Below are 114,458 nucleotides of genomic sequence, written 5' to 3'. Positions count from 1 at the left end.
ATCATCTCCCATTTCATCCTTCGTTTTTGCTTGGTGATAAACCTTTAGTTCCTTTTAGCCGTGTCTTAGACTATTTAAAACAAACAGGATATTTATACCATTTGTAAATATGTAGCCTCAAAGTAAACTTTTGTTATATTATGTTCTAAATACGTTAAGTTTGGCGCATTATGGCCCTCGTTGCTGCTGCGCCAATAAACTTGTAATCATCATCATAAATATGATTCCCCGCAGGGGGCACCTGTGAAAGCAGGTGTTTGGAGAGTGGCGTCTCCACGGACCCCGAGCCATGCGGGTTCCCCCACCCACGTCTGGCTGTGCGTGGCTTTCCCGTGTCCGGGGAAAAGGGCATCCTGGTGGTTGAGCCGAGCAAGGGGTAGGTTTGGACCCTACGGAACCCCCCGGGTGGGGCAATACACCACTTCGGCCCCCGCTTCCCGTAGACGGGTGTCCTGGCTTGGCCCGACCAGGATGATTCAGTCAGTCGCCACTTCTACTGTCCCCTCCCTTCTCTCACCCTTGTCTTCTTCTTTTCACTCTTCTCATTTCTCTTTCCTTTTTCAATTCCTTTGACGGCAAGGGCTAACCTTGGGTGGCGACAGAACTCTCTCTTTACCCAAACTTGGTTATAGCATCCTAGTAGCACTGGTAGAGTAACATACTCAGACAAGCCAGACCTGTTATGATATGTTACCTATCCCCTCGTTGGACTCCGTGGTGGGTGGTGCGCTACAGATGCCAAAGTTTTTTGCCCTTCATATGGCGCCTCTCCTCTCTAAACCCGGTTCAAGGCAGGCTTCCAGGATGCCTCGCCCTGAGCCTCAAATCATTGGAAAAGCCCCTGAAATGGGAATGGGAACATTTACAAAGTTTTTTGTGATTCACTCGAACCTTGAAGAGAAACCAGTGTCCAAATTGTCCCCCCTTATGGTAGCCAAGGTGCTAGAAAACCTTATCGGGTTCTCATACAAAGCAAAAAAACTCCACTCCGGCGACCTTCTCGTTGAAGTAAACACGAAAGCCCAAAGTGAGGCACTCTCCAAGATGACCAGCATAGTCGACGTTCAAGTGTCCGCGAGTCCTCACCAGAGGCTCAACACAATCCGTGGAGTCCTTTCTGAAGACGACTTCCTCGATGCTAGCGAGGAAGAAATCCTGGAAGGACTGAAAGATGCCGGTGTTGTCGCCGTTTAACGTATTATGTTCCGGAAGGATGGCAAGGAAACCCCGTCAAAGCACGTGATCCTGACCTTTGAGAGGCGCACCCTCCCTGAAACTGTGAAGGCAGGCTATCTCCAGTGTCGCATCCGTCCCTATGTCCCCAACCCGCAATGGTGCTTCCGCTGGCAACGCTTTGGGCATGGGTCACGCAGTTGCCGAGGGAAACTTGCGCGAAATGTGGAAGCCATGAACATGTTGCTGACATATGCGAGGCAGCGGCCCGCTGTAGTAACTGCAGTGGGCCCCACCCAGCTTACTCCCGCACCTGTCCCCTTTGGCATCAAGAAAAAGAAATTCTTTCCCTAAAGGCAAAGGAGAACATCACGTACTGGGAGGCTAAGAAGAAGCTGTCCTTCCTCTCAAAGGGAGGTTGCGCCGAGGTGGTGCGAAAGGGCCCTGCACCACACTTGGAGACTAGGGCCACCCAGGTCTCTCCTGAGATCTTGGCGGCTGACCTGAGGGCCCCATCCCTTCGACAGGAGCAGCATGCTGCTCCCCTGGGCAAGGGTGGGCCGGCAATAGCCGTGCCCGCCCTACCCTTCAAGATTGTGGCGCAGGGTCAGCGGGCTTCCAGTTCTCGCTGAGGGGGCGCTTTGGCTGCTTCCTTTGCTCAGGACTGGCCAGCACCGTCTGCACCTGTCAACACTAGCCGCTCTCCTAAGGAGGAGAAGAAGCGAGGCCCTCGGCCTCAGTCCCTGGAGAGGCAGCCAGCAACCAAGGAGCTGCGTGGCTCGCACGCAGGCTCCTCGTCGGGAAAAGAGGTGGAAGAGATGGATGGGGTAGAGCCCCTCCCCAGTAGAGCACTGCACGGGCCCGGGCTCCCACGAGTTAATTTATTCCTTAGCGTGAAAAAACAATAAATACATTATTTTGTATTCTGCAAATGGCAATGATATGTACTGTCTGTTGTGTTAATTTAAATGCGGTACCTCAAACAACTTAGACGAAAATAAATATCAAGTTTGGGGCATAATTGCATGTAGATACATGTTTGGACATTTCTTCGGAACTCACGTTGAATAACAATAATCACATCTTAGGACGGCACTTACCTAGGCTATACATAGATCATTCTTAAAAAAGTATAACATCTTTACCACAAATAGCTTCGGCTACAGCTCGCTTCCAATTTGGCACAAACGATAATCGTCAAAAACCCGTCGTCCTTCCTCGCCCCTTTGGGAATTTATTTCTTTAAAACTAAGCATGCCAGAACATTGAAACGAACGGCATTGTCTTTCGTAAGGAACGCAGCACCGCGTGTAAAAGTTCGAGAAAAAAATTACGAGTGTACCTCACTACTTGAATTCAAATGAAACCGTCCGCTGGTCTTTTGAAGTTCGACGAACGTCGAACTTTTACCCTAAAAGTTCGAAGTTCGTCGACCTTCTGACTTTTCAAGATTCGAAAGTTCGAAACTTTTCGAATTCTCTTGATAAATAACTTCGAAAGTTCGAAATTCATCGATTTTTTGGTCAGTCAGGTTCGGAAGTTCGACAAGCATCGAACTTTGCAGCGCTATAAGTTCGAAAGTTCGAAGAAGATCGAATTTCCTAGCGTAATAAATTCGAAGGTTCGAAAACCGTCGAACTTCTTAGCTTAGCAAGTTCGAAAATTCGACTTCCGTCGAATTTTACGATGTAGACAATTCGAAAAATCGAAATCTTTCGAACCGCTTGATTCGATCATCGAAACTTCGATTCGAAAAAAGTTCGCGGCATCCATATTTAGGATACAGTATCTTGAGTAGGTAGAGTATTTGAGATAGGCAAAAGTCTGGACTCGAGCGACCCTTAAAAGCAAATGGAGGCGCAGCATTGAAATGAGCGGCCCTTCCTTGGAAGTGAATGGTGGGGGAGCACCCTCCCGTGGCACGTGTCTTGCGCGGCGGTTAGAGACATGAAGCCCCTCATTGCGTTTGTGTTGCAAGTAGCGTCAAATGCGCCAGTGCGCGAGACCTGTGTCTCGAGCGGCCCTTGGAAACAAATGGCACAAACACAGCAATGAACCCGCCCTCGTACGCTTTTATGGAAAGATAAATACTCCGTTACTGGCGCGGGCGCGTGGCTTCTTTTATGGTTTCGTTTCCGCGAGAGCACGTGCAAAGTTCAAAGTCTACGGGACATTCGTGGTTCGAATGAGGCATGGGATCCAATTCAAGATGCGTGCGACATATAAAGCACAGATGCCCCGCAGACTAAGTGATAACTAGGACTGGGCGTCAATTTTAATCAAATAATTAATCAATGGACCTATAGTTATATTACCCAAGCATCAAGGAGAATGCAGGGATTGAATCCCAGAGAAAAGCTCACCGGAGAAAAGCTCACCGGAGATAAGCTTACCGGAGAATAGCTCACCGGAGAAAAGCTCACCGCAAAACCGGCGGATGCGGAGACAAGCTCACTGGCCCTTGAGCGTATGCGGAGAAAAGCTCACCGATTTTTTTTCTTCTTTGTATATGAAGGTTGCTAAATCGTGCGTAAAATATTTCAATTTATTATTATTAAAATTCCTCAGCTTTGTAAAAAAGAAAATGCCCTTTTTGCACTATTTGTAAAGCTTATTGGGTATATTTCTCCCAAATTAATAATTGCGGGCGAGTGTTTTCTGTGGCCGACGCTCTAGGCAACAAAAGCTTAACTGAAAACTTCATGAACTAGAAGAGCAGGAAAAAGTTCGAGAACTTAATATTGTGTGCCTAAAACCTAAAAATCAAAACTAAATGCCGAAAATCCGAAAGTGCTGGCGCAACAACGCGGTGCCTGAAATTCGCTTTGAAGCTTTTGTTAACCTTTGAAAAGAGGATAAAACAGTCAGTAGGATATCGAGGCTTTTTTCTTCCACGAACATGCACGTTTTCGAGCCGTTCGTGCTGGTGTTTCGACACCTTGCCTTTGTGTGATAATGCCCTTCTACGGTGAGCCACCCATGACCTTTAGGCTGCACACTGTCACCGTTCCACGAACATCCATAGTGTCACAGTTGTCAATACATTGTCTTTTTCACTGGTGAGCGATGTTTTGATTTTATACCTTGCGGCTTCATTAATATACAAAATGGGTGATTACTAATTTTTGAGAATCTAGTAAATATGCCCATGAACTTCAAGGATATCACAAAAACGAGGACATACTTTTAATGAAGTGACGAATGTGAATTGTGTTAAATTACCACGCTTCACGAAGAATCCGCTAAGTTAAAAAAAATCGGTGAGCTTTTCTCTGCATTCACTCAAAGGCCGGTGAGCTTTTCTCTGCATTTGCCGGTTTTCCGGTGAGCTTTTCTCCGGTGAGCTTATCTCCGGTGAGCTTTTCTCCGGTGACCTTTTCTCCGGTGAGCTTTTCTCCGCCGCCCGCAGGGATTAGTGTTCCACGCTCCACACGTGCCCGCCTTCCCCGTATAAAAGATTCGAAGTAAATAACCGAAATAAAGCGTTGACGAACGCGCGTTCAAGATACAATTTGTTTTAGGTATTTGCGTTAGAAACGTCACTACGGCTGACGTTAGCACGTGCGGCGCGTGGAGCACCAATCCATGCATTTTGCTTGATGCTTGGGTAATATAGCAGGTTTCGTACATTCCCAAGCATCATAGTTTTAAAGAAAGTTCAAATGAATTTTTTTGTGTCCTTGCTAAAATTGTGATAAACGGCAAAATGTACAATTTTGGACATTTTGGACCTGGGTTAAGATCGATGTCTCCGCACAACACTAGCCAACGTTTTAATATCAGTGAGATATTGCAAAAATATATTTTTGAATTTACCAATCCAAGAAGAAAAACATTTTCACATAACTCTCTAATAATGATTTCTAAATATAGCGCATCGCTCTATAACTCTATGTGGAACGCAGCCGTCTCCGCAGTCTCCGGTTCGGCTGCCGTTGCGAGCATGGAGGAGGAAGTTGTCGTACCCCTTTTAGAGCGCAGCTCTTAGGGGCCCGTTCCCGGCTTGAGCGGCGTCGCCGTCGGCGTCGCCGTCGCCGTCGGCGTCGGCGTCGGCGTCGGCGTAACCGCAACCCTCGTAACCCTCGTGAGGGTTACGAGGGTTAATCTCATGAGGGTTACCCTCACGAGGATCACGAGGGCCACGAGGGTTACCTACCCTCGTAACCCTCACGAGGGTACGAGGGTTAGTTACCCTCAAAAGGGTTACCTTCACGAGGGTTACCCTCACGAGGGTTACTTACCCTTGTAACCCTCACGAGGGTTACGATAGTTACTAACCCTCGTGAGGGTAACCCTCGTGAAGGTAACCCTTTTGAGGGTTACGAGGGTTAGTAACCCTCGTGAGGGTAACCTTCACGAGGGCTACCCTCACGAGGGTCACGAGGGTTATGAGAGTTACCCTCACGAGGGTTACTTACCCTCGTAACCCTCACGAGGGTTACGAGGGTTAGTAACCCTCGTGAGGGTAACCTTCACGAGGGTTACCCTCACGAGGGTTATGAGAGTTACCCTTACGAGGGTCACGAGAGTTACCCTCACGAGGGTCACGAGAGTTACCCTCACGAGGGTCACGAGAGTTGCCCTCACAAGGGGGGTCTAGGGTTACCCTCACGAGGGTCACGATGGTTACCCAGGTCACGTGACCCCCCTGGGGTCACGTGACCTGGGGATACCCCCGAGGTCACGTGACCCCCCGTTGACGTCATAGCCGCTGATGACGTCATCAGTGACGTCACTGATGATGTCACCGGCATCCGCATCGTCCCTCAATATGTTTGCGTTTGTCTTCCAAGAAGCGCCAAATGGGCCATGTCTGGAGTAAGGGGCGGAACAAAATTCACCGGAGAAAAGCTCACCGGAAAACTGGCAAAGGCGGAGAAAAGCTCATCGGCCTTTGAGGGAATGCGGAGAAAAGCTCACTGATTTATTAACTTAGCGGATTCTGCGTCAAACGTGGCAATTTAACACAATTCGCATTCGTCACTTCATTTAAAATATGTCATCTTTTTTGTAATGTTCTTGAAGTTCATTGGGCATATTTACTAATTCCTCAGAAATTAGTAATCACCCATTTTGTATATTAATGAAGCCGCAAGAGGGGTATAAAATCGGAATATCGTACACCGTTAAAAATGACGACAATTAATTGGAAATGACAGTGCGCCGTCGGTAGCTCTGTCAAATAAAGAGGCTTGTTCTTTGTGAGATAATATGAATAGCGGTGTTGTGAACCGTGTCAGCTCCAAATATTGTGTAGTGCCTAATAGATAAGTAGGTGTTAGTTGATTACGCTGTTTTCTTTCTGTTAATTTAACTAACAAAACTTTAGTTGCGAGAACAGCTTCGTCCTGTCGTGTTTGTTGTCTTCACTTCGTCGTCGTCTTTTGAGCGGTTTTCATCATGTATAACGTTTACCAACTCGCCCTATTCGCTACTTTACAGAAGAATACTTTTTACATAGGTCACGAGTAACAACGGTGCCAGTGTGCTGCTCGGAAGGTCATGAATGGCTCACCGTAGAAGGTCACTATCACACAAAAGGCAACGTGTCGAAACACCAGCACGAATGGCTAGAAAACGTGCATGTCCGTAGAAGTAAGAAGCCCAGATATCATGCTGACTGTTTTATCTTATTTTCAAATGTTAACAAAAGCTTCAAAGAGAATCTCAGGCACCGCGTTCTTGGGCATGCGCTTTCGAATTTTCGGCATTTACAGTTTTGAAGTTTTCGAACTTTTTCCTCTCCTTCAATTTCATAAAGTTTTCAGTTAGGCTTTCGTTGCCTAGAGATTAAGCCACAGAAAACACTCGCCCGCAAGTATTTATTTGGGAGCAATATACCCAATAAGCTTACAAATAACTCGAAAAATGACATTTTCTTTTTTACAAAGCTGACGAATTTTAATGAAAATAAATTTATATATGTTACGCATGATCCAACAGCCTCCATATAAAAAGAAGAAAAAAAATCGGTGAGCTTTTCTCCGCATACGCTCAATGGCTGTTGAGCTTTTCTCCGCATCCGCCGGTTTTGCGGTGAGTTTTTCTTTGGTGAGCTTTCCCCCGGCGAGCTTTTCTCCGGGATTCGTCTGGAGTGGCTCTTGGAAGCAGATGGCGGCGCAGCATTAAAATGAGCGGCCTGTGGAAGCGACTGGTTCTATTCCGACCCCTGCCCGTTTCGTTCTGGATGAGCATCGTACCGGCGTGCGGTCATGAATCACTACTGCGTGATGCACGTCAAAGACCCCAGGCTAGCGGTGGTACCGGACTGGCTAAATTTCTCATCTACAGCTGGGAGTCTCGTCGCCCGTTGAGGCGGACTAAAGTCTAGGGTGTATAAATATACACACAACCCTGTTTCTTTTGAAGCGACTGGCGGCGGTGCATTCACTCGCGGCAGATGTCTTACGAGTTTGTACAACATGGTGAGCGGTAACTGAAAGCGTGAATTTTATCAAAGGGCTCTGCTTCCGCCCGTTTCAACCTGGGTAGCACTCCAGCCAATTGCGATCGGGTATAACCACTAGGTAACGATGTTAGGAACCATAGGCTAGGAATAACACTGCTTTGGACAAATTACGGATCTACTGCAGAGAAAGGGACACGTTCATTGGGGGTGACTGATCTGTACACACAATACAAGTACTGACTATACTTCGTTTTATACTTAGCATACACCGTTGGCAACACTACTTGATCAAGCGCGTGGCTCCATCAGGCCTGTTTTCGAGCTAGAGGACGGCCAAAATAACTTCAAATCCAAGCCTCACGCCGTTCTCAGCAGCTCTGATAGTTTTGTACCCTAAGTATGAAACTGAGTTAATCCTTACCGTGGGGACGGAAATAAATGTAGCGCTGCAGCCTCAGAGGGTGTTGGCTGGATCATATCAGTCGGTGGCTTTGTCTTTTTTTCAAAACGAATGGCATTTTAGCCGAGTGGTCGTGTATTCGAAGAATACCGCATTGTGCTTCTTAAAGTTCCTAAGCTATTATTCGTAGCGACTTGTACAGTACCGAAAGCTTCGTTCACCCCTGCCTTAACCACCGCTCAAGTGTCTTAGAATATTGTTAAACAAAGAAAACATTCCAAGGACATCTAAGCACTTATTGTGACTTGTGAATGTGAAAGCAGGAATGTCGCTCTTCCCTTCCCTTCCCTTAGTTCGTCTGCGGTTTATTGGCGTGGACGGTCACGTTTCGCTACAGCTGAGGGTTGCGGCCTCCGACGATACTGCAGATGCCTCCGGCGCTGTCATGTTCCTCGGTGCCGAGAGGAGAAGTAGCGGCCGCAGCCCCCTCCCCCCTCCGGCAACGCCTGACACGAGTGCGGCGGCCGAGCGCGCACTCTCGTGAAGCGGCCGCCAATGGCTATTGAGGAGCCGTTTTGCTCTGCCAATGGGAAAATGGGCATTTCTTTCGCGTTCTTTCGCGGTTACAGACAGCGTCGGATCCGCTCTATGGGATAGTTAATGCCTTTGAATAAATAAATAAAAAAAATAAATGCGTGTAATTTGTTTGATCAAAATGTACAGCGCTTCGGCTGTCGTCTCAGTTAACCTACAGAACACAAGAAAAAAAAGTAGTAGTTTCTGATCTTCGCATTGTAGTTTTTTTTTAAGTGGGAATCTTTTTATAACTTATCCCAGAAACTTCAGGAAATTTTAGTTCCTAATTTATGATTGACAGTGACGTATACTATAAATGCAGCAGCACCGTTTTTTTTTTGTTGTTTGGTTTGGAGTGTGGCGTGTTCTAGATGCATTGTAAGTATTTCCGTTAAGTACTGGTCATTTGAACAGAAAACCTCAGAAACGTTGGCAAGATACCTTATTAAATCGGGACCTATTTAAGCCACACGAGAGCGTAAAATATTTATTTAAATTTTAGCCCGAACACTATTGTTGTGTGGTGCTGTAATTCCAGAAGCCGAGATTTGTGACAAGGCCCCTCTTGCGTTTTGTAATGTGGAGAAATCTAGCTATATACCAGTCTTGTGCAAAGTCTGATATTGCTTTATTTCGGTAATTCACGTGGATATGGCGAAGGCATCGCAATTTATTTATATTTGTGTCTTGTAGGATGGGACCTCTGTCTGATCTTCAGATGAGGCCAATCAATCCTGGGCGCCACCTAATGTCTTCCTCTCTTATATGTCTTATCCCCAAGGCTGACAATACCATCGCTGTATTGCATTGCATGCACACTCTTCGTGTTATGTTTGTTGCATGTGGCCCTTTTGGAAGACGTGGAGGTAGCGCTGGCCTCGATGCTTGGCCCATCTACTTCTTGACGCATTTGTGCTTTACGCAATGCTGCAACATCAAAGAAATTAGCTTTTTAATCCTAACTGGAAGGAATTGATTTGAACTTGCTTAGCGGTCACCGGGTTGCTCGCCGCTGCAAGGTCAACACATGGTTACGTAACTATACAAGCTTAAGTTTGATGTTACTAAGGTGGTAACGAAGCGTGAAAAAGGAGTAATTTTTTGTTTCCGACTTTAATCGGGTTACCTAAGTTAAAGCACAGATGACTCTCCCTTATCTTTTGGAAAAATATGTTGACAAAGCGATTCTGTAGGATATGGTAAAATTTATACCAAAGCGAATGATGGCAATATATCAAACAAAACTTGAAAGTATAAAACAGAGAGGACGAGGACGAGAACAGGACAAATGAAAGATGTCCTGTTCTCGTCCTCGTCCTCTCTGTTTTATACTTTCAAGTTTTGTATCTATTAACCAACACGCTCGTTTTCAATTGCAATATATCATCACGGATTTTTGAATGCAGGGCTCTACGTGAAACGATGCGGGCCTCACGTGCCGTGGGTAAGTTTATATGCGCCATACGACGGGATACTGAAAGTAGAGGAAATATTTAATGTTCTTTATGGAATGATGTCATTTTGCCGAATTCGGAAGCAAGATACATTTCTGGGGGAGTGGTTATCATTCGTAAACACTAGCCCTTCACATATATAATCAGTTTCTGGTATGGATGAGGATGGGCTTGCACGCTGATCATCAGGCCGTTCTGGTAACAACAAAAGATTTGTGTGAAGATATCCAAATTGACTGTTTTAAATGAGCTGGTTTCTGATACGTTTGTTACCAAATAATCAGGGATACATTTTTGTAAATATTTTTGTCATGTTTATTTCTCGCGTATTCAAATTTTGTGGTGTTTATTATTATATAAATGTACTCCTGTCGGAGGTTCTTGCTACGCATTTAGTAGGAGAACATATGTTGTTAGCCGGCGTAATTTTGTATCTCATGGAATAAGAAAAACTGCACACCATTGGGCTGTATCGGCGCCCTTCATTACCTTTTGTTTAGTTGCGTTCTGATGGCCGAAACGCGTCTCCGACTTGTGTGTTTACCACTTCTACGTGTTTACCGCGTCTAAGAAAGTGGTCCCTCAATTTTCTCGTGATGACGTCATTGGCGTGCCATGCTGTTGCCGTTCGCGACCCTGGCAGTGTCTCAGCAGTGGTGGTGTATGCGGCGGACGCCTGTTCAGCCGCAGCGTGACAGTCCACGGAAGATTCGGCAGCCATAAGTTGGGACGCCGCGACGACAGCGACACTGACGTTCGGTCGTGCCTTTCACCAGCATTTCTACGATTAACAACCAGGATCTCGACATCCAACACTACGAGACGCCGGCTTCTGTGACGTCATTTGTTGCCTTTTCGGAATCACTTTTTATGTAGGTGCAGCTTGGACGCCAGATACACCATTCTGAGGCGCGCTGTAGGCACCATAGTTGCCTCATCGCTGAACCATGAACTGCTATTTTTGCAGGGTTTATGGTGACGTCAGAACGCCGAGCTCTGACTGGCTATGTTTGAAGGATACAAGGTGTAGACCTCAAATCATGCTGCCTTGAGGTCTTCCCACTATCCTTCAAGCAGAGCCAATCGGAGCTCAGCGGTCTGATCTCATCGCAACACCTGCAAAAAGAAGCAGACGAACTTACGCTCCACCTAGGCTGCGAAGTCCAAGTCACGACGCAGACAGCTGTGGCGGAAGAAACTCCTTTCGGAGCTTCGGGGGGGGGGGGGGGGGGGGGGGGGGGGTTCGCGTCGCGGCGTCGATTTCGTTGTTGTCGCCAGTAGTTCGCAATACAAAATGGAAAAAGTAAAACTTACATGTCCGTCTTTACATTTCATTCCGTCCACAAGTGCTACGTCCATGCACGTGTCGAAACGTTTAGAACAGCACCTTGTGGAGCACTCAGAGAGTTTCGCGGTTTCCTGTAAACAAAATAGGTGGACGTCTACTTTTGTGACCGCGTTACAAATGGGTATACTGATGTTCTGATCTGGCACCTCTTGCAACATAAAAGAAATGTAGTCTCACAATACGTATATGTTAACATTTTCTTTGCTGCAAAAGCACAAATAAATTTCCGCACTTTTGAATTGAGGAAAAATGTGCGCGCGGCTACTGGTCAAAGAAAAGTGCGACAACCCGGCTACATAGGCTAGATGATGACAGCAACAACGCAGTTGATAATACAAAATACCAAGCGGAAACGCTGTCTACACCGTTTTGCTTTGCGTTGTATCGCAGCCGACGCTACGAACCATCTTGGCCAGTCCGTCACTAAAAGTGTGTCACGTGACCTTCCCGTTGGGTACAACTGCATGTGAAAGCATGATGTCCCGCGGCAGGGTGAAAGCACTGAATTGGTTTGATGGCTCGTAGCATTGTTTGCGGTATAACATTTAATACATCGTTGCATACAGTTTGTCACGTCACCGTATTTTTAATTTTTTTTGTGTGTTCACAAAAGTAAACGCCAACATGAAATAAAAAAGGTAAGAGTCAATTAAACTCGAGATGACGCGCGGTTTATGCCACTCCTGAGCAGCATCGAAAAAAGAGGAAATAAAAGCAGGCGCTGTTCAGATCTTTGCTTAAAGGCGGTAGCCGTGCCAGCAGATAATGCACAGGGGCTGTGTGCGGTCAACGGAATAGCCTAGCAGACGACGCTCGTCACGGAAAGAGCTTTGTGCGCAAGCGCCTAATCTCTCCCGCAACGCCGCATTTCTGCGCGGCTCAGCGCTTGCCGTCTCAGCGGTCGGCGCTCGCTTGATATTATTAAAAAAGTGGGCCACTGTACATATACCTTAAAGTCTGCATTTAAGTACTTGCTTTTGTGTTGGTTGCGGCGCGCTTGTTAGTAGATACACAACGCCTTGCAGGTCTTGCTTGGCTATCTGGACCAGATTGTACTACACTAAATGGTGATATATGTTTGTTCAATGTGACGCGTTAGCGGAACACAAGGTCTCGCCTATTCTTTGATAACTTCAAGATCCTTTATTAAAATTGAATTCACATTCGAATATATATTGTGATGGCGCCATTTTTATGCCGCGGTTATTTTACACAATTTTGTTTATTGTGTCAAGTAAAGACCATTTACGCCATAACCATAGCAAAACAGCGCAACTACTGTCACAAACGAAACAGTAAGAAAAAATATCCGCTTCAATCATGTCAAGTCGCTCTTTTAATAGAAATACGCACCATCTCTCCAAGTTAGCCATACTGGTTCCGCAATAAAACAAGAAGTAGAATTATTCGAATAGAACTGAGGGAGCGAAGGAGACTAGGGCGCTAGGGGATGTCAGAGCACCAAGGTCAACTTAAAATTATCAGTCGGTGAACGCAAAACAAGTCACCTTATACCCGATTCACACGGCCATAAAGGTACCTTTAGCTAAGGGACCTTATACTCTCGGGCCAATCAATTAAAGCGACCATGAAATGAATTTTGGGTTGGGATGAATGATTTTAAAGGGGCGATGCAACGATTTTTTGTATTGCACAAATACCGCTTAGAACGGATCCCTGAAGTTAATAGGGAGTTTTAGCAGGTCGTTTCCACACGAACGGTTCGCCCTCGAACGCATCCGCGACGCCACTGCGCATGCGCGCGCGAGTCGTTCGGGGAGTTGGGAGGCTCCTCTCGTTCGTTTCTCCCATTCCGGCCGCTGGAGTCGTCACCGCAACGCAGCCAGCACCGTTCACGACTCGGGTAAAAAAAAAGATGGCGGTCGGTTCGGCGACCGCCTTCGCCGACCCAGGCGAGCGTTAGGCTTAGGACAGCGGGATGCAATTTGCCGTCCTGTTAGTCTGCTTCATCTGAGAGGTTGAACCAAATCATTTCGAGGACTGCTCACAATGGTAAGCGATCGTGAATGCTGTAAACGGCGCATGCTAGTAAATTTTTGCGATCAGCGGGCTGACGAGTTGCCGTGGCGACCGCGAGCAGACGAAATGATTTGGTTCGACGGCACACAACGTGAACGATCGTTCAAGTTCAAGATGACGGAGACACACCACATACCTTTACAGTCGTTCAGACACTTTTTACTCGATCTAGCTTCGCAGTTCTTGAAATTCCGACCGGCAAATGTTACGCCGGCCGTCTTGTTTACATCAGTCGTACGCCGGAAACACGAGCCGCCACGGATTTACACATTGCAGAATGTTTCACACGTTTGCTAGAAGATGGCGCCACCGTTAAGCATGATCATCATCATCGTTTACACGGTCGCGCCACTTTCACGATTCGCTAAAGTATGTCAAATTTGACGTACGGTGCCACGGAACGGACCAGCTGTACCGTTCGTGATTTCGGAACCGTGTGCTTGAAAAACGACTCGCTAAAACTCCCTAGTGACCTGTGAAATAATAAAAACAGAAAGAATAAACATAGGGACGGACAGAACATAGGGACGGACAGAAGTGTTGTTCTGTCCGTCCCTATGTTTATTCTTTCTGTTTTTATTTAACTTCACCAACGCGCTCACGTCGAACTAAGCGAAAGAAGTGTTGTTCTGTCCGTCCCTATGTTTATTCTTTCTGTTTTTATTTAACTTCACCAACGCGCTCACGTCGAACTAAGTCTTAATTTTGAGAGCTATGTGTTTGTTACGTCCACAAGTGCCAGGCATCGGGTCCCAGGAATTTGACTCTGTTGCCTTTCTCCGGGCCTCCATATTCACTTCCAAGCTGTTCCAGCTACGCCTTCGCATGAGGACCCTCGGATTCTACCTCCGCAAGAACATTACCCACCCGGCAGTGCATCAGGTATTTGGATTCCCCTCCACCCGCTGGTCAGCAAACTACAGAATAATGCAGATTGCCCGTCAAGAGGTTTCGAGAGAAATTTTGATGCCGCAGATGTCCTTCCCCGCGATCATGACCGCCACTTTTGGGGCTAGCTTCTCCACCCACCCTTCGTATGTGTTTCTCAGCAAGTCAGCTCATCTCCTTCTGGAGTCGTCATGGAGACTTATTCTCTCAACTGCCACCGCGGTAAGGACAGACAACCAGAGTGCGAAGTTTGAGCCACCAATTAATATATCTGACGCACCCCTCTCTTCGCACGCTGAAGCGGTTCTTTCAAAGGGTCCCAAGTTTGCCCCTCCCCTAGCACCTTCAAGAGTCGACCAGCTGGCAGCAGTTCACCAGGTGGCCTCTAAGATCCCAGAGCCGCTCCGACAAGAGTTTCTCGCGACGGGCTCTAGTGTGATTTGCAAACATGGACTGACTCCCCCGTCGAAACCGGATTTCCCGGGAGTGGTGGAGGAGCTGAGGCAATCAGAGTTAAAGCTCGTGGAGGCCGACAAGACTGGAGTATTCGTTGTGATGAACAATGGGAGCTACAACGAAAAAATTGAAGCAGTTCTCAACAGGAACTTCAAAACACTGAAGAACAGACCGTCAGGGTCCATCCGCACAGAGGTAAAAACGCTCTGCAAGGCCAATGAACTCTCTTCCCTGCTGACTAAGATTTCAAAGCCGTCAAGCCAGTACCTGCGTGTGTTCTTCACTGCAAAAACCCACAAGCCGGACATACCATTCAGGAGCATTGTTTCAGAGAACGGCTGCTGGCAGAAACATCTGGCCCTCTTCCTCCAAAAACACCTGACAGCAGTCCCACTTGAGCAGCCTTTCCGAGTGAATAGTTCCCTTGAGGTTTTACCTACCCTTCGAGAGCTACACTCATCAAGTCCCCACATCACATTGTTCTCCCTTGACGTGACAGACATGTACTACAGCCTCGACGTGGAGGTTCTCATGGACTGCGTTGAACAGGCTGTCACACAATTCGGACTCGTAAAATTTCAGAACTCTACCGGCATCTCCTTCGACGCGTTCTTACAGCTCATCAGACTATACCTGAGGTCGACCCTGGTTGAACACAAAGGGAAGATCTTCACCCAAAAATCAGGCGTCTGCATAGGATCCTGCCTGGCTCCTGTTCTCAGTGAGATATACTTGTCAGCTGTGGACGTGGCGGTGAAGAGGGAGCTCAGTGTTGCGACTCCGGGAACCAAGATCTTCCGATACGTCGACGATTACCTCCTGCTTCACGACCGGAACGTCTCTCCTGCTTCCATCGAGCAAGTGTTCTCGCTCCACTCCCGGGGCCTTATCTTCACGAAGGAGGAGCCTGCCGCAGATGGCCTGCAGTTTCTTGATTTGCGCCTACAACCAACACCAGGCGGCCTCTGCTGGAGTTTCCAGCAGCGATCCCAGAAGCCGGTACTCCCCTTCGCGAGCCACCACTCAAAAAATGTAAAGTCGGGCATTGTAAATAGCCTTCTCTCCTCTTCCTGCACAAAATCTTGCCCCCACCTTTCCAATGCAAGCCTAACTAACCAAATCAATCGCATCAAAAAAGCCGGTTACCCGCGTGACCTCATTGCAACCACCTTAAAGGCCTTAATCTCCAACTCTTCCCTCGACCGCAAAAAGCCACCCCGCCCAAAAAAGTTTTCGGTCACGCCGTATTACCACAACACTTCACATCGCCTCAGGGCAGTCGCCAGAAGGTACGACGTCGATGTCGTATTTTCGTGCCAGTTTAAGCTGGGTTCTATGTGTCGTCTCGTAAATGAACCCCCGCCCATCCAGTCCGGATGCTCCAAGAAGCACGGGACTAGCTTTGTTCCCTGTGCGACGGGGCGCGTTTACACCATACCCTTGTCTTGCGGCGCACAGTATATCGGTCAGACAGGGCGCTGCGTTAACGACAGGTTACGCGAACATGAGAGAGAGGTCGATGGGAGGGATTCACTACACCCGATTGCCGTCCACAATAGGGCTTGCTCCTCATGTCGCCCTGGATTCTCTTCGGCAAGAATCCTAGGTTCTAACCGAGGTCGCTACGGCCGAGAGATAATCGAGTCTTTCGCGATAATGCACGCATCCCGAAATATTTCGGCGCCGTCTCTTTCTCTTTCCACGAAGGACGCGGCCTACCTTCGCCCGCAGTTGATGGCCTTGACGGGGACCCCGCGGGCCTAGGTCGCCCGTCCGCGGTGATTTCGTTTCAAGCGGCCTCGCCTCTTTGCGGCTTCTCTCCTGGCCTTTCTTCTTCCCCGCGAGTAATTTTCCTGTCTGTGTCGCCTTTATGCCTTTATGCTCTCCCTACCAACCCTCACCTTTCCATGTTCCCGTCTTTCGCCCTTCCCCTTTCCGTCTCTGGTTTCTTGGGCCGGGTGCCGGTGCCTAATAAAGCTATTTGTGTTGAAAACGAAAGAAGTGTTGTTCTGTCCGTCCCTATGTTTATTCTTTCTGTTTTTATTTAACTTCACCAACGCGCTCACGTCGAACTAAGTCTGTGAAATACCCGTTCGTTTTTTCACCACACGCAATTGAAGTCGCAGAAAAAACAATAAAGAAAAATGAGCAGAGTTCACCCCCTCAACTCGCAGCCAGAACAAGCGGCCCCGTGATCTGGAGCCGATTATATGCCGCCAATGTTGATCATAGCCACGCGCTGGGGTTGGCAAGGCACAGGACTCGCGCTGCGTTCCAGACATTGTTTTGGTTCGGCTGTTGTCGTCATTGCAGCTATTGGACACAGGACACTACCCGAATGCTTCTCGAGCTATAGATTATCACGAGCCCAAATCGAGTGCCCACGCGATGCTCGGGTCCAATTTGATTTGATTTGATTTATTTTGCACAGATCAGGCACGTACACGGCAGCGTGCAAGGCGAAGCAGAGAGGTTAAAACCCTTACGCCTGTGCGCCTGCTTGCCTGCCGCCGTGTACATAAGAGTCACAAAATGACGTCCACAAAACTAAGATAAGATGCGACAAGGAAATAAAATAATGACAATGAAGCTAAATACAGGGTGAGAAAGCTGAAAGTTTGCGCCAGTTTAGATTAGAGCACAGTTCACACCCGCAACCGAGTAGGACGGAGAGAGGCAAGACCGGCCCCCAAGCCCCCCGCGACGCCCTAAGACCAGCTCCGCAGCAGTGCGTCCGGTCCCAAGACGTCGCAAGAGGCCCAAAAGGCCCAGCCCCACCCCTCCTCCGTCCCACTCCACCGCAAGTGCGCGAGCGGCGCCTAACCCTGACTCGAAGACATTTGTCCTGCGAAGACTCTACAGAGAGCCTGGGACTCCTCAGGCTCCCTGGGCAAAGGACTACGGGCAGCCAATGGCATGGACAAAAAGTTTCTGATAGCCGCAGGCAACAATGATTCACTGTGTCGCAGAGTCCTGCCACGGAGTGGTTGAGGCTGCCCGGTCCTTTTGCTGACACGTACGAGGGCGGACAGTCTGTTGCCAGGAAGTGACCCGTCGAGCAGATGGCACAGCACTCGGACCCGCGAAATTCTTCGCCTCTGGTCGAGAGGACGCCAGCCAAGGACCTTCAACCTCGCGGGGTACGATATATCAGCATGGCCTGAGATCCGAGCACAGATGATGCGTGATGCACGACGCTGTACACTTTCTAGGCGGTCGAGGAGGTGTTGTTGAGGAGGCGACCACACTGCGCAGCAGTATTCTAACGAGGGTAGGACCAGGGCAGTATAAAGTGTGCGCAGTGCCGCCGGTCCACTCGGCCTTGTCACTCGAGAAACAAAACCCAAAGTCCTCCGGGCAGTTGCAACAACAGTTGCAATGTGTGCGGAAAAGTCCAAGTTCCGCGAGAAGGTGAGCCGCAATCAGAAAACGTCACTGGGCGGTACTGCTACCGCCCAGCTACGTCATTAGGTTTTGCGAAGGAGAGATTGAATGAAAACGCTCTGTTTTGTCCTCGAAATTAAAGCACAACAAAGGAGTTTCTTGGTCAGTGGCGGTGCGTGCGAGTATCCTTGAGTCCCACTAGCGCCACTAAGCTAGTGTAAAGTGAAAAACATTCCAACTGAATATTGTTGCACCGCCCCTTTAAATTGGTTCTTTACTAATCGCATATCGTTTAGTTGGCCAAAAGAAAGAGGCTAGAAAGTCAAAAGCCAGCTTTTCGGTACGAACATTTGAAAATATAGCGGACTATTTTGTACCTCCTTGCCTTCGAAAGCTCTCCGCCTTTTCACTATGATACATCCGCGGTTCCAAAAGCGCGTCACCGGCGCCAAACTGACGTCAGCAGAGCCCAGCTCACGCATTGATTGGACACGAGAACTGCGTCACTCCGACGTATGCGCTCGTCCACAATCAATCCGACGACGAATATTTGGATTCGCGTTCGTGGCCAATGAGTGCCCTGGCGGAACTTATTGTCACTGGAGAATGGCACGTTCTATGGTGTGCATAGAAAGCACGGTGGAAGCTAGGAGTCATCGCACCGGTGCCCGAGGAATGTCATGACCATGTGATTTCACAATTCGCATTTGAGTTGAGGATTAAAGCTCAGGAGGAAGAAGTAGGAAAATCGTTTCATGACCCCTTTAACGATCTTCCGCGCGTGGCGTGTGCTCGCGACCCAAGAGCACGGGCTGATTCGCCGAGCAAAGGGACCTATGTTTAAGGTACCTTAATGCTGACCGTGTGAATGCGGTATAAGTCTCTGCTACTGACCGAAGGCAAACGCCGAACGGCCGCGTGCGGCATTCGAAAGCGTTTCAACAATGAGCAAAAAACAAGGCTGAGAGTTTTGGGGCCTTCCACTGATGTTTCAAATCAGAGCTTGGTGCTTCGACGTCCCCACGCTTTACAGTTCCTCCTCTCTTTCAGTTTTTATGCCGCATAGATGAGATTTCTTTTGGCCTCGCAAGCAGAGGCGAGCGGTGTTCTACTTTCGACAGCGGGCGGTACTTGCGGCGTAGGGGACTGCGGAAATCGCAGCGGTACGCCGCAATTCGCACAACCTCCACGATTTCTTTGGGCGTGCCGTCTTGTTCTTTCGTCGTGTGTGGGTTTTAACATTGGATGTACAATAACTATTCATCTGGACGGCATTTCAGTGCCCCTGCAAAAGAGCAGTTTCCACGAAGTGCCCGCAAGGCGCCGTCCCAGTCGGCACAATACGACCGGACTCTAAAATGTCGAAAATCCTTGTCTATACCCTACCCATGCGTTTTCTACGGTCCTGGCGAAACCCAACACCACCCAAAGGACAGCGCCCCCCCCCCCCCCTCCCCTTAAAAAAAGAAAAAAAAAAGTCAGCACTATTGTAGTCACACAGTGGCGCGTCAACTACATTTCGTCAGTATCACCACCCGCGCTCGTCGGATTCGCAGTTTCTCACATTGAGTGCGGCACTTGCACGCGGCGTCGCCAAGACGACCGCGTTCCTCGCTTTGCGTCTAGTTGTGTGGAGATTCAGCGCAGGCATTGTCTTAAAGGTGACATCACCAAAACATGAGCACGCGGCTTTCAAGTATGCCATCTTCATGGGTGAGCTCGGGAGCACGAAGCTTCCCACAGGGCCCCCTAAGTTGGACACTCAGCGAGCGCACACCAGCTCGGAGCACGTGGAGCGAAAGCTCGCGCTGCAGAACCCAGCGATCCTGGGTTCAAGCCCCACCCCTGCCCGTTTCGATCTGGATGAGCATCGTACCGACGTGCGGTCGTGTATCACTATACTGCGTGATGCGCGTTAAAGACCCCAGGCTAGTGGTTGTACCGCACTGGCTAAATTCCTCATCTACAGCTGGGAGACTCGTCGCCCCTGTGAGGCAGACCAAGTTCTAGGCTGTATAAACACACACACAACCCAATTTGTTTTTGGACACTCAACGAGAAAGTCGGGTATCCGATCGCCGGGATTGGCCAGTTCTAAGGTCGAGCGTGGCACTGGCCAATCGCGGCGGTCAGCGATCTCGCTGACTTTCTCGCCGAGCGTCCAACATTAGGCCCAAAAGCTTCCGTATAGGCGTTCATGACGAGACCAATCTCACGGGCCAGTTTTTCTACGCTGCCTCGGCGGCGGTACATCAGAACAACTTTTTTTATTTTCATTCACCACGTGTGAGAACACCGCGGGAGCCCTACGCGTGCAGAGGACAAGAAGGCACGAGCCATCTCCTGCACTTTCGCTTGCCCTCTGTCAACTAAAGCTATGGCGGCGTTGCGCATGCATTGAAAGCATAGAGAGATGGGTATATTGATCATTACAGGCGCCAACTTGTGACATGAATTGTACGATTAATTCTGATTTTGTAGACGTAGCTGAGCTTCTTTGTATAGTTTTCCAGAGGATATGAAGTTATTTTTTGTAAGACATAGTTTAACAAGATTACTCGTTCCGTTCGTTTACGTCATCACCTGTCTTCCGGCACTGAAGTACACTTTCGGTTGGGCCTTTGCTGCCGAACCATAGCAGACGATTTGTGCGTGGTTTAGTTCTTTGATTCTGTGTATAAATATGAAAAACTTACGTAAGTCATAGGACCGAAGTCCGGAAAGGAGTCATGACACAGTTGTTTCTTCGTGATGTTCGCTCCCGGGAGTTCCGTCATATTTATTTGGTAGCGTGTCTGTGACGTCACATCAAGACAGTCTTGATCCAGAGTCCTGAAAAAAGCAAAAGTAAAGAACGCCTAATCTTCCTCAAAGATCCATTATTGATTATACCATGATCCACTGGCGTGTCGCCCTACTTAAATGAATATGCAAATTGCACGAGCAAGCTATTCAGGAATATGCCGGCCTCACCAACCGTCAGGCGCATGCGTGACGCCGCCATAACTGTAGTTTGCTGAAGGCAAGCTGCAGTGCACGAAACGGCCCTCCACGCGCAGAGATCCAGCGAGGTTGTCGCGCGTCCAGAAATACTAAAGTTCCCTCGATGCACTGCGGCAGCGGTGGCGTTGCGAAATTGACTAAAGGGTCTATTGTCAACAGCTCACTAAGAAACATCGTCTTTGAGACCGCTCAATATTCATCGCAAGGTTGCCCTATCAGATGAAAGGGAATGCAAATGTGAGGAGTGTCTTTAGAATGCAATTGAGATGTCCCTGCCCTCTGTCGGATACTTGACCCAAAATCATCTGCAGCGCTCGCTGTCGTTAGCTTGCGCAGAACAAAAATTGTTTGTTCCGCCTGTAAAAACGAAGTCTACCTTCTTAACTGAAGAAAAGACTGCCTGACCCGAAACATTGCCTCGGGTTCTGTTCTGTAAAGAGGCCCTTTAAGGGTTAATAACCTTAACATTTTGAATGGCTGGTTGTGTGGATGAATAAAGCTGAATTATTTGATTCCTGCCGCAGCTTGAGCCAAGTTGCCAACGTTTAAACAGTGTTTCATAGAGTTGACCAAGGTCCGGGACATTTGCATCTGGCGCCCTCTCATGGAAGTTGTAAAAAAGAACTCTCTAAGCGAATTATTTTTTAACAGTTTGGTTAGAACTGCACATAGTTTAATATTCCGCGAAATGAAAAAAAAGGCGCCAATAATAAATACAATTATAAATCACCACGATCTGGAGAACGCATACTTTTTTTCTAGGGTCGACATAGATCTGTGCATTGGATTCTAGTAACGCGTCTGAAAAATTCTTTTATTTTTGCCTATTACAATGAAGAACTGCAATATTGACGTTTTTTCTAGTAGCTTGATACTCAGAGGAAATTACAATATGAATACCTCATTATTTTCTAAATAAATGTTTGATTTCTCGGTAATTTTATTTTGAATTTACCACAGTATCAGCATCTACAAAGTTACCATTCCAGTGTAAGATCTAGTATCCTAGTATAAAATCAACGGAATGAAGCGTTTGTAAAACCGGAAAATTTAGACACAACGTATGGCCACTCAGTGAGGCTTAAACAAAGCTTCTGACAATGTTGTCCTAAGATCATCATTGTTTGAATTCATATATACTGCTTGATTTTAAATCAAACAAAGCTCTTTCTTAGTAGGAGTTGAACGGCTTCCTTCTTCATCATGTATTTATCAGATTCACGGGTATTGAATTAGGGTGACTGTCTAGTGAACAATTAGCATAAATATTTTAACATTTAAAAAGTGTTATAATGCGTCACATACGAGTATAGACTTATCGGCTATTACAATTAGAAGCTTAACCATTTTAAACAGTTTTCAAAGTTCCATTGAGCATAGAGGTATTGATCGATCAGTTTTGATAGTTTTTGTAAACTTATTACAAAATGAACTTAAAATAAGCGCCAGGACGTATTGTAGCCTCAATGCTGGGAAACAATAGAGCATCACAGGTACCACTCGGGAAAGTATTAAAGGGGGAACAGAATATAACCTTAAAGGTAAGTCCCAATTGGATATTACAGTTAGGACGTAAAGACCGGCAAATGTAGGTAGGACATGAGGGACCATCCAAAATAAGACACAACGAAGCAGCAAAGGTGAACACAATAGAGCCTCAAGGTAGCATCAAAAATAAGGCACGATGAATCATCAGAGGTGGGGCGCAAAACAGCATTAATGGTAGGACATAATGAGTCACAAAAATATGTCGCTATAAGACATCAGAATTAGGACACAACGGAGAATTATAGGTGGGACGCAAAGATGCCTCAAAGGTAGAACAAAATGGAGCATCAAAGGGAGTTTACAATGGGTCCCCAAATCTAGGATAGATTAGACCATCCAAACAGAACACTATGATGCATCAAAGAGAGGGCACAATGAATGATCAAAGGTGGGACGCAATAAAGCATCAATTATAGGATAATGAGGCATGCCAAAAATGACACAAGAAACCATCAAGAGAATAAGACAATAAAAAGTCACAGTGGAGAGACAATAAAGCACCAAACGTAGGTGACAATGAATCCCCAAAGGTAGTACAAAACGGAACATTACAGGTGGGACAAAATGAAACCTTACAGACATGACAAAATAGAGCATCAAAGGTTAGACACAATAGAAAATTAAAGGTAGAGCACAATATAGCCTAAAATCTCGGACACAATGGAACATTGAAAATGGGGCACAAAGAGGCATAAAGGATAGGAAATAATAAATCATCAAAGGTGGAACTCAATAAAGGATCAGTGATAAGACGCGATGAGGCATAAATATAGGACGGCATAAAGCACCGAATGGAGAAGACAAGCACCATAGGGGGCACAATGAAGCACCAACTATGGGAGACACTGAGGAATAAAAAGTAGGACTCAACGGAATATTACAGATAGGACACAATAGAGCCACAAAGTTACGACAAAATAAAACATCAAAGGTAGCTAGGACACAATGGGGCATCAATGATATGACGAAATAGAACATCAAAGGTTGGACACAATAGATCGTCAAAGGGAGGACAGAATAAAGCCTCAAATCTAGGACATAATGGAGCATCAAAGTTTATCTAGAATGGTCCATTGCTATACAATAATATGAAATCGTACCTGACAAAACCTTTCAAATGAGCCAAGGAACACGCAGACCACTGTCCATTTCGAGCGCCGTATAGATGAGGCGCCATTATGTAGCCATCTTTTGGGTCGCACACAACATGTTGGTAAGCAGGAGTGTAATAGCTCGCTTTGTCACCGTCGTGCACCATTCCAAGCCTGTTGAGAAAGTTATAATTACAAGGGTTGTTAGTGGTGTTCTCCCGAATTTATTGAATGCAGTAATACCTGCACGTACATACACAATAAATATGTAAATCCCATGTGAATATATCGCGATAAATAAAAAAACCACATTTCAGAAAAAAAAAAGAAACAGCGTCTAAGGACAAGAATTGTCCCAAGTAGAGATCTTGTAAATATACCTCATTGGGATCTGTTAAAACATTTAAAATTACGAGATTAGTTTGTGCCTTTCTTTTGAAATCGTAGTTCAAAGCAGACACAGCAATCATCCACGTGTGACATAGTATGCATCAGAAGCACCTGTGAATATCTTCCCATATATGAGGGAAGTCATTTAAACTAATAATATCAGTATCTGGTTGTGGCTTCGCGCCACTGTACAGTTTGTAAGGCAGGTGGCTGTTCACATCATTATGAATGCTTGACAACTTAACTCAGTCCAACCGATTGCTCTTCAATGGTCAGTTTCTCGCAAGACCTAACAGCGTCCCAAAGACGCTGTTAGGTCTTGCGAGAAACTGACCATTTTTTAGGACAAAGTTGTCCCAAAAACAAAAATTGTACGAAGTGTCTCCCCCCAAAAAAGATTGTACTTGTTTTGTCGAAAAAAAAAAAAAAAAAACTGCGTGTTTTCAAAGGCTTTCTTTTCCCAAATGTAGCGATAGGGGTGCTGACTTGATACCAAACATTATATTTGACCGTTGTCTGGTTAAAAATACTACGCAACTGTTGGCAGTTTTCACTTGGAAAATGGTGGCAGACGAAGTCCACAAATCCGTAGAGAGTAATGGCGGCAGCCACCAGGAACCGGCTCCATTTTGTCAAAGGAGGTACTAAAAATGTATAAATGTCGAACAGCATAACACCTATTCCTGAAAGAATTCCACCTGTTCATTAACGCTAGTGCTACACTTTGACAGTGACTGAGCATTTGGCAATGTGTAGCAAAATTGTTTCGTAAAAAAAAAAAAAAAAAAAAAAAATATATATATATATATATATATATATATATATATATATACACAGGGTGTCACAAAAGAAAATTTACACGCTAAAATGGCTCGCAAAAATAAAAAAAAACTGGACGGATCTTGTTGCAACTTTCCTCAAAAATGTCTTTAACTGGTCACATTGTTGTGCTAAAATTTCAAGTCGGAACCCCGAGTACGAAGAAAATTAAAAAAAAATGATAACTGATTTTTTCAACGGCGGAGCGGCAGCTGTCGGGGAGACACCGAACGACGGCCATGTTTCTTTGCCTTATCCAGAGATGGCGCTACGGATTCACTGGACGCTGAATGAACGGAAAAGCGCGCTTTTATCCGAGTTTTTGGTTGCGTGGAATATTTGCCAAAATAAAGTTGTTTGGGTTTTCAGTTAAGTTTCACTGTGCAGAAAGTGTCATGCCATAAATACGAATAAATAAAACCTCCAATGTCTGCTGCAGAAATGACGTACCTTCGTCTCCGACGGTTCTTGTTTCGTGCATCGTCTGCTTTCGCAGTTTGACGTTCGTGCTCCTGCCTCAGTGCGTTAACTTCATTTGTTATTGCTGTTTTTTCTTTTCTTTTGTTGTTCAACGCCTCACCATGCGACAACTGAGCTCCAAGGAGAGGTTCCAGGTGATTCTCTGGTATACAACAACTGGAAGCTTCAAGCAAGTCCGAACCAAGTGCCGGGCCGCCTTCAACAGAAGACCACCCTCTCGGCCAACCATCATCAAGTGGGTGACAAGGTTTGCCCAAGACGTGAACATGGCAAACAAGACTCCGAGCCTTGTTGAAGCGTCGCCGAAACGAAGAGAGCAGCAAGCCGTTCTCGACGCTTTCGACGCGTAGCCCCACCTCTCGATCAGGCGTGCTGCTCGCCAGCTCAACCTTAGCCGGGGCTTCGTGTGGCGGGTGCTCCGCCGGCGAATGTACCCGTTCAGAGCGCAGCTCCTGCACGAACTGAAGCCGGAGGACTACGCACGGCGAGTGCAGTTTTGTAAGGACGAGCTGGCGCGGATTCGGGCCAACCCCAGCCATCTGCAATTCCTCTTGTTTACAGACGAGTCCGTTTTTCCTCTCGACGGCCGCGTCAACAAGCAGAACTGCAGGTTGTGGTCTGCCAGGAACCCGCACTGGTCGACCGAACATGCAGTTCAGTCGCCAAAAGTCGTCGTGTGGTGCGGCATTTGGCGAGAGGGTGTCGTCGGCCCGTTTTTTTTTCGATTCGACGGTGACCGGTGACACGTACCTCAAGATGCTGGAGGAGAAGATTTTGCCGGAGCTCGAAACAGCACATATGCAACGCGAAGTTTGCATCTTCCAGCAGGATGGGGCCCCTCCCCACTATGCGAGCAACGTACGAGCCTGGCTCAACAACACGTTTCCCGGGAGATGGATGGGCCGCGGCTCTCCGACCATGGCTTGGCCCCCTCGGTCTCCAGACCTCACCCCTTGCGAATTTTTTGTCTGGGGGTACGTAAAGGCCCAAGTGTACGCCCGGCGATCGAGGACCATCCCTGAGCTGAGAGAACAGATCATCGACGCATTCGAGACGATCAGTGACGACATGCGGGAGGCCGTCTTCCAGGACTACGAGAGGAGGCTTGAAAAGTGCATTGAAGTTCGCGGCGGGCACGTCGAGCTGCGAGTGTAACCGTTTTTGTTTTGTTTTTCTTCCGAGTGTATGTGCGCGTGAGTGAGGTTTTTGACCAGAACTACGAAGACCGCGGTTCAGATTTCAACGGCTCTTTTCAGAGCCACCAAATCGCTGCCTTATCGGGCGCAATCCTGGCGGCCTCTCGTGTCTCATTCAAACGTCAAACTGCGAAAGCAGACGATGCACGAAACAAGAACCGTCGGAGACGAAGGTACGTCATTTCTGCAGCAGACATTGGAGGTTTTATTTATTCGTATTTATGGCATGACACTTTCTGCACAGTGAAACTTAACTGAAAACCCAAACAACTCTATTTTGGCAAATATTCCACGCAACCAAAAACTCGGATAAAAGCGCGCTTTTCCGTTCATTCAGCGTCCAGTGAATCGGTAGCGCCATCTGTAAATAAGGCAAAGAAACATGGCCGTCGTTCGGTGACTCCCCGACAGCTGCCGCTCCGCCGTTGAAAAAATCAGTTATCATTTTTTTATTTTCTTTGTAGTCGGAGTTCCGACTTGAATTTTTAGCACAACAATGTGACCAGTTAAAGACATGTTTGAGGAAAGTTGCAACAAGATCCGTCCAGTTCTTGATTTTTGCGAGCCATTTTAGCGTGTAAATTTTCTTTTGTGACACCCTGTATATATTTTTAGGCACAATGCAATATGTTTTAAACGGCTTGAATTGCTAAGGTGTAGACACCAATATAATTTACAATTACAATGGTTATCGGAGTTTTCCTGCGCTTTTTAATCTACAAAGGAAAGGAACAACCTGGCAACCATGAAATTATGCCAGTGTTTTAATGCATTTTCCGTGTACGTACAAGCAACGCTGCCATTGTTTTGATAGCTCTTCGTTTTTGCGCACGAAAATCTGGTTTGCGTAGCTGCAGTCGGAAGAAAGTGAGCTCGCGGTGCATTTGTTATCGGCTGTCGTCCTTCGCCAAGTTGTTGACACCATTCGTAGACTCTTGAAAACGATAGCCTCAGTTCCCGATAGTAGGCGATTAATATTCCCAAATTGAAGGTTGTAATTCTTAAACATTCCGGACGCCGAATGTTTAAGAATTACATTAAGACCCTCTGCAACTAAGTTTAATCGTGCTACATTTGTTCAGTGATATTGTTACGGCAAAAGGCCAGGGTCGGTTTTGAAATTCCTGTTGTTTGTAATTAATTTTTAATATCTTAGATTTATTGAGGTCGCATCGGCTGCCCACTGATCCACCTATACTAATATAGTAGAGACTGCACTTAGACTATGAGCCACTGCATAACCTTAATGAAAAAAAAAAAGAATATTTGTATCTTCATTTTTTTATTTTATTTATATTGTATTACTGTTAGCCCGAGGGACGATACAGCGTGGAGTTAAAAGAATCACTTGTGGCCGATGTGTTGGCCGGTACACACACACGCACACGGACACACTAAATTCACGTGTTCAGAGCTGTTAAAGCATCTTGAAACTGGAGTTGCACCCCTTTAGTGTACGCAGTACTGTCACATGTTATACATATACAAATTGAGAACAATTTAGTACACGTGAAAGCAACCGGTTAAAAAAATCACATAAAACAACAAAAATCACTATTAATATAAAAGTGAGGACTCACATTTAAAACCACTCAATAAGTCTGTAGTTACTATATCATTGTAGAGGCAGTTTTATTCCTTTATGGTTTTGAGAAAAATGAATATTTCAAAGTATTTACAGACCGACACGCGGTGCGGCTCTCTCTACCAACACGGCCGGAGGGCTGCGCATGCGCAGAAGCTATGTGGGCAGAAGCGGCCAGGCTCTTCGTGTTTTAGCCATTGCGTTGTGTGGGGTGCGCACGTAGTGGACATTGTAGAGACGATTCTAGCTTTATTTGCGCGTTGTATTTCCTGGCAACGTATGTCGTGTGTTATGCCCGACTACTTGAGCTCGCTACCCAAGCCTCCTCGCAGGTGGTATCGGGACAAACTGTGCGGGGACGGCGTTGCCTTCGACGATTCGTACGCCGTAAACAGGGCATGCTGGAGTTACGATCTGAAGATGTTGCCAACGACGTCGGTGGCTCACATTGTTATTTATTAAGTTTTCTTGCCAAGCCAGTTCACGGCTGACACGGCGCAGGAGTACATGTCTTTCGAGTCCTACGATTACTTTGAGTCGGTTTCTGCGCTGCCGGCGAGATCAGCAGGCTGTGGGTCTGCGGAAGTGTATTTACTAATTAATTAAATACAGACAGCGTCCTTGCAGTCAATGTATGATAATTTTCTTGCCCCCTGGACCGCAAGCCACGACAAACGGTAACACTGTGTCCGCACTGGGCGCTCGGGGAAGCACACACTGCTTCCCATATTCGCTAAAGAAACACACCAAAAAAACAACAAAAAAAAAAACAACAACACGCCATGAAGTTACAGCAGAACCTATTTCGGGGGTCCCTATGTATGTGGCCAGAGACAAAGAAGCACATTTCCACTAGAATGTGACGAGGCGTTCGGACGGTAGATGCCATAGCATGCGTGACCGCGCCCGAACGTGGCTGCTGCGAAAACGGGAACGCGTAAGCCTCGAAGGGCTCCTGGCAATGACAATGGATCAGGACAAACAGTCACAGCTGAAGACCGAATGTTACTGCCCTCGCGGGGAGCGCAGTATGCGCCTAAGATGACCGAGGCCCCTCATGGGGAAAGCGACTTTATTGTCGACAGCCAGTGGCCACATACTCAAGAATATGGGTTGTAGTAGTAGTTACACACTTTGTCTCATATGTAACACCGCGAAAGCAACAATTCGACATCCAGTAATTTACGTCTTAATAGTCGGTAAACTGGAGGTTTACCGACTATTAAAACTAGTGGTTCATTAGTCGAGTTGCACTACTTATTACAATAGGTAGTGTAAGCATTAAATACTACAGGAAAGGATTTAAGTTTCTGCTGGCTTTGCTGCGAAACATCAGTGTTTTTTTTCAGTAGTCTTTGATGCTCACATTATCTATTTAGTAAGTGATGTCACAGAGCTATCAAGCCATTCGTAAAAGTTGATGTCGCATGTTCGACGTGGGTTGCCCGTATATTGAAATGCAGTTTCGGGGTTTCTACGTATTGGACAAGGCGTGTAAGCATGACACCCCTTATTTCTGAGAGTGCAAGACAGAGCTCGGACGAATCAGTTGACGGAAGAACGGTTATATGTTTGCTCTAGCATATGACAAATTTTAAATATCATCTCGTAGTTTTCTCACTTTGTGAGGGCAGGGGTGGACGCTAAATATTTAAAGTGTAAGCGTGGAATTTCAGCTCGGAGGTGAAAGAAGAGGAAAAGCAGCGCCAGAAAAAGAAAATGGGTAAGCGTGCTAAAAGGTTTTTTCTGATGCATAATGCACGCTCATTTCAGTGATCTCACCGTCACCCACAATGAAAATAATGAAATGAAATTTTTATCCCCAGAAATTTACTCTGGCGGGCCTCCAGACAAAAAGGTATACCTTACGGTAACTTAATTGGGACTTGAAGCTAAACAAGCATAGCGATCTGGGAGAAAATTGTGATGCGTTGAACAGCCTCGTTATACAGCATTTAGAGTTTCTCTTACCAACATGTACTTCAGTAACAATAAACAGAGGAAACATATGAGAGCGCTGGAACGTTCGGCAGCTAGCATATGTCATACAGAGACATCCGCCTTAGATAAAACATATACAATTCAGTTTTAGTGAAAGAATATATATCTATGTTTTCTATCTAGATAGTACCTGTTGATTAGAGAAGGCAACATATGGCGAAGGAATTATAAAGCATGATTTGCGCGGAAATGAGGAACCTACCATATTTCAAAGTGGCGCATACTGAACGAGATTTCCTTCTTATTTAAGTCCGATGTGTGCCAAAGTCAACAAGCTAGAGAAAAAGCGCCTTTGAAGTAGCAACAGGGTTGACGTGCCTTGCCTTTTTAATGCTTCTGAAATTCGTTCTCGCTTTATCCTGAAGGTAAAACAGGTGAATTCTGTTTTCGATGCACGTACTTACAAGTGCCCCCATTCGTGAGCAAGAACGGTGACCATGCTATATGTATGAGGCATGTCTTCTGTTTCGGCAACACGGCTATTTTCGCACAGTTTTCCGAGGTTAGAAGCACCTGCGGGGAATATATATATAAAAGATTGAGTACAAAGCACAAACGTTTCTATACCTTATTTATTTATTATCACATACACCTATTGCGCCGTTCGTAATTCTGAAGGGGGTATATGAGTGCCAAGATAAAAATGCACACACAAAACCACCAAAATCTATTTTAGTTGTACAATGTAGCTCCGTGATAATTTATCGGGAAAAAAAAAATCACAATCGGCAAAACCTATCATTTTTGTAGTATAGAGTGGTTCAAGTCACAAGGCACAATCTAAATGGAACCGCAAAAATTGACACCTGCACGTAGCCATCTAAACTTTTCGTCAAAGGTGTATTTCAAAGGTCGGCTTTTTCTTGTAAAATTACAAAGCGTAGCTCCCTTTTAGTAAAAAAATAGGGCCAAGAAACTTGCCAGGGTCTACGGCGGGCGGCGACCCAGACGACCAAGTCCATTACCGGGGTGTATTTGGCGTTCGTATTGATAGATGGCGTCAGGAGCAGCGTCTGAAAGTGCAGCTGACCAGCGAAAGATGGCAGACGACACGCAGACGAAATTCGTTGGCAGCAAAAGCACGGCGTTATGCAGACGCGTTTTTTTACTTTTAGTTTTGGTTTTATTGTTCGCATTTATTTTTTAACCGAAGGTACATTTCAAGAAGATTATATTCATTTTAATAAACCACGGTGCTCGTGAGCGGTCGCGGTAAGGAGGTAGTGCCATCTATCAATACGAACGCCAAACACACCCCTCTACTGGGCCCCTGTCGTCTGCGTTGCTGCCCGCCGTAGACCCTGGTAAGTTTCTTGGCCTTATTTTTTACAGAAAGAGAGCAACATTTTGTAATTTTACGAGAAAAAACAAATTTGTGAATTACACCTTTGACGAAAAGTGTAAATTGCTACGTGATTTTTACGGTCCATTTTAGATCGAGCCTGGTGACTTAATTGGACCACCTTATCTGTGAGCATGTTGGTGGCTTTTCGAACAGTTAGAAAGGGGAGACACTTAGGTGACGAAACAGAGAGGAAAATCTTACACCTTAATCTATATTTAATTTGGCTTCAAGCATTGTGCCCTATCGCTGCGTGGGAAGACTTAAAATGAAAGGCGCTTCTGGAAAGGGGGGGGGGGGGGCGAGAGAATTGCGAGGAAACCTCAAAGAGGAGGGGAGACGGGAGCAGACGGGAATTAAGGGATTACGTGAAGAAGAAGGGTATCGTTGACTCGTCCTGTTCTTCAACGCTCAACCCCCATCGTTGGCCTAAAGAAGGCCAACTTCTTTTGTAGCAACAAGATGTATAGAGTACTTGTGTTCCGCGGGCTCGTCGCGATCCGAAATATCTTTGAAAACATTTTAGAAATGCGTCGACGTCTACTTCTCATTACATGTCATGTTTTCATCACTTTCGTTAAACGCGTGACGTCACATTTCACGTTAGCGTTGTGTGTGGTTTAAAATTACCGTGCGAGGCCATGCGGCTGTGACGTCACGGCCCCATCGGCCAATCAGGAGGTTCTCGTCGCGCCACCGACGGCGGGTTTTCTGCAACACGAGCTCCTGAATGCTATCGAGTTAAAATAATATTTCCTTATATCACAGGGCCACAGACGGCTCACCGATACCCACATTAGCGCACCCTGTTTTGATGACAAATGATTTTGTGAATTTCCTTAGTGGTTCTTGCGCTATGCCGTCTCAGGATGGTTGTGTTCGACAACAAGGGCGTGCACGAACATTGATCGCAATGCACTGCCAAATGCCCAGACGGCGTCTGTCTGATATCTGCTGTGTGTTCTATAGCACGGTAGCTTTTTTGTTCGTGTTCATTAGCTCACCGCCTCGGTCAAAGGGCATATATTTATAATTCTTTATATTTAAGTTTTGTTTTCAACTATGACACCAGCTCTTTAGCACTTATATGACGAACGAGAATCTTAAAAACCTAAAAAAAAAAACATGAGTTTTTTTTTTTTTTTTTTTAAAAAAAAGAGACTGTTGAAAGAAATGCAGAACTATCTGTATAAGTCTCTACGCACCCAAGACTCTGTTATCAAGTGTGCCGTCCTCAAGACTTGCGAGGTCATGCCTGAAACAAAGGTAAGACGGCAATAGAAATGCAGTTTAGCATTATAAATTAACATTTAAATCACCCGCTCAGCTTCACCAGGTTTTCTGCATAAGCGGAGGAATAGTTAATCCCTGTTTCTACACTCACTGACTGTCTAAAAAACACAGTGCTTCGCGAGTTCTTTGAATATAACTGTCACTTCGTGGCCAGTAGGTTTGTTGAATAAACCAATAACAAACCCGAAGAACGAAACTCGAAGCATCAGGCGTCAACATTACGAGCATTATCCTGCCTTCTGCTGTCAGGGAAAACAAAAACAGAGATAAGCAGCAAGCACTTTTCTGTTTCCAAAGCAAACGAAAGCTAAAAAAAAAAAGAATATTCACAGTTCATTATATAGTTAACACAAAACGTCCCTGCGGGTGGAAGTAGAGGGAACCTTTTTAATATGTTTTATATTCCTTTATTTATTTATTTTTTGTTGAATCCCCCAACAAAATGGCAACAACACTGATTCAAACAAGCCTCTTCAAACTGGTTACTTCACTAGTTTGGTGTTTTAAAACGCATCAATATACCTCAATAGATAGCTTAAGAATAAAGGGCCTCAAAAACAGGGGACCCCAAAGAAATAGGAGCTCACCACTGCGCGTGCGCCGAACACAATCTCTGTTTCAGGTTGGGGCTGGCGCTTGTTCCTAACGCAAAATTTGCGAAATAGCGTGGGGCCCCTATTCGCTTGGGGCCAAGTTGCATCAGCAAACATGGCGGCGCCTTTCCGCTTGCTTCGGACAAAATTCCTCATTGTCGCTGCAGTAATAGCCACTTTCATTGCCAGTTTATCGTGCAGCCGGCTTTCACTTCGCTTTTTTTCGCTCAAGTCACAAAGACTGAGCGGTGGGCTCACCCCATTTTAAAAATTGCCGTTGCTTATGGCCGTTCCTAAGCCTGAAGAGACGCGGTAACCGTTGACCTTTGTAGCGTATCGCTACTCCATGGCTCTGAGTAGATTTCGTTTGTGACACCTTACCTATAGCTTAAAAACAAGGCATCAAAATCGCTGCAGCTCAGATTTAAAGAAAGCAGCTGCCCGCACAGTATATGCTCGCTCGCGTTCATCTCAGTTTCGGTACAGTTGAAGGTCCGAATCTTCGGCGACAGACGGTCAATGCGTACACAAATGGCCAAAAAATCCGAGTACGAGCGCCAAATTAGAGCGCTACGGATTGGATCATTTTGGCTGAATACATAAAATAACATTTATGCTGCTTTTAGATTGTATTTTGTTTTATCCGGCTTGATTGGGATTTACCTTAATTAGTACTTATAAAAAAAAATAATTGTAAGCGCATACGTTTTACGTTTCTTTTATATTTTACTTTTTTGATTATTACGCTTGTTAGCCGCAATGGCGCTGCAAGCGGGAAGCGTAAGCGGGCCGTGCTGCGTTGCGAAACATTTAGTATATATACATATAAGCAGTCCACTCCATATCTTCTTAAGTTCGTGTCCCCCAATTTTAAACTCTCAATTAACAGCACAGCCAGTGTAACAGGTTTTCCGGGCCAATCAAGGAGTGATAAAACAGCAAGCTCTCGGCGTTCGCCTGTTTTATATCTATAGCATTACGGAGCCCGTGTCACAGAAAAGCCAGCGTCCGTGGCGTGGCTGGAAAATACTGATTGGTCGATGGGGTCATCACGCCAAAGCCACATGATTTTGCGTGATACTTTCAAACAACCCACAAAGCTCACGTGAAACATGACGTCCCGCTTCGAATGAAAGCGATTAAAACGTGACATATAAGGCGAATGAAATTTCGCAGCTTGCCTCAAACGATTTCACTTTATGAAGTAATTCATTAGTTTTAAAGAAAATATTTGTGCACCTTTAGGTCGGTTTCGAACCCGTGACCTTTCGTTTCCGAACCAGAGACGTTATACTGGCGAGGCCACGCAGGATACACTTGCCCGGCTTGGAAACGAGTGGCAGCTTATATGTTTATAGGCGCGCCTGTTTAGCCGACGTGAGGCGAAAGCAGCAACGGGACAATCCCGAGATGCGAGAGCGTCTCCAGATCTCGGAGCACACTCGCCTTTCCGAGCATGGCATGCGAATGAGAAGGCAATACGAACGGTGCCCAATGACGATATCACGTGCCACTCTTAAACGTGCAACTTAAGAGTCCTCCAAGTGTTATGTTCGAGCTGTCATCGTGTAAACTAATAATTTGCGGTTAACGCAGCAAGATCTCGAGGTTTCAGTATATTTGTTCGCCTTTGCGTGTATTGACCGCGCACTGACGTGTGATGAAAAGTCTAGGGTAATACAGGCTGGCCTGAGACAACGAACAATCTTATTAATATATGAAATTTACTTTTACGTCTGATTAGAAATAAGAGCGATCATAAATTCTTAACTGAACATTGTATTTGGAATGCCATTTACTATTTACCGGGTGACTGAGGCAGTAGACTAGATCGCAAGCATTCTAAACTGCTGTCTACATCCATGTCTGAACGACATGGAAAGACGTATATAATACATGCATAATGAGTGTCTAGAAATTACGGCGTAAAATATGGGGCGAAAACATTATCTGGATTATTTGGTCACAGGAAACAAAAAGGCGTTCTTGGGAAGGCTGGCGTATTTCGTAATTGAAAATTAGAGTTCTTAATATAACTTACGAACCTAAGGCACATATTGTTTTCTAACAATATATATCTTCTCTTATGATTTATGTTGTGGCTAATCAGTTTATATTACACTTTTCTTTTTAAAAAGTAAATGAAATAGTGCAAAGAGCTTGATTGTTCTTACGATGTAACCAAAGTGACAAGGTCTGCGATAACCTTGATACTTCCCCGGTTGACTGCGTCCGCCAAATTAACCAACGTTTCTCCAGCCAGCATGTATCTTTTTATATAGCCGGGCGGCTTCAAGTCATGTTGAGCCGCTACTGATCTCGTAATGTTGTCGTTCTTGAAAAAAAAAATAGAAAGTTAAATCACACGCGGTTCACTACCGCACATCAAACAATGTTTACTTCATAGAAACTCATAAAAACTACATACCCCTGTTATCTCAAGAACAGCAACCAGAACAAATTGAACTTTCGGATCCGAAGTGACGTCATATCGCATGTTGACCTTGACAGAGTGCGTGGTAAAAATCAGAACGTGTTTTCTATCAGCGTATTCACAACTCGCAAATAGGCGACCCTACCCAGCGGAAGAGACGCGAACGAGAGAAGCGAAAAGCAACTACCTATGAATGTGTGCAGCAAAAGCTGCGGGGGCCTAGCGGCCGCGACACGACAAACGAATGGGGGGATTACGCGCACGTCATTTGAGTTGCGAATAACACTGCCCATCTCAAATTTATTTGAGCACTACGAAAAAATGATATATAAAGTTTGTTGTATAAATATAGTTATTTACTACAATAATATGAAACAAACCGCTAAAATAAAAATAAACCACAACTTTATAGAATACCAAGTAAACAGACAAGAAACCAGGTTTTAGTCAAACACGTATAAACCAGTAATTATACAAAAAAATATATTGTATGACTCTCAACACGGTTTTGTATATTTGTTTTTTTATTTGTTTTGTCCAGTTAGAAATGTGTGTTCCCACATTATTACTATGTATTGCTATACGTTGCCCAACGAAGCGAGAGCGCTGAAAATGTTATATGTATAACAATATCCATCCACGCTTTTTCTCTACAGTGACAAGATGAGGACTGTAGGAAGCCTCTTTCCAGTGTCCGGACTCCACCATTTCATCGCTGCCCCCTGCCGAGTGTTTGAATGGGCCCGCGCGCAGGAAGCTCACAAGATATAGAAGCCTTAAGCTAAAAGCTTGCGCTGGAAGTGGGACAACTGAAGAACCCGCTATGGTTCTCATATGTTATTGAATGTCAAATTAACTGTCGTTTCTGGTTATTTAAAGTGACTTCAATATTTCACGGAACTTGTTAATGCAAGTGTTTTTTTTTAAACATGTTCTAAACAATAGTCACTGCCGGCTTATCAGACGCAGGTTCCCATCTATAATAATCATGTATCTTGATAGATGATTCCCTTTTCGCTGTTCTTTTTGTCTGATGCCTCCATTTTATTGACTGAAGAGCGTTTAATATATGTTTCGGATTCAGCATGCCTAGCACTTCTCAAGGTACTAGTAACCAGAGGTCGGCATTTTAGGTCGCACTCTCTCACGCTCATCCTCACAGCCACACTCTCGTAAGCCGCTCACTCACCCTCACCCTCACAACCACTCTTACCTTTTGCCCCTCACTAATCCTCGCCCTTATTCTCACAGTCACACTCACCTTCAGCGCTTCATTCACCCTCACTGAACCTCTCAGCCCTCACGCACTCATCGCCGTTACGCACCTCACGCACTCACCGCCCTCACGCGCTCATGGCCCTCACGCCCCTCACCGCCCTCACGGCCTTCACGCACTCACGGTCCTCACGCCACTCACCGCCCTCACGCTCCTCGCTCACTCATGGCCCTCACGCACTCATGGCCCTCGTGCCACTCACCGCCCTCACGCCACTCACGCACTCACTGCCCTCACGGCCCTCACGCACTCATAGCCCTCAATCCCCTCAGGCACTCACCGCCCTCACGGCCCTCACGCACTCAGAGCCCTCAATCACCCCAGGCACTCACCGCCCTCACGGCTCTCACGCACGCAATTTCGCCCAGAAACTTGACATCGCAACACCAGCAAAACGGGCCACCTGGGTGCACGCGCAGAAATCAATTGCTGCAGTTTGCCATCATCAGCATGAAATTTTATTTTCCTTGCACTATTTAGACACACAATTGCGCGATATAAACGTAATTTTATGCATTTAAATCTTGTTGAGAATACTAATGCATCTTTCTGAAAAAGTTTATTTCCAAAAACGATCAATTTCAAACCAGAATCAAGTCTTCTGTTGTCGTTATCACCGGCACGATGTATCACATGAAGGGAGAGAGAGACAGAGTTGACGTGCCAGAAGTAGGGGACGTTGTTCTAATGGGGATGCTGAACTGCTTTCGACGAAAGAAAGTAGAGAAAAGAAAAAGGGGAACAAAGGAAGGGGGGAAGAAAAATAGAGAAAAATAAAATAAAGATGTTAACGCGCTAAGAGTTAATGCCGAGTTATTTCACAGGTGGTTTAAGACACCGGATTCGTCGAGGAAGTTGAGTAGGAGGTGTTGTAATATTTGGCGGCGACGGGCTGCTGAACCACTTGGATAGATGATGGCCTGCTCGTCTGGATCAAGGAGTCCAATTCTGGCGAGCTCAGTGACAAACCGGTGACATGGATCACTATATTCTTCGCGTCATTGATTGGATGCAGCCGCTTCAAACGTCTTCGAATTGCTCCGAGTTGCTCGCTTGTTTCGAGCCGGGCCCGATCTCAGCAATTCGTGTCGATCTAGGGAAAGCCAGGGAACAACCCGCCAGCAACACCAAATTGCTGAGAAAGTTGCTCCGTCTGAAGGGGGCCTCACGCACTCACGGCCCTCACGCCCCTTACGCACTCATGGCCCTCACACCCCTCACGCACTCACTACCCTAAAGGCCCTCACGCACTTATGGCTCTCACGCCACTCAGCGCCCTCACGCCCCTCGCGCACTCATGACCCTCACGCACTCACCACCATCACGGCCCTCACGCACTCACAGCCCTCACGCCACTCACCGCCCTCACGCCCCTCGCGCACTCATGGCCCTCACACCCATCACGCACTCACCACCCTCACGGCCCTCACGCGCTCACAGTCCTCCCAGCCCTCACGCCCCTCGCGCACTCATGGCCCTCACTCCCCTCACGCAATCACCCCCCTCACGGCCCTCACGTACTCACAGCCCTCACGCCACTCACCGCCCTCACGCCCCTCGCGCACTCATGGCCCTCACACCCACCACGCACTCACCACCCTCACGGCCCTCACGCACTCACAGTCCTCACAGCCCTCACGCCACTCACCGTTCTCGCGCCCCTTGCGCACTATTGGCCCTCACACCCCTCACGCACTCACCACCCTCACGGCCCTCACGCACTCACAGTCCTCACAGCCCTCACGCCACTCACCGCCCTCACGCCCCTCGCGCACTCATGGCCATCACATGCCTCACGCTCTCACCATCCTCACGGCCCTCACGCACTCACAGTCCTCACGTCACTCACCGCCCTCACGCCCCTCGCGCACTCATGGCCCTCACACCCCTCACGCAATCACCCCCTCACGGCCCTCACGTACTCACAGCCCACACGCCACTCACCGCCCTCACGCCCCTCGCGCACTCATGGCCCTCACACCCACCACGCACTCACCACCCTCACGGCCCTCACGCACTCACAGTCCTCACAGCCCTCACGCCACTCACCGCTCTCGCGCCCCTTGCGCACTCATGGCCCTCACACCCCTCACGCACTCACCACCCTCACGGCCCTCACGCAATCACAGTCCTCACAGCCCTCACGCCACTCACCGCCCTCACGCCCCTCGCGCACTCATGGCCATCACATGCCTCACGCTCTCACCACCCTCACGGCCCTCACGCACTCACAGTCCTCACAGCCCTCACGTCACTCACCGCCCTCACGCCCCTCGCGCACTCATGGCCCTCACACCCATCACGCACTCACCACCCTCACGGCCCTCACGCACTCACAGTCCTCACAACCCTCACGTCACTCACCGCCCTCACGCCCCTCGCGCACTCATGGCCCTCACACCCCTCACGCACTCACCACCCTCATGGCCATCACGCACTCACAGTCCTCACAGCCCTCACGCCACTCACCGCCCTCACGCCCCTCGCGCACGCATGGCCATCACACCTATCACGCACTCACCACCCTCACGGCCCTCACGCACTCACTGTCCTGAGAGCCCTCACGCCACTCATCGCCCTCACGCCCCTCGCGCACTCATAGCCCTCACCCATCACGCACTCACCACCCTCACGGTCCTCACGCACTCACAGTCATCACAGCCCTCACGCCACTCACCGCCCTCACGCCCCTCGCGCACTCATGGCCATCACACCCAACGCGCACTCACCACTCTCACGGCCGTCATAAACTCACAGTACTCACAGCCCTCACGCCACTCACCGCCCTCACGCCCCTCGCGCACTCATGGCCATCACGCACTCACGGCCCTCACGGCCCTCACGCACTCACAGTCCTCGCAGCCTTCACGCCACTCACCGCCCTCACACCCCTCGCGCACTCATGGCCATCACACCCATCACGCACTCACAACCCTCACGGCCCTCACGCACTTTGTCCTCACAGCCCTCACGCCCTTGCGCACTCATGTCCCTCACACCCTTCACGAACTTACCACCCTCACGGCCCTCACAGTCCTCACAGCCCTCACGCCACTCACCGCCCTCACGCCCTTCGCGCACTCATGGCCATCACACCTATCACGCACTCACCACCCTCACGGCCCTCACGCACTCACAGTCCTCAGAATCCTCACGCCACTCACCGCCCTCACGCCCCTCGCGCACTCATGGCCCTCACACCCATCACGCACTCACCACCCTTACGGCCCTCACGCACTCACAGTCCTCACAGCCGTCACGCCACTCACCGCCCTCACGCCCCTCGCGCACTCATTGCCATCACACCCATCACGCACTCACCACCGTCACGGCCCTCATACACTCACAGTCCTCACAGCCCTCATGCCACTCACCGCCCTCACGCCCCTCGCGCACTCATGGCCATCACGCACTCACCACCCTCACGGCCCTCACGCACTCACAGTCCCCCCGCAGGGGGCACGTGTGAAAGCAGGTGTTTGGAGAGTGGCGTCTCCACGGACCCCGAGCCCCGCAGGGGCGCCTGCACCTTAGGTGCTAGGTGCTTGGTGAGTAGCGTCACCACGGACCCCAGCCACGTGGGCCACCATACCCGCACGCAGGGGGCACCTACTTTAGTAGGTGCTTGGTGAGTGGCGTCACTACGAACCCCGAGCCATGTGGGTTCGCCCACCCACGTCTGGCTGTGCGTGGCATACCCGTGTCCGGGGAAAAGGGGACCCTGGTGGTTGAGCTGAGCCCGGGGTATGTTTGGACCCTTCGGGGCCCCCCGGGCGAGGCGATACACCGCTTCGGCCCCTGCTTCTCGTAGACGGGTGTCCTGGCTTGGCCCGACCAGGATGATTCAGTCAGTCGCCTCTTCTACCCTCTTCTTCCTTCTTTCACTTTTCCTCCTACCTCTTTCTCTTTTCTTCTACACTCTCTTCCTTCCCTTTTCACCTTCTTAGGCGGCAAGGGCCAACCTTGAGTGGAAACAGGACCTATCCCTGCAACCACACTAGGGTATAGTGCCCGGGCAGCACTGGTAGCGTAATTGTGTCAGCCAAGCCCTCTTGCTATGGCACATTACCTACCCCCTTGTTGGGCTCCGTGGTGGGCGGTGCACCCGGGCACTGAACTTTCCTCCCATCTTTATGGGTTCCAGGCAAAAACCTACTGACGGGGCCCTGAAAAGGGTCCGCACCGAAGCAAAAGACATTCCCGCAAAACGTGTTGAATTTCTAAAATTCCCGAAGTTTCTTGTACTACACTCAGAAGACGAAAAGCCACTTGCAAAGTTATCCCCTTTTCTGGTATCAAAAGTTTTTGAAGGTATTATTGGAATTAATTTTAATGCAAAAAAGATGGCATCGGGTGACCTTCTTGTGGAAATTAATACAAAACAACAAAGTAAAACTCTCCTAGCTTTGAATGCCGTCGCAGACTACAAAGTTAGCGTAACACCTCATCGCAAGCTAAACACCGTACAGGGAGTCATCTCTGAGGATGACCTGCTTGAAACATCCGAGGCAGAAATTGTTGAGGGCCTTTCTGGTCAAGGGGTTGTAGCTGCGCGTCGCATCACCATCCGCCGAGATGGTGTTGAAAGAAAAACCAAACACGTCATCCTGACCTTTGACTCTACCACACTACCTGAAACTCTGAAGGCAGGATATCTACAGTGCCGTGTATGGCCCTATGTGCCGAACCCTCAGAGATGCTTCAAATGCCAACGGTTTGGCCATTGGTCGCGGAGCTGTCGGGAGCCGACACTTGCGCCAAGTGCTCCAGCAGAGAGCATGCCGCTGACACCTGCAATAACAATCCGAAATGTGCCAACTGTGACGGTCCTCACCCGGCATACTCTCGCTCCTGTCCATTGTTGAAGCAAGAGAAAGAAATTCTCACTTTAAAGGCAAAGGAAAATATTGCCTACCATGAGGCCAAAAAGCGTTTTTCTTTCTTGGCAAAAGGCGGATATGCCGAGGTCGTGCGTAGGGGACCTGCACGGCCAGTAATGGCATCGGCGGGAACACAGACGTCTCCGGACGATCTGCGGGTCTCGTCGGAGTCCCCACCGAAACCCACAGGGACGGTGCCAGCGGCACAATGTCCCAAGCCCAGGGAGGGTGCTGGCTCGCCAGCATCCACCCCCGAGCAGGGGATGGCCCCCCCTGCCTCTGTGTTCCCCCGGGGTCGGGGCCAGCCGCCCCGAACCACTGCCCCGAGGAAGCCCGGTGAGACGTCGAAGCATTTGGCCCCTAAGGGTCAGCTGACGAAACCACCGGAAGAGCCCATGGAAGAGTGTGGGCTCAGATCCGACGACGAGGCTATCCTCTCGGGATCGGAGTCCTCCCTCGCTGCTCCCACTACCTCTAGTGGGAAACAGAATGACTGCGCGAAAAAGAAAAACGCTCCGCGCATAAAAATTGACTTTAAACCCTAGTAACCTGTTTTTACCCATTTTTGCAGCTTATAAGTTAAAGTTTATTTTAATTTTAGCACTGCTATGACTAAACAATTAGGTATCATGCAGTGGAACTGTCGCGGCCTTCTTCGTAATATTGAAGACGTTAATTTTTTTCTCGATGAGCTTCGTCCTGTGGCACTCTGTTTGCAGGAAACCCGTCTTAGCGACAAACACACACAGGTCTAACGCCGACACCAGGTTTTTAGGAAGGACCGCCTTTCTCCTAACCCTTCTGTTGTGTCGCAGTTGTAGTGCAGAGCGGGGTTGTGTGTGCTCAGGTTCCTCTACAAATACCACTCGAGGCAGTAGCAGTTCGCGTTCTCCTTGACCGACTCATCACCCTCGTCTCTCTCTACCTGCCACCCAACGTTCCACTGCGGCTCCACGAGCTACGAGGACTTATAGATCAGCTGCCTAAGCGTTTTTTAATTCTAGGTGATTTTAACGCCCACCACCCTTTGTGGGGTAGTGTTCGTCAGGATTCCCGTGGTGGAGTTATAGAACGACTTTTATTATCTTCCGGGCTCTGTCTTCTGAATAAAAAGGAGCCAACGTTTTTTAGTGCTGCTCATAACACCTTTACATCAATAGACCTTTCCATATCATCATCAGCTTTACTTCCATGCTTTTCATGGAAGGTTTTAGATAATCCATTTGGCAGCGATCATTTCCCCATAATTTTAGAAAGTTCAATATCCCTTCCTTCGCTTTCGACCCGCCTTCCAAAGTGGAAATTAGAGAAGGCTGACTGGGCTCTTTTTGGTTTAAATGCCGTACTGGATCCATCGCTTTTTCGCAGTATGTCCCCCGAGGAGGCGACGGTGTTTGTCACTGAATGTCTAATTAATGCTGCTGCATCTTCTATTCCGCAAACATCCGGCGTCCTACCCCGGAGATGCAAACCCTGGTGGAATGAGGACTGCACAGTCACTCGCAGGAAACAGAACCAGGCGTGGGGTATATTTCGCCGTTATCCCACTGCTTTTAACCTGACTGAATTTAAAAAAAATGTAGGGCCAAGGCACGTTGGACACGGAAACAGGCGAAGAGGACAACATGGGAAAATATATAACTTCTCTAAATAGCTTTGTCCCAGCTAACGAAGTTTGGGATCACCTGCGGAAAGTTCGAGGAGATTACCAATCTTTCCGAACTCCTCTGTTTTCTTCCCCCTCTGTATCGCTGAAAGATGAAGCAAATATTCTTGGAGAGCATTTCCATCTTATTAGTAGCTCCTCTAATTTTAGCGAAAAATTCAAGAAGTTCCAGTCGACTGTTGAAAAGCAGCCCATCTCGGTGCCGGAGGGTGGTTCATTTTTTTACAATAGACCATTCACATTGTGTGAGCTCAAGGTCGCTCTTGGTGCAAAGAAGCAGTCTGCACCAGGGCCAGACAGACTCCACTATGAAATGCTGAGGAAACTGTCCCCTGAATCTATGAACGGTCTGTTGTTAACTTTCTCTAATCATCTATGGCAAGCTGCTGCCTTTCCTCGTTGCTGGAAACATGCCCACATAATCCCTTTTTTGAAACCTGGGAAAGACTCTTCCATTCCTAAGAGCTATCGTCCCATCGCACTTACAAGTTGTTTAGGGAAGACTTATGAGCGGCTTGTGAATCGTCGTCTTGTCCATTTCTTAGAGACTGAGAATTTTTTTTGACGTAAACCAGTGCGGCTTTCGGGAGGGACGAGCGACCACCGATCATTTGGTTCGCCTAGAGACCGCTATACGTGAGGCATTTGTACACCGGCAGCATTGTGTCTCGGTGTTTTTTGATTTACACAAAGCATATGATACCACATGGAGGTATGGAATACTTCGTGACTTGTACACCTGTGGTGTGGGAGGCCGCATGCTTCAGTGCATACAGAGCTTTCTCAGCGAAAGAACCTTTCAAGTCCGATTGGGCTCCACACTGTCAGATGTTTTCTCTCAAGAAAATGGTGTTCCTTAAGGAGGAGTGTTGAGCGTTACCCTCTTTGCTGTAAAGATTAACAGTCTAGCTAAGGTTATGCCATCATCAGTAGCTTACTCTCTATATGTGGATGATGTGCAAATCTCTGTGTCTTCCTGTAACCTCCCCAGTTGTGAACGACAGTTGCAACTTACAATCAATAGAATGTGTAAGTGGGCAGTCGAAAATGGCTTCAAATTTTCTCCTGAAAAAACAGTCTGCATTCCTTTTTCATTACGCCGGGGAGTGTCTCTTGATCCTTCCTTGCATCTTAATAGCATTGAGATATCAGTCCAACAAGAACACAAATTTTTGGGTGTTATTTTTGACAAGAAACTTACCTTTGTGCCCCATCTGAAGAATTTGAAACGGAAATGCCTGATGTCATCAAGCATCCTAAAAGTGCTATCGGATATGTCGTGGGGTGCTGATAGGCGCTGTCTCCTACGACTGTATAACTCCTTAATTCGATCCCGCCTCGACTATGGTGCAGTAGTATATGGGTCAGCGCGGCCATCCGTTCTTAAGATGCTTGACCCAGTACACCACCTTGGACTACGACTTTCTACAGGTGCATTTCGCACATCTCCTGTGAAAAGTTTGTATGCTGATACGCATCAAATGTCCCTTGAGAAACGGAGGCAGTACCTCAGCGTCTCTTATGCTTACAAGGTATTTTCAAATCCAAAACATCCCTCCTACAGTGCCCTTCATGCTTGCAGAAGTTCACAGCTTTTCGAAAACAAGCCGAGCATTATTAGACCATTAAGCCTCCGTTTGCAAAGTACCTGTCAATCCCTTAATATCCCCCTCCATGAGATTCCCTTGCTTAAAAACACTCATAGGGTTGCTCCGTGGGATGTTCTACCGATTTTCTGTGACTGGTCACTTGCAAAATACAGTAAGAGGGTCATTTCACCGCAAATCCTCCGGCAGGAGTTCCTTTCCTGGCAACAAAAATATGCAGACTACCTGGAGTTTTATACAGATGGGTCCAAATCGTCGTCTTTTGTGGGGTGTGCTTTCTATTCCGCTCCTACAGCAAAGCCACACAAGTTGACTGTAGGGCAAGCATTTTCACCGCAGAGCTTTATGCTATTTTACTAGCGGTCGAACATATACTTGACAATAGTATAATGAAAGCTGTAATTTTTGTCGACTAACAAAGTGCCTTATTGGCTGTGTCCTCCCTGATGCGCACAAAGAACCGCCTTGCACAACATCTACATGGTAAGATCAATAGCGCCCTGCGACGCGGTCGGGACATTAAGTTCTGCTGGGTGCCAAGCCACGTTGGGAGTTTGGGCAATGAAGAGGCAGATAAATTGGCCGTGTCTGCCCGAGGCTCGTCTATAACATTCAATTGCTTACCTTACCAAGATCTGAAACCACTTCGGAGGAAATCTATTTTTCTCAAATGGCAGCTGGAATGGGATACAGAGAGCAACAATAAACTTCACATTATCAAGCCCCTTCTGGATGTTTGGGAGAGCACTTATAACAGGGAACCTTTGAACTTTGAACTTTGAACTTTATTTCAGCAACATTATGCCGAGGACACCGGACAAAAAGCTAACAGAAGCTAGCTTGACTGGGTCCGGTGCCCTTGCATGTACAGGGAACACAATCATATTTAAACAATCCTAAATATTTCTTACAATATTCAAATCAAACAGTTTAAAATGTTCCAATAAAAATTTTAAAATCACTGACATTAGAGAACATTTTTTTTTCTTAATTTAACAACACAAAAAAGTACGCAATGTTTTCTTAGTTATACAATGAATATCGATGCGGTTCATTACAATGTTGTTAAGCAATGTAGGTAGATTATGAGCAAGCGACTGCAGTGCATAATTTGTACGGAAATGGGGAACCTTCCAGAATTCTCTACGACGAACATCGAAGACTGATTCACGCTGTGGAGGTTCTTCTGTGCCGTCTAAGAATAGGTCACACCCGCGTGACACATCAGTATCTGCTTCGTGGTGAGGATGTTGCACTATGTGAACATTGTGGAGAGCTTCTGACTGTGTTGCACATTTTGTGGCATTGTTCGTCCCATCAACCACTCCGTCAATCATGTTTTCTCGAACTTTTTAGGGATAATCTCCCATTTCATCCCTGTTTTTTGCTTGGTGATAAACCTTTAGTTCCATTCAGCCGTGTCTTAGACTTTTGAAAACAAACTGGATATTTATACCATTTCTAAATATGTAGCCTCAAAGTAAACTTTTGTTATAATATGCTCTAAATATGTTAAGTTTGGCGCATTATTGCCCGTGTTGCTGCTGCGCCAATAAACTCCTAATCATCATCATCATCACTCACAGTCCTCACAGCCTTCACGCCACTCACCGCCCTCACGCCCCTCGCGCTCTCATGGCCCTCAGCCCTCACGCACTCACCACACTCACGGCCCTCACGCACTCACAGTCCTCACAGCCCTCACGCCACTCACCGCCCTCACGCCCCTGCGCATTCATGTCCCTCACACCCCTCACGAACTCATCACCCTCACGGCCCTCACGCATTCACAGTCCTTACAGCCCTCACGCCACTCACCGCCCTCACGCCCTTCGCGCACTCATGGCCATCACACCCATCACGCACTCACTGCCCTCACGGCCCTCACGCACTCATGGTCCTCACAGCCCTGAAGGCCCTCACTCACCCTCACACTAATGAATTTTCTTGGTTCAGGAACTCACTCATCCTCACCTCACCTGTGAAGATGAGGGCGAGTGAGGGTGAGTGTGGGTGAGTAAGTGTAAGTGAGTGAGGTTTGTCGAGTGAGTGAGGTTTGTCGAGGTATGCTAGTAACTATAGCCGAGTTTTCTTTTTTGTTTTTTAAATATTTTCGTTGAGTTAAAATAAGCAAAGCACTGCTTGTCATGCTAAATTTATAAAAACCCGACTAGTCATTTTTGATATACCTCTAATTAATAATCTATTCTCATGGTTTTCGGATCATTTTTTCAACGGAAGGCGAGTGAACTCAGATTTTGGATAAAAAAAAAGAGCAACCTCCTGAGAGTTGTTGAATTTTTCCGGAAAAAAAACACGGAGGTCGACAACAAGGAAAATACTCCCATGGGAAAAAAAAAGCTTAGTTTAAATCAGGTTTTTTTTCAATGACCTATATGCTGTAATACTTTATGGAGGAATGGAGGAACCACATGTATCACGCGTAAGATGCATTTCTCTCAATGATAGGACAGCAGGTCAATCAGATATATAGTAGGGGAAAGGTTGTTGTCAACCATGCTTTTACAAACTTGCTTACAATTTCGGATTGCACAAAAATGACATTTTTTTACCTGTCGTGAGTAATGTGTCAATAACCTATATTGTAATAAAGTTCATGTCGCGGGCAGCACCGGCAACATTATTCTTGATTTATGTTCATAAACGCGTATTATGTTCATAATACGCGTTCGAGATAGGCAGATTATTTTATATAAACAAAAAAAATTCTTTATAAAAATACATAATTTTTAGGTGTTTATATGTAGGGTATCTTGTATTTTATCACGACAGTTGAGTCGCATGAATGCATATCATTTTTTTCAGCAGGGTTTGGTTTTGCCTTCTTCCTGGTAATAAGGAGCTCACAAAACAATAATATTTTGTGTTGTCCCTTGTTTTCTGTTCTTTCCGGTTTTTGTGATTTTATAATGAATTTAATTAGGTTCAATAGTGTTTTTTTATTCTTTCGTACTCTCATATGTAAATGTAGACCGATGCATTTTCATGGTCATTTTACGCACATGCAACATAGCAGAAAACTCGAAATAAATCCACGACATCCTCGTTTACAAATGCTGTCCCAGTGACCACGTTCCGATGTTTTCTAGGAAGACATGAATTTCTTATAGGATGTGCTGTAGGACAAATATTTGCTTTTGTTTCTATTTTTGTTAAATAAAATTCCCCTTCGCAAAATAATGATTTTATCTTGTACCTCTACTTGAATTCAATGATTTGCAAAGTGAAAATTCAAGTTCGCTGCTGGCTAAAACAAGTTTGCACATACCAAAAAAGTAGTTTTGGACTATTGTAAAAAAAAAAACATTGTTGGTGCAGTTAACTACATCAAGCATTATTGGTCCATGCACAAATGAAAAAAAAAGTAATAAACAAAACCTAACAAATTTGTTCCATGTAACAGATAAGACGCTTCCTTCGACACTAAGATAGACACTCGATCGCATACCCCAATTTCAGACTTTTTATTGGTTAGATTTCCTGAAATTTGTATCCATGTTAGTTCGTTTTCTAAAATGAATTAAAAAAGCAATTCTAAGTTCGCTTAATTGCGCCTCTACCTTCCTTAGTAAACGTTTTGTAACATTTCATTACCACAGATCTCTCGTGCCTAAATTTTAAGAAAAATAATAAAAAAAGAATGGAATACACATAAATGTAAACATTTATCTTGCCCCGAATTAAGCGAGCTCTCTTATATTTGTTGCTTGCGAATTCCTCATGATATTTTCTAAGGTTCAGCAGGCTGTAGTTTTTTTTATCACCACTAAACAATATTTTGACCACATTTAATAGTGCTTATCATCTTTTTAATGCGCTTAACGAATGAGAATATTACAAATGTTGCACAGAGCTAAACTTGAACATTCTGCGAAGCTTTCTCTGTGATTGCTCTGAAGTCAAGCCACATTTAAATAATATATTTCTACGTCATGACCACCACACAGCAAGTGAGCGTGAATATGGCAGCTCTACAGTTGCTAATTACTCTACGATGATATTTCTGAATTATAGAAAATATAGCATTCAGAAACCACTTAAGCTGTTCCTTTTTCGCACGTCATAAGTCGAAAGAATATGACACACAGAAAACTAAATCAAACTTGCACGATACATTTAAGCAAGTAAGACGTCATACCAGTTGAACAGTGACGCCAGCATATTGAAAGAGGCTTTGTTTAGTCTTAAATTGCTTTCTGTGGTCCTGGTCGAACACCATTGCCACTTCGACAAGAAAAACACTCGGAATTCGTGCGGCTGGTCTTTTGCCTGAAACGGATATCATTAAAACTGCATACGAATGTTGAAATTGAAGTACGTAAAATGTTTTGTACCTTGCATTAATTTGCAAGTCATAGTTTTATTGACAAGTCATATTTTTTTCACAAATGAGTGGCCCTACACATCGTTCGAAGCGAGCCCTAACTTGCTCGTCGATGAACACGTGTCTTTAAGAATATCTCTAGCAATTAGAGAAAGTTTTGCTACTCTATCATGCAGACTACCTGGCATCTTCTTTGAAATCTTTAAAGCCGTTTCTAAAGTGCGCTACTCAAAAAAATAAAATAATTGCATGACAGCAACCTCTCAGGTTGTAAAGGACACTTTCTCGATATATTAAAAAAGAAAACAAGTCTTCCCACCAACACAAATGCATCGTTGTCTTGTTCGTGTCGGAAGTAATTATTGTTGGTAACTCGCGTCGCAGATATTGCCTAGTACTACCTCTCTTTTTTATGCCTTCCATTTTAATTATATAGTCTAATGAGCTTCATTTTACACATGCAGACAGTCATGTCATAACAACTGTTTTCGCTCTAATAGGACTTCCTTTTGCGAATGATAGAGTGTGCAAAACAAGTGGAACAAAGGCGAGAGCGAAAAGTGTTTATTTTTTTTTTCTGACGCAATGGAAAGTAATTTTGAGCGCTGTCCAGTAAAATGAACTGATATATGGCATTCATTTACACGACGACGTTCGCTACTCGAAAATAAACTGTAGGAATACAACAAGAATCACTGATGCCGTGCTGGAGATGATAGAGTCATACCATTTAATATTTGTTTTGTTTATCAGATAGGATATTACAAAATGGTCCCGCATTATGGATACATCTGATCTGATTATCGTCACAGTTGCTGCATTAAACCATTGGATGTATAAGACTATCAAACTTTTTGTCTCTAAAAGGCGACTTTACTTACATCGTCTTCCGGAGACGTTCCGCTCTGCGGAAACTGTAAATCAGAAGAATTAAATATGTACTAATTCTTTAATAACGGCAGAAACGTGGGTAGTAAATAAACAAAAAGTTGCCCGGTTTTTTGGGCTTTTTTGTTCACTCAAAGAATTATGGTTTTGTTTATAGCACGTGTCAAGATTTGAATTATTCCTGGGCAACTGTAGGTAGTTTAAGGTTGATCGAGACGTTTCTATAAAACGAGCCCTAAGACTGCTGATGAGAGTCAGTCGTATCATCATCGCCTGCTTAATTTACAGTAGCTGGCGCAGGTGCAACTTCACCAACAAAACATTCATATTAAGACAACCACTCAATTCGGGGTAGTAGCATTGTCAAATATCGTTGTGCTGGTGTAAATGCGAAAAAAAGTTGGTGAACCTATTTTGTTCACAACTGTCGCATTCATGCTTCCCATGGCCGTGCATAAAGATGAATTGGTTAACGTGCTCGGTCATATAGGTATTGTAATAATTATGATATACGGTTATAACAAAGTATTGCCGGCATATTTGTGCTTAATTAAAAAAAGAGCGCTATAGACCACTCTCATCACGCGTTAAAACCATGTAGAAATCAATGGGTAAGCATATTAAAAACACAGGTACTTTAACTAACGAGATAAAACCGGAGCGGGTTTTCACTGAAACATTCTGCATTATTTCAACTCGTGTCGTAGTTTTCTACGTTAGGCCGGTGATGAGAAGTAAAGGAAGCAAGTCATTTAGTACGAAAAGTGTTACGCTGTTCCTCACCTATGTAATCGATTGTGTGCCCCTCCGGCTCCTCAATTTCAAAGACTCTGTGCGCTCTGTATCAACCTTCATGGCGTTCCATCAGTGGCAGAGGAGCAATCCTCAATGTGCTGCTCAAGGCCCCAGTCTGTGCGTAAAATGAAAGTGGGTTACGAAAATTGCTTCTTGGAATAATAGTTTATAATATTTTCTTGATTGGATAATCTTGTATGCCGAAAAACCTGTGTTCAGAATAACATGTTTCAAGACGCAATGAGAAGTGACATTATTCAGGATCTGTTCTACACAACATATAGTAGAAGCCTGAAAAGAACAAAGCTTCAAAATAAAACACCAGCAATTACAAAAAATAAGAGAATAAACCCAAACCGCCAAGTGTACAGAAACATTCAGCTAAAAAACAAAAACAAAAACAAAAAAAGAAACAGGAAAACACCTGGCCATGGGGCGCAATTAGTGTCTCTTGGAAATGTTTTTGTGCGGTTTTCGTTCTTTGAAAATGCGATATCTTCACAATATATTTGTAACTCCGGTCTTGTTTTCGCAATCTGCCGAGATTGAATCTCGTAAATTGGCGCTAAATAAGTCTTAACTAGGTTAAAGTGTTAATTTTTAAATGGCAACGATGACTTAATTGATGGATCAGCCATTAAAAACATATGAAACAATACAATTTTTTTTGATGGAAGTCAATGTAAATTAACTTTCCTTCGCGTTAAAAAAAAAGCCTAATACAAATCTAAAAACTTTTTTTTTGCTCGAGCTGCGAAAATATTTTATTATAAACAAGGACATACTGCGTTCTGACGCCGTTTTGCAAGTTTCTTTGTTTTATTTGTTTCTGTTATTTTGCCTGCATATGGAGTAGGCCGACAAGGTCGCCTCCATGTGCGGACAAGCTAAAAAAAAACTTGCGGCACGGTTTACAGAACGCAGTATGTACGTCCCATGCACAACAGGCGTGGTGTATCACTTTCCCCTTTCATGTGGGGAATGCTACATCGGCCAAACGGGCCGATGTATCATTGACCTAGCCAGCGAGCATGCAGCGTCTCTTAAGGGAACCGCGGCAGGACATCTGGCAGCTCATTGCAGGACATGCCAGTGCAGTGCAACATTTAACACCACAATCATCCCTGCCAGTCCAGTAACAATCCTTATGCACGCGTAATTCTCGAGGCACTCGCGATCGAGGAACAAGCGGAATATTGCGTCAGCACCTCTTTTATTACCGGTCACAAAAAAGAAAGAAAATACTCACGAAATGTGACGCCCCAAACAACAGCACGAGCTTGTGCCGGGTTAGCTCGAACACAACAATGTTTAGGTATTTCTCTGTACATTTTTTGTATATTTTGTATAAGTGTAATTATCACTAGTAACCTTTACTAGTACAATAAGTTAAGTTATGTAAGAAGTTTATCGTGCCCTACTATGGCCTCTGAATGAAGAAGCAAACGCGAAAGGAAGAAGGTTATACTAAAAAGCGCTGGTTAGCTGTTTGCCATCTCTAGTCCTTTCTTTCTTCGTGTTCAAGCATTACTCAAAAGTTGAAGCTGATATATTTACATGTATGTACCAACATGCGCAACTTTTAACCGTTAGTTTGCCTATAATTTTATTGTGCAACTTTACATCATTTATTTATGAAATGTAACTTTTGTAAGATTGCAAACATCTAGTGTGAGTTGCAATGAATGTTCGGTAAAGGTAGCCCCCACATTAGTCCTAACTTTAAAGCCTTGGTCGGTAAAAACTACGGTTGAATTGCTTTACGAGCGATGCGCGCTCAAAATATATATACTAATTAAGTTTACGAGCGATGCGCGCTCAAAATATATATACTAATTAAGTGTTTTCCTTCTGTCAATCAAATATAAAATAAAAAAATTTAAGACTGGCCATTAGCGGTACGCACTGATGATAAAACCTAGCCTTTTCGTTCAATAACATTGATGGGGGGTTGAATTGTCGGAATAAATTATAGCAGCTCCAAGGAATAGTTTTATTATGTTTGGAAGTAATTCCTTGTAAGGACATTAACTTCAAAATTGTCCTTCTCATGTCACATGCTTTAAAACAAGGGGGATGAACTCGTTTCTAGAGCAGGGGCCGGTGTATGAAAAGTTTGAAACCCTTTCGCCCTTTCTTTTTTCTAAAATTGTTCACACGTGTAATTGAAGGGAGTGGCGGAGGGAGGGCGGTCAGGCCATCCGGACTTCCCCTCTGAATTTGCCAGAGTGGGTCTGCTAAGAGTTCTAAACGTTGTGTTCTTACCACTTCCACAGTTCCGTTTTGCTCTGACACAGACACAGCTGCCATCTTATTTTTATCGTGATATATATTCTTTCCCACGTCATTTCCATCCACCTGAATAAAAAAACAGAAGAAGATACCATAACTTGAATTTTTCGAAAATAGCCTCCATAAACCATTTGGGCTTTTGTTTGAATACGGAAATTTCCAAATACTTTAGGTGTGTGCGTACATACATATACACACATACATATATTGCCGTTTTTTTTCACTAATCGCCCGTTCGTCCCTTAGTTGCGAGAACCAAAAATCTCGGGAAATTACTTCAAATGTATGGAGCGGCGCTCTTTGCATCTTAACTTCCCTTTTTAGTTTAAGCTGCACCCAAGCCTCCTTCTTTACCCTCCCCTAGACACATACACACGTTTAGCTAGTGCTGCTGGTTTACGCTTGTAGAGTTTCTCTCTATTCTTTCTTGGCGTTGTTTGGTTAGAATAATTAAAGGTAGATACTTCGCACAGGCAGTGCATGAATTAAGTGTTTTTTTTTAAATTTTGCCTCGTGCAAGAAGGTCGCAGAATGATGCGAATTTTCTCGCCAGGCGTGTGCCAATTCGGTATGCGTTAAGCTCAAGAACCTTCATGTGAGTACCACTTGGCTATGAAGGCTCGAATGTTTTTGATAGTAATTCTGAAGCACTAATTCAGTCGAGACCTGCGGGCACCCCGGTGGCTCCCCAGCCCAGCTCCCGAATACGGGTCACAGGTGGCGGACATTCCCGCGTGCGGAGGAGTCAAGCCGGCCACTCGCACATCGCGCGCGGTGCCTTAATAAGGCGGTTTAGGGGCGGTGCACAGGCAGTCACTGCCTGGACTCATGCGACACTGGTAATGATGTTAGTGTATTGATCGTCTTGTCCTTGTCCAAATAAATAGTTTCTTGTTGTTGAAACCGCTGGCTCCGTATTATTTACCCGGGTCGGGTATCCAGCAAGGTAAACGGACCAGAAATATTACTAGAAAAGTATAAAGCACCAGTACTTTAATGCACCTTCGAATCCTGCTGTTTCATAAATTGACGTGTTTGTTCCTAGATTAAATCGAGCAAAAAAGAATCGTTTGAGAAACGATAGCTTTGACCGAGACGCCCCAGAAAAACCCAAAGGCCTGTGAAACCTTTTTTGTCTTTAACTCACGCAAAATATTTGCTTTAATATATTAGTCATTGTTCGTGGCAGAAATGCCCATTGGCCAAATTAGTAGAAGTCGATATATAATAATAATAATAATAATAATAATACATTTATGTGTAAAGAGCATAATCAAGGCACAGTGCAGATTCGCCGAAGCCTGCACTGTGCCTGCACTGCACACAAAAAATATAATGATCTTTGTTTTGGGTGCCCCAAAACATGCACATCAGTCTTGCCCCTGGTGCACCAAAACAAACAATAAATCCTCAACCAAAAAATCTAAACACATATAGTTAAGAGACAAATGTAAGGGTATCCAAATGACGGTGGTGCATTGTAACCGATGCAGATATATCAAGGCGCGGTGGATTGATGGCGTTATATCATGGCTCAATTCTAGTGGCAGTATAGGTATTGCGCAGTGAGCGAACATGGAAGCAAACAAAATGTCTGGTTAGACGTCAAGGTACATGAAATTTCAGCCTTTCAAGGAGTTACGGGGAATCAAATGCACCATTAGCAACCCTGGGCAGGAAAGAAAATCTCGAACAGATCTCCTGGTAGACAGAAGTAAAAGTGAAAATATTTGGAGTACACGTTAATTATTATCATAAAAGCGCCTTTCAAAGTGTTTATCATAAAAAAATCGGATTTTTTCTTTCCATTTTCCGTTGTGATAGCCTGTGTCTTAGATATCGAGTTCCATATGGCAGAATAAAACTCGAGTCTTGACCTCACTATAGATAGCATTTTCTAACTCTCAACATTTATTTAACTGGACAAAGAAAGCAAATGTGAAGTTGAGTTTTGATAAAAAGGCGAGTAGTCCGAGATTGCCTAAGTTAAACAGATATTTTGTAAATGCATTCTAGAAGATCATCGGCGCTACTCAGAGTACTGATCAGGTCACACTCTCAATTGTATTTTTCATGATTGGAGGGTTATTACCATTTATTTTGATCCTTTATTTTATTTCTCCGCGTCTCAGGGTTTAGATTGTGATGTTTCCTAGCAAGCTTGCTTGCGTGTTTTGCTTTTTGCAATACAAACCTCAAGATAATTATTGTTAAAGGTGGAAAAAAATCTTTGAGATGGCACTTTTGATGAGCGGCATTTACGCGGAATGACCAAATTTACTGTTAGCTTCAAGCGTCCTTGAGTTTACTGAAAACTTGTAAGCCAGAAGAAAATGAAAAGCCTTCAAAGGTGGATGAAATGACCAATTTTAAATTTTTAGTCAAGCTGACTCTAAGCTTTTTATTTCATTTTTTTATTAAAACTTATGTCGTGTTGATTAAAGACAAGATTGTTGCGAAATGTTTAAACAAAATATTCATGTCATGAAGATTTTAGTGGCAAGGTCATTGGATTGCTGGAAGCACACAAGCGTATATAAAACGCTTTTTTGTATTTGGATGCCTTTTATATTTAATTTTATGAGCCTTTTGTGTATGTGAAAGAGCACCGTAGGACCGGCTAATTTATGGTTGCTGCACTGAGCTCAGTTTGTGAAATTGTTGAACATTTTTGTAAGATATGTGTTCAGGAAATCCGGAAGAAACGGTAAATGCAGCCATGCATATCTGGAATTCGAAAGTTTTTTCGGCGAGGCCTTCAAGTTTTGTTTGAAGTATCAGAAGCAAACGTTAAACATCAAATGTTACAAACAAGGAAATGTAATCTACTCGTTAGGAACGCTTATATCGTAATGTGCAACGAAAAAGACAACATACCATATAAGCAAGACATTTGAAAAGTCCGATTGTTTATGAGTTGTCTATTTCAAATGCCTGGTTCAAAGCAGAGATGGCTATGCAGTCATTGTGTGGTAATATATTCACACGAATAAAAGCAAGGTATTATTTACTCGAAGTTCAACAAAACAAAAGCATAATGCACCCTTGCATCAGAACATGGGATGTTCAAACACTGCAGTAAATGCAGATGTCGATCTCATAAGGAAAAAACACAATTTCGTGACGCCAAAAAATACGATGGCGATTTTTCGAAGTAATGAAAAATACTTACAATGGTATCTACTTGCTCAGCGCCATTAGTACTCGAGACAACTAACTTGTCGGCGATAGCAGAGCTTTTCTCTAAACGGAGTGAAAGTTGTTCAGTGATTTGAAGAATTTTTTCTCCGTTGATTGCTCTTGCTTCCAGGAGTCTTGGATAAACAACATACTCTGCGGATGAATCTGCGTTAGAGGTGATAATAATAAAGTTTCTTTACAGAAGTGCATCTGTACAATTTAAGAAAGTTCGCTAAAGTTTTTTTCTTTATTGGTCTACGCTATTATGAAAAGTTTTAAGTTTTTCGAAAGGCCCGGGTAATTCTAGTTTCAGCTTACGTAATACTAGGTAAAATGAGCAACGAGATATTGAATCGTACGTCGGAAGTTGTTTTAGCGAGTACAAAACTTGATTGTTTTTGATGCATGGTTGACTCGTCGCATTTATTACAAATAAAACGCCATTAATAATAATTTGACATAAATTAAACTCTAAGTATATTTTTCTTAATATTTACAGAAAGCATACATTTTTTTCTAGATGACTTGGAAGTCGGTGATTTGGGTAATATACCCAAATCACCGACTTCCAAGTCATCTAGAAAAAAATGTATGCTTTCTGTAAATATTAAGAAAAAAGCTGATATTCGAAACAGTGCCATTTGAAAGCAGTATTCGTGCTTTATGTTAGAGCTTTTTTACTGGTTTTTATTTGCACCGAACCTGAGCAAACTGAACGTAGTAGTTTAATGAAACTTTTCTCAAATTTACCTTTATTTTAAAAGTTATCTCTATTGAAAAATGCCAATATGAACTCGGCTTATTGGAAATATTGTATTCCAATGAAGTTGATGAAACCAATAAAGACTTATTGTTATCCGATCAACCCAATACGCACGATGGCAATTCATATTGGAGCACAATATCCCGATATAGCTTGCGGTTATTGGTATACAACACGATATCGCAGCACGATATATCCCAATAAAACTTGCGGTTATTGGTATACATCACCATATTGGAGCACAATACCCCGATATAATCCTGTTTACTGGAATAGAATACGACATCGCGTGCATATTGGTGACCGACATGGACATACTCTACGGCCACACAATATATAAATGTCGGTCGTCAATCACGGACCCAAAGGAGAATACAATATTATATCGCGTGCATATATCTCAGAACGAATACCACGTTACCAACATGAATCACGTCGGCATATACCGCGGACTAAGAGGAAACGTAACACGATATTGAGCGTGCGTGAAGCAACCTGTGGATATCGGTATGCCAACATATACGACTTCGCGTGAATGATATCGTAAAACAGCCCGAGTTACCACACGGCAATACGCGAGAGAAAGATATTGAGTGTGCATACACACGGAACACTAGCTTTCTGCATTGCGAACACAATAACATTGATGGACAGTGCAAGTATGTGGGGCTTTCGGGACGGCACACAGTAACCACAGCCTCGCGCGCTTGAAATGCTAGATAACCCCCAAACCATTTAGAATAACTAGCTGGAACACCCGCGACCTACTTTTTAATGAGAAAGCCCAATAACGACGTGCTTATTGGAGTGATCGTTTTCCCACAAATGTTTATTGCAGTTGTTCTAATGCAACAAAAGTTGATCGCCAAACGATAAGCCCAACGTACCGGAACACAATTCGATGTTGCAACACAAACGCAACATCGCAATACAACAAGAAACTATTGGTGTTGGGACACAACATCGAATACGATATCAATACGAAGTTACCGACGGTGAAATATACAACATCGAACACGGTATTCAATTTGAGTTAACCGGTGTTGGGACCCACATCGAACGCGATACGTGACAATGTCGGTTCGCATGATAAAATATTGAGGGTGAATAGGTTTGACAAGTCACGTGCATATAGTTGCTTGTTACGCTCACATTTATCGATATTGACCCACCTTTCTGGGTAATCCTACGTCGTACACAAATGCACGACCACATGCGAGCACATTTCACCCACCACTCTTCGTCGCATGTTTCGCGAGATTCACACACTATAAAAAACGACGTGAAAAATACGTCCATTTGCGCCATCAAACGATACGTTACAGCCTTGTTTTTTAAAAGACGAGTTTCCATCGCCGACCCGCGCGCGCGCCAGCTCGCGTTCCGGAGGCAGTTCGAAGGGCGCGAGCCTGCGCTGTAGCCAAGGCCGAGCCGGCCGAGCCAGTGGAGTGCAACAACGCGAATTGGAAAACCCTGGGAGTCCGCAGCGCCATTTGAATCCCCTGGTTTCTCGAGGCTGTACTAAAATCAACATGGCGGCATAGCGAAACCAAAACCGAAACTTCACGGCAGCGCTAATGTGTTTGGATGGATGGGCGGTAGCTTACGCCACCTAGATTTAAAAAAAAAAAATATATATATATACCTATTTATATTGTAGTTTTTTTTTGTTTTGTTTGCTCTGTTTGCGTCTTGCTTTGCTAGGCTTCTACTGCTTTGCGGGTGGTTTTCGCATTTCAACGCTGGTTAATGTGCGTTGAACCGCACAAAATCTAGCACTGAAAAGCAAGACCAGCAGCAAAGCAGCAGAAACCTAGCAAAGCACCGAAAATGACACATACACACACACACCCACACACAAAAAGAAAACAACGCAATGTTTTTCTTTTTTGCGTTCTTTTTTATTCAACAGAGAGTAGAAAACACAAAATAAATTTCTGGCTATTTTGCACACAAGAATCAATGAAATGAACAACAAAACGAAATAAAAACGTTAAAGGGACCATGAAATGATTTTAAAATCGAGTTTCATCCACCGCACGTCGTAAAAGGTGTGAAAAGAAACACAAAAACACAAAAATAGGGAGCCCAAAAAAATTATTTGCTATAGAACTTTTAAAAGAAAACTGGACTCTTTTGCGCCTTCCTTCCTTCGCCTGTTCACTACGATGCATACGCAGAATCGGTGCACGTCAGCCGAATCCACATCGCCTATTGGGTAAGAGCCTACCTCACCAGCACCGCGATCGTAAACAATAAATAGCCGGCGAATGTTTCCTAAAAGTTTTGTTAAATAATATTCAGATCCACATTTTGTAGCATAATTAGAGATGTGTGGCGAAAATTGCCAAATTTGATAATGCTGAGAGCCAAGCGCCATCTATCGTGTGGTAAACGAAGCAACTACTGCGCGTGAGCAGTAGGGCAGGGCCGCCAGTTACTTGGGTGACGGCGACCGACGAACATTTATTTTCTTTGTTTTCCTTCCTCTCAAAACTCAGACTGACTGAACGTTTATTTTTCTACGTGTTCTTCCCGCGCGTGCCGACTTCAAGCAGCAAGAAAACAGTACTTAAAACAGACCACGACGAACAAGAACGCTGGATTCACCGACTCCGACGAAGCGTATAGGCCTAGCAGGCATTCCGACTCGGCGCTGCGTTGCTTCGTCGCAAGACCGTCTGCCTACGACCGGCTGGCGTGCTAAATGGAATATGCCCGCGCGACCCTTGTGGACCCTTCCCGTATTATAGTTTGATCACTGACCTCAATTCTAGATTAAGAGGTGAGGAGGTCAATCTCTTCCCCTTGTTTTCCGAGGCAGCGTTGACGAACACTCGTCGAAAAGGGACTCTCGTCGATTCTATCTTCTTGTTTTGTGTGATATAGAGCTGAAATAAACGCCGTATGGATTGCCTTCGTAACACGGTATGTACACTTTGTTATTGGTATGCCATTTTTATTCTGACAGACTGCACGTCACTGTCGACTCGGTCCAACCTTTCTTTGCCGAGTGTCGCGTCAGTATCGAGTTGCAATCGTAAAAGAACGGTCCCGAAGCGCTTACCAACAGCGCGAATACAAGACTTCCATCAAGCGCGCGCGTCCGCTCCGAGGGTAAACAGGTATTTACGTGGCTCTTGCTGACACTCGTAGTTCAAACGTATCTTTTTTAACGTCGGCTCCCTCCTGCATCTCCGAGGCCGCGAAAAACGCCATCTACGTCGCTTTGCAAACGACTGACACGGGCCGGCCCTTCTGCCAACAATGACGGGGTGGTGACAAGACTCGCTGCACTTCCCAACAGGCATACCGGCGTATGGGACTAGTCCCATGCTGTCGCTGTAGCGCAACATATCTCATTGAATTTCGCTCAGCTGCGATGCGGCGATGAGAGGCGCCGATTCAGGAAATACGTCGGTGACATCAGCGCAGTAAAACCTACCGGCGCACCCCAACTCGTTGCCGCTGACACTCCCATTCTCCTACTGCCGAGAGAACTTCCGGTTCCGGAAACGGTCTACGTCACGGCTTCTTTTGCGGTCAGTTGCAGAGAATGAAAAAGTCGATATTTCAATAATTTTTTGTGTAAAAGTTAATAAACCGAGACGAAAACGGATGCCTGTTCGGCATTCAGTGAACATTGACGGTTTAATGTAAAAGTTATCTGGAAAAAGTAAAAAGGTCATTTCATGGTCCCTTTAAGGTTACGTGCGATGAAGGTGATGATATTCGTCCTTGCAAAAGTACTTTCCTAAATTTACATAAAATCTCCAGGTTCGTGATCCTTTTCGAGCTTCTTGGCGTATACTCACAAGCCTTGCGCCGTCCAGCCACAGGTGTGGAGCCTAAAAAAAAAGTTTAATTTCTTAATTGGCCATTACGTGCCTGACATGGACATATGAAAACAGCCAGCATATTCTGTACTTCCTTTAAAAGAAAACGGCACTTCGAGTTCAAAACGGTGACACTAAATATTCGCGTTTCCTCTATTTTACTTCTCCTAGAGTTAAATGCCTCCACGCTAAATTGACAATCATTTCGAATTTGATTATATAAGTAAGCATAAGTAAATACCGACGACGGTGTCTTGCAACTAAAGGAAACTAAGCAAGGAGGTCTAGAAAAACAGAAGCTCAGCTCTTTGGTATTGAGTCTTCGTCGAGAACCTGCATTAGTTTTAAATATCATCACTTAAATTGAGGAGTACGTCACTGCTAAACGAAACGGGAAACCTGTGCGGATCGCTCCATCGCTCATCCTCAGTTAATCAAAAAATATTTAGGCTCATTTTCACTCCTCGCGAACAGATGCGTGAATCGCTGACAACAATGCCAAATAAACAACTGACTGCAAAACGTTTACTATCTTTTGAAGTGAGTATTTGTGCTCGATCTTGTTACATAGAAGTCTTCAGTTATTTGACAATGACGTATTTCTCGCGGCGAGTGAAGAGGAATCCTCAACAATGATAGGATTTGGTTTTGTGATTTGAAACCATCGCAGCTATTGACAAAATTATACACTTAATACTCACTACCATTGCGACAGTTGGGTTTTGTTTAAGAAACTTAAGCAAGAGGAGAAGATCAAAAGAGCGTACCGCACGTCCATTGGAACTCGATATCATTGGTGCCCCGACTTTCGGCAGTCATTGTTTCCCCGCTTGGCACATCAGGTGGTGTGGTGATGACGAAAATCCATGCTTGACCACATTACAAAAACAACGCGTTTCCACGAAAAAAAGAAAGGAAAGCCGCGCGCGCACGAACGCGGCACGAATTTCGCGCCGTGACGTAACGAAGCAGCTCGCGGGCTAACGGTCCACCGACTTCCCGGCGCCAGCGGCCAGCGCATCTCGAGGCAAAAGGCACGAGTTCGAAGAGAGAGAAAGCGCGCCCAGTCACGTTGAAAGAGTGAAAGAGAAAGTTACGATAACAAGCTTCAAAGCCAGTCATACCTTGGAAACAACATCATTTCTAACGTTATACATTATTTGAATCATATTTATCGAAAACAAAATAACGTCCGCCCACACCTGCTGGGAGCGCGCCAGTCGGAAGCAGTTTGCCGGGCCGGACGTACGTCATAAATATACGCGGCAGGACGGAAGTAGCCGAGAGCTTCAATCACCCCCCCTTTACATCACATTTGGCAACAGCCAAATGTGATGTACAGTGGGAACAGCACACTCCGGAAAGAGTCACTCTAGTGAACATACACACAAAAGAAAGAGACACTTACGCAGCGCTGACTGACAACTCTCGGGTATATTTACACTTTCTCCTCTTCCCCTATTTGTATTATAGGCTAGGACCAGGGAGAATAACCGGTCTTTTTTTTTTCTTTCGATATGAAGCTAATCTTGAAGCTAACTAAATTGAAATTATTGTAAGGCTAGGTATTCTAAATCTTTTTGTGCCAAGGTTAACACTAATACATCTGCCGTTATGTTTTGCAGTGTTCTTTGCCTCGATAATTTCTCTTGGTAGCTGGTTGTGGTGCTTGCCAGGAATGGCGCAGTTACTCAGCAGCACTTAGCAGCCACGGTTGCGACAGTGAATGCCTAAATGTCCGAAGTTTTTGTTGGTGAGTGTGTTCTTATTCTCACGAAGGCGATTGTTAAGACCCCTTCCGGTCTGACCTATGTAGAGTTTTTCACGAGAGAGGGGAAAGAAGTACACCACCTTCTCTGTACATGGGACAAAGGTGGTTTTATGCTGCAAAAAGAAGCATAAGAACACTTTTTTTCCCTTGTACAGAGAAGGTGGTGTACTCCTTTCCCCTCTCTCGTGGAGAACTCCACATAGGTCAGACCGGAAGGGGTCTTAACGATCGCCTTCGTGAGCATAAGAACACATTTCCAAACAAAAACTGCGGACATTTAGGCACTTTCTGTAAAGGCTGTGGCTGCTCAATGCTGCTGAGTTACTGCGCCGTGCTTGGCAAGCATCACAACCAGCTAACAAGAGAGATCGTTGAGGCACAGAATATCGCAAAACATAACTGCAGATGTGTTAGTACTCCGTCTTGAACCTTGTCATAAAAAGAATTAGACTACTGAGCCTTACATTACTTTCAATTTAGTTAGCTTTAACATTAGCTTCATATCGAAAGAAAAAAAAGACTAGTTATTCTCCCTTTCCTAGCCTATATGCAAATAGAAGAAGATGAGAAAGTGTAAATATACACGAGAGTTGCCAGTCAGCGCTGCGTAAGCGTCTCTTTCTTTTGTGTGTATGTTGACTAGATTGACCGTTTCCGGGGTGCGCTGTTCCCGCTGTACATCACATTTGGCTGTTGCCTTCCTCGCTAAACCGCTTATGCTACCTCCATCCCCTCTAACTCAACCTTGATTTCCACTCATCCGCCACTGTTTTTCGAGATGTAAGTTGGTATCGTTCCGCCCTAAACACCCCCGCCATCGATCGGGGCCACGGTGTGGTCGGGGCACAAGCGTCCGCATTGTCACTTGTTCCAAGTGATGCCTAGAAAAATGAATCAAACAATTTTGTCAACTAGCTTTCGAGCGATGCCCAGAAATACGAATCAAATCCTTTTGTCAGCCAGGTACTAATATTAAAGTACTAACTTGAAATGATAGGCATCGAACATCTGAACAGCCAAATATAACACCCTAATACGGATCGGACGCGGCGTAGCGTTCAATTTTCATTGGAAATATCAGCGATATCAGCGATGAAACCAAGTTCACGTGCCATTTTAGAGTGCTTCGTGGCGCCTGGATATTAATACAACCAAGTCCGGTTACTGTGGCATGCGTCGCTCGCGTACCACTAGTCGCTAATGCAGAAACGCCCCAGCGGTAATTGATGTAACCACAACCTGGTTAAGCATTTATTTACTTGTTTTAAAACAAAATAATATAATATGTCTTTGCAGTTTGGTAATTATCGGTCATCAAGGGCCCATCGGGTAAAATTACAAAAGAAAATAAAATAAAAAATGTTCATTTCTTTAAAAGCCGCACTCACATCGCAAAATTTAGACTTATTCCATTTCGACAACATTCCTGGGCGCAATGTGAAAAACACTTTCAACAGTAGAGCGCTAAACAATTTGTTAAAAGTTCACAAAGGATGAAATACTTGACACAAAAAAAAGTGTCAGCGTTAGAATATAAAGTTAAAACGACTTAAAAATTCACCGAAGAATGCCTTATTATGTAACATTTGCTCGAGAAGCCAGGTTTGGCAATTTATTTCGCTTGAACAATATGCTCATATAAGTTAGCTTTAGCAGATTATGACAGTAAATTAGGCGTGCATTATACGCTAAAAATTTGACTGTGTAGAAAGCAGCACTCTTTATTCCTTCAGCCTTCAAAGTTGCGTCATCGCGGAGGTCGGAAAATCGTTTTTGGAATCTTTTCTCGAATGCGATTTTTCTCAAGAATACAAGTATCTTGCCAAAGTAAGGTCTGTCCCGTTGTCTGGACAGGTTTGGCTACCTCATATAATAATATTGCTGAAAACAAAAAAGAGGCATGACACCTGTCCTTACCTGAAACAACTGGTCTATATCTATTTGCCCGTATATAAAAATCCGACGTATTTAGATATACAGATAATTTATCCAGCTTCAATTACACCGTGCTCCAAGTTAAAAACGAAAATTGAGAACAATTTCGACAGGTACTTTTTTTTTTTTGTGCGAACATATGAAAAAAAACAACTAATGATGGTTAGACGGGTTCTTTCTTCACCGAGTACTTATTAACCTCGGAAGATATTATATAAGGGAATAATCGTAACGGTAAGTTGACCAATTAATTAAAATGCGATATGAAAATTTTTAATTATTTGTTTTAAGGGACAGGTTGCAGTTGGAGTATCGACGACAATTGGTATTAGAGGCCAGAGTAGCTAAAAAAATTGGGTTGTGTGTGTGTTTATACAGCCTAGAACTTGGTCTGCCTCACAGGGGCGACGAGTCTCCCAGCTGTAGATGAGAAATTTAGCCAGTGCGGTACAGCCGCTAGCCTGGGGTCTTTAACGTGCATCACGCAGTAGTGATACACGACCGCACGCCGGTACGATGCTCATCCAGATCGAAACGGGCAGGGGTGGGGCTCGAACCCAGGATCCCTGGGTTCTGCAGCGCGAGCTTTCGCTCCACGTGCTCCGAGCTGGTGTGCGCTAGCCCACTCGGCCACCGATCCCCCTCAGAGTAGCTAAAATAATGTGCGAAAAGGTAATATGCATTTTTTTTAAATATTAGTCTGTCAATTTACGCGTTTTTTTCGCTGGATTTTCGGAAGTTGCTCTTTAGAGAAGCGCCAAAATGCCTACGCACAATTAGACTTGAAAGAGTCACGCAGATGTTTAAATCATATCGTTACTATCTTGGCAGCGTGTCCTTGGTGGATGTGCAATTAAAACAAGTGACGACGTGAATGGAGCGAGTACGTCACTCTTCAAAGCGTCATTGTGGACAGGGCTTGCAACTCTCTTTTTGAGCGCTAATTCTAAATCGGAAAAAAACCCCAAACATTTTTCAAATAATATCTGATAAACAACATTACCTTTTCGCAAAGTGTTTAAATATGTTTGGCTTCTAATAACAATTGCTGTCAATGATTCAAGTCTAGTATGGCACATAAAACCAATAATTAAAACGTATATGAAAAGATTTGTTAATCAAATTGGCATAATGATTATCCTCTCGTCTTGTGTACGCTGAGACTCATATACCTGGAAGGTCAGAACACGTCTTACACTCAACCCCTATTTAAAATTGCTTCAATTAAAACAATATTTTTCTATAACACGCAAGAACCCTTTATATGTTATGTATATATATGGCCATCTTTTTGCAGTGAAATTTGGAATATCCTGGTACTATATAATCTTGGTGTCATTTTTCATTTCAACTTAAATCATGTCTGAATTTAAACAAGCATACTGCTGCTTTCTAGTTTTGCCAAATGAATAGCGCTTTTTTTCAATTGCAATGAGTCTCTTCCCAACGTGTGTTTGTTTTACATTTGTGAAGTATTGAATGGGAAAATAATGCAATGTATATAACTACCACAGGTATAATATATAGCGCTAGTATTTAATGCTAACCAACACAGAGGTTTGCCGACTGAAAACCGGTGATATTATAATGAAGGTTCTTTTTAGGATAGTTCACTCAGTCCTGTTTTACTTTACCCACATGCTTTTTTATGGTCTATATTGTTGTGTCCAAGAGTAGACACACGGAACGACGAGGAAGAAGCGAGCTCGAGCTGACCGACGCGAGCCAGCGAGCCAGCCGAACGCTGCCGTCTGCCGATACCGGAATCACCCTGATTGTAAATAGTTGTTCTATGTGTACTAAAGGTTTATTCGTAACGGCTACGAGTGCTCTATGGCCTTAGAAACGCAACAAAGTGGCGACGAGGTGTCAACCTAGACCTGACCTACCAGGGCAAGAATCGACCGAACCAGGTACTGTGCATCATGGACGACCTATCGCGTTCGATTGGACCTTATGAGGAAGGAACAAGCTGGGACGATTACGAGGAACGACTTCGAGAGTATTTCGAGTTGCAAAAAGAAAACACCAAGACCGATCGGATGAAACTTTCTGTTGTGATCACTGCCATCGGACAGAAAACGTATTCCAGACTTGGGTCTGTCGTCTCCTGAGCAACCGAGCAAGAGCACTTATGAAGAGCTCGTACAACTCCTAAGTCGATTCTACTCGCTTAAGCGGTTAGTGATAGCGGAGCGCTTCAAATTTGTAAAGCGGGATCAAAGATCAGGTGAACCCTCAACCACGTATTTCGCGGAACTATGACGGCTGGCGGAGACCTGTCAATTTGGAGACAAACTCGAGGAGCAACTGCGCGACCGATTTGTTTGTGGTCTCAATCACAGTATGGCCCAGAAGCAGTGTCTAACAGTTGAAAATCTGACTCTGACACGAGCTGTGGAATTGGTAGCGGGATTGGAAGCGGCTGAGGATCAAATGAAAATTCTCAAGGGTGCACGCGCCACCGCTGAAGACGAAGTGAAACTAGTAAGCACAAGCGCTGCCTGCTGGCGTTGTCTCAAAACCAACCACACTCCTCAAAATTGCCGCTACAAAGACTACGACTGTGACGCATGGGGACAAAAGGGTCACCTGCGGAAAGCCTGAAAAAACAGCGTGAAACAAAGAAGAGGGAAAACGTCAAATCAGCATGGAAAAGGCTAACGCAAGGGACCAGCCAAGAAAGGAAAGGGAGCGGTGCAACAGCTGAAGGAGGAAGAGAGAGCGGGGGAATATTTAGTCCAGCGAACAAACGCGGAAATACTGACTGTACCACCCCTCGAGAAACGCGTCTTTATTAATGAAGTGACTCTGGAGATGGAGGTGGACACCGGAGCTACCGTAACAGTGATTCCAAAGCGGCTGCAAGCCGCTTTGGAATCACTGTCACCGTAGCTGGAGCCTTTCAAGACCAAGCTTCGCACTTGCTCAGGACAAAGCTTGAACGTCTGTGGTACTGCTGATGTCCATGTCACAAGCAACCAGAAGACCTGGACGCTGCCTTTAGTAGTGAATGCAGAGGTGCCACCACTGTTGGGAAGAAATTGGATACAAGTCCCGGACGAGACATGGATGCCAGCACTCCAGGTGAATACTGTGAAAGATGCGCATTACTTAGGAGGCATCCTGGCCGAGTGTCACCAACTTTTCAAAGAGGAACTAGGGTGCTTCAAAGGAGTTGAAGTCAATCTGCAGCTGAAGCCAGACGCCCAACCAAAATTCATGCAAAGCCGGAAAGTTCCCTATGCACTCCAGCATCTGATCGAAGCACAGTTAGATGACATGGTAAAAAAAAAACGTCATTGAGCCAATAAACTACAGTGAATGGGCAACGCCTACAGTCAACATTCCAAAAGGAGAAGAAGAGGTCCGGATCTGTGGCGACTACAAGCTCACGGTAAATCCACAACTTGAAGTGGACCTGTACACCCTGCCAACAGCCAATGACTTGTTCACGACTTTGAACGGTTGGAGTTGGATTTAAGACACGCCTACGAGCAACTGGCGTTGAATGAGAAGTCTCGCCAGTATGGCACCGTACAGACCCATAAGAGACTCTACAGATACAAGCGTCTACCTTATGGGATTACCTCCGCCCCTGCTATTTTCCAGAAAAAAATGGGGATACTATTGGGAGGGATTCCAGGTGTCTGCGTGTTCCTGGTCGACGTTTTGGTAACCGCAGAGGACGATACAACGCACTTAGAGAGACTGCACGAAGTACTAACGCGCATGAAGTATCGTGGACTTCGGCTAGCGAAAAAGAAGTGCCTGTTCATGAAAGACAAGGTGGACTACCTGGGACATACAGTTAGGGGTTCTGGAATAAGCACAATGAGGAAAAAGGTCCAGGCTGTACAGGAAGCACCGGTTCCCAAGGATGTGAGCGAGCTACGATCGTTCCTGGGACTTGTAAACTACTACGGACGTTTCGTGCCCAGGTCGTCTACGACTCTAAAGCCGCTCACGCTTCTGCTGCATGAAGACGTGCCGTGGAACTGGTCACCAGAGTGCGACAGGAGATTCCAGGAACTCAAGGAAATTTTGAGCAGAGCCCCAGTGTTGGCTCACTATGCTCCAGAGCTACCACTGATTTTGTCTTGCGACGCTTCCCCAGTTGGAGTTGGAGCCATGTTAGCGCACATGTACCCGGACAAGACAGAGCGCCCTATTGCTTATGCGCCAAGGACACTTGCTCGAGCAGAGGAAAATTATGCTCAACTAGAGAAGGAAGCTCTAGCGATCGTCTTCGGAGTGAAGAGATTCAATGACTACATATATTGACGTAACTTCATCTTGGTAACCGACAACAAGCCATTGGCAACCATCCTTGAACCCAAGAAAGGCATTCCAACAATAGCAGCTGCAAGATTGCAACTTTGGGCAATGCTTCTGTCAGCATATCAATATACAATGGTCTGCAAGAAATCAGAAGACAATTTCAACGCTGGTGCCCTATTTCGCCTGCCAATTGACGGACAAAGAGGAAAGGGGAATGACTATGCCACAAGTTTCTACTTGAGACAGCTAGACCGGTTTCCAGTAGACACGAAGACTCTGCAGGAGGCAGAACAGAAAGACCTTCTGTACAGCAAGGCACTGAAATTCACTCAAACCGGATGGCCTGAGAACGTAAGTCCACATATGGAAGCATACTTCAAGAGGAAGTTGGAACTTACGGTGGAGGAAGAATGTTTATTGTGGGGCCGAAGAGTTGTTATTCCAGAAGCATGCCGAGGAAGATTACTACAGGAGCTTCATGCGGTACATGACGTCATTGTGCACATGAAGAGTGTGGCAAGACTGCATGCTTGGTGGCCCAACATAGACAATGACATTGTCAGAACAGTCAAAGAGTTTTCTGTGTCAGAAATTTCGGAACCAATCAATTCCAGAATATTTCCGCTGGCCGACACCCGAACAACCCTGGGAAAAACTGCATATTGATTTTGCTGGCCCATTTCTAGGGGAAAAATTTCTAGTTGTCACCGACGCCTTTCCAAGTGGCTAGAAGTGGAAATAATGTCGAGCACGATTGCGGAGAAAGTCGTGGAAGCGTTGCGGAAGTTGTTCGCACTGCATGAACTACCGCGAACTATTGTCTCGGACAATGGACCACCCTTCCATTCTGAAGTTTTCGAAGAATTTTTAAGGGGAAATGGAATCCAACACAAGTTTTGAGCTCTGTTTCATCCTACAACGAATGGTGCAGCCGAACGAGCAGTACAAGTGCTCAAGCAAGAATTGCGGAAACAGACCGAAGGGTCATTACAAACGAAGCTTTTCCGAGTTCTGACGGCTTATCGTTGCACAGCACACACATCCACTGATTTCGCACCATCAGAACTGTTGTTCAAGCGAAGACTTAGAACAAGATTGGATCTCCTTCTCCCAGAGAAGTTATCGGAGTTTCAAACTCAGAAAGAACCACAAAGGAAGTTTGAAGAAGGATTCGGGGTTTTGGTGCGAGACTACCGAAATGCAAAGAGAAGTTGGATTCCAGGCACAATTCTGAAGTGTCTTGGGAGAGCGGACTACGAGGTCAAGGTACTAAACGGAGTTCGAAAACGACACCTCAAGCGACTTCTTCGCCAACCAAGCCAAGTTGCAGGCACCAGGGAATCCGAGTCAGATACTCTGTTCATTCCCGAGCAGGAGGAAAGTAAATCAGCGGAACGTGGGAAACCAGATCCAAAAGCAACTCTCTCTTCTCCGGATGCCCGAACAACGTCTGAAAACGCGGAACGCCGATACCCCTCGTGAGCGCGCAAGCCGGTGTCTCGGTACGGACTGGGATTAGTCTGAGGGTGTGTTGTGTCCAAGAGTAGAGTCACGGAATGACGGGGAAGAAGCGAGCTCGAGCTGACCGACGCGCGCCAGCGAGCCAGCCGAACGCTGCCGTCTGCCGATACTGGAATCACCCTGATTGTAAATTGTTGTTCTATGTGTACTAAAGGTTTATTCGTAACGGCTACGAGTACTCCATGGCCTTAGAAACACAACATATTGTGACGAGCCGCAAAAGACGACTCGCGCGTCTAGCGCGAGCTCCTGTGCCGCGCGTGCGAGCGCGAGAGAAGGAGATCAAAAGAATAAATAAAGAAGTTCTGCATGGAATCTCGGAGGTTGACGTGTCTTTCCTGATCTCGGAGCCCATTTCTCTTGACGATCCACGACGACGAATCGTCACATATGGCGCCCCAACGCGGACTCGGGTCTTCAGAAAATTCACGCTAACAACTTATGTGGGGACGGCGCTCACTTCGACCAGGCCTCCACCAACCACTGTCGCCTGGACGGCCAAGGTTTCAAGGTAACTCCAAGATAGCGGAACGTTCAATCGAAGCCTTCCCAAGGCTGGATGACGAGGCCAAGGACGCCGCATACCAATGAGTCGTCAACGACACGGAGATCCTGAAAGCCGAGGTGGATCAGCTACGCCTACGACTAGCTGAGCTCAGGAACGCGACCTCTGCACGACCGATCGACCAGCTGGAAGACATATCGCGCCCTTGTGACGACGCCACCAACAAACAGCTACAGGCAACAGAAAATTTGATCTGCGGATTGCTGGCGCCTGTCGTGGATTGTCTTGATCAGCTCGAGGCAAAGATGAGGAGAACTTCGTCGGCAGAATCGCTGTGCGGCGCAATATTTATCGAAGACCTTTTCGAGAGCGAGTCCGCCAAGAAAAGAAGGCCCAAAGCACCCAAGAAAAAAGCTCCTGTTATAGCTGAGTCAGCCGCAGATACTGCAGTCACGCCAGACCGGCCGATACAGTCGCTGACCAACGTGGCTGTCAGCTCGGTTCCTCAGTTAGGTTACGACGTCATCGCCTGGTTTCACCAGATGGATTTCTGGTTCCACACGTTTCATGTCGCACCAATTGAGGCCATCCCATTAATTGTATCCAAGCTACCATCTAAGGACTTCATGTGGGTGAGGTACCACCTGAAGACAACCAAGGTAACGACGTGGGAGCAATTGAAGACTGCTTTCCGTCGTCGTTACAACCTGGACAACGAAGTTGCAGCGAAACAGAAGATGTTCGGCGCAAGTCAGCGTTCGGGAGAGTCCTGCACAGACTTCGCTTTCCACAAACTGAAGCTCATCGACGAGTGCAACTACCCAGAGACGGAGGCGGAGAAATGCAGGGTTATCCTGGCAACACTGTCTGGCAAACCGCGAAAGCACTATTTCGATTAGCCCCGTGTGTGACCGAAAGCGTCGCTGTGGTCGGCCTTCCACGATTGGCCGAACTCTGACTATGACGTCGGAAAGGGGATTTATCATCGACAGAAATAAGAGGAATGAAAGAACTTTAATTTTGACGGTGTGGGCAGTGTTGCTTTAAGAGCTCAATGATTTCAAGCTTCCACCATGCTATTTACAAACACCATCGAACTTGTTGTTTGCAAGGTAATGACGTCACAAGGGGGAACCATAGGAGGGCGCCACCAAAACGTCTCGCCGCTAATAGGCTCTTTGCTTCATGATGATGATGGATGAGTTGCTGGGCTCATTCCTGGATGAGTTGCTGGGCTCATTCCTCCGCTTCGACTAGGTAGTCTTCAGCCAACCAAAGACACCGGCATTGACGGTAGCTGCAGAGCCAGCTCAGGCTGCGAAGGTAACCAAGAAAGCGTCTTCCTTCCCGCTTTTGAAGCAGGACCGGTCGCCGCCTCGTCACAACGCAGACGACGGCCATTGTCAGCAGCCTCTTTCTCTACGCGAGAAACAAGAGAAGCAGCACGTGTCGCCTCAACGCCCGTCAAAAGCTTCGCAGAATTTTCGGCGTTCTTTGTTTCGTCACCCGGAAGTTCGTTCGCTGTGCCTGAATTGTAAGAAGAGCGGCCACTTCGTCATGCGGTGTCGGCAGGAGCTCACACCAGAATTTTTGGAGTTTCGACTCCACTGCAGATCCGACGCAGGGAAACGACAAGCTAATGCCTCTGACGCCTGCGAGAGGTCATCAGTAGTTCGGCGCATCCCATGTGGCGCAGCAGTGGGTACCAAAACCATAAAGGTTCAACTGAACGGACAGCCTCTGGCAGCTTTCTCGAATTCAAGGGCAATGAGAAGTATCATTAACCTTTTCATTGCCGACCAGTTGCACCTTCTGATTCAACCTTCTTCCCTCCGTCTCCATGATGCAAGTGGTCAATCCCTCACGAACCTTGGCAAAGCGACTGCCACAGTGACAGCTGACGGACAGGCGCTGAACCAAGCATTCATCGTGGTCCCACATCTGGAGGAAGAAAAGTTGCGTCTTCGTGATGATTTTCTGACAGCGTACAAGGCCATGATCGATTGGGGTGCAAATAGCTTCTGGACATATCATGAGGTCATCTTGGTTACGGAGCAGCTGATACCTCCGCGGTCCCGAAAGTTTGTTCAAGCACGCCTGAAGAATCCTGTCCGAGGACAATCAACGAAGATAGAGGTGAGCGGCACAAAATTGCTCTACGACCGCCACTGCCTTCTAGTTGAACCCATGGTTATAAATAAGACCGAGAGCACGTTCTACGTACTCCTGGCCAACCCGTCGTCTCGACCAGTGGCTCTGCCCTCTGATGCTACTGTCGGAGGCACTAGGGAGGTCACAAGTGTTGAAGACATGGAGCTTTGCGACGACGAAATTGCTTCCATCTGAAGTTGCTCAAACCTGCCTTCGTCGAAGGACCTGGATCGCCCAAATGCTTCGGAAATCGTCGGCCCTCAACATCAACCGCTATCGGTTGAGGGTGTCACGTTCAACATTGGTTCAATACTGGCACCTGAAGAGCTTCAAAAAGTTCAAGAGCTTCTTGCGAAAAGCATGGCTTGCTTCGCGCGAACCAGCACTGACGTTGGAAACTGTCGTCTTGAGCAGCACTCCATTCCGACAGGTCATGCGAGACCTATCTCCCAGAGACCACGTCGACTGTCGCCAGCGCAGCGTGATGTTGTCAAGGCGGTGATCAAGGATCTCATTGATGCCAAGATTGTGCAACCATCGCGCAGTCCGTGGGCATCCCCCTTGGTTTTAGTCACAAAAAAGGACGGATGAACACGAATGTGCGTCGACTACAGAAGGATAAAGCGGTCACTGATGACACTATCTACTCCTTTCCGCGAAGTGAAGTGCCTCTACCCGATGACTGAACTTTTGGAATTTATAGTGTGTGCACTTGTTTGTAGCGTGTCTTTTCATTTAGCATTATGTATGTACATATTCATTCACTCTCGTGCATGTGTCAGAGCGCTGTATTTGTTTCATGTTGTTTTGTTTTTACCTCATGAAAGCGCACTGTCGGGTCGACAGTTTCTAAAACCCGGGCATGTGACGGGCCGCAAAAGACGACTCGCGCGGCTCGTGCGAGCTCCGGTGCCGCGCGTGCGAGCGCGAGAGACGGAGATCAAAAGAATAAATAAAGAAGTTCTGCATGGAATCTCGAAGGTTGACGTGTCTTTCCTGATCTCGGAGCCCATTTCTCTTGACGATCCACGACGAATCGTCACACATATATCTTTGTTTTTTTACAACTCACCGGAGTACAGAAAATATTCTAACATTCCCTAGCAGCTGTCGTCTTGTGCACAGAGCGTTTGCAAAGTTTTTTTTTTAATTTATCGAAGCAGGCTCGTTTATACTTGAACTTAGAAACAAAAAGTTTTATCCAAAGTAATACTCGACACGAACTTACGGATATCGCGAACTTGTAAACTTCGCTCAGGGGTCACAATGGTTGAGCTGCAAATTCTAACGGTCGATTCTCACATAATTCCTTCTATGCATGGTAGATGTTTAAAAATAAAGGACACTGTAATTTTTTGTCTCCAATACTGGAGGCTTTACGTTCTGTAGAACACGAAATAACTGCGAGTTTATTGAATACTTGTCTTACGTTGTTAGGTTTACTCTAAGGCGGCACAGCCAGATAATGTATGATTACTTGACCCACGCGTAACTCACCTGAGCGAAGGCCTTCCGCCAACATGGCGAAGATTAACAGAAAAGCGAGAAGTCCCGACATGTCTTTTGAGTGCTCACTATCAACCGCGACTTCTATTAACTTATATACGCTCGCCTTGGTATGGTAATGTTGAGTGCTGCTGACACCAGTGTATATTTGCTGTTAAACATTCCCCGATATGGAGCAGTCAACTCGTGATCATGTGGATGAGGCGTCATTTGTCACTGTGATTTGTGACATTTCTCAAGTTTCTAGAGCGGCTTGTCAGCTCAGAGACATTCTCGCCTCCCGAATAGGTTAGGCAGTCGTTGCTGTGTGACGGATTGTTTGCAGACCTTTGCATTACGTCATCTAGATTTTTTTGACGTCGGTGGGTTCCAACGAGTCAAGATCATCTCAGTTGTGTGAGTGCCTATGAACCCTGTTTTCACGCACAGTAACCTCACTCTTCCCCGAAGATTCGGATACCGTATCTCTGATCGCTATAATTTTGGAGACGAAAGTCTTGATCACTATATTGTACTCCACTTAGCATTAGCCATTAAATCAAATCGTTTTAAATAACCGCCTTTTCAAGCCATTTGAAACGATGGTTGGTGGCCCCGGCGGGAAGACTGGGAGGGCTAGCTTTATGTTACAGTTTTGAAATTGGAGTTGATCAATCTACTAAGTTTAGTGGCTTCAAACTAACAGACACCGAATTCTAATTACCCTAAAAATCGGGCCCCTTCTTAAAATCGGGATTCAGGCGAGTTTGTCTGAGAAAAATCAAAGGGGTTGTCAAACATTATTATTTTTTTATTTTTTTAGAGAAATATTATTTATTAGTTTGCAACTTACACACATGTTGGTTTTATTTTTTTATTTTGTACGTGCAGAAAATGCAGTATAATGTTATTTGGGTCAAGCTTGACATGAAATGTAGGAGCGCAGACTACTGCTTTACTACGGCCATTGTAATCAAGTATTAAAAACAGCTGAAAGTAATGCCTATTTGTTCCTTGAACAATATAATAATCTTATTATGTGTTTCTGTTTATGCATGCGTAATTTTGAAGTAATACATGATTATGCAGAGCTTTTCGCAAAGAATAAGGTACATCTGACAAACGCTACTGCTTCGAGCTTGCGCCCCATAGTATTAAGATTATGATTCGAATCTTTCCTTATAACGCCTTGATCGGGGAAGAATAGATCCCCCTTGAAGGAATGTATTCACATTTTCACTACGGATACATGCCTTAACGTTGAGTTCTTTAAAATATAACAATTACAGAAAGCTTAATGAATAAGGTATTTAATAAAAACCAACTCAACATATCATTGTCGCCTGGGCCGCTCATACTCATCAATTTTGCTGGGCAACAGACTCAACGACTTAGGATTTGCTTACGAGGCCGTCAGGAGTGACGTCATAATAATAATAATGGTAGCTTTAGTTTTACTTCACTAGGGTCACGAGTGACGTTACAATCGGGGAGGGAGGGGAGGGGACGAAGAAGGAAGGAGAAAGGGAGGAGAATCAGAGGAAGAGGAGGATAAAGGAGGTTGAGAGGAAGAAGGAAAGGAGGATGGTAGGGTAGGGAGCGCAGGGCATGCCCCTTGTCCTCCTCCTGCGTATCCTCTCCTCCTCACTCTAATCTGACATACAGGGAGTTGCAAACGTCTTTCATTGCTGATCTCTACAATTTTTGCGACCGCTTTTGCGTAGACAAAAAAGAAAAAAAAAGAAACGTTTACAATCCCCTGTAACGCGGAATCATAGTGCAGGTCTTGAGGAGGAGGGGGCATGCCCCTCCTCCTCATCTGTACCGTCTTCTCCTCCTCTCCTGCTCGCTTCCCATTCAGCTGAAAATTTTCGCTGAATTTCACGGTAAATTTACCGGAGAAAGATTTCCACTAAATGTAGTGGGAAAATTTGGCACACGTGCCAAATTTCCTGCTACATTTCCAGTGACGGCATATGTGACGTCACGTGTGCCGTCATTATGTCAAACGTACCATAATACAACCCGCGGTTACGCCGGCGTCGACGGCGACGCCGCTGAAGCCAAAAACGGGCGCCTAAGAGCGGCGCTCTAAAAATCTAAAGCGTGTTTCGCAGGTTATCAACATCAAGGATTAGCTCTAAACGGTTTCGTATTTTAGAATAACATACGGAAAAGCCTTGGGTACCCGAACAAAAGCGTCGTGGAAAATGTGCCTGGTTCAGCATAAAGTGCGTTTTACACTAGCGCATGGCGACGACGCTATTTTGTTGCGTACGCTATTCTAAAATTCGCTAGCATTTATTTAACGTACACAACACGTTGCACCATATTGAAATAAGAAAGAACTATTTGTACCCTCCTTTTAGTGCATTGTCAGGTAGCTTCTTTTGTGTAAGCTGGTAGGAATTTAAAGCAACTCGAAACTATTTGGCCATCCAATACCCTTTTTATTTTTCACATGTTTGGAGTTCTAAAGTTTTATTAAATCAATTTGGTGTTCTCAGACATCCTATCTGATTATATTTAAAGTCCCCTTTCTACCTGTACCTGTCTGCCTCTTCGATGATTGAAATGGCAATCGCAAGTGGGACTTGGTCATAAACACCAGCCATAAAAAGCAATGAGATGCCGCACGTCACAGGCAGCTCAGTTAACGAATATCGTTAGTGAGGCCGAGTATTACATCTTTGACAACATGTTTGCTGTCTTAACTGGTACATTGGTCTGTCCCGATGCGGTTCACAATAATCACTGCTCTAGTTTAAAATTGAACGTAGGCAACCTTTCTAAAGAACATTTAACGTGTCTATTTTCAGCCATCTCCGTTTTACTTCACAAAAACATTGAAATCAAGGTGCAATCGCAAGCGCAATGGGGGCACAAATCTAAACTGATAAGTTCTTCCAAAATATGGCTGATTAAATAACAATGCTTTACTGCAGACATGCGATGCAAATAAATGAATTTAATACAAAAAAGTATAAAAACTATTCTGTCGCAGTAATTTAGAATCGCACCAGCCTACATAATTGACGTAGCAGTACGACGCGTTAGACGGGCATCTCGCTAGCCCAAGATGCTTTTATAAAACACTGCAGCAGACCTCGCTTTCGGTCTAATCTTGATTTTTGTTTTTAATTTTTTTTGTTACAATATTTTCCTGCACCAACATTCCACGCCGGTCATACACAGGATCGGTTAATCTGGCCCGAACTCTGAGACTCCTCAGAATTTCTTTTTGAGCCGTGAGGTAATTTTGAGGTCGAAGCAAATGGAGCAAAATCAGACAGCCCCAATGATATTGTATCTCAGTCCCATCCTTATCGCTGCTGCAAAAACAGTTTCTTAAAACTCTCTAGTGTTAAGTCGGACGAGTCCTTCATTTCGTCCGGGTTTTTAGTTTCTCTGCCGACGATCATAATCTCTCTCCACTGAATTATATTTTCTTCTGTAAACGTGCTTTCGTGCAGCCTTAGCTTCTTGTTCTTTGTTTTATGACGGTATAGTACAGCAATGTTTCTATTTTTTTATTTTTTATCGTTGTGTTTGTTGTACTTGTATGCATATACCTTCATGTTTGTGTTAAATGTGCCCCTCCGTTAAAAGTACGCGTCGTTGGGCTAGTCGGTGAATAATGTTTTGAACCAGGGTTAAAAGCGCTAAAAAGACGAGTACAAGAAATATGTGCCTGTGTTTGTCTTCTCTGTTAGGTTCATCTTTTTAGCGCTTTCTACCATGGTTTAAAAATTCCCTCCTTTGCTCTGAAGCAGGGGTCTAAAGACGATTTGGCTAAGGGGCCGGATTTAAGATTGGTTGCTGTCTCGGGTGCAATGAAAATAAATAGGTAAATATCTATAATAAAAAAAATTATTAATTCAAAAAGCACTTAAATACATAATTGAAAGTTAGAGTAAATATGATACAACACAATAAGGGTGAATAGTGATATATACTTTATTTATCAATCAAATATATAGCTAATTGTGACATTGTACAATATATAGGACCCACAAAACTCACCAGCATAAAGCGAAGTTAATAAAAATATTGACATGTTCCTACAGTGCAGAAAACCAATGATAATGAAAGAACCACCGAAAATAGGTAAAAGATACAAGGATGCGTAGCAATACGTATGCATTGGAACGCAGATAATTTTATCATACGTACCCCGTACGAAAACGTCAGATATGGGCCTGATATATTTTATATACGGTCATATATGATAATATAAGACGTCAAATATGGCCATATTCCACCATATCTGGGAGCAGATACGGCCATATTTCGCCATATAAGTGAACATATACTGCCAGATGAGTTCATATAAGCGCGTAAATACGGTCATATATCGCCATATTCACGTGCAAATATAGCCCCTGATAATGATATATGGGCCCGTTTCGGTCGTGCAAGGAATAAGTCATATGTACTTGCCAAGACACTAGTTGATTGATCTATACTGCATGAGTCTCATGTAATTTGTTAACTATTGTTAACATCTTTAAAGTGAGTTATTCCAGGTATTTTGACAAATTAATCAATTGCCCAGTTTGAAGATTGAAAGACAAATAAAATTTGGTTGTATGCTTGACGTGTGACAATATGACGGAGTGCGATCGGAAAGCGAGTTAATCAAATACAGGACTTTAGATGGCAGCTCTTAGGCACCCGTTTCCGAGTTAAGCGGTGTCAGCGTGGCCATAAGTGTAACCACCCCGCTAAATTTAGCGAGAATGTGAATTGATACGTATGTCACATGACGTCAATTTTCCGGCTAAATCTAGCAGTGAAACTAATTTTGTTCATGTTTCCCCGCTAAATTGAGCGGGTAAACACGAACCGTTAGCTTACTGAAGATGCAAGACGCTACTTCGTCGTCCCGAATCCTTTTCCCTTCGAACGGCTGCGAAGCCGTTGCACCCGGAGTACAATACGCAGTATCTTTCAAAAACCCTTCCCGAAGCATCGCATCCGTTCGTTTGCGAGCGTCGGCTATTCATCGTGTGTTGAAAGTCGGAAGATGTGCCGTCCGTGGTGCTTTTGTGTGTAACTCTTTCGTAAAAAAAATTTGAAATTTAAAAACGCGAACCTAACAGTGTACACATAATTTTAAATTTATTGGTAAAAATATTTCTACATATTTATTTATATATCTATTTGTGGACATCGTGCTAAAAAAAGGTCGCGTTTTTTTTTCATTTAAAGTTATAATGCGGGTTATAGAGCGTAAAACATAATATCTTCAAACTCGCATAGTTTTGAGTCACTTTCGAGCTTGGACAGCTTGTTTGGAAGTTGAAAAGCTGGACTTCACGGAGCTGTATGTTCACTCGATATTGACAGCAGGGTAGACGCTATGCGTGTTTTAGGCCAATCGTGTCTCCGGTTAGGGTCACGTGACTACAGCCTAGAAGCTGGTGATAATGCAGGACATGGCACCTGCCTGGAGCCCAAGGCCACACATAGCATTCACTGCACTGTCAACCTTGGGTTCAAGTGACAAATCCGCTCGTTGTGGTCGTTGATGCCCCGTAAGATAAGCCTCTTGTTTGTGCACTCCTGTTTTGGCCTTTCCTTCTCTTATTTTCTCTCTCTCCCTAAGCTGAAAGCGTGGTAGAAAGTGTGTGGTCACGTGGTTTGACGGATGACGCATTAGCCGTTGGCTATCTGGGAATGCGTTTAGCCGGACCTAGTTTGGCGCGTGTTGCGCCGTGCGTGACTGCTGCGGATATCTCCTTTTGCAAGCGATTTCTTCAAAGAAGCCCAAGAATTTTTTGTGATGCGTTTAGTGTTCGGTTCAACAAACGAAAGCTTGTGCTACATCCTGTTGAATCTTCACAGAAACCTTCCTTCTCGTATTTGCGTTTGAGTGGTGGCTTTGCCGTGGCCGTGTCGACAAGTATTTCGGATTACACCTTTCAAGTACCGTTACCTCAACTAAATGCAGTGAAACCTACTTCGCGACAATTGATCGTTTTCATAAAGGTACTCTTCCAGAGTACCTCTAGAATTAGGCCGTGTCTATCACCTGGCAGCCGGGAGAATAATTGTGCAGATTGTTTCGGCAGTGGTGCGATTGCGCTTGAAGCAGAAACTTTCGATATGCCGCCGACAAAGTTTTGACGTGTCGCCGAAAAACCACAAAAAAGTTTCTTACATACGCGTTCTAAAGTTTGACGAGCGGCTTTACGAGTCGCTTGTAGAGAGATTGTTACGATTTTGCGAAATACTGATAAACAACGCTAGGTTACCGTCATAATCTAAACTACGAGATGAGGATAAATCAAATCACGGACAACTCTCATTGGCTTAGGCTTTATATTATGATGTTTTCTAACCGGTTTGCCTACATACTTTCGCTCCTTGCAAAGGTTACCGTGTCGCGGACGGCACAAACCGATCCCCTGACGGCGGCGTCTCGGCGGGCTTGCACACGGGGGCCGCCGCTGACCGATCGCCGTCTGGCCGGGCTCGCGGCGCGGCAATTGCCCGTACTTGACCGGGAGCCCCGAAGATGCGCTCGAAGCGGGGAAACGGTTTTATGTAACGAAAGGCAAAGGACATCTACACCACGAATGGGTAAAAGCCGCTGCAAAGGCGTGCGCGAATGTAAACAACGGTAGAAAAGTGCAGTTGCTCTCCGCTATGAGATGCGTGCCGCAAACTCGGTCATCCGCGGACGTATCCTTCTCCTGCCGCTCGTGCTTTCTCTAACTTGACGGACACTCTGTCTCGCGGTTCATGCCGACGAAACGATCATAGGGATACCGGTTAATTGCTACAGCCGAGCGCGGCACAGTTTACCATTGCTCTCGCTGTGAACGGTCGAAGAGTCAACCACCAGCATGGTGGATACCGGTCTTCGACGTCATGATGTTACGTACGTGCAAGGCATGGATTCCGGGTGTTTTTTTTTTATTCTTGGAGATTTGTTTTAACAGAACCCGTGAAAGCTACACTTACGCGGTTTGTGCGAGGGAGTTATATGCCCAGGGGGACATCATATAGTATGCTAATCTTTGCGATAAGTCGACTAATTAATTAAAATTCATTAACATTTAATTGGTGAAAATTGGTGAAAAACATATGCTTTCAATTAGAAACTTGCTGAGCGTCGTCCAAAGCCCCTAAATCAGTAATTTCTAGAAAGACTTTGAGCGCCTGTGAAGCGCAGTAGTGCGTTGAAGTTATCACTCGTGGGCCAGGTACAAAACTGGGGCTAGATAAGAGACAGAAAATTGCGCGGCGCGTTACCGAAACCGCGAGCCTTGTACCTGCTCCACGAGTAGTAACTTTAGTGCACTACTACGCTTCTCACGCGCTAAAAGTCTTTTTAAAAATGACTGATTTAGTGATTTTTGATAACGCTCAGCAAGTTTCTTATTGGAACCATATGTCTATTTTCACTACTTGAAAAGTTAAGTAGTGAATTTCAAATAATTAGCCGACTTATCGCAGAGATTAGCCACCCACATAATGTCTCTCTGGGCTTATAACTCACTCGCACAAACCGCATAAGTGTCGCTTTCATGGCATTTAAAAAAAAAGAAAAAACAAATCTGCAAGAATAAAAAAAAACACCCTGTATATGAAGGTTACCTTATTTGATCGGGGCATATCTGCCGTGATATGGGAGGCAGATATACCCCTATTGGGCAGACCTTGGTATGGATTTATAAAAATTGGGCAGATCTGGCTAGTTAAGGCTTATATAATCTGTTGTGCTTGATATGGCCAGATGTGCCCATTTTTTATACAACCATATTTTTTATATATAAGTCCAAATCTGCCATTTCGTAAAGGTTCCCTTACAAAAATGGCAAATTTGGACTTATATATAAAAATATGGTTATATAAAAATGGGCATATCTGGCCATATCAAGCACATCGGATTATATAAGTTTTATCTAGCCAGATCTGCCCAATTTTTTATAAATCCATATCTGGGTCTGCCAAATAGGGATATATCTGTCTCCCATATCAAGGTGTTTTTTTATTCTTGCAGATTTGCTCTTAAAAAAAAGTCATGAAAGCTACACTTATGCGGTTTCTGCGAGTGAGTTATACGCCCAGGGGGACATTACGTGGGGGCTAAGCTTTGCGATTACGCAAATAATTAATTGAAATTCACTAATGAGCTTTTCAATTAGTCCCCGCAGGGGGCACCTGCGAAAGCAGGTGTTTGGAGAGTGGCGTCTCCACGGACCCCGAGCCCCGCAGGGGACGCCTGCACCTTAGGTGTTAGGTGCTTGGTGAGTTGCGTCACCACGGACCCCAGCTACGTGGGCCACCATACCCGCACGCAGGGGGCACCTACTTTAGAGGTACTTGGTGAGTGGCGTCACTACGAACCCCGAGCCATGTGGGTTCGCCCACCCACGTCTGGCTGTGCGTGGCGTACCCGTGTCCGGGGAAAAGGGGACCCTGGTGGTTGGGCTGAGCCCGGGGTATGTTTGGACCCTTCGGGGCCCCCCGGCCGAGGCAATACACCGCTTCGGCCTCTACTTCTCGTAGACGGGTGTCCTGGCTTGGCCCGACCAGGATGATTCAGTCAGTCGCCTCTTCTACTATCCCCTCCCTACTTTCACCTTTGTCTTCCCCTCCTTTTCACTCTTCTCATTTCTCTTCTTTCCTTTTTCAACTTCTTTGGCGGCAAGGGCTAACCTTGGGTGGTGACAGACCCCTTGTCCAGAACCACACTTGGTTATAGTTCCTGGGCAGTGCTAATAGCATAACGTCTCCAGCAAAGCCCTTTTTGTTATGGTGCGTTATCTATTCCCTTGTTGGGCTCCGTGGTGGGCGGCACACCACAGGTTCCGAACAAACTTCGCCTCTTATGGCTGCCTCCTCTTCTAAACCCAACACGGTGCGCCCCCCTAAAAGGGGATGCTCCGTACTTACTTTTGTAAAAGCATCTGAACCACCAAAGTTTCCAAGATTTTTTGTCCTTCAAGCCCTTGATGAAGAAAAGCCACTGGCTAAGCTCTCGCCTTTCCTTGTATCTAAATGCCTTGATGCCATCATTGGCAAAGCTTTCAAGGCGAAAAAGCTTTCTGGCAATCTTCTCGTAGAAGTAGAAACTGAAGTTCAAAGCAGGACACTTCTAAAACAGACATGTCTAGGAGAGCACAAAATAAAGGTCAGCCCACACCGGACACTGAATAGTGTCCGAGGTGTCATCTCCGAGGCTGATCTCATTGACTGCAGTGAGGACGAAATTCTGGCTGGACTCCAGAAACAGGCTGTGGTGGCCGTCAAGCGAATCACCATCCGCAAGGACGGACAGGAGCAGCCAACCAAGCTTCTGATACTGATCTTTGAGCTGCATACGCTTCCTACGACCGTTAAAGCTGGTTATTTGCACTGCAAAGTCCGGCCTTTCATTCCCAATCCACAAAGATGTTTCCGATGTCAGCGCTTCGGGCATGGCTCGCGGAACTGTCGGGGCCGTGAAACTTGCGCAAAGTGTGGCAGCAACGACCATGTTGCTGACATTTGTGAGAATACTCTAAAATGTGTCAACTGCCAAGGCAATCATGCTGGTTATGCCAGAACATGCCCACAATGGAAACAAGAAAAAGAAATTCTAACCCTTAAAGCACAAGAGAACATTACCTACCAGGAGGCAAAACAACAGTATTCCTTTCTTGCAAAAGGAACTTTTGCCCAAGCGGTGCTAAGGGGACCAGCACCGCGAACAGAATCGAAGGCCACCCAGGTCTCGCCTGAGGTCCTGGCAGTGGCTCTTCAGTCCCCAACCCCCCAGCAGCGGCAGCAGCTTCCCCTGGTTTCTGGAGGAAGCGCACCAGCTGCCTCTCGACCACGGGACAGGCAGGGAACCCCCCTAGCTGTCTCCACTCGAAGGTGTCCCCCCAGGGAGAAGGAGCGAGAGTCTCGCCCCAACTCACGGGAGAGGACCTCGTCCAAGGAGCGGCATCGCGCCGCTCCTTCAACAGCTGAGGGGCAGGGACAGATGGAGTTGGGCGACGCTCAGCCCAGCACCTCCACTACTGCTCCTTTGAGTGAGGGCGGTCGTGGCCGGGGAGTCCGGCCCCGTACCTCGACTTTGCCAAGACCTATACAACAAGCCTCGTCTTAAGAGGTGGAGGCGAAAGACGAGGCCACCGAGCTTTCCGCTCTCTCGTCCGACCAGGACGACATGGAGTGGGAGACAACCAAATCTAAGAAAAAAACAAAAAAAGCCAGTAATTCCACCAAAGTAGTTTTTTGTGGGAACTACATTTTTGGATTGGATTTAATTGACTGTGTTCCGTACACTTTCATCTACTTCTGATATTAATGCCTCCACTTCTCCTTCAATGGAACTGTCGAGGCTTACTTGCAAACTATGATGATGTTACTGACCTGCTAGAGGAGCACAGTCCTATTGCCTTCTGTTTGGAAGAGACTCACCTGAAGGAAAGTCACTCGAAAATCCTGAAGCATTTCCAGCTGTTTCGCAAGGATCGTCAACATTCGAGCCATTCGTCTGGAGGTTCTGCTGTTGTTTTACAACGCTCAGTCCCTTGCACTGAAGTTCCCTTAAACACACCACTAGAGGCTGTTGCTGTCCGTATACTGATTGACCGTTTAATAACTATTTGTTCTGTATACATATCTCCAAATTATCACCTGGAGTATAAAGAGCTCGAAGCTCTTTGTGATCAGCTACCTCCTCCTTTTGTGCTCGTAGGCGATTTTAATGCTCATAACCCTCTGTGGGGAAGTGCACGAAGGGATACACGAGGAGCACTTATTGAACGTTTTTTGGTTTCAACAGGATTGTGTTTGCTCAACTCTAAAGAGGCTACACACTTTTCCTCAGCAACACATACATTCACATCAATCGACCTTTCACTTGTGAATCCGATATTACTTCCACTGTTGTCATGGAAAGTCATCCCTAATCCCTACGGCAGCGATCATTTTCCCATTATTTTAGATTTCCAGAATCATCCTGTCACACTTCCAATACGGTCACCTCGGTGGAAGTTTGACAAAGCCAACTGGACACTTTTTAAGCAATCATCTCTTTTAGCTATTACATCCCTCCACCAGCTCTCTGTCGATGAGGCAACAGGTCATGTCACAAAACACATACTAGAAGCTGTTATGCTTGCAATACCAATGACGTCCACTCACCTCCCCAAACGGCCTAAGCCGTGGTGGAATCAGGACTGCAAAGAGGAAAAGAAGAAACAAAATAAAGCATGGGGCATATTTAGGCGATATCCAACGCCAAGCAATCTTATTTCGTTCAAGAAAATGAAGGCGCGTGCACGATTTGTCCGCAGGCGGTCAAAGAGGAATTGCTGGGAAAAGTATACATCTTCTGTGAACAGTCAGGCAACACCAAAGGAGGTTTGGGATCGAGTTCATAAAATTAATGGCTCGTATCATGCTTTTTCCGTTCCTCTTTTGACAAAAAATGGAATATGCCCTGAAAGCCTCGAGGAACAAGCAGATATTCTTGGAGAACATTTCGAATTTATTTCTAGCTCAAGAAACTACACACCTACATTTCTTAAACACAAAGCACAGATGGAAAAGAAGGCTGTTAACATTTCGAGTGGTTTTCAAGATCCCTACAATGCTCTATTCACAATGCGTGAACTTGAAATGGTTCTCCACTGTCCTAAACGGACTGCACCCGGTCCAGATGGAGTTCATTACATTATGCTCCAACATCTTCATCCTTCAACTCTTGAGCTTATCCTATATCTTTTCAATAAAATCTGGTCTGAAAGCCATTTTCCGTTCGCTTGGAGGGTTGCCTTCGTGGTTCCTTTGCTGAAGCCAGGAAAGAATCCTTCATGCACATCTAGCTACAGGCCTATAGCTTTGACAAGTTGTTTATCAAAGACTCTTGAAAGAATGATCAACAGAAGGCTCGTGCATTTTCTTGAAAATAACAACATTCTAGACAGATACCAGTGCGGCTTTCGATCTTCCCGATCCACAGTAGATCACTTGGTTCGTTTCGAGACAGCCGTGAGAGAGGCGTTTGTGAACAAACAACACTGCCTTTCCGTGTTTTTTGATCTGGAGAAGGCGTATGATACTGCCTGGAGATTTGGAATACTGCAGGACCTAATCGACATTGGTATCCGTGGGCACATGCTCGGTGCAATTAAAAGTTATCTGGAAAGTCGTTCATTTCGTGTAAAGCTGGGTACCACCTTCTCTCGAGATTTTTTGCAAGAGAATGGAGTTCCCCAGGGGGGTGTACTTAGCGTCACTCTATTTATTATAAAAATGAACTCCCTTGCCCATGTAATACCTCGTTCAGTTCAGTATTCTATCTACGTTGACGACTTTCAGGTTTCAGTGTCATCATGCAATCTTTCCATCTGTGAGAGGAGGGTTCAAGTGGCAATCAATAATTTAACAAGCTGGGCTAATACAAATGGTTTTAGGTTTTCTACAGAAAAAACTGTCTGTGTATGCTTTTCTCGCCGGCGAGGATTTTTTCTAGAACCCTCCTTAACCATCTATGGACTTCCTATCAAGGTGAAAAGTGAACACAAGTTTCTAGGTCTCCTCTTAGATTCAAAGTTAACGTTTGTTCCGCACATTAAGCAATTAAAGTCAAAATGCATCAAATCACTCAGCATTCTCAAAGTGTTGTCCCATCGATCTTGGGGTTCTGATCGACTCTGTCTCCTGCGCATTTATCGTGCAGTAATTCGCTCCCGACTCGATTATGGCAGTTTTGTGTATGGTTCAGCCAAAGCTTCAGCATTGAAAATGTTGGACCCCATTCATAATCAGGGGCTACGGCTAGCCACCGGTGCTTTCCGCACTTCTCCGATCGCCAGCCTCTATGCAGAGGCCAATGAATATTCTCTAGAGAAAAGACGTTTCGCTTTGGGGTTTATGTATTCACTCCGAGTAAGATCAGTCCCTCTCCATCCAGCTCTTGAATCGGTTGAAAAAATCAAGTTTGAGAGGACTTCAAAATAAGCCAAGTATCGTCCCTCCCTTTGCTCTGAGGCACGCTAAGGCAGCAGAGTACTTTGACCTTGACCCAAAGCCCCCTGTGACAAAGTACAGAAGCTCTGCAGCTCCTTGGGAGTATTCGTTCATTAACTGTAATTTCACCTTGACAAATCACAGAAAGAAAGATACTCCCGATGAAGTGCTGAGGCAAGAAATTTCTGAAATACAAAGCCAGTACCAACATCACTTCAGCATTTACACAGATGGCACTAAAACAGATTCTTTTGTTGGCTGCGCAATGGTTGGACCATCTGTTTGCCATGTAAAGAAACTTAACCCTTCTGCTACAATTTTAACAGCAGAGTTGCACGGTTTATTACTTGCTGTGGAGTATACACTTAAGAAAAGGCTTCGTCGCTCGGTTGTCTACACGGACTATCTAAGTGCATTAAAAGCCCTTGTTTCACTAAATTTAGTCAAAAATCCTTTGGTTGCTCAGCTGCAAGATAAGGTAATATCAGCCACCAAAACTGGGTACGAAATTATTTTTTTCTGGGTGCCAAGCCACGTTGGCATCCCGGGTAACGAGGATGCAGATCAGGCCGCTCGCTCTGCCGTCACACACTTTGTGGATACAAGAGAAATCCCTCCAAAAGATTACTGTAAGAAGGTGAAACGTTCCATAATGCAGAAATGGCAGCATGAATGGGACCGCGAAGTAAACAACAAGTTACATGCGGTGAAGCACATGCTGAAGGAATGGGAGAGTGCCCGACATCGCGAACGTTTCTACGAGGTGGTTCTCTGCCGTCTAAGGATTGGCCATACACGACTAACGCACGGGCATCTTCTGCGTGGCGAAGATTCCCCGAAGTGTGAGCATTGCCATAGCCATCTAACCATACATCATATTTTACTTGAATGTAATGCGTATGACCCAGAACGCCTTGACCATTTTTCGCAGCTATACAAGGAGCATACCCCATTACATCTTATGATTTTACTTGGCGACGAACCTCTTATTCCACACTCTTGTGTTTTTAATTTCCTTAAAGCAATCGGCCTTCTACACCGACTGTGATTTTATTTTAAGTCCCTAAAGTCAGTTTCATACCTTTTACACTTATACATACCTCATGTTCATAGTTTTATCCCATCATCTGCTACTAGAGCTCTTTCTTCTCCCTAACCCTTTTCGGCAATAGTTTATGTACCTGGCGCATTATAGCCTTAGATGCTTTTGCGCCACAAAAACCCAATCCAATCCAATTTTCAATTAGTGAAAATAGACATACGGTTCCAAAAAGCAGCCAGCGGGGCGTCGTCCAAAATCCCTAAATCAGTCATTTTCAGAAAGTCTTTCAGCGCGTGAGAAGCGCACTAAACTTACCACTCGTGGAGCAGGTACAAGGATAGCGGTTTCGGCAAGGCGCCCGCGCAATTTTTTTGTCTCTTATCTAGCCGCAGCCTTGTACCTGGTCCACGAGTGTTAACTTCAGCGCTTTACTGCGCTTCACGCGCGCTTAGTCTTTCTAAAAATTACTGGTTTAGGGGTTTTGGACCACGCTCAGAAAGTTTCTAATTGAAACCATGTGTCTAATTTCACTAATTAAAAGTTAATTAATGACATTTAATTAATTAGCCGAGTTATCGCAAAGATTAGCAAACTACATAACGTCCCCCTGGGCGTATAACTCACTCGCACAAACCGCGTAAGTGTAGCGTTCACGGCTCCTTTTAATAGAAAACTGCAAGAAAAAAAACAAAACCTGGTAATTACCATGCTGGTAGTTGACTCTTCAACTGTCCACAGCGAGAGCAATGTTAAACTGTGCCGCGCTCGGCTGTAGCAAGTACAAGGTATCCCGACGATCGTTTCGTCGGCATGAACGGCGAGACAGAGTTTCCGTCAAGTTAGAGAAAGTACGAGCGGGAGGAGAGGGATACGTCCGCGGATGACCGAGTTTGCAGCACGCATCTCATAGCGGCGAGCAGTGGCACTTTTCTACCGTTGTTTACGTTCGCGCACTCCTTTTCATTGGCTGTTGCCCATTCGTAGAGTAGATGTCCTGTGCCTATCGTTACATAACGACGTTTCTCAGCTTCGAGCGCACCTTCGGGGCTCCCGGCCGTGTGCGGGCGAATTGTCGCGCCGCGAGCCCGGCCAGACGGCGATCGGTCGGCGGCGCCCCCGTGTGGAAGGTCGCCGAGCCGCCGCCGTCAGGTGATCGGTTTGTGCCGTCCGCGAGACGGTAACCCTTGCAAGGAGCGAAAGTGTGTAGGCAAGCGGGTTAGTAAACATCATAATATAAAGCCTCAGTCAATGAGAGTTGTCCGTTATTTGTTTTATCCTCATCTCAGGGTTTAAGTTATGACGGTAATCTAGCGTTGTTTACCGGTATTTTGCAAAATCGTAACAATCTTTCTACAAGCGACTCGTAAAGCCGCTTGTAAAATTTTGGAACGCGTAATTACGAGTCTTTGTTGTTGTTGTATTTTGTCGACTCGTCAAAACTTTGTCGGCGGCATATCGAAACTTTCTGCTTGAAGCGCAATCGCACCAATGCCGAAACAATCCGCACAATCATTTTCTCGGCTGCCAGGAGATAGACATGGCCTAAATCTAGAGGTAATCAGGAAGAATACCTTTAGGAAAACGATCCATTGTCGCGAAGAAGGTTGCAGCGCACTTAGGTTGACGAGACGCGACTTGAGAGTTGTTATCCGAGGGAGATGTCGACACGGCCACGGCAAAACCACCACTCGAACACAGAAACGAGGAGGTGCCCGTGAAGATTCAACACGATGTAGCTCAAGCTGTCGTTTGTAGAATCGAACACTAAACGCATCACAAAAAATTCTTGGGCTTCTTTGAAGAAATCGCTTGCAGAAGCACACATACGCAGCAGCCACAGAGGGCGATTTCACACGCTATACTAGGTCCGGCTTAAAGCATACCGAGATCGGCAACGGCTAATTCGTCATCCGTCAAACCACGTGACCACGCACCTTTTACAACGCTTTCAGTTTAGGGAGAGAGAGAAAAGGATAGAAGGAGAGGCCAAAACGAGGTTTCACGAACAAAAGGCTTATCTTATGGGGCCACAACGAGCGGATTTGTCACTTGAACCCAAGGTTGACAGTGCAGTGAATGCTATGTGTGGCCTTGGGCGCCAGGCAGGTGCGATGTCCTGCTTTATCACCAGATTCTAGACTGTAGTCACGTGACCCTAACCGGAGACACGAATTGCCTAAAACACGCCTAGCGTCTACCCTGCTGCCGATACCGAGTGAACATACAGCTCTATGAAGTCCAGCTTTTGAAATTCCAAAAAAGCTGTCTATTTCTAGAGTGACCCAAACGATGCGAGTTTGACTATACTATGTTTTACACTGTATAACCCACATTATAATTTTAAATGAAAAAATAAGCGCGACAATTTTTTTGTGCATGATGTCGACAAATAAATCGCTAAATAAATATGTATATATATTTTTAACCAATAAATTTAAAATCATGTGTACACTGTTAGGTTCACGTTTTTAAATTTCAAATTTTTTTACGAACGAGATACACATAAAAGACACCACGGACAGCACGTCTTCATACTTTCAACACACGATGAGTTGCCGACGCTCGGAAACGAACGGATGCGATGCTGCGCGAACGGTTCTTGGAAGAGCTGCGTATTATACTCCTGGGGCAACGGCTTCCGTTCGAAGGGAAAGGAATTCGGGACGACGAAGTAGCGTCTTGCATGTTGAGTAAGTTAACAGTTCATGTTTACCCGCTCAATTTAGCGCGGAAACATAAAAAAAAAAATTAGTTTCACTGCCAGATTTCGCGGGAAAATTCACGTGATGTGACATACGTACCAATTCAATTTCTCGCTAAATTTAGCGGGGCGGTTACACCGATGGCGACGCCGACACCGCTTAACTCGGATACGGGTGGCTAAGAGATGCGACTAAAATCCATTATTTGATTAACTCGCGTTCCGATCGCACTTCGTCATATTGTCGCACATCAAGCATACAACCAAATTTCATTTGTCTTTCAATCTTCAAAATGTGCAATTGATTAATTGGTCCCAATACCTGGAATAACTTCACTTTAAGAATGTTGACAATAGTTAACTAATTACATAAAACTCGTGCAATATAGATCAATCAACTATTGTCTTAGCGAGTACATATAACTTGTTGCTTCCACGACCGAAACGGGCCCATATATCATTATGGGGGGCTATATTTGCACGCGTATATGATGATATATGGCCGTATTTACGCACTTATGCGGCCACATCTGGCAGTATTTGCCTACCTATATGGTAAAATACAGCCGTATTAGCTCCCGTATGTGGCGGAATACAGCCATATTTGACTGCTTATATTATCATATCTGGCCGTATATAAAATAGATCAGGGCCATATCTGACATTTTCGTACAGGAAGTTACACGCAAATGAAACAGGGACTAAAAATAATTTGTAATATTATTATTTATTATTCAAAGCCCCATAACGACCGACGTCCTGGTATGGTGAGGCCGCTGATGCCTGTGATGGCGATGTTTAACGAATGATATGCCAAGAGGACGCACAGCATTCGTAGTTTTCACTCTTTCTTTTCTGGTATCTTTGTTTACGTGGGTGGTTGAAACCTGCTGCGCCGCCGTTTCTATTCGCGTGGTTATTTTTGCGCCAGGAGGGCCTGAGAGCAGCAGGCCACGGGCCGCACTTCATTGGAAGGACTTCGGCTAGAGGCGGGCCGATTGGAAGACCTCCAAATGCCGGCTTTGGCCCGCGGGCCGGAGCCGGGAGACTTCTGCTCTAAACTGTGCATTGTAGTACTATAAATAGATAAACCCAATGAAATGATTAATTCTGGATAGCATTGTATACATCAATAGTAAGCCGTTTTGAATATAATGATACCAGCTTTAGCAATATGTATATATTGCTAAAGCTGGTATCGTATATGTATACGTGTATGTGGGTGATTTCATCTCAAATCGTGTAGGGAAAAATAGTCAACTTTTTTTTTTCTGAAAAAAAAATATATATATTATGGCACAGTTTTTAAAAACGCAGTAGGATCAAACCTCAAGTTCGTCGGATTTCTCGTTCTCGGCTTACGAATTTTAAAAGAGGCCGCGGCGTAAAGCAGTGTTTTTCACATTCGTCGTAGGTCGGATGTTTCTCTAGATCTCCCGCCGTGGGTTTTTAGTCCACATTATATCAATTTTATTTCAAGCACTCTCTCAGCACAGGTAAAAGGCTCTAATGCCATAAAAGAATTTTAGGAGCTTTGCTTTTTTTTTGTAAAAATGTCACAAACGCCCCCCTTGGTGAATTTCTGATGAACTTTGACAATTAAATAATGGCGATCTACTTGAGTTATGTCGATATTTTTATGTCTATGGGCAGCCCAAAACACGCTCTATATAGACGTTATAAAATTACTCAGGTGTATTAGATTTCCTTTGCGGTACGTTGACGTTAATGTTATGCAAAAACCGGAAAGTACCGATGTTGAAATCGATTTTCTAAAAGAAAAAAAACCATTTTTTATATGTTTCATTTTTGTTACAATGTAGATATGATAGTTGTCTACTCGAAAAGCAAGTGGAGAATGTGTGCTTTGTTTGTACGTTCTATATTTAAGCCTCAATATCGGAAAAAAGACGTCTTCGTTTTGCAAGACCTCAGTCAGATATGTGACCTCTATGTTTCTATGAATTCTGAAAATTTTTTGAATTTTTGAATGCGTTTTGTAATTAGGTGTAAAAGGTAATTCGTGGTATTCATTAGTTATTTATATTTTTATAAGAACGGGAAACTACGAGCAACATATCTAATCAAATCAGCAGGTCTAGTAGACCTTCAATATCGAAGAGGCACAGAGTTGTAGTTTTTCGATTTATAAAACTTTCACTGTAAACTAGCAGGACTAGCTATTAGCTGTCATATTACCGAGACATAGAAAGTCACCACATCATTGATATATTCTGCACAATTCTTTCCAGAACCAAACGCAGGGTTTGTTGACCGCAGACCGCACAGATCACCAGGGAATGGCCTTTCACTTCCGTAATACACAGAAGTGAAGACACAAAAAACAGTCCTAAACACACGGAGAGATCACCACGAGGATGGGTAGGGAATAAAAATAAATAAATGAGAATAAAATTACCCAACTCTGATCTTAACGGAAATTACGTTGAAAAAATAAATAAAAGATTTAGGTTCGAGCGGCGGCAAGGCGATAGGTCCACGCCTGGTTGAGAGTCAGAAAAAGCAGTCGACAACACGTAAAGGTAAAAAAAAAAAAAAAAAAAAAAAAAAAAGTTAAAAAATGCGGAAAAACTCAGTCGCACACGGCAAGAACGAAAACCAATTCCTCCGGGTATTCCCTGAACGGGGCGCGACCAAATGCGTGCGAACACGCTCTCAACAGTACCGTCAGGCCGCTACGCCATGACGAAATAAACTTAAGAGGAACAAAACTAACGAACAATCAGTAAAAAAACATTCCAAAAAAAACAAAACAAAAAAACGTTCACCGGAGAAACAAAGTTCAGCGGGGCGAAGAAACACACACGAAATAAAAAAAAAAAAGTCATAACTGACCGACGCCGACTCCAGCCCCACGACATTGAAGCCTGGCACGATGACGGCGTCCAGATGGTGCTCGAATCTACTCTTCACTCTTCCGCACACCCACAACGGCTACACCGAACAGTGGCAGTGCTGAACAGAGTGAAGAATAGATTGGAGCAGCGATGCGCGAGAAGGTAACCGAGGCGTATACCATGTCTCGAGCTTCATATCAGGAGGGGAGCTTTCGAGGTAGCTACTGTAGTTACTCAGACTTCCTCTTTCCCCTTCCTTTTTCCAGAGGAACACATCAGACGGCGCTAACTTTTCATCCCGGATGAAGGCCACCTTTCACAAGCTGTTACCGTTGACAATGAGGCTGACTTCTACACAACTAGACCCCGGGCTTTGCTGTTTCCAAAAAAGATAACCCTTGAATGCTATCGGATCCCCGCGGAGAGAGATAGAGCACGGCCGTTTCAAGGATAGGGCGCTCGAAGCTTGGGCAAATCAGAGCCGTTTATACTGAGGGAGTTTGGCCTTCTTAAGAAGATTTCAACTGCCTGGCAACCAGAGCAGCGTAGTCTGACAACCGGGAGATGACTACTTCCGTCCGCCATTTTGGGGCTCTGACTCATAGGAACTCTATGCGATTTTTCAGGAATAAAGAAGAAAAAGAAGTAAAGCCATTTTGTGTTATCCCGCAATCCGCTGGTTCTAGCGGGCAAAAAGCTCCGCCCATTGGCCAAACTCTCTCAGTATAAACGGCTCTGGGGAAAATACGCGGTATCGTTTCACGCGAGCACGGTTGGCTGGTTTAAATATTTGTTCACATCCCTAACGGAACCGGCCCATATTCGTGTGTGCGCCTGCGGGATTGTTGTGCCGTGCAAGCCGCCGGTTTTAGCGCGCAAGCGGCGATGTTTTGACCGGCAGAACTGTTTTTGACCGCCGACATTATAAGGCCGTGGTGTCCTCATACTCCCAAGCAACACTTCCTTTGCTTTCCCTTCTGCGGTACTCTGACTGACAGACTCCTCCTGGTTGGCCGTCACTGCTCATCGCGTCAACGACATATTCATATCATTTCACTCCTCGTGACACAGGGTGCGCTGCTCGCTCTGCTGTCACGGGCCGTCCTATCCAACATAACGAGCGCGAACAGTCGTGGTCATCTGCTGGTTCCGAAAGGGCGGGACACTCATATAGGCAAATGAGGGCCCCAAATCAATGCGACGTCTGCCGATTTCTACACATTAAAAATCTACGACACCTGCTGGCCTGTTAAGAAGTGTTGCTTTCTCTTTTGACCTCCTCCAATGTAGCTTGCCGCCTATAATAAAATTTTAATGAGCAGTAAAAATAACAGGGTGGAACTACTTCATTTTTTGTGGGAACGTTAAAAAAAGGCAAGAATATTTCCAAGTTGTGAAGACGCGCAATTCGCAAGTCCGTTTCAAGTCGTAAAAACACGTTGTGAGGAGGTTCGTTGTTTGAGGTCAAGCTCTCTTTCAATACTTTAAATTATTGACGAGGCAAGTACTGTTTTTGTGTGAGCTTTAGTAGTTCCGTTGAAAAACAATAGCGACACAAATTTAAAGAAAAACATGAAATACGTTACGGGATACGCAATTTCCTTTCGGTAGTCATAAAACAACTAGTTGATGATCCACTGAATAATATATGCGAGTCTCAAGTCAAAAAGGTTTGTGGAGGTCCGAGGAAAAAACTTCACTTCGCCTGACGACAACGGTGGTGACGTTGTGGCAACGATGTGGTGACGTGGAGTTGTGGCAACGATCTGTTGATGTCTGCCATGGTCGGTGCAGCCGCCGCTGGGAGTCGTCCGGGACAACGGAACATTGTCTTCACGATACGGCCCGGTTGTCCCTCGCAGTTACGCCCAGTCGTTTCTGTTTGCGTCGACGGCTCCTAGGAAGACAGCCCCCAGTCCGCTTTCGTCCTCGTTGTTCCAGCCACCACTTCTTCTTTTTCTTTCCCTGTTGTCTCGTGCTTCTTTTCTTTCCCAATCCCGTCGTCTTCTTTTTTGCACCTCGTTGAAATGTCCGATCACAGTTCACCAAACAACCCCCCTTTAAGCTTTTTCTTTTCAGAAAAGAACATCCAGTTCCACCGGTGAACATATACATGGAAAACCATAACAAACGAAAACAAAGACCATATCTGCTAGATAACGCATGCAAAATCTCAGATCCTGCTCATAAAATCTGCTCCTATATTTTCGTTACCCTTAATATGCACAACTCTGAAACTATATTCTTGAAGCAAGAGAGACCACCTTAACACCCTACTGTTTATCAACTTCGCAGTGTTCAAGTATTGCAGTGGATGGTGGTCCGTTTGTACCGTAAACTGTTTACCATATAGGTGCATGTGAAATTTCTGAATCGCCCATATTAGGGCCAAGCATTCCCGTTCGACCGTGGAATATTTTTGCTCGCGTGGGAGAAGTATTTTGCTCGCGTATTATATGGGATGTAGCAATCCCTCGTGCTCTTGCATCAGGGCGGCGCCAATCGCGGTCTCTGACGCGTCCGTTCGCACCAGAGTGTCGAACCGAAATTTTTATCGGTTCAGTTCCGGCTCGGGTTCGCGAATTTCGGTTCAGCTCCGGTTCAGTTCCGGGGACCGAAAAATAACGGTTCGAACCGGTTTGAACCGGTTCGAACTGCTAAACTGAGAATATGTTTTCCGCGTTCCTTTGGCTATGGGCACTTCTCAGGAGTGAAACGAGTAACGGTATACCTTCTTTTTTTTTCATTTGTTGAATCCACTTTTATTTCCAGGTACCAAAAATAAATTGCGCTGTTTCATTTGGATGAAACAGTAAATGAAAAGCTGGATTAACATTTATGACTGAACATCTGTTTCTTTTTACCTCAGTCGCATATTTTTCACCTGAATGTAAAGGTTATCAGTCTGCTTTGTCGCCTAAAATGCACGTTACCATTGCGTCGCAATATTGACAGTCGAGTCCTTCTGTGCTCTTGTACTTACAAAAATAATTACAGTGCATACAATCATAAAATGGGCACGTTCTCGCCATATCTATCCTGAAATCTAGATTATAAAATGCGTTTCACAATATATATGATGACGATACAACTAAGCTAAAAGCAATAATATTTTCAAAATGTCAGGAAAGTTTTAGGATTAAACCTTTCAGTCTACCTTTTATAGAACCCTGAGTTGCAAGCACAACGCTTGCTTTCCTGACTAATATTGTTTTCATTCAGCACCATAACGCAGGCGAATAATTATGCAGAAAAGAGTGACCTTCATATTCAGTACGAATCTGGCTTAAAATAGAGCGCATTGAAGTGCATATTTTCGACATAGCTTGGCGTCTGATGTTTGTTCTTGACAGGATGCCGGTCAATTCACTTTGTAAATGAACATCACCCTTGCTAATTGGTGATTTATTGTTAAATAGAACAAAGTAGTATTTCATAGTCTACTCGACATTACAGCTGCTTAATTGGCCACTTTCTTACGATCTGCGTGCGCAATCGTCATAGTTCCGCCACGCGCCACTGTGTGCTTTGTTTTCATCCAGCCCACAGACACATAAAATTGTTGTTCATCAAATAAAAGAAGCAACAGACTTCTATATGTTTGAGAAGTTAAATAGTCGTTAGGAACACATGTTATTTAAATCAGCTTCAAACTGAAAAAAAATGCTAAGTTTCTTTCAAGTAACGTATGCAAGTGCCTCTCCAGGATAAAAATGCCGGAAAAGATTTCCAGAGCATATTTTAGATAATGTGTGGGTGCATTAACTTAGGATGTATATCTTTAGGGTGATCGTCCCTTTATCTATGTTGTCAAGTCTTCAGGTAGTAAGTAAATTTTTGTTGTTGTCATCAATCAATTTGACTGTATGAAGTTCACATAACCGCTTGAGACCGACACGGGAGGACGATACTCGAAAATAGCCATCGATTGAGTCTGCGGAACGCGCTTATTTATAACACCGGGTAGCGGGGTATGCCAAAAAGAACTGTGTGCTTACGTTATAGATTTGAAGGCCAATACACAAAATCGGGAAAAATAGAGATAATAAATGATATTCTTCTAAATAATGCCATTCAAGACGGCAATTACTGCAAAAAGAAATTTATATAGGAATGAATGTTTTAAACGTAAACACGTTTGACGGAACTTCGTCTGGTTGGGTCAAAAAGTTGAGAAATACAGACTTTCACAAACCAAGTCCTAATCATTTAGTGGACTGACGTTTCAATTGGTCGAGCTCAATAGGTCGAAAGCCGCTTAACCCTCGGCGTGCGTCAACGGACTAGGGCACTTGAAGAAGAAGTGGGTGAATCAAACGACACACCGCAGATAGAAAAGGAGCTGCTGCTCTCCACGTGCAAATAGTCGTGCACTTGTTTCGGGGCCTAATTTTACAACTCCTTGCTTTATCAGTCATGCGCGCTCTAACATTCTATTAGGCTGCAGAACATCATCGCGAGACTGCTATGTATAGTGCTCAACTTTACAATTTGTACATCCCCTTTTGCTATATTTTGTTTCAGCTTAAAGGGGCACTGCAAAGAAATGAAGAAAACCAAATGCTGCTTGGAACGGCGTGCCTATCAGTGTCAAACACGAACGTTCAGTGCCGACATTGGTCTAGAACGTCGAATAATGATGACATAGAATTCTAGAGGTAGGACTGGCTGAATAGGCGCAATGACCCTTTCTGATCTTTTCAAGCACGTGACTCTCTCTCAAATATTTGCTTGTAACACTCATAAATTGCTAGGGCGTTCACATCCTCATAACTGGATGTTAATTTCCAACACTTAAGAAGATCGCGTATGGTTGTTCCACGCTCTTGTCGTTTCGGTTCTCTACTGGTTCAGACCAAGGACGTCATAAACAAAAAAAAATTTGCTCGAAATTCTTAATCTTTTTAACCTATTATGTTCAAAATACGCTATATTTACTGTTTATTTTATGTTTAATCTGTTGCTGGGGTCCCAGTCACTAATTCAAGCAAAACCAATGCAAATTAAAAAAAAAAAAAAAAAATGGCCAGAACGCTTTGCATGGCCTCTTCAAGTACAGATGTAGCCTATGCTACAAGCGCGAGCCTTTGGTCCCGAGCACTCGCACTGCAGGAACGCGCGTGCGCTTTTTCAGCTTCTGGAATGCTTACACTTAAAGTGGAAGGGAGTATTGTGTTGAGAACATCACATTTCAACAGAAAACCGGACTGTTTAACATGGTTCGCATTTTGCTGAGAAAATCAAATTCCGAGGTGCAAAATGCACGCTGCAAGAGGTTCGCGCTAAGCGCAAACCATGTATTCAGAAATTTCTTTTGCATGGCGCTACGTATTGAGGGATGGCGCGAGCGTCTGGCACCCCGAAAACTCGCTTTCTGGCAGGAGTGATTTCGCAAACGAAGTAGTTTTGCAGGATCACGCTGTCTGCTCTGCGCCGAAGATGTGGAGCAGAGGAACCTTTACAACACATTAGGTTTTTAACCCCCCCCCCCCCCTTTTTTTTTTTTCATTTGGCGGTGCTCCTTTGCAGAATACTTTTTAGTTTTGAGGGACTCCCTCCTTTGTTTGGGGGTGCCAATTCGACAATTCTATTTCTGTCATTTGTTTTCAGTAATTCTCCATTTCTTTTATTTTGCACCCAAAAACTGTGAACTTTAAACAAGCCTCCGAGATTTTGAGCGACTGCCGACGTTCGGCTGTCCCTCAAAAACCACTAGAATCTTTTTTTTTTTTTTCAGGTATCCCTGTTGTACACACTTGTAGTTCTATTTATCGTCAGATAAATAAGTCATATTTAGTCGTTTCAATCCTTTTATTCTTGGGGACAATTTTCTGACACTGTTCACCAACAACGAAAACATGTCTGAGTGCCTCAATGGTGTGTACATGTAAAATGATTCATGAAACAATTTTTGTACTTTCAGTAAATGCCGCTAAGAGGTAATCTCCGACGTTAATATCTTGCAGAAACACCCATCAGTTTCCTTCTCTGCTCAATGGCAGGCGCAGGAAAAATAAAGGCAAGAACAGCTTTCCCTTTCTCAACTCGCGGTTGGAACAAGCGGCGATGTGATCTGAAGCTAATTGTATACCGCCAGTGTTCATCATTGTCATCCGCTGGGGTTGGCGAAGAATAAAGCATGGGTTGAGCTTTAGGCATTATTAGAGTTCGGCTATTCTCATCTTTGATTGAACACGAGTCAACACGAATGTTTGGCGATGCTGATTGTCAAAAACCCGAGCACTCGGCTCGGGCTCATGACAACCGAGTACGTCACGGTGTCGCATTACTCCCAGTGAGAAGTCGTGATGGCATGTGACCGGTTACCGTTATATTTTTTTCCAATTCAGTTCCAAGATGGCGGTGAAGACATCGGTTCGGTTCAGTTCCGTTTCGGCTAAAAATAACGGTTTTGTTTTGGTTCGGTTCGGTTCCGGTTGGACCCTCACTCTGGTTTGCACTACAAACTCCTTGGTGGTATAGCGTGCTCGCAGCACCGGCCTAGCGGAGAGAGCGACTTTTAACATATTAAAGCCCTTTCTTTTTAGTCTGTCCAATGTACCTTGTTGGGCTCTCTTTTCTTTGTCATTTCCGTTAGGGGTTGGGCGATCTGAGCATATCCTGGTACGAACTGCTTGTAATAATTTGCCAGGCCCAAGAATGATCGAACCTGCTTCTTCGTTTGTGGCTTTTGCGCCTTTATGACCTGCTCTAGTGTACGCAGCAGAGGTCAAATCTTTCCTTCCTCTAGCTCGTGGCCCAAAAACGTGATCTTTTTCATGCCGATCTTGCTCTTGCTCGGCTTGATTGTTAAGCCTGCCTGACGAACTCGCTCCAGCAAACAATGCAACGTCGTCAGGTGCTCTGACCAAGTATCGGTGGCAACGAGAACATCGTCGATATAGTATTGCACATGTGGGATCCCGTTCAAGAGTTCTCTCATGAGTCTTGTGAAGACTGCTGAAGCGGTCTTTAATCCAAAAGGCAAGTATTTGAACTGGTACAAGCCCGAGGCTGTTGAAAACGCCGTAACTGGCTTGGATTTTTCCGTCAACGGTATTTGCCAGTAGCCTTTAACTAGGCCAAACTTAAAGAAGCATCTCTTCTTCCCCACTTCGGCAAACACATCATCTGTGCGGGGAATGAGTTCTGCGTCCCCTACCAAGATGTTGTTGATGCGACGAAAGTCGACGCATATGCGGAAGGTGTTGTCTGGCTTCCGCACTAGAATGAGTGGAGACCTGTATCGGGATTTTGACTTTTCAATGATTCCTCCCCGCAACATCTCTTGCACTTCCTTTTCGATTGTATCCCTCATTGCTAGAGGCACGGGATGCTGCGGTGTTTGGAGCGGCACTTCACCTGCGAGTTTAAGTTGGCAAACAAGGATGTTTGTCTTCCCGGGCAGGTCTGAGAATACATCATCGTACCCGTTCAAAAGGGCCCTTAGCTCATCTTTTTCTTCTTTTGAGAGGTCTCGGCTAAGCATTACATCCTGGGCTCCTTGTGTCTTTTGAAGCAACGGGGCTGATAGTAAGCCGTCCTTTTCGTCTTCTACGGCGAAAATGGCCGATGCCTGGGGTTGAGGCTGTCCTTGCTTTCCCCGCTCTTCGTACCTCTTGAGTAGGTTGATATGGAAGAGCTTTTACGGGTGTCCCAACTCGATGAGGTAGTCGTAACCTTCCTTAGTGCCCACCACGGGAAATGGACCTTTACAAGGCATGAGCAGCTTGTTTTGGGTGGTCGGCAGCAAAAGCAGTGCTCGGTCACCAACTCGCAGTTGACGGTTTTGGGACTCTTCGTAAAAATATTTCTTTTGGACCTGTTGCGCCTCAGCAAGATTCTTGTGGGCCAGCTCCATCGTCTCTTAAAGGCGATCTCTTAGGTCCAACACATACCCGTAGGTAGTCTTCACCTCTTCTGTGAGAGTGTCGTTCGTCCACATCTCCTTCAGGATGGTCATAGGGCCTCGAATGTGCCTTCCGTATGTCAACGTAAAAAGCGAAAAATCCAGACTACGCTGCGGTACCTCTCTGTAGGTGAACAAGAGGGGAGTAATATAGCGATCCCACTGTCGTGGCTTCTCTTGGCACATCTTTCGAAACATTGTCTTCAACGTCCCGTTAAACTTCTCCACCATTCCATTGCACATGGGATGATACGGCGCGGTGGTTAGCTGTTGTATGGACAAGAGGCAGGCTACCTCTTTCATCAAGGCTGAAGTGAACGTTGGAGCCTGGTCGCTAAGTATTTCCCGTGGTACTCCAACGCGCGAGAACATCTGGATCAAACCCTCGGCCACGGTTTCGGAGTTTATCGATGGAAGCGCCACTGCATCGGGATATCTTGTAGCACAGTCGACCAAGGTCAAAATGAAGCGGTTTCCCGTGTCTGATGAGGGCGAGAAAGGTCCGATCAGGTCGATTGCGAAGCGCTCGAATGTTGTTTCGATTATAGGCATCTTCCCAAGCGGAGCCTTTGCTATCTTCCCCTTGGGGGTCACTCTCTGGCACCTGTAACAAGAATTCACAAATCGCTTGATTTGTGCTTGCACTCGTGGCCAAAAGAAAGCTTCCAGGACGCGATCTGTCGTCTTCTTGATACCCTGGTGGCCTGCCATTGTTCCTTCGTGAGCCACGTTCAGGATGTAGGGTCGCAGGTCTTGCGGTACCACCACCTGGTTGAACGATTTTTGCGATGTAAGGACATACCGGCGAAATAAAACCCCTTTTGATAGGTTAAAACTCCGATGTAAGGCCCCCATTCGAAGTCTGCCTCTGCCCGACTTTGTTAAAGCATACTGCCAAAGTAGGTAAACATAGAAATAAAACAGCGCAAACAAACACAAGGACAAGTAGAAGGAGGGACACAGACACAGCGCTGACCCATACTGCCTTGCTTTGCACGTAGAAACAGCGATGGCATTGACATAGAAGATGTCTTGATGTGGAAGATTGAAGGAACACATTAAAGGGCCCGATGTAAAAGAAAGGAACTGCAGTAATGTTTGGAGGTGGGCTAGTCGGTGATGCATTGCAAACATAGAAATAAAACAGTGTGTCTGTGTCCCTCCTTCTACTTGTCCTTGTGTTTGTTTGCGCTGTTTTATTTCTATGTTTACAATGCATCACCGACTAGCCCACCTCCAAACATTACTGCCAAAGTAGGCTCGAGTTTCTGACACTGACTCAGATTGTCTCTCGAAACCTCCCCTCCCGCCGGTGTTATGCTAGGCACACCTTTCTCCTTGCTGGTGGCCACTAGATCGGTTGGAACATTGTTTTCTTCGAGCTGCGTGCACCCAGTCTCAGTCTGCCAAGTAAAATCTGGTTCTCGTGGTAGTAAGCATCCTGGTATATTTCCAAGTACTACATCGTGCAGTGGATTGTCCATTACCTTCGCTCAGACTGTGCCACTGTTGTATGGACATGAGACTTGCACTTTAGCTTCTGGTAGTGTCTGTCATGATCCGTCGACAAGGTATATTGGCCCTTCTGTGCCAGTGAACGCTTCAGATGGCACCAATTGCCATCTGGATACCACAGTATTGCTACCCGTGTCCCTGAGGACTATAACTGATTCTCCGTTCAACGGGCCTTCAGAGATTGGCATATCAGCCTTAACCATGCCGACAACTTCCAGACGGTCTTGAACGATATTGACCATTCGCGATTGGACTTCTGGGTGTTCGAGCACCCTTGCGTACGCTGCTCCGCCTTAGTGCCAGTAGTGGGCTGTGGTGCAAGGATATACAACGCTTGCGGGTTCGGCTGGTTTTTCTGAGGACAGGTTTTTGCCTGGTGCCCCTCCTTTTTACATATCCAGCAAAATTTGTGGTTACCCATCCTGGAGCGACATTCCGTTGACTTGTGTCCGGTTTTGTTACACACCAAGCAACGTGGCTTCTCCACAGCGGAGGTTTTGTCCTTTTTCTTTTGCCCAAGCTGTCCAGATGCGATGGTTTCTTTTCCCATCCAGTTGAGGTTTGATAGATGCTGGGCATCGAGATAGTTGTCCGAGTTCTTACCTAGTTCAACTAAACTTGTGCAGTTCCGCTCCTTAAGAAAGACCGCCAATTTAGGGTGACAGTTACAAAGACACTGTTCAGAGGCAACCAGGTCCCGCACGGCCTCGTACGTTTTGAGAGTTTCTTTCATCGCAATCCACCGATCAAAATACCCCTCTAGACGGGCTGCAAACTGGCCTCCGATCTCTCCATTTTGTGGTTTGCAGGAGCGAAACTTTTCTCTGTAGCCCTCGGCTGTAAACCGGAACCGCTGAAGTAGGTAACGCTTTGTGGACTCGTAATCTAGCGACTCCACTGGAGAAAGTCGTCCGAAAACGCGTAGTGCTTCCCCTACGAGGCACATGCTGAGGGCTGTAGCCCACTTTTCCTGTGGCCAACGCTGTCCGATGGCTATGCGCTCGAACCTATGTAGGTAAGCATCTAGATCGTCCCGTTTTTCATCGAAAACTGGGATGACCTTGTGGGAACTAATAACAGCTGCAGTTACTGGTGAGGTGCCTCTTTCGCCTGACGATCCTGCGTTAACTACTTCCGCATTGCTTTGTTGCCTTTCCAGGAGCTGCAACTTTAGTTGGGTTTGCTGTTCAAGCGCTAAGCGCTCGGGTTCGCATTGAGCCAGCGCGCGCTCCGCGTCAAGCCGCTCTTTCGTTGCTTCCCTCTCCGCTAGCTTTTCGTTGCGTTCACGCTCCCGCTTTGCGTCAACCCACTTGCATAGATCATCTCCGCTCAGACCGAGTACCTCGCCCATCGACAGTAATTCTCTCGTATTCATTTTTTCTTTAGGTTACACAAAAGCAGAACATGACTTGCGTCGTCCTGTCGCGGACGCCAAAGTGAGGAGGTTCGTTATTTGAGGTCAAGCTCTCTTTCAATACCTTAAATTATTGACGAGGCAAGTACTGTTTTTGTGTGAGCATTAGTAGTTCGGTTGAAAAACAATAGCAAAACAAATTTAAAGAAAAACATGAAATACGTTACGGGATACACAATTTCCTTTCGGTAGTCATAAAACAACTGGTGGATGATCCACTGAATAATATATGCGAGTCTCAAGTCAAAAAGATTTGTGGAGGTCCGAGTGAAACACTTCACTTCGCCTGACAAGGATGGTGGTGACGTTGTGGCAACGAATTGGGGATGTGGCGTTTTGGCAACAATGTGGTGACGTGGCGTTGTGGCAAAGATGTGGTGAGGTCTTCCATGGTCGGTGCAGCCGCCGCTGGGAGTCGTCTGGGACAACGGAACATCGTCTTCACGATACGGTCCGGTTGTCCCTCGCAGTTACGCCCGGTCGTTTCTGTTTGCGTCGACGGCTCCCAGGAAGACAACCCCCAGTCCCCTTTTGTCCTCGTTGTTCCAGCCACCACTTCTTCTTTTTCTTTCCCTGTTCCCTCGTGCTTCTTTTCTTTCCGAATCCCGTCGTCTTCTTTTTTCTTGCACCTCGTTGAAATGTCCGATCACAGTTCACTACACACGTCTTTTTACGATATTGAGGCTTATATATAGAACATACAAACAAAATAACACTTTGTCGACTTGCTTTTTGAGCATACAACTACTGTAACAAAAAATAAAAAAAAATATATCAAAAAATATTTTTTTTTAACGAATCGATGTCAAAATCGGTACTTTTTGGTTTTAGCATAACATTAACGTAAACGTACCGCAAAGGAAAATTTATACAACTGAGTGATTTTATAATATCTGTAAAGAGCGTATTTTGGGCTTTCCATAGACAAAATATCGACGTTACCCAAGCAGATCGCCAGTATTTAATTGTCAAAGTGCATCAACAATTAACCAAGGAAGCGTTTTCGACATTTTTACAAAACAAAAAAACAGCGCTTAAAATTATTTCATGGCATCAGAGACTTTTAACTGTACTTGCAGGATTTATGAAAAAAGTTAGAATAGTGTGGACTGAGAATCCACGGCGGGAGATCGAGCGAAACATCCGACCTACGACGGATGTGAAAAATACGCCTATCCGCTTCGACCTCTGTCGAAGCGGATGTCGAATACGAAAAATCCGATGAACTTCCGCTTTGTGGCTACTGCGTTTTGGAGACGGCGCCATAGATATATATTTTTATTAGCGAAATATAAATTCGACCTTTTTTGCCTGCACGATTTGAGATGAAATCACCCATATATATATATATATATATATATATATACGTATAGCATATAGTTTTTGTTTAACCTTTAAAGATTTGTTTTAAAAAAAGCTGTGATCGTTACACAAATGCGGTTTGTGCCGGTGAGGTATACGACTAGGGGGACATTACTTGGATGGTTAATCTTTGTGATAAGTCGGGTATTTCTTAATTACCTTTTTAAATAGTGCAAATAGAGATATGGTTCCACTTAGAAACTTACTGAGCGTCATCGAAAACCACTAAATCAACCCCCTGGGCTTCACACTCACCTGCACAAACCGCAAAGGTGTAGCTTTTATGCCTTTTTTTATACAACGCTATAAATCTTAAAGAAATACCCTGTGTGTGTATATATATATCTATACTGTATATACATGTATCCTTAGCCTTGCGCTTTTCAATATATTTTGGTTGTAGTCCTAAATTATGATTATAGATTACGGGAGGCAGTTGGCAGTCGTATCAAATTTTGTGTTGCGTAAAAGTTTTGAATATGTTTTTTTTATTCATAATACTGGTGTAAATTGACGCACTTGGAAACAATTAGTTTATTAGGATAGAAACTACTAATGCATAAGATGACACTACTCTCACGATTGGACAGTATTATGTGACAAATGTGTGGCTATAGTATTTTAGAAGTACATAATGTATTTATATTTCTGTATCGCGATACGATTTTTCAACTTTATTTTGTATTTCTGTATCGAACAACATTTTCCTGTGTATTCTTGGTATCGCTATAATATTAGGGCGGATGTATTTTGTTGCAATTTTAAAATAATTCCTGCCCTCCACAAGAGGGTCAAGACAATGCTTTTTTGGGGAGATTTTTTGTCTCTGACCGCACATGACTGCCTTCTGGATTATGGAAAACTTAACAAGTATTTTCTTACTCTTTAGGTCGTTCAATATTCCAGCCAATTCCAAAAGTTAAAGGCTCTGTCGGCGTGCCCAATTAACAAATAAAAGGATACGGGTTTCTTGAACTTCATTCTATGGTAACGTTAAAAGGTAAACAATATAATGAGGAGTCCGGATTTCACATAGTCATGGTGACTTCTCGTGGTTATTTGAGAGAACACAAAACTGATTTATATGTCCCTTTTTGTTTTTTCTTGGACAGATAAAAGTTGCCGAAATAAAACCGCGCCCTAGCCGCGTTGACACAATCGCTTGGTTCCCTTACAATATCCCCAAAATACACTATAATAGCATTGCGGTAAATTATTTCGAGCTTAATTCAGGATCCAAAATGCAGTGAAAACTCGCGTGTTGATTTAGAAACAAAATCTCATATTCTACAGCATGCTCCTTTTTTTCTTCGTGTGCTCTATGGGTGCATCAAAACATCAAAAATCATGCTTTTTTTTGACAATGGACTTTAGTCTTTATTTCTGACCGAACACTAGGTTTTCCTTTATTTTTATTTTGAAATTCTTTTCTATTCAAATATATTTGCGATCAGTATCGCGTAACACTTTTATAAATGTATTTCACTATTGGTAGTTTTGCTATTTGTGTCATGTATACCAGTATCTCTATTCCCAAATACTTTTGAGAGTATTTCTCCCCAATCCTTCTACGTATACATTGTCCGGTCAGAGTATTATGATATTTATACTTTTGAGAAAATTGTGACACTGTAGCTGAGAGAGCGGACACCGCACCAGGAGCCAATCCTCCATTTTCAAAACTTCCCAGGGACCTTTTACAAGTTATGTGCTTTCAAGAAAATATATTTCGTTAAAGCGTTCTAGCAAATCTTCGTCCAGCCGTTGAACATGAATTAAAAAAAATCCTATTATTTGAACATTTTGGACGTATTTTTGAACTTGCGGATATTGTTCGAGCTTAGAAATTCATCGCAAATATTCCAGCGGTTCATAGGCAACTTTTCTACAGGGAATCACGTTTTAGTTTGATTATACCGACGGTATTCTTGTTTTTCAGCAAAGCTCCCGGAAATCACGAGAACCGCTTTCGCCAGCTGTTCGCACGACTCCCAGAATAGCAGAGTGCTCTCATCGCTGTAAAATGTGAATTCCTAGATTTGTTTGTATTCTAAACCCTCGCGTAGTCGTGTTTTCGATTCGGCCTTATAAAAACAATGTTAAAATCACCAAGGATGTTCCTCCGAGACAAAGCCAAAGAAACTTCGCGAATTTTATAATCTAATAATCCTCGAGATCTACTTAATATTACTTTTTTGATATCGCTATAAGCGTTCGGTCGCTCAAGAGATTTCTCACCATCTACATTAAGAATTCCGCAGCAGAATTCCAGCAATTAACTATATCTAATTATAAGCAACTTTTCTTGAAACACATGTCTCCAATAAAAACATGCTGTAGCACGTTCGGGCATGAGTTATCGGGTAATCCGTCTTCGCGTGGAACACTTAAGCCATTTCCTCAAATGGCGTTAGTTCTTTGTTATGACAGACCACAAGCCATTTACGTACGCGCTAACATCTAACAGGTCGTCAAACATCACAAAAGAAGTACGTCGGATGCCGTACATTTCGAAACGAGGGAATGACATTTAATTCATCAAGAGCGGAAGCAACTAGGCAGCTGACTCGTTACTACGAACAGCTTCTAAACACCACTATGAGAAAACTACTGCCAAGATTTCGTCAGTTTTGACCTGCAGCACCGAACTCACGTATACAAGGCCAAGATTCCGAGACATTCGGGCTAGTTTCAAAACTTGCCACCACGCGGCGCTAAAAGACCGATCTGCATAGAGTTGCTGTATAGGCTCCCTACGGGAGCCAGAGTTGCGCATTTGTTTTCCCCGCGCCGCCACGCCGCTATTCGCCGAGATCCATCACGTGAGGAGCAAAGCATCCGTTGGCGTGCAAGAAAGCCACCTTTACGGTCGCTCCGCCGACGTTTCTCTTGCCCCGGCGTATGTTTCCCTGCTTTCCGCCTCCTTTTCCTCCTCTCCTTTTTTCCATGCGCGGCGGCGCGCGCGGCACCGCTATTCGCCAAATTTAGTCACGTGAGGAGCAAAGCATCCATCTCGTTCGGGAAAGCCGGCTTTACGGCCACGCGCCGAGGCTGAATGCGCAACTCTGCTACCGTAGGTAGCATATACGGGAACTCTAGATCTGCAGAATATTTTTCAACCAGGAAAAAAGCTCGCCACACTTCCCATTTCCTCCTCTCCCGCTCTTGACTTGACGGCGGGGGGACTCCCTTTGTTGCTGCATCTCGGGGCCGGATAAGCCAAGATAAGCGCATCATGGGCGATCTGCGGCGGGAGGCAGTGCGACCCCTTTCCTCTGGGGATACCAGAGAAGCGCCCTTTTCAGAGCCTAGCCTCTCGGTCTTGTCGGAGTGTGTTTTTCGGAGTTTATTTTTTACCGAAGATTCGAAGTTTATATTTGTTTGATTCCCAATTCTCCGAAATTCGGAGGTTAATTTCGCAGTGTTTGCTATTAATAACAACTAAATAAATAATAACCGGATGTAAACGTATGCCAGTTAAAAGTAAAACGCGCTTGTATAAATTAAAATTTCTTAAGTTGAATTTGGCGTTGGTGCCATTGGCAATGCTATTTTGTCCAACGACAAAAGTCGCACGCAAGTGTTGCTTCGATAATCGTCAATACCTTAAAATCAATAAACTCCCGGTGGTAGTCACTAGGAAGCTCGTAGTCATCCCATCCTCTTTCATCGATACAGCCCGCGGCCGAGCGAGGTAGAGTGGTTAACGATGTAATAAAGAAATTTCAAGTGCCCCCTTCCCTATTTTATGCGATCTCTATGGTCCACAGCTCTCACTGTACAAAAACATACCCTCTCCGTTGTGTAAATCACAAATCGCATGGGCCATACTGGAGACCAAAAGAGTGGCTTTTGTCGTGACCCGAATGAACGATGACTTGTTGCCCTGAATCAACTTTGACGAGACAAGCGGTAAGACCCATTTTGACAGCGGTCTGAGATTTGAAAGATAATTATGGTGGCATTTTCGCAGGAACATTGACACTGTGCTAATAAAATTGAAAAAAAAAAAACCACTTCTTTTCTGCGTGAAAAATGGGGGGGGGGGGGGGACGGCATTGGCACATAAACATTCGAAATTTATCGGATAAACCCGAATTGACCGAAATTTTACCAGCGGGTGTTTTTCAAAATTTTTCGGATTTATCCGAAAACACGGAACTCAAGAAGGTAGGGCGAGGGTAAGACGGGCCGGAGAGGAGGAAGCTGACGGAACGCTAAAGAGGGAAGGAGGTTTCCCCCTCTCTTCTCAAGCGTTCCGTCTGCTTCCTCCTCCCCGGCCCCACTTACCCTCGCTCTTCGTTCTTAGGTTGCAACGGACTTTAGGCTGCTCGGCTACTTCGAGCATTCGATTGCTTCTGCCGTCCATGTACAGTGACCCAAGGCCCTGTGAGGTTGGGCATAGGCCAAGAGCCATCGTCCAGTAACCCTGAAGTTCGAAGGAACAACTACAGAATGTGTTAGGCTTCCCTATAGCAAATCTGATCATTCGGCGAGACCTATAGGTACTTGGAGAGGAAGCGGCGAGCCTTACAAGGAGTTTAAAAACAGCGGTTTTCGCTTTGCTGTGAAATATTTCAACAACGTGCCAGTCTTGAACACAACGAAAGAACTGATCGTTTTCACGTAGTTGCGTTATAATTATATGGTTAGGCTACTGTATGAGTGCACTACCAAAACCAATTATAATGACATCCAAAGCTACAATCACTCTCCTGTGTACTTTATTTTGTAAATAACACCTCGGCAATTGCCAAGTACTTTTGGGCGCGCGCATCATCGGCAAAAGTCTCACCTTTAAATAATCTTCCTTCTTTCTTTTTTTTTTTTGTGGGAGGGGGGGAGGATGTTGAAGGTAAAAAGTGTTCGAGAGCTGTACTCTGAATCTCATGAGTGGGCATTTTTGAGCACCCGACCTTTACAGCTCCTACATGAACGCGACGTCCTATGGTGTCAACCGCAGAAGAATGCAGTTTAATCACTACTCGTACATCAGCCACTGCATTCAGTTTTCAGGTTATTGTGTACCTTTGTGCCTGTAATTTAACCAACGCTAAAATCAACGAAAAGTACATCATTCTTAGCATGTGCATCGGTCAAAGAACTGAAAACCGATAGTAGCCAGAGTACACATAGGATTTATGAAACGTGCGGAAAAACAGGGCAAAAATTGTCTTCATGCAGTCACTGTTGCTAGTTTGTTTCTTCTGAAAATTTAAATCTGTGGGAAGCAAAATGGAGATAAACGGGAATGTTTGCTTATCAGTGCATTTTTGAGCCATCTAACGCGGCCACCTGAGCAGTGGCTTTTCTCGCATACGATCACCGATTCCAGTTTAATAACATTTGAGATCGCTTCCGACGGATATTGTCAGAATTTCAGCACATATTAGCTTAGTTTCTGCTTCATATCTTTGCACTCGTGTGAAAAAGTATGACACAATTTGTTTTATTTCCGTGCGCAATATTAAAAGCATTGCGAAGCGTAACATTCTGCGTTTTGTTGGGCTCTAATAGCACATAGAAATAAACTTGCATCGATCAGCTTGTCTTGTTTTTTTCAGTGCCTTTCAAAACCGGATAAATCAACCAACTGACCCGACCTGACCCGACTCGACCGGCTCTTTTCAAGCATTTTGCATATTCAGCCTGTCCTAATTTCTGTTATTTTTTTTTCGTTGCTTGTCAAAAATCGACCACGCAATTTATCGCATTACTACATTTCACGATATGTGGGAGCTTAAAAGTGAAATTTTGACAAAAGGAAAGGTTCGCCTGCGTTATTTAAGATCTATACATGGGTTGCACGTTACATCATTCAAAGAGCGCTCCACTGACCACCAGAAACGAGGGCAAGAAAGAGCTCCCCTTTTATCAGGGTCCTCTTTTGTGCCTCCCGGATTTGCACAGCCGTCGCTCTTCTCCTCCCAAAATATTATAGAAGATTAACCCGTCACTGAAAATTCTTACAAAAGCAGCTTCTCTTTCTTCTTCTTACATGGTGGTCAAAAGTATGCGATGTGAAGGGAGCTAACACAGGGGGACCAAATTCGAACCCGGCACTACACTCTGCGAGAACGGCACGGATCTTACTGCGCCGCGATCGGAGGCTTGCGATGTCATACAGAACATGTTAATTGACGCTGGGCACAGCGTTCTGGGTACCGCTCGCGCTCATGTGGGGTTGTCGCACAAAACGCGCCCAGGACGTTTACTTGAACCTGCTACCGTAAATTCAGCTAGCTACACACGTAATCGATAGTCCCGGCAGTTTAATCGGCGATTCCTTTTTACCGGGATGAGCTTAGTTTAATTTTTAAGCGAAAAGTTATCTCTCTGAGATTTTTCATACTATTTGACCGAAATTTCAACCGCTTTTGGAATGGTCAACCTGTCCTTTTTAGGCTCTTTTTCTGAACCAAGAAAAAAATCAATGGCTCTGGTGAACCTATATCTGCAGTACCCGTGATAACAGTGCGTTCTTTCTATACTCTGTCTCACGAAAACCGTGCAGTGGACGCGAAGGCAGCGCTGGATGAGGGAAGAAAGGGCAAGCACTATAGTGAGGCTGCGTAAAAAAAAGCGAAACCTCCTCTCCCCCACAACGTTACAACCCCTTCTCCCCTCACTCGCCGTTACCCTCCACTCTCTCCCGGCCTTCCTAGTGCCTTCCCTTTCTCCCCTCACCCAACGCTGCCTTTGCGTTTACTGCACGGTTTTCGTGAGACATAGTCCTTGAACAAGGTCCTTGAACTTAGAAAGATCGAAGATGGGACTTTTTTTTTTTAACCGCACGTTGAATTTGCGTAACTTCCACGTTTTGCAATTACAATTTATTACGAAAAAGCACTTGCTCCATGCCTCCCCAAAAAGATACCCAAAAAACAGGCAATCCTACTGATAACTGACGGAAGCAGTGGTGCTGGGTTCACTAGGGCGCTTCATGCGCACATGAAGGGTTTCTCTATGTCTAGTAATCTTGGGGGTAGAAAGGGGGAGAATGTCACCAGGCCATCACATAAAGCACCCGAGGCCTTTTTTTATTGCATGGTGATCGGTCTCTCAAGTTGTAGTTTTGTGCTTTCACTATGCGTGGACTCTACCAACGTGAACAAGAATATAATGTGGAAACTGGAGACAACAAATATAAATGAAAAAAAAAAGGTTTATTACACAGCCACATAGAAATAATTCTACATCGTTAAGCGAAACACCTGAAATTAGAGTCAGAAATGTGTATTAGCTCATTTAGCACACATAGATTGATCTTGCACAGAAAACACGATGAGGCTGCTGGCGAGCTGGTGTAAGTTTACCATGATTTTGAAATACCTAAAACTGGGGAACAAACATGAAACATTCAAAAGTAGAAATGACCAAAAAAATAGGCAGAAGACAACGTCTCAAACTCAGCAACTGCGTTTATTTAGTGCCTTCTTTGTATGCGCTCCACAGTACATGAACTTGTTGCAGGAATTTCACAAATTGCACAACCATTACAGAAAAAAAAATAGACAAAACACGTCAACGTTCAGGAACAATTACACTGAGATGGGATCTTCTTCGTGACCATTTCTTTACCTAACGATTCCAATATTA

At 45.1% G+C, this 114,458-nt stretch overlaps 1 pseudogene; it reads right to left on the bottom strand.

Annotated features, from left to right (window-relative positions):
- Window positions 1-9,120: 9,120 nt before the first annotated feature.
- LOC115332078 lies at window positions 9,121-75,153 on the bottom strand (annotated as a pseudogene).
- Window positions 75,154-114,458: the final 39,305 nt, after the last annotated feature.

The sequence above is a fragment of the Ixodes scapularis genome, unplaced genomic scaffold (assembly GCF_016920785.2).
Source record: "Ixodes scapularis isolate PalLabHiFi unplaced genomic scaffold, ASM1692078v2 PGA_scaffold4__175_contigs__length_147842914, whole genome shotgun sequence".
NCBI lineage: Eukaryota > Metazoa > Arthropoda > Arachnida > Ixodida > Ixodidae > Ixodes > Ixodes scapularis.
The sequence above is the reverse complement of the archived record's forward strand: the minus strand, read 5'-3'. Positions and strand labels throughout refer to the sequence as shown.